The sequence below is a fragment of the Eleutherodactylus coqui genome, chromosome 5 (genome assembly GCF_035609145.1).
Source record: "Eleutherodactylus coqui strain aEleCoq1 chromosome 5, aEleCoq1.hap1, whole genome shotgun sequence".
NCBI classification, from domain to species: domain Eukaryota; kingdom Metazoa; phylum Chordata; class Amphibia; order Anura; family Eleutherodactylidae; genus Eleutherodactylus; species Eleutherodactylus coqui.
Genome location: NC_089841.1, coordinates 140,920,326 through 141,041,382, shown reverse-complemented (window position 1 = coordinate 141,041,382; position 121,057 = coordinate 140,920,326). Strand labels below are relative to the sequence as shown.

General features: G+C 44.8%; 3 protein-coding genes across 3 annotated transcripts; 1 reads left to right on the top strand and 2 right to left on the bottom strand.

Moving 5' to 3' along the window:
* Positions 1 to 33,390: 33,390 nt before the first annotated feature.
* ANAPC7 (anaphase promoting complex subunit 7) lies at positions 33,391 to 87,103 on the bottom strand. The gene is made up of 11 exons (XM_066603263.1): positions 86,920 to 87,103; positions 83,629 to 83,815; positions 80,787 to 80,906; positions 77,146 to 77,257; positions 72,725 to 72,878; positions 69,165 to 69,307; positions 65,362 to 65,479; positions 62,080 to 62,276; positions 49,862 to 50,086; positions 40,948 to 41,098; positions 33,391 to 34,368 (listed from the first exon to the last, which is right to left on the bottom strand). Exons 1-11 carry the CDS (start codon positions 87,018 to 87,020, stop codon positions 34,179 to 34,181), a joined length of 1,698 nt encoding a protein of 565 aa, XP_066459360.1. The 5' UTR covers positions 87,021 to 87,103; the 3' UTR covers positions 33,391 to 34,178.
* A 285-nt stretch (positions 87,104 to 87,388) lies between these two features.
* On the top strand, positions 87,389 to 96,320 carry LOC136627839 (ubiquitin-conjugating enzyme E2 G1-like). The gene is made up of 6 exons (XM_066603262.1): positions 87,389 to 87,523; positions 89,167 to 89,269; positions 90,216 to 90,313; positions 92,003 to 92,181; positions 94,216 to 94,306; positions 95,623 to 96,320. Exons 1-5 carry the CDS (start codon positions 87,481 to 87,483, stop codon positions 94,300 to 94,302), a joined length of 510 nt encoding a protein of 169 aa, XP_066459359.1. The 5' UTR covers positions 87,389 to 87,480; the 3' UTR covers positions 94,303 to 94,306; positions 95,623 to 96,320.
* An 11,458-nt stretch (positions 96,321 to 107,778) lies between these two features.
* On the bottom strand, positions 107,779 to 117,823 carry ARPC3 (actin related protein 2/3 complex subunit 3). Its single transcript, XM_066603261.1, has 7 exons — positions 117,671 to 117,823; positions 111,342 to 111,441; positions 110,645 to 110,721; positions 110,474 to 110,542; positions 109,649 to 109,775; positions 108,695 to 108,789; positions 107,779 to 108,018 (listed from the first exon to the last, which is right to left on the bottom strand). The coding sequence occupies exons 1-7, from the start codon at positions 117,674 to 117,676 to the stop codon at positions 107,956 to 107,958; spliced, it is 537 nt and encodes a 178-aa protein (XP_066459358.1). The 5' UTR covers positions 117,677 to 117,823; the 3' UTR covers positions 107,779 to 107,955.
* Between the last annotated feature and the right edge of the window lie 3,234 nt (positions 117,824 to 121,057).

The following is a 121,057-nucleotide window of genomic DNA, read 5'->3' as shown; positions in this document are numbered from 1 at the left end:
CAACAATTACAACTGCTGAATTAAATTAAGCCACAGCAGAATACCAAAATGCAGCGTTTTCAAGGATTTCTATAAAAAAGGTAGTGTGTCACAAGAAAACTGAGCCCAATAGGCAAAAACTGATTTCATGTTTGAATTCAGCACTCATGAATTAGCGAAGGACATCATTCACATTCTTTATAAGTCATGAGTGCTGAATTCGAAATTAAATCAGTTTTTTGCCTATCAGGCTCAGTTTTCTTGTGACACGCTACCCTTTTTTATAGGAAACCTTGAAAACGCAAAATTTTGGTTATTTTGCTGTGGCTTAGCATTTTTGTTACAAAGACTGTGAATGGTGTTCTTAGCTAACAAAAATGCTATGCCACAGCAAAATAACCAAAATTTAGCGGTTTCAAGGATTTCCATAAAAAGGGTAGCGTGTCACAAGAAAACTGAGCCTGACAGACAAAAACTGATTTCATTTTTGAATTCAGCACCCATGACGTAGCTAAGAATACCATTCACATGCTTTGTCACAAAAATGCCATTTCCTAGTGTTATCTATGCCTGGTGCTTTATTTTTGGCCAGGTGTTTCATTGCCATAATGACTCCAGATAGTTCCTCTGTGTATCACCTCCACCTAGCCTTGATACTCTGTTGTTCATTCAGTTCCTTTTCTTATTTGCCCTTTGATTGTTCCATTGCGTGCTATGAAAGGTTTTCAGGCCCTCTTGACCTGTGCGAATACGCCTCGAATATGGCGTTTTGTGGTTTCAGCAAAGAAAAACAAGGAGATGGACTGGAATGAGCATTGCTAACAACTGGAAGCAACTCAATGAAAATCGGCATTTAGTGCTCGAACTTCGTCTTTGTTGCCGGACGCCTTTGCTGCTCTTTTATTGGCTATTCTGAGGGTTTCCTCGGACAACCAATAGTGTCGTTTATCCTGCTTCTTATAGGTGAGATGCTTGCTGGCTGTTTCATTAACCGTGGACTATTTTATGCCATAGTTCCTTTTTTTTCATGTGTCAAGTAGAGATGAGCGAGCGTACTCTGATAAGCACTACTCGCTCGAGTAATTGGCTTTATCCGAGTATCGCTGTGCTCGGGTCTAAAGATTCGGGTGCCGGCACGGAGCGGGGAGCTGCAGGGGAGAGCGGGGAGGAACGGAGGGGAGATCTTTCTCTCCTTCTCTCCCGCCCGCTCTCCCCTGCTCCCCGCTGCGACTCACCTGTCAGCCGCAGCGGCACCCGAATCTTTAGACCCGAGCACAGCGATACTCGGATAAAGCAAATTACTCGAGCGAGTAGTGCTTATCCGAGTACGCTCGCTCATCTCTAGTGTCAAGTAGTTTGAATTTGTTTGCTACCTCAATGTATGATTGGGGGATTTTAGAGGTGTCGAATTTTCCCAATGGAGCTTTTGTTAATGCCACAGAATTTAATCTTGATCTTAGCTGCAAGGAACTTAACTTCGCCAATGATGATTACATGGGATGTAAGCAATCTGATTTTGATGGAGACCATTTGGGAGATGTCCATGTATACAGTCAGTATTTGGGTTGCATAAACGATGCGTTTGTTATCCTGAGCCGATTTTTCTTTGCAGAACTGTACCAGGCAATCACTGTGATTTTTTTTTTTTTTTTTTTCCCACCAAGCCTGAATCTTCCTGGGATGGTCGCTTCTGGTAGGCTGCCCGCTTTAGGATTTGAATTGCCCATAATGTAAATTGTATCCTTCTTTGAAACTTCATTAAGGCCTCATGTCCACGGGGAAAATCGGGCCCGCTACGGATTCTACATGTAGAATCTGCAGCGGGTCCCTCCTGCCCCGCGGACGTGAGCGCTGAAAATACAAATAAAAAGGAATTTACCTATCCGTAGCGGGCGGCGAAGCTCTGCTCTTCCTCACGGCCGGATCTTCTTTTTCGGCCGGCGGATGAATTCCTTACGCCGGCGGCACGTCGACGTGCCGCGCGCATGCGCCGGGCACATCCGCCGAGCCGAAGCAAGGGAGATGCGGCCGTGAGGAAGAGAAGAGCTTCGCGGCCCGCTGCGGGTGAGTAAATCCTTGAAATTCCTATTTTAGGTCTCCCGCGGATCCGGACGGCTTCCATAGGCTTCAATAGAAGCCCGCGGGAGCCGACCCCGCGGGAGACCCGCACGAAAATGGAGCATGGTCCAGATTTTTTCATGCTCCATTTTTTTTTAAATCCCTTTTATTGACGATCCGCGGGTATTTATCTACCCGCGGGTGCTCAATGCATCCCTATGGGGTGCGGATCCGCGCGCGGGAGATCCGCTGCGGATTTTAAATCTCATTTTGCCCGTGGACATGAGCCCTAAGAGTTTTCTGGACTTCAGCATGAAAACCTTCATTTGTTTCTTCATCGGCATCCGTCAGGCAATGGACCTGGATAATTTAGATGTGCCTAAGACTGCAAGCTTTGTGTAACATGTGTAAGATCATAGCGCTCTAAAAAGACATCTAGTCCCCTTTTAAACTCCTCTATTGATTTTGCCATCACCATGTCCTCAGGCAGAGAGTTCCACAGTCCCACTGCTCTTACAATAAAGAACCCCCTTCTGTGTTGGTGATGAAACCTTCGTTCCTCTAGCCGTAGAGGATGCCCTCTTGTTACCATCAGTTTTGGGTATAAAAAGATCAGGGGAGAGATCCCATTCCACAGCTAGTCATAAACCAAATAACCACTGCTCCCTAGCAAGGGGTTAAAAACTATTCAAAAATAGTAACTCCAGACTAAATTTCAAGGCGGTGTTTACATCTCCAGGAGGTGTGCGCTGATCTGTGTCCCCTACAGCTATTAAATCATTCAGTCACAGATTTCTTGCCAAGGTCTTCTTGCTGGTTAACACCACTCTGGCATAACAGTCATTCACAGAAAACAATAAGGCCGGGCTCATATGAGCATATTTGAATTGCGTATTATGCGTCTGGCAATTTAAATGCATTGCTTTTTCACTGTTCCTTTTACACCTGCGTATATTTATTGCGTATAATGCGCATGTAAAAAAACGCAGCATGTTCTATTTTACCGCATATTAGGTGTGCTGCTACAACCCTATTCTCTAAGGGTGCATAGGCAATCTGAGTGTGTAGGTACAGCGGTTTCATATGTGTGGGGTTTATATGCAACATTACTAAAAGACAATAGCAGGAAAGTAAAAAAAAGTTATATAAGAAACCAGTGCATAAAATACACTGTCATGCACAGGCAAAAAAAACCAACAATGCATGACGATATGCCGTTCCACGCCCTGTAAAATGCTGCATTTTAAGACTGGGTTCACAGGAGGCGGATTTGCCACGGAATTTCTTTGTCAATCTCATCCACATGGGGCGGACAATCCCAATAAAACCCCAATGAAGTAAAGCCAATCTTCCCCATTTTAAGGGAAAAATTCCTTCCTGACTCCAATCTGGCAATCAAAATAATCCCTGAATCACCGACTCTGCTGAAGTTATTAATGATTCTAACATAATATTGCATGGCTCAAGCAGGCGGCCAGGCCCCTCATGAACTCTTATCGAATTTCTCACCACCACGTTCTCAGTGAGTGTAATACCTTTCCATTCATTTCAGTTAATATTTCCTAGTGCAAATCCCTCTGATTATAAATAATAGTAATGTTTGAAGGGAACCTGTCGGCTTGAACACTCAGTCCAAACTGCAGGCAGCATGTTCTAGAACAGAATGTTCAGAGAAGATGGATATGTAGTTGTGTGGGAAAATAATCAGTATAACTTGTTTTTTTCAAGTCAGTTAGGGTTAGTCCCACTAGAGAACAGGACTAAATAGCGCTGCAAACCAATGCCAGACTGGTTACCAAAAATCGGATGGACCCCCATCATAGTCAAACTGGTGGCCATTCAGCCGAGGGGTGCCATTTACCTGCTTCCTGAATGGAGCAGAAAAACGGAAACTTATTGCTGATGTGAAGCCCTTAGGTGTTTGCTCAATCTGGGCTAGAGGTCCAGTAGGTGGCTCTATCCATTGTGTTTTTGAGGAGTTTTTGTATACAGTTGAAAGTTTTTAAACTTGGCAAAAAACCGAGTTTCCCATGGGGCTTGATTCATTTTGGTTTTAACTCTATGACTGTTGATTGAAAAAATTTTTAAAAAAGGAAAAAAATTATTACATTTCAAATGTGGGCTAAAAATGAAACTTTGGCTATGTCCGCTAGATGTTAAGCCACTCCTAGTTTTGGCTTCAAAAACCATATCAGAACTGCACGTGTGAAAGCACCCTGAGACTGGGAACAAACGTTGCTGCTGCTCTGTGCTTTTTGCCATATTATATGAAACTGCAGTAAAACCAGTGTGTTGGCTGCGATACTTCAGAACCACATCAAAAACTGCACTGCAGCTGCAATGTGTCAATCCAGCCTGATTGCTAAAACTTTACCTGTGACCAGGTAAGCTCTATCACATTAATCGCCAGTTGCAACCAGGATCTCAAGGCCTCCCGATATGTTTTTGGGTTTCATTCGAAAAACAGCAGCACAAACACGCTTTCCACAACTGTTATCAGAAGACGTGGGGCATAAATGCAGTCTAAAAGGTACCTTCACAAGGGAACACTATCATCCAAATAATCACTCAATAGTCCATGTAAATGATAGTCTTTCTGTGTAAACATGGCCACCAACAAGGAGATGAGCTATAATTCACTCACTAGTAACTAAATAGCTTGGTTTCATTTCAGTTCACCTAAAAATAGTTGCTGATTAATCAAAAGTCATCTGGCATAAAGTCTTAGTTGTTCGTAGTTGAATGATTCTCAAATTATTTGCATGGAGCTCCTCCCCCCATGAACAAGTAATGAACTATAAGCGCTCTGTCTAAACACAACTGAACAACTGCTGTTCATACGCTTCAGTGACTTTTTTAAGTGACTGTCTGAACAATTGCTCTCTGTGAAAGTACCCTAAGGCTGGATTCACACGAACGTATATCGGCTCGGTTTTCACGCCGAGCCGATATACGTCGGCTCTCTCTGCGGGGGGGCTGGAAGAGCCAGGAGCAGGAATTCACATGACACGGACTTGAATTTCTTCACGGCTAGGTAATCCCAGGATTAGGAGCCGTGGGTGGAATTGCCGCACGTAAATTTCGTCGCAATTCCGTCCTGTGTGAACCCACACTAAGGGCTCATTTGCGCATGCCTCAGGTCAACATATTTGCAGAACAAACAATGCCTTTTTGCATATGTATCAACATAATTACCAGCACTTTCTGCTCGCAGGGCATGTTAATTAGTGTGTTGCAAACAAAGATGCTAATTCGTCAAATGCATTCCAGATGTTTTTTTTCCAGCCGAATTATGCATGTCCTTGCGTATTGTGCACACATTTGCGCACTCCGCATTGACTTCTATGGGGATCTTTGGTGCAAAAATGAGCAGAAAAGTAAAGCATTCTGCCCCGGGGGTTGGGGGGGGGGGGGGGGTGCGCAAAATACAGAAATGTGAACAACTGCATTGAAGTCAATGCTTCCTATTCTCCGCATAGTGCGCGCACAAATATACCCGTGTGAAGGAGCCCTAAGAAAATGAGAAATATATGGCCAACAGAAAAAGCAGCTGCTGTTATCAGTAGCCTCCAGGTTGACAGTAAATAGCTTTATCAGAAGGTATGTGTCCTAAACAAACCATGGATACAAAGGGTTGAACGATATAGTAATATGAACAAAACAGTAATGAATACTGCAACAGATAGCTCTTTTTTCTAATCTGTTTTTATTTCGGACTGACCTTTTTAAAATCCTTTATTTCATGATTTTTAGGCAGCCCTATGCTGTAGCTGCTGCATAGTATGCATTACAGCAGGTCGGCTGGACCCTAGCTATACTTTTGGTGTATGTACCAGAAGCCTTCACCGTGCATGCAGTGAATGTATATAGAAAACACCGCTTTAAAAGCCTAACTTACCCATTACCTGAGCGACTCCATTGTTAATTTCTCATTTGAAAATAACTGCACACATTAGAAAATTGTCTTATTTTTACATGCTAATCATCTTCATTTAAGGAAGGGAACTAAGAAACTCTGGTCTAGACAGTGTAACCTAATTTCCTAACCACACTCTCATATATGTATGCATGATAGAATAGGAGGAGGAATATCTTCTACGGTATTATTCTAAGTACAGCCGGCCTGGTGGGATGATTTAACGTGTATATTAATTCCATCCTTTAATGGAATCTACTAGATCATGTATCTGAAAGGATTGCTCTTATGAACCCCTTAGCAGTAAATTAATTAGTGCAGAATTTGGAGACAAGAATTAAGACTGTAATGTTACAAGCCATAAACACAGCAGACTCCAGCACTTCTGAATAAAATCCTTAATTTATGGACATCACATTAAAATATATTGCAGTGGAGTCAACAAATAAACTTGCATCAACATGCTTACAATGTTATTATATATAGTATATAACAGTTATGTTCCATTAAAACAATCGTGCTTCAACCTGAATAGTCAGATTTTGTTTGCAGTACACCTTCACATTCTCTAACAATAAATACATTGTCCACACCCAAATTCCTATGCCGCATTCAGGTTAGATCCTGTATGACACATAGTAGACTAGCCAACAGAGTCACCCTAGTCCAAACAAGCACATAAAAATCATCGAGATCCCCCAGTATGAAATCCTTCTTCTCCGACCTCTTCTGGCGGATTCACTTGACTCTGCAAATATTTAGTTTCTAACACGTTAACATCTCTGAAAGGCAGCGGCAGTTAGAAACCTAAGCAAATCTTCCTTATTTGGTGCTCTATAGCTTTATAGCTGTCCATTCAGGCATGCTTCAGGGAATCGCACTGACTAGAAGGGCATATAAATGGCCAACAATTCCTATGCGTTATGTGCAGCCGAGTTCATCCTACAGCCGATTCTTAGCTTTCTGATTGGGATATATAGTAGTAATGGGACATGAAGAGGGTAATGCTGAACACAGTGACACATCATTAATTAGAAATAACTGGGCTATGGGATTTTCATATCAGTTTTCATACTTGAATTTGTTCCCTTATCGTTCAATTTTCAGTTTATGCAAGCATCAAACCCAAACCATGTTTGGCCCGTGTGAACAGGCAGTCGTCCATCTATCACTAACTGCCTGTTTACTGTGAATGGAGGCAGGCAGCTGGAAAAGATCTGTTAGCACAGGAGCAATAATTGTTGGGACCACTGCCTGTTGCATCCGACAATGGAAAAGGCTCCTAAAATATTTTTATTGCTGATGGTCTCCCAAGGACACATTTGTCAACAGCACGTGCACATGGGTGGAGAATTTGGCTCACACTGTATCAGTGTTAATAAATCTCACTGATTGTGCTTCTTCATTTTTTATCAAGTTGTCCTACAAAAATATTGTCCTTGTGCCTTAACCAAACAATCGAGGCTCTGATATCCTTTTTGATGCTTTGGAAAAAAGTAAGCTACACCGTGGTGGTTCTGGGCAAAAAGGCCAGTTCTGATGATTATGGGCCATTGCTTTCAGGGTTGGAAAGGCCCACCAGATGTTCCACTAAACAGTCCTGATTTGGACATTATAATAATGTGCTTCTGATGTAACAGGACTTCATAATAAGACATATAATACAAAAATGTAGCTGAATGTTTTTGAGTCCTGATTAGAGATGAGCGAACCTACTCGGCCACGCCCCTTTTTCACCCGAGCGCCGCGATTTTCGAGTACTTCCGTACTCGGACGAAAAGATTCGGGTTGCAGCGGGGAGTGAAGGGGAGAGAGAGGGGGCTCCCCCCTGTTCCCCGCTGCTACCCCCTGCTCTGCCACGCCTCCCCCCGGCGCCCTCCGAATCTTTTCACCCGAGTACGGAAGTACTCGAAAATCGCGGTGCTCGATCGAGTAATTACTCGAAACGAGTATATTCGCTCATCTCTAGTCCTGATGCAAAATCTGTACCCGAACTAACCACAAAAGGTGAACACTCAGCATTCTACTCAGTTCCTAAACGCTATAGACATGAAGTGTTCATTTCCGGTATAACAATCCTATTACATCTCTGTGAAAATGGAATCAATGTAGTTTTGCCTCCACACCATCCACACATTTAAGGTATGTTAGGACTGTCAGAATTAGGAATCTGGTTGCCATTGCTATCGCTATCTCTGCACCATCTACAGCTGCACCAATCCTGTTAGGCTGCAGTATGAGAAAAGCAAAAAAGTGCATGCTAAATGATGTAACAATTGTACACTTTTGCAAGTTTCTGATATAGTTTTAATTCCTAATGGTTTTCAAGATCTTTACTTTGTCATTGAACTGAAGCAATCGTGTTTACAGAAGCTGCACTGATTGTGTCCAAATTCCATAGCTACAGGGCTTATTACAAGGCAGATCTCTCATACACAATGATCTGTGACTCATGCAGTGAGTAGAACATGATCAGGAAAGGGCACTGATTGTAAGGGTGACTTTACACAGGACTACTATTGGCTGAAAAATTGCTAACATTTCCAGTAAGAGTTGTCCCATGTAAACACAAGACCCAACGGTACTGAGTGAAAAATCCATCAATAGTCTCTATTCACTTCATTTTAGCTCACTGAAACAAAGCGAATAGGGAGCAAGTTCTCGATCAGTGTAAACTGACAGTCCTTTTATTTTTGAGCGACTGTCAGATTATAGTGAATGGAGGTGGGCGGCATGAAGAGATCTCTGGTGTCCTCTTACTCCATTCATTGAACAACTATAGTCCATTTACATGCAACGATTATCACTCAAAATTCGTGCAAACAATGGATTGAGTGATAACTTGTGTGTAAATGCTTCCATATTGCATTTTTTTCTGAACGATGATTTTTAGGTAAGCATAAAATCCATTATTCGACTTGAGAGAGATAGCAGAGACTGCACGCTGTATTCTCCACAGGAGCAGCTGATTATATTGTATTCAGCTGACAGCCCGTGCAAAGACAATGCAGCTGAGTGCAACACATGGTGGGATTTGCAAACAGCTCCTGGAGGCTCATTTACATGCAGGGGCATAGCTGAAGGCTAATAGGCCCGGGTACAAAAGTTTTTATCTTGGGGGCCCTAATGCAGAAACATAACTTGAAGCTCCTGGGCCCCAATGCAAAACCTGTAACAGGGCCCTCAACTAGAATGCTTTATTCATAGTACTGGGCTCCCTATATGGGGAAGAAAGGCCTTATGGGCCCCCTAAGGCTCCTGGGCCCAGGGGCAATTGCATCCCCTATAGTTATGCCAGTGTTTACATGCAAATGAAGCTGATAAAGTGTTAATGGACATCTGTCTTTCTTTCGAAAGATTGTCTTTGCATGTAAATGAGCCTTATCGCTCCTATGTAAAAATGCAGTAAATCAGTGTAAAGGCACCGTAAACAAGAATTTCCATTTACTGCTATCAAGCAAAGATAAAAAAAAACCTGCTACACAGACCTCCCTGTGTACATACAGAATAATCAATTTTGGTTAAATTCCAGTTTTATTGTGCACCTGAAGTGGTTACAAAGGGAAAGTACCTTGCCTATTGTATATTCAAACACGTTATAGTTGTACGAGTTGAAATGAAAATAAAGAATTTATATAAAAAAAAATAATTGATACACTAAATTTTCATTACAAAAGAAAGAAAACTCATCTAACCATTAGAAGGCATGGAGCGCCTAAATTTATGTATGAAATAATTCAAATTAGTACTTTCGAATCTCTTTTTAGAATCTGGCCGCATGTAGCATTTAAATTGGTATCTGAGGACGTGTATACACTTTGTAAAATATATGCTGTAGCGATTTGGTCCTGAAAATAGTATATGAACATCCAATGTGCCTATTTGCCCAAAGCAGCAGAAAAATCCCTATTTGTTCTGAAACATGGTTAAACTTTTATGTGGATGACTCACGGACACAAAGGAATTGTATCATTTCACTATCCTGAAAGCTAAAGGGGATATTAGGCCTAATTATTTTTTCTAGATTATAATTAGAAACCCTTTTGGGACAGAGTGAATTAAAACTATTAATATCATTTCAAGGTTACCTACTTTTTGTATTACGTGTCATGATTTACAGATATAACACTCAATAAGGTCTTCACAGTAACATAGCATATGAAATAATATATGGTTGCAGGAATACGTACATCATAACGATATGTCTAATTAATGGTTACAAGGGATTTTGTCACCAGGTTCAAGCTGCATGAACGACTGGCAGTATGAACCTAGGACAGGGAAGCCTGTTGCCCCTGCTCCAAGTCACAGAGGTGGGCCGTGCCAGCCTCTCCCCACCCGCGTCATGTAGACGAGCAGCTCTCCTTTTTTGTTTAGTTTTGTGAATGCAGCATATTTGCCTAATCTTGAGCAGTGAATCAAGGAGATTCCAAGAAGTAGCAGGACAAACCTCATACTTTATAAAACAAAAACATTTTAAAGTACGCTCTGCCCATTTATATAGAATGGCCAGAAACTGACATTTTAAATCACCAGTAGTGCATGTGACCCCTGAACACCCAAAAACCAAATTAAACAACATAATGAATACAGACCCCAAAATAAATATAGACCTCAGTGTTTTCAGACTGGATGATGAAGTTTACATACCTCCCCTCTCTTCTCTTCCACAGTGTACAGTCCCTCCTCATGGAATGTCCTTAAAGGGGTTTTGTAATAGAAAAAAAAAATTCTATACTTAACTATTCCTCCCCTCAGTCTCCTTACCCCATCTTCTCCTCACTGAGCTTCTGCAGCGCCCCTGGGTCACCTCACTGCATGCTGGCCAGCTTATTATGAAGGTGGCATTCCTCATATTCTTCTTCCAGACCGCTCAGTGAAGGCCATGTTGTTCACTGGCTAGGAAGGATTGCTAATCCATTTCAGAGACCGCTCACATGAGTAGTCTCTGAAGTAGATCGGCACTCTCACTGCTGGCCTGTGAACTGTGACATAATGTACATTGGCTGGCAGGTAATCTGCATAAGCAGGAAGCAGAAGCATTGGGCAGCTGGAGGTACCCCCCCCCCCCCTCCCCCTGCAGTTTTCTGGCTCAAATTGCACCAGAAAACTTTCTGCAAACACAAGGACTGATCACTCGTCATGGATTTGCTACACATTTTGTCATAGAAATTTGTGAAGAATCGGCAGCAGATTTCACCCCTTCAAATTTCATTTAGACACTTTCTGACACTTCTTTTCACTGTGTCGGACAAAGGAGTGTTCAGTTTGTGGAAAAGGGGTGTGGCCTAAAAGCAACATTGTGTGCCAAAAATTAGACCGAAAATACTGAAATTTTTGACATAAACTAAGCCAAATAATAGCTGGTATAAAGTTTGACTAGGCAGTCTAAAGAGTCAACAGATTTATTATTCAGAGGAGTAACTGTGATAAATCTGGCACATTCTAATGTCCCTTTTACATGCGCCGAGCGAATGAAGCGCTTCCTTGCTCGGGCAACCTGTTTTGGCTCAACAAGAATCATGGAGTTTTCATGCACTAAAGAAGAATATAATGTGGTCTGCAGAAACTGTAGGGCAAGTGTTAGAAAAGCTAAAGCCACTAATGAATTGAGGCTTGCAACAGAGGCAAAGATCAATAAAAAAAGATTTTGGGGATATGTCAAAAGCAAAAGAAAAGTCAAAGATGCTATTGGATGCTTACAAGATGAAAATGGTGAATTGGTTAAGAATAATGTTGAGAAGACCGCACTTTTAAATTCCTATTTTATATCCGTTTTCTCTCAGAAGGTAGATGTAACATTAACTGGTCTTCCCTGTGCTATTGGGGGAATGAAAAAATGCAGGCTATCTATAAGCAGAGAGATGGTGAGGAAGCACATAGCTAACTTAAATGAATTCAAGTCTAAAGGTCCAGATGAATTACACCCTAGGATACGTAAGGAAGCAGCAGGGGAAATTGCTGAACCACTCCCATAATCTTTGAAAATTCATGGAGAAGTCCCAGAAGATTGGAAAAGGCCAATGGTGTCCTTTATCTTCAAAAAAAAAAAAAAAAAAAGGGAAGTAGGTAGAGCCGGGAAACTACAGGCCTGTGAGCCTGACTTCTATCCTGGAAAAGATCTTTGAACAAATTATTAAACAGCATGTATGCAAATACTTGGATAAAAATGGAGCAATTAACCAGAGCCAGCATGGGTTTGTAACAAACAAGTCATGCCAGACGAATCTAATTTCCTTCCATGGCAGAATCACCACCTGGGTTGCTCAGGTAAATACAGTTGATATAGCATATCTTGACTTTAGTAAAGCATTTGACACAGTATCTCATACCATACTCATTAAAAAAAAGACCAAATATGGGATTGGCAAGGCAACTGTTAGGTGGATTCACAACTGGCTGAGTGATCGTACTCAAGTTGTGGTCATAAATGGCTGCACCTCCAAGTGGAAGAATGTATCAAGTGGGGTACCACAAGGCACTGTGTTGGGCCCAGTGTTGTTTAACATCTTTATGAATGATCTGGAAGAGGGAATTGATGGAAACTGATCAAATTTGCAGACAACACAAAACTAGGAGGGATAGCTAACACTAGGGAAGAGAGAGTGTATTCAGAAAGTTCTAGAAAAGCTTGAACAGTGGGCAGTGACCAATACAGTGGTATTTAACAGTGAGAAATGCAAAGTCCTACATATGGGCAAGAAAAATTTAAAAAAGAAAAGCACATACAGAATAGGAGGAATTGGGCTAAGCAGCACATGTGCAAAAGACTTGGGTATACTAATAGACCATAGACTGAACATGAGTCAACAATGTGATGCCGCAGACAAAAAGGCAAACACAATTCTGGGATTTATTAAGAGAAGCATAGAGTCTAGATCATGATTGGCCGGGTGTTTTTACGTCTCGCAAATACGCCCTTGTGATCTGATGCATTGGAATCTAATGCATCAGATCACAGCGCATATCAGCCGTCCGTGAAATAGCCGGCTGATATGTGCTCATGTGAAAGAAGCCTTAGTCAGACCTCATCTGGAATACTGTGTCCAGTTCTGGGCACCCCACTTTAAAAAAAAAAGACAGAGACAAACTGGAGCAAGTTAAGAGAAGAGTGCCAAGATGGTGAACGGTCTGCAAATCACATCCTATGAGGAATGGTTAAAGTATCTGGGAATGTTTAGCTTGCAAAAAAGAAGGCTGAGAGGAGACTTGATGGCTGTCTACAAATATCTGAATGGCTGTCACAGACTAGGAGCAATACTATACAGAAAAAAACTTTTCTTACAGCTGCGCTACACCATCAACCATTTAGCCTAACATGGGAATAAGCTTCTAGAAACCGCAGTTAATAGCAAGCTGAAATTTTATTCCCCAGGAAAAACATACATGAATATTAAAAGCAACGCGTTTCTGCGTCAACTGACGCCTTTATCAAGCTTACAATATAACTGTTGAATCATGCATATAAATATAAATACTACATACCTTAATCACAGAACCCAATGGAATACATCTGCTTTCTTTCCCTACACCATGCTGAACGCCGGTCTGGCGCGTGTATACAGGAGGCGGAGTTACCCGACACCCTGCCTACGACATCTGACAGATGCTACGAAGTACGTGCGTTCCACCCATGGTATCGTGCTGTGTGCCCCGTCATCACTGACGCGTAAGGGGCGTGATTTGCGAGAGCTCGTCACGCCTCTGCTCCACGTCTCCTCCGTTGTACGGAGTACTCATACTGCCAGGGCAAATTACCGTACGTGAAGCTGCAATCCCCATTAGTGGATCGCAGTACAGGAATCAACCTTACATAGTTCAATACTTGCTTATATCAACACACTCAAACGAAGGACATATAAATTACCTATAACCCACCTCAGGCTTATACATAAAAACAGATAGATATATATATCTATATAGGAATTTGTTCTAATGACCCTATATATAAAAATATAAATTCATATAAATACAATTAGTTAATACAATTATTAAATACATTATTAAAAATATAATAGCTATTTCTATAATTACATTTTATAATCGCTATCAAAGAGAAAACCCCTCAATGAAAAATACATAATCTTAAACAACATGTAACGGATCCATCAATAACAAGAAAATTTTAAAATCTGATGTCAATAATGATAATAGGTGATTTTTTTCTAAAGTTTCATTCAAACCGTTGGGAAATAGAGAATTCATCCGAAATATCCAAAACATTTCATGCTGACGTAATTGACATTTCTGCAGTGGAATACAGGCGGTAAAGCCGCTTCAAACCCGTGAGTTTTGAAGCAGCCTTTTTTTCTGTGGAAATCTCGCAGCATTTCCGTGCGGTCCCGCTGTGGACATTCCGTGAGATTTCCGTCCTGTGGGAACCCAGCCTAAGTCTGCCCCGTCTAACTAGACAGCATTAGTAAATCCGCCCCATTGTGTTTGACATTGCCTGTGAGTGAAGAAGCCTGAACGCTGTTAGGGGCAAGGCCAGGTAAATAAACTTCAGGGTCAGGACGCATCACCTGGGAGATTTACCTGCCCTTCCTGTAGGTCTTCCATTTTTTCTTCTGTAGACAAGTACATGAAATACACAAGTAAAACCAGTGTATAGATCCGCCTAGGAAACTACAACAGATTTGTCTTGAGATGTACAAGTCACCATTCCATTTCTTTTACTCTTGTAACCAGTTTTAGTTGATCTGCTCTATTAAAGGGTTAAGCTGTCAAATCTCAACTCTCACAATCAATAGAATATTCCCTTCATACTCTGTGCCTTTTATTTCTAGGAAAATAGATAGCATGCCCAACTGCACACCCTATCGGGAGCTTCCAATGCTCCTTTTCACTGAGCTGTCTGGCAAGATTTACCAAACAAGAAATGTGATGTGACAACATGCCCAAAAACAGTTTGTTATCTTAATGATGTTGTTCTGCAGAAGCACAATGTAATTCTTATGGGTATTTTAGCTTCATTTATGAAGGTCACGATGTCTGCACTAAACTAATATCTCCCTCCCCCGTTGTACAGTGTGATAAGAGGAAGGAGGACTTTTCTATGGACTCACATAATAAACTAAAATTCATTAGATAATATCTGCTCACAGTCATTGGGGAAGATTTACTACTGTGATTGCGCCTAAACCTGGTCATAAAATGCACCAAGAGCTTTTGCATTTCTGGCGCATAAAGTCAAGTTTAAAACATGTTTAGGCTGGATTCACACGAACATATATCGGCTCGGTTTTCACGCCGAGCCAATATACATCGTCCTCATTTGCAGGGGGGGGGGGGGGGGGATGGAAGAGCCAGGAGCAGGAACTGAGCTCCCGCCCCCTCTCTGCCTCCTCTCCGCCCCTCTGCACTATTTGCAATGAAAGGAGATGGGGCGGGGCTAAGTTCTGAGAATTAGCCCCACCTCTCCCCATTGCAAATAATGCAGAGGGGTGAAGCGGAGGCAGAGAGCAGGCGGGAGCTCAGTTCCTGCTCCTGGCTCTTCCAACCTCCCCCCCCCCTGCAGATGAGGACGACGTATATCGGCTCAGCGTGAAAAGCGAGCCGATATTCGTTCGTTTGAATGCACCCTTTGGAAGGAAATGGACCAAAAAGAATAATACCCTGTGCCTCACCTGACAGGGGTGTGATTTTGCAGAAAATGGGAGTGACTTAAAGTAGCATGGCTTAAATATAAAAGCAAGCATCCAAATTGTAACAAAATTTGGGTGGAAACTAACCCAATGAATTACTGGTATAAAGTCGAACAAAAAGACACAACAAATTTATCAACCAGCTGTCACAAGTGACTTGGGTGTAACCGCCAGGGGTTGATCTATCTCAGACACTCAATCTTGCACACTCTTTCCAGTCAAGCTGTTCAAGTGAGCATAGATCACACCCAAGATAGCTGCCCAGTCCATGCACCCCAAACTGTTGCTGTGACCACCCCTCGAGAAGGCCAAGGGACCTGTGTACACACACCCAGACTGCTCTCTAGTCATCAAAGGCTTAATACCTCTGAAGGCTTGGGGTCAGAGCCACAAGGACCGCACTTATCCAAGTTTTTAGACTTTATACAAAAAAAGGAAGTGCTTACAAAAAGAATAAAAAGTAAAAAAACAAACAAACATACAATAAATGTGTTACAGAAGGGGAAATATGAAAACAAACAATCACAGAAAATGGCCATATACTTACTGACTTCAGGAGGGCAGATAGCTGCATTCCCCCAGCATGCAGGTGGCAAACTGCCATATGAGGGAGCTAATTACATCTGTGAGGGACACCTGATGAGACAGCCACTCACACAGCCTCTTAATACAGGAGGGGGGTAGCTGCTTGGTGTATACGCCCTTACAGAGTAGATACAGAGTCCCAGACCTTCTGATACATGTAGTCTACCATTAAGACCAGCAACTTATTAATGACGCCATAATAGTTCGGCGAGTTGCCCTGCACCTCAATAAGTGAACCACGTTGGTACTGCTACCGTGGGCTCCCCCCGGCGTTTTAAAGCCGCACTGCATGTGAATAATACGTAATAAATGCGAGGTATTAGTTGGATTTTGGCCAAAATACATCAGCTCACTAACCGCGTCAAGAATCTTTACTTGTAGTGAGTCCTTACACCAATATAAATACGTCACAGAAGGTGAAATATAAAAACAATCACACAAAATGGCCATATACTTACTGACTTCAGGAGAGCAGATAGCTGCATTCCCCCAGCATGCAGGTAGCAAACTGCCATACATACAATAAATTCAACACAGTTAGGGCGCATTCAGACGACCGTCTCTCTCTGCAGGGGGAGGAGGCTGGAAGAGCTGGAAGAGGCGGGAGCAGTGCTCTGAGCTCCCGCCTCCTCTCCACCCCCCTGCACTATTTTCAACGAGGACAGGGGCAGAGCTAATTCATAGAACTTAGCCCCGCCCCCACCTCCTCTCATTGCAAATAGTGCAGAGGGGTGGAGAGGAAGAGAGAGGGGGCGGGTGCTCAGAGCACTGCTCCTGGCTCTTCCAGCCTCTTCCCTCTGCAGAGAGAGACGCCGTATATCAGCCGGCATCAATACCTGACCAATATACGGTCGTCTGAATGCGCTCTAATGAAAAGAAAAGGGAGAAAATGCAGAAACCTAACTTACAGCCAAGTTTTTAATCTTTTTGTTCCTAAGGGTAGAAAAAAACGGTACACACTCCAGCGATTGAGCTGCCTTCATCAAATGTGACACGATCCCATCGTTCAGCATAATGTTATATATATATATATATATATTATTTTTTTTTTTCCTGCTATGAATCTTATTTATATACTTGCCTCTTAGTTCATTAAGCAAATTTGCAGCCTGAGAATGGTAGCCAGGTAGCAAGGGGCAAACCCAATGAAATTTTTTTTTTTTTTTTTTTTTTTAACAGTCCACCTCCTTGTACTTCCTTGCCCCCATCAGCTGGTGGTAGGAGATGCTGGATTTGGACTAGCAAATGTCCATCTGCTTTTCCCTTTGAAACTTGTCCAATTTGCATCTGGCATACCCTGAAACCAGTTTGACCAGCTTTAGATTTCTTGCCCAGTTCAATGGGTTTACTAGATCAGACTTACGGCCCATTCACATGCAAAGATAATCATTCAAGAGTTTTTTTTTGCGAGGTTTTGAGCGATTGTTTTACATAAATTCCTAATGGACATAAATATCCACCTTCATTTGCATGTAAATGAGCCTCCAGGACCTGTAAGGAGAGAACAGCAGGTGGTCTGTTCTCTGCATTCAGCTGCTTTGTTCTGCCACGGGGTTGCAGGCTGTATACAATGTAATCAGTGCTCCCATAGAGAATACAGCACCATGGACAGCAAACAGCATGTAGCCTGTTTTATCTTCTCTCTCTGGCTGAACGATGGATTTTATGCTCACCTAAAAATAATCGTTCAGCCGAAAAGTGAAAGATGGAAGCATTTACACACGATTATCGATCAAACGATGACTTTTGAGCAATAATTGTTGTGTGTAAATGGGCCTTAAGAGTAAACTTGTGGGTATTAAATAAACCATACAGTCATACATTTCATCACACCAGCAGTACACACTTGAGATAAATTTGTTGCATTATTGCCGGTCTTAAATTTACACTGTCTGGTACACAGGATTAGTAACACCTATGTTTTTGTTGTTTGTGGATCCATCCAAGATTTCGGGGCTTCTAAGTTAGAAAGTCCCAAACACCTTTCTATCACAAGAATTCTTTTGATCAAGCAGCGACTAATCTTTAGGTGAGCTGACTTGAAACTAGCGACTAGTGAGCAAATTACCGCTCATCAACCTGTCACTGTGTTTACACGGAATAACTATCATTTGCTCTTTTGACCAATTATTCTGACAATGTAAAGCCTACCCACAAATGGGAATGAAACCATTGAGAATCATTGGTTTCGTAATTATGCGTTTTCACTCACTCTTGTATCACACGATTTTATCGCCAGTGTGAAGGCAACCCTTAGGTTTTTCTGCAGTGAAAGTTGTTAGTTTATAGGGGTATTCCCATCTCAGCTGGAAATATAATCATTGTAGTGTCATGGCCACCCAAGGACAGAATTGCAGAAACCGCCGAACTGGCCATTTCTGTAACTCCTATAGAAGAGAATGGGTCTGAGCTACAGTACCAAATACAACCTGTGCACATGTGTGGCACTTTTTGAAAGAAAGCAGCTATGTACTTCTTTCTTAAGATCTGAAATAAGTTGAGCAGGATTTCTGTCAGATGCTTTCCCGTACATCCTGAATCCAAATATTAGCTCTATATCAGCAATTTTTTTTAATGTTATCTGGTTTTAGTAATTTGAGTTTAAAAAGAGATTTGTATGTCAAAAGCCCATATGGAAGGCCAACAACTGTGAACTAAGAATATTACCTTTTAAAACTATCAATTCACAAAATTATAACGTTTTAGCAAATGGTAAAATGTGGACTTGTTTATAGGTGGAGGAAATGTTCTTCTGACAATTTCTAAATTTGCATGCAAGAAAGCAGGCTCAAGATTGTTGTTTGCTCAACAGTTATGATGGCAGTTTTCTTTATTCAGACAAGTACATGTCTACAAGATGCATTCAAATAGTATTAGACTCATCATCAACAGCAGCCATGGAGAATGTAGGGTCCGATTATACCTAAACCGTTACGACATTTCAGTTTTGTAAGCATTTCTCTGAAATTAATAATAAGAAATTGGTTTTACAGAAAAGAATATAAAGTAGTCATCTCTGATTCTTGCAATGTTGTAAAGAATTGCTGTGTTACATTTTCCTGCTGGCATCTTTGAATTTCATTTTTCTTAGATTATTATAAAAAAATCTAGTATCAAACAGATCTAAGAAAAAGATCTATGAAAATTTGACATAATATATATAATATGCATGCACGTGCATGCAGTGGATATAAAAAGATCTACACACCTCTGTTAAAATGCCATGTTTTTGTCATGCTAAGAAATCTGACAAGGCTGAATCATTTCAGATTTATTTCCGCCTTCCCTGTGCCCCGTTATCTGTATAATTCCATTGGAAAATTAACTGAAGTCTTCAAGGGTGGAAAAATAAAAACAAAACTAATATAATATGGCTGCATAAGAGTGAACGCCCTCCTATATTTAGGGATGTGGGTGTGTTTAGAAGTAGCCAATCATATTTAAACTCATGGTAAATAGTAGTAAGTATACGCCTGCCATTATTTACAGGGATTCTGATTGACCCCATATACAGTTCAGCTGTTCTAGTAGGACTTTCCTGACATTTTCTTAGTTGCATTTTTCAGTAAAAGTTGTACAGCACAATCAAAGGGATCTGATTGGTAGAAAGTATCAGTCAGTAAAAAGGTACAAAAAAAAATAAATTCCAAGACATTACATATGCCGCGGAACACATGGAAGACGGTCATCTGGAAGTGGATTAAATTTGCACAACAGTGACATTACCAAGAAATGGATGTCCGTCAAAAATGACCAGAAAAAGAAAAGACCAGAAGAATATTGGTCCGGGAGGCTGCCAAGAGGCCTACAGCAACATTAAAGGAGCTTCAGGAATTTCTGGTAAGTACTGGTCGTGTAGTGCATGTGACAACCATCTCCCGTATTCTTCATATGTCTGGGCTGGGGGGTAGCAAGACGGGAGCCTTTTCTGACTAAGAAAAACATTCAAGCCCGGCTATCTTTTGCCAAAACCTACATAAAGTCTGCCAAAAGTATGTGGGAGAACATGTTATGGTCTGATGAGATCAAGACTGAACTTTTTGGCCATAATTCCAAAAGGAACGCTATCTTTTCTCCTTAGGGAGAGCACATGGAAGGTGAGTAAGTGAGGAGACTTATAAAGACCATTCATGCTCTTCTGGGTAATATGCAAATAAGGGAGATGGAACAATACCTCTGCAGCACCACCTATGGGAAGGCAGCATTCCTTCAAGTCAATGTTAGACTCTTTATACAAGCCTTGTAACAATGACTGGGAATTAAATACTGTGCATCACCTAAAGAACACCATGCCTACAGTGAAGCATGCTGAAGGCAGCATTAGACTTTGGGGAGAATTTTCTGCTGCTGGAACTGTGGGGGCTTTAGACAAGGTGCAAGTAATTATAAACAGTTCCAAATATCAAGCCATTTTGGCACAAAACCTCAGGCCTCTGGTAAAAAGATAAAGAGGAATTTTACCTTTCAACACAACAACGATCCAAAGCACATCTACAAAATCAACAAAAGAGTGGCTTTGCCAGAAGAAAATCAAAGTTTTGGAATGACCCAGCCAGAGCTCAGGCCTGAATCTCATTAATGTCTGAGCCATTCCAGATGCCCTTGCACTCTGATAGATTTGGAGTGCTTTTTCAAGGAAGAGTGGGCAAAGATTGCCAAGTCAAGATGTGCCATGCTGATAGACACCTACCCAAAGAGACTGAATGCTGTAGCAGCACACAAATGGGTTAATACTTCTGGGTATAAATCAAAAGAGCTGGGTTAACTAGCAATGAATGAATGAATAAATGAGACACCTGAGCACTGCCTTCAAACTGATAGCATGAAGCTGCCACACTTGTATTTTTTCCTTACTCTCCAGAGGACGCTGAAAGTCCTTAAAGGGGTTGTCCCGCGAAAGCAAGTGGGGTTATACACTTCTGTATGGCCATATTAATGCACTTTGTAATGTACATTGTGCATTAATTATGAGCCATACAGAAGTTATTCACTTACCTGTTCCGTTGCTAGCGTCCTCGTCTCCATGGTGCCGTCTAATTTTCAGCGTCTAATCGCCGGATTAGACGCGCTTGCGCAGTCCTGTCTTCTTCTTTTCTGAATGGGGCCGCTCGTGCCAGAGAGCGGCTCCTTGTAGCTCCGCCCCGTCACGTGCCGATTCCAGCCAATCAGGAGGCTGGAATCGGCAATGGACCGCACAGAAGACCTGCGGTCCACCGAGGGAGAAGATCCCGGCGGCCATCTTCACCAGGTAAGTAAGAAGTCACCGGAGCGCGGGGATTCAGGTAAGCACTAGAGATGACCGAACGTACTCGTCCGAGCTTGATGCTTGGGCGAATATTAGCGTGTTCGGTATGCTCGTTACTCTTAACGAGCACCACGCGATGTTCGGGTTACTTTCACTTTCATCTCTGAGACGTTAGCGCGCTTTTCTGGCCAATTGAAAGACAGGGAAGGCATTACAACTTCCTCCTGTGTTGTTCCAGCCCTATACCACCCCCCTGCTGTGAGTGGCTGGGGAGATCAGATGTCACCCGAGTATAAAAATCGGCCCCTCCCGCGGCTCGCCACAGATGCCTTGTGAGTTAGCTGAGGGAAAGTGCAGTTGTGTTGGAGTTGCTGTAGGGAGAGTGTTTGTAGTGAGTGTAGGCTTCAAGAACCCCAACGGTCCTTCTTAGGGCCACATCTATCCGTGTGGAGGCTGCTGTTAGCAGTGTATTTTTTTTTTTTTTTTTTTTCAAAATCGGCTGTGCAGAGCATTGCACCCTGCATTAGGGACAGAAGTGGTGGTTAGGCAGGGAGAGTGTTAGGAGTGAGTGTAGGCTTCAAGAACCCCAACAGTCCTTTCTAGGGCCACATTTAACCGTGTGCAGTACTGTGCAGGCTGCTGTTCGCAGTGTTGCATTTTTTTTTTCTTCTCAAAACCGGCTGTGCAGACCATTGCACCCTGCATTAATACCACAGGGACAGAATTGTGTAGGCAGGGCCACAACACAGTTATTATTCATTGAATAGACGCAGTGGGCCTTTCCTTTTAAAAAAAGGGAAAAAATTATATTTGGCCTGCCTCTGACAGTCCTCAGGGCTCTGGGTACGTGTGTGCTGCATGGAGAACGTAAAAAAAATCAGACGCAGCCAGCTACGTTTTACTGCAGGCTTGCGCCAATTTATTTCCTGCCTGGGAAATCCCTGCTCTGCTGTAGTTAATAACTCTGCAACACTGCAGTTCTGTGACACATTTGCAGGGCCACAACACAGTTATTATTCATTGAATAGACGCAGTGGGCCTTTCCTTTTAAAAAAAAGGGAAAAAATTATATTTGGCCTGCAGGCTTGCGCCAATTTATTTCCTGCCTGGGAAATCAAATCACTGGTAATACAGCATACTGAGGGGTAGGGGTAGGCCTAGAGGACGTGGACGCGGCCGAGGACGCAGAGGGCCAAGTGAGGGTGTGGGCACAGGCCGAACTCCTGATCCAGGTGTATCGCAGCCGACTGCTGCGCGATTAGGAGAGAGGCACGTTTCTGGCGTCCCGACATTCATCGCACAATTCATGGGTCCACGCGGGAGACCTTTATTAGAAAATGAGCAGTGTGAGCAGGTCCTGTCGTGGATGGCAGAAAGTGCTTCGAGCAACCTATCGTCCACCCACAGTTCTGCGCCGTCCACTGCTGCAAATCCGAATCCTCTGTCTGCTGCTCCTCCTTCCTCCCAGCCTCCTCACTCCACTACAATGACACATGCTCAGGAGCGGGAAGACTCCCAGGAACTGTTCTCGGGCCCCTGCTCAGATTGGGCAGCAGTGGTTCCTCTCCCACCAGAGGAGTTTATCGTCACTGATGCCCAACCATTGCAAAGTTCCCGGGGTCTGGGGGATGAGGCTGGGGACTTCCGCCAACTGTCTCAAGAACTTTCTGTGGGTGAGGAGGACGATGACGATGAGACACAGTTGTCTTGCAGTCAGGTAGTAGTGAGGGCAGTAAGTCCGAGGGAGGAGCGCACAGAGGATTCTGAGGAAGAGCAGCAGGACGATGAGGTGACTGACCCCACCTGGTGTGCAACGCCTACTCAGGACAGGTCTTCAGAGGGGGAGGCAAGGGCAGCAGCAGGGCAGGTTGCAAGAGGCAGTGCGGTTGCCAGGGGTAGAGGCAGGGCCAGACCGAATAATCCACCAACTGTTTCCCAAAGCGCACCCTTGCGCCATGCCACCCTGCAGAGGCCGAGGTGCTCTAAGGTCTGGCAGTTTTTCACAGAGACGCCTGATGACCGACGAACAGTGGTGTGCAACCTTTGTCGCACCAAGATCAGCCAGGGAGCCACCACTAACAGCCTCACCACCACCAGCATGCGCAGACATATGATGGCCAAGCACCCCACAAGGTGGGACGAAGGCCATTCACCGCCTCCGGTTTGCACCGCTGCCTCTCCCCCTGTGCCCCAACCTGCCACTGAGATCCAACCCCCCTCTCAGGACACAGGCACTACCGTCTCCTGGCCTACACCCACACCCTCACCTCCGCTGTCGTCGGCCCCATCCACCAATGTCTGTCAGCGCACCGTCCAGCCGTCGCTAGCGCAACTGTTGGAGCGCAAGCGCAAGTACGCCGCCACGCACCCGCACGCTCAAGCGTTAACCGTCCACATAGCCAAATTTATCAGCCTTGAGATGCTGCCGTATAGGGTTGTGGAAACGGAGTCCTTCAAAAGTATGATGGCGGCGGCGGCCCCGCGCTACTCAGTTCCCAGTCGCCACTACTTTTCCCGATGTGCCGTCCCAGCCCTGCACGACCACGTCTCCCGCAACATTGTACGCGCCCTCACCAACGCGGTTACTGCCAAGGTCCACTTAACAACGGACACGTGGACAAGCACAGGCGGGCAGGGCCACTACATCTCCCTGACGGCACATTGGGTGAATTTAGTGGAGGCTGGGACAGAGTCAGAGCCTGGGACCGCTCACGTCCTACCCACCCCCAGAATTGCGGGCCCCAGCTCGGTGGTGGTATCTGCGGCGGTGTATGCTTCCTCCACTAAACCACCCTCCTCCTCCTCCTCCTCCTCCGCAACCTCTGTCTCGCAATCAATATGTGTCAGCAGCAGCACGTCGCCAGCAGTCGGTGTCGCGCGGCGTGGCAGCACAGCGGTGGGCAAGCGGCAGCAGGCCGTGCTGAAACTACTCAGCTTAGGAGATAAGAGGCACACGGCCCACGAACTGCTGCAGGGTCTGACAGAGCAGACCGACTGCTGGCTTGCGCCGCTGAGCCTCCAACCGGGCATGGTCGTGTGTGACAACGGACGTAACCTGGTGGCGGCTCTGCAGCTCGGCAGCCTCACGCATGTGCTATGCCTGGCCCACGTCTTTAATTTGGTGGTTCAGCACTTTCTGAAAAGCTACCCACGCTTGTCAGACCTGCTCGTAAAGGTGCGCCGGCTCTGCGCACATTTCCGCAAGTCCCACACGGACGCTGCCACCCTGCGCACCCTGCAACATCGCTTTAATCTGCCAGTGCACCGACTGCTGTGCGACGTGCCCACACAGTGGAACTCTACGCTCCACATGTTGGCCAGGCTCTATGAGCAGCGTAGAGCTATAGTGGAATACCAACTTCAACATGGGCGGCGCAGTGGGAGTCAGCCTCCTCAATTATTTTCAGAAGAGTGGGCCTGGTTGGCAGACATCTGCCAGGTCCTTGGAAACTTTGAGCAGTCTACCCAGGTGGTGAGCGGCGATGCTGCAATCATTAGCATCACCATTCCTCTGCTATGCATCTTGAGAAGTTCCCTGCAAAGCATAAAGGCAGATGCTTTGCGCTCGGAAACGGAGCGGGGGAAGACAGTATGTCGCTGGATAGTCAGAGCACCCTCCTGTCTATATCTCAGCGCGTTCAGGAGGAGGAGGAGGAGCATGAGGAGGATGAGGAGGAGGGGGAAGAGACAGCTTGGCCCACTGCTGACGGTACCTATGCTGCTTGCCTGTCATCCTTTCAGCATGTATGGCCTGAGGAGGAGGAGGTGGAGGATCCTAAAAGTGATCTTCCTAGTGAAGACAGCCATGTGTTGCGTACAGGTACCCTGGCACACATGGCTGATTTCATGTTAGGATGCCTTTCTCGTGACCCTCGCGTTACACGCATTCTGTCCACTACGGATTACTGGGTGTACACACTGCTCGACCCACGGTATAAGGAGAACCTTTCCACTCTCATTCCCGAAGAGGAAAGGGGTTCGAGAGTGTTGCTATACCACAGGACCCTGGCGGACAAGCTGATGGTAAAATTCCCATCCGACAGCGCTAGTGGCAGAAGGCGCAGTTCCGAGGGCCAGGTAGCAGGGGAGGTGCGGAGATCGAGCAGCATGTACAGCACAGGCAGTGCAACAGTCTTTAAGGGCCTGGACAGCTTTATGGCTCCCCAGCAAGACTGTGTCACCGCTCCCCAGTCAATGCTGAGTCGGCGGGAGCACTGTAAAAGGATGGTGAGGGAGTACGTAGCCGATCGCATGACCGTCCTCCGTGACGCCTCTGCCACCTACAACTACTGGGTGTCGAAGCTGGACACATGGCCTGAACTAGCGCTGTATGCCCTGGAGGTGCTTGCTTGTCCTGCGGCTAGCGTCTTGTCGGAGAGGGTGTTTAGTGCGGCTGGGGGAATCATCACAGATAAGCGTACCCGCCTGTCAACCGACAGTGCCGACAGGCTTACACTCATCAAGATGAACAAAGCCTGGATTTCCCCAGACTTCTCTTCTCCACCAGCGGACAGCAGCGATACCTAAGCAATACGTAGGCTGCACCCGCGGATGGAAGCATCGTTCTCTCTCACCATCCAAAACGGGGACATGTCTGCTTCATCAATCTGTGTATAATATTCCTCCTCCTCCTCCTGCTCCTCCTCCTGAAACCTCACGTAATCACGCAGAACGGGCAATTTTTCTTAGGGCCACAAGGCTCACTCATATAATTATATAATTTTTCTAAAAATTTTTTATACGTTTCAATGCTCTTAAAAGCGATGAAACTTTAACTTGAACCAATTTTTCGTTAAACTGGGCTGCCTCCAGGCCTAGTTACCACTTAAGCCACATTAACCAAAGCGATTAATGGGTTTCACCTGCCATCTTGGTTGGGCATGGCCAATTTTTACTGAGGTACATTACTACTGTTGGTACACCAATTTTTTTGGGCCCTCACCTACAGTGTAATCATAGCAATTTCTATGTTCTTCGCCTGCACTCATGGTACAGAAAGGTGTGTGGGGTTGGCCTACACTTTAGCTACATAAATGTAACTTGGGCCTTGTCTATACTGCAGCTACTGAAATGGAACGAAGACTGCGCTCCCACTATACTGCTGCTTCGGAATCGTTACTGGGGCCTGTCTTGAGTGCTACTATTACTGAAATGGAACGAAGACTGCGCTCCCACTATACTGCTGCTTCGGAATTGTTACTGGGGCCTGTGTAGGCTGCTACTATTACTGAAATGGAACTAACACTGCGCTCCCACTATACTGCTGCTTCAGAATTGTTACTGGGGCCTGTGTAGGCTGCTACTATTACTGAAATCGAACTAAGACTGCGCTCCCACTATACTGCTGCTTCGGAATTGTTCCTGGGGCCTGTCTAGGCTGCTACTATTACTGAAATGGAACTAAGACTGTGCTCCCCCTATAATGCTGCTAGTGATATGTTAGTGGGGCCTGTCGCTAATGCTACGGCTGAAATGTTACTAATTATGGGCTCTGCCTATACCGCTGCTAATGGTATGTCTCTGGGGTGTGGAAACAGAGGCTTCCCAAAGACATGATGGCGGCGAGGCCATTTCCCACCAACGCTGTTACTGTTAAGGTGCATATAACCACGGACACGTGGAGAGGACACGTAGTGCCTCAAAAACATCCTCCGCCACGGCCCACTTAATCCTGGCCACATTCCGAAAACCAACAAAATAAAACCGCGCTACTAGGTCCGCAGTCACCACCACATTACCACCAACGCGGTTACTGTTAAGGTACATATTAGCAGTCTGACTGGGGCATGCAGTGTGGGCCGAAGCCCACCTGCATTTAGCACGACATTACTACCTCAGCTGTGTTGGGCAATGCAATGGGATATTTTTGTGTACCGCCGGTGGGTTCCAGGGAGCCACCCATGCTGTAGGTGCACACGGAGTTTAACCTACATGTGTCCACTTGTAAAGAACCCCAGTCTGACTGGGGCATGCAGTGTGGGCCGAAGCCCACCTGCATTTAGCACGACATTACTACCTCAGCTGTGTTGGGCAATGCAATGGGATATTTTTGTGTACCGCCGGTGGCTTCCTGGCACCCACCCATGCTGTGGGTCCACAGGGAATTATAAATGCATCTGTTTCCACTTCTAAAGAACCCCAGTCAGACTGGGGCATGCAGTGTGGGCCGAAGCCCACCTGCATTTAGCACGACATTACTACCTCAGCTGTGTTGGGCAATGCAATGGGATATATTAATGTACCGCCGGTGGCTTCCTGGCACCCACCCATGCTGTGGGTCCACAGGGAATTATAAATGCATCTGTTTCCACTTCTAAAGAACCCCAGTCAGACTGGGGCATGCAGTGTGGGCCGAAGCCCACCTGCATTAAACATGACATTACTACCTCAGCTGGCAGCATTCAGCAATGTAGAAAAATACAAGATTTATTTCCCCATTACAAAAATTACGGCAACGTTTCGGTCGTAATAGACCTTCCTCAAGCCTGGCTTGAGGAAGGTCTATTACGACCGAAACGTTGCCGTAATTTTTGTAATGGGGAAATAAATCTTGTATTTTTCTACATTGCTGAATGCTGCCAGTCACTATTTCCTCATTCCTGACTGCACCCTTGGAGCCTCTCTGGTTTAGGCTTCCTGACTGGCTTTTGCACACTGTTTTGCCTGGCTCTATGTGAGGATATATGTTGTGCTGCTGGGAACCTCTCTTTTTTCTACTCATTACTACCTCAGCTGTGATGGGCACTGTAATGGGATATTTTTATGTACCGCCGGTGGGTTCCAGGGAGCCACCCATGCTGTCGGTCCACAGGGACTTCACAATAGGGAGTTGTACCTGCCTGTGTCTATGAATTAAAAACCGCGGTCTGACTGGGGCATGCAGACACCTTGACAGAATGAATAGTGTGTGGCACATAGGTTCCCCATTGCTATGCCCACGTGTGCAGCTCCTGATGGCGGTGGCACAGGATTCTATTTCTCATTGCTTCTGTACAGCATTGTGGGCTATCGCCCCGCCCCTTTTAAAGAGGGTTGCTGCCTAGCCGTGCCAACCCTCTGCAGTGTGTGCCTGCGGTTCCTCCTCATGGCAGACGCACTTATAAATAGACATGAGGGTGGTGTGGCATGAGGGCAGCTGAAGGCTGCGCAGGGACACTTTGGTGTGCGCTGTGGGGGGGGGGGGGGGGGGGGTTGGGCAGCATGTAACCCAGGAGAAGTGGCAGCGGAGTGTCATGCAGGCAGTGATTGTGCTTTGTTGGAGGTAGTGTGGTGCTTAGCAAAGGTATGCATTGCTAATGGGGGCTTTTCAGAAGTAAAAGTTGTTGGGAGGGGGGGGGGGGCCACTCTTGCCGGTATTGTGGCTTAATAGTGGGACCTGTGAACTTGAGATGCAGCCCAACATGTAGCCCCTCGCCTGCCCTATCCGTTGCTGTGTCGTTCCCAGCACTTTCTTGAATTGCCCAGATTTTCACACATGGAAACCTTAGCGAGCATCGGCGAAATACAAAAATGCTCGGGTCGCCCATTGACTTCAATGGGGTTCGTTATTCGAAACGAACCCTCGAGCATCGCGAAAATTTCGTCCCGAGTAACGAGCACCCGAGCATTTTGGTGCTCGCTCATCTCTAGTAAGCACCATCCCGTTTTCTTTTTTAACCCCTGCATCGGGTTTGTCTCGCGCCGAACGGGGGGGGCTATTGAAAAAAAAAAAAACGTTTCGGCGCGGGACAACCCCTTTAACCCTGAAGGGCAAAGCATGCAGCCACCATGAGAGCAGTTTTTTTTTAACTAGTGCTGTGTTTCGTCGCTCCGTAGCTGGCAGCCCTTTACTGTCAAGACAGCACGGTTTTCCTACCACTGTTACTGGCATTCTACTCAAATCATGGAGTCATCAAGCTACAGTGCATACTCACAGAATCACACAAGTGTCGCAAGGATAGCCATGGCACAAATCTGTAATGAGTTTTGTTTACAGAGTGCTCAAAAGCTCTGGGGCAGGAGGCAGTTTGTCCCAAAGGATTAAACTAGAATCTATGCCACCGCTTTGAACCTATTGTAGATATCACGGTATTGACATGCCTCGGCTTCACTTTGGGCAGCTGATTATGTATTGAACTTGTGGAAACACATAGTGGTATCCTTTATGGTCTTTGGCTATGACTGCAGCATGTGTTTTATTACCTATAACTCTGCTTTGCTATACGAATTATGCTTCTACATACTTATTGTAAGTCATACAGTAGTGTTTAAGTAAATGTAACCATGATGGGTTCCCTGAAGGATTTTTTCTGCTCTCTGCAGATATCAGCCTCCAGCACACACCAGTGAAAGAGGAAGAGAAAAAGTCAACACAGAATGTGCAAAAATGCAGATGTCTCATCGATGGAGCACTGCAATGACTATATACCTCGGACAGAAACACCAGAATCCACATTAGTTTCTGGCTTGGTTTAATGAAGTCATTACTGAATATAAAAAGGTCCAAAAAGCAAAAGTCATTTGTCGTACCACATGGACACTAGAGTTCATCCTCTTCCCCTGAGATATTATCTATGTCAGAGGGAAAGGGAATTGCAGAGGATTCTGGTATTTATTTTTTTCTTTTTAAATATAAAAGTACTTCATCTGATTTCATTGTGTCTGACTGCTTGCACCAGATGAAGATATACCGGATATCCCCCCAAAACATACTTTTATTTTCCAAACTTCAAAAATGAAGGTCTTCCTGGATATTCTCTCCTGTCAGAATGGCTCCACCAAGATTGGGACAAACCAGCAAGAGTTTTGATCTATCTGCAAGTTTTAACCTCTACATGGTGTTGATTCATTCTATACTTCAGAGTGGGATTCTGTCCTGAAAGTGGATCTGTCTTTTGCAAAACTCAAAAAAAAAACAAAAACACGAACCCCCCCCAAAACAGTGTTTCTCACAGAGGAATCATCGCTGTTACAAGATCCCAAGGAGACAAAGGCAGAGAATAACCTAAAGAAAGCTTATGCCACCTCAGCTGCAGCTTGTCAAGTTGCTCTAGCCTCAGTGCCACTAGCGAAACGTTTAGGTCTCTGGCTCAGTCAACTTACGCAGAATATTTAAAAGAGCTTACCAAGAGAAAAAAAAAAAATGACCATTAAAAATGCAGAAAAATTTCTCTGTGATGCTCCACTAGGTGTGATATAGAAAAAAAAAAATTCCTTCCAGATCTGCTTGGTGCCCCCCGGTCCATCAGCTGATCGTCCGGCCCGCAGCAGCGGGCCAACATAGTCATTATCAGATAGGGAAGGAAGTGCAGTGCCGGCTTTACTTCCATTGAAATCAATGGGAGAGCCACGCTGATGCTGCATTTACTGCACAGGACAAGATGTCCCATAACAGGAGCAGGAAGTGCAGCAACAGTTCAGCTCTCCCATAGATTTTAATGGTAGTGAAGCTAGTGCTTGCACTTTCGTCCATGTCTGCTGATGACAGTGGGCTGGACAATCAGTTGATGGACAGGGGTCCCGAGCGGCGAACCCCTATATGCATAAACTACTGATGACCTATGCAGGGGATAGGTCATCAGTGAAAAAAGGGGCAGACAACCCCTTTAAGCCCAGGATGTAGGAGTAGTAGGGTACTCCTAACTAATAAGCCATTTGGTTTGAAGAGAAAGGCTATTACAAAAATGTCAGCTAAATCAGGGGTCCCCAACTCCAGTCCTCAGGGACCACCAACAGCTCATGTTTTCAGGACACCTGTGGCAATGTCTGAGGCACTGACAATAATTACATCACCTATGCAATACTGAGGAGATCCTGAAAAACATGACCTGTTGGCGGTCCCTGAGGATTGGAGTTGGGGAACACTGAGCTAAATAATAGTTCTACATATGTTATTGGCTTTTGTGCCATACTACTCTGGCTAGAAAAGGGATGCACGACCTTTTCTGGTCTAAGGGCCACAGTTCGAGACTAAACCATCCCAAGGACTGCAATAATACTGGAAGGGGTATTTCCATCGGAGACACTTGCGGCATATTGGAATGTCTAATAGGTGCTGGTTTCCAATTCCAGGACTTCCACCTATGGGATGAATGAGGAGCTCCCCTCTTCGCACTTCATAAAGGAAAAGACCATGCATGTGGCTCTTTGCATTGTAGCTCCCATGCGAGTGGCTGAAACAACCAGGTGCTTACTACTACCATAAACTACAGTGAAGATAGACCTACACATGGATGACCACCTCATCCACACTTTTCTGGAGTGCCACAATAAGGATCAGGAGATTCTCACATGCCCAACACACCCAAGTCCATGTCAATCGATCCTAAAAATGGGTTTTGCCTATACAAGCTGGGATGTACCTAGACTTTATCCAGTATGTATGATCATAAGGTTATTTTGTCTCCATTTTGTATTTCACATAAAACTCCCTCACCGCTCTACAATGGAGTCAGATCAAGTTACACCCTCTCACCCAAACATTATCACTCCCAAAATGCTAGCTGAAACAAGGGATTAATTTCTTGGTTTTCTGCCATATTACTACATCAAAACAAACAAAAAAACATGCCTGTGATAGGATGACTGCTAAAAAGTGCACTCTGCAGAACAGGAAGTGTTGCATAAGCTTGGCATCCAAGAGTTGGCGCAGAGCATGTATGAATTCAACTCCTATCTATTGTGTGAATGGTCCTTGAGTTCTGCTCAACTTCTAAATGCTGTTAACTGCATCTCAGGTAAGATGGCTGCCCCAATATACAGAATAAAAAAAAATCTACAAAAATCAGAAAATAAAATCAAAGTAGATTAGAGAAAGGGAAAATGTTTCACTAGCCAGTTTGCCCGTGCAATACATAGAGAAAAAAAAACAAAACACATCGACGTCAAGGAGTTTGTTCTCATTTCCGTATTTAGGGCATGTGGAAATAAAATAGGACCTGCTCTATTTTCCTGCACATACGCGCATCAAGGGGCCCATAGAGGTCTATGGGAGATGTGCAAATTTGCACTCAATATGCGCGCAAAAGTGCAATAAGGTGAATTAAAAAATATATATATCTGGACCTTGCTGTGTGCGGCCGAGCAGGATAATGCTCGCCGCACAGAGCAAGGGTGTCACAGGAAGCCTCCACAATATTGTCACACTTCCATGGCTGCCCGGTTGGCAGAATTATTGCCTATAGAACATGTATGGGACCATAAAGGACACCAACTACGACAGCCTACGTGTTTGCACAATCTAGAGGCTCAGCTACAGCAAATGTGTACAGTTATGTTGTAGGGTACCCTACAGAACCTCTATGTCTCCATGCCCGCATCATATCTTGCATCCAAGCTAGAGGCGGCCCAACAGGGTACTAGAGCCTCCATGCCCACCCATGGCACATTTTGCATCCAATCTAGAGGCGGCCCAACAGGGTACTAGAGCAGCCAGTGTTCAGTCTTTCACAAAAAATGATCCTTTTTCTCTGATATTGTAACCACTTACTTATCAGGCCTTGTGTTGTGCAGAGTGTTAAGGCAGCAGAATGCAGTCCTAAGCGCTCGATCACGACCTGAAGGTTGCGAGTTCAATCCCCACATGGCTCAGGTAGCTGGCTCAAGGTTGACTCAGTCTTCCATCCTTCTGAGGTCGGTAAAATTAGTACCCAGCTTGGTAGAGGGTAAATACATACAAAATTACCTGAAAGCACTGCGGAATACGTTGGCGCTATATAAATAGCAAGTCCCTTTTCCCCCCCCATATCAATATTACAATTCACACATCAACTCCTCCAAGGTGCTTGATTTTTCTTGACTATCAGTGTATTAGATTATATAATATTGTGACATCAAAGATTAAAAAGAAATCACCCCAAAATTTTTTTTAAAAAGGTTCAACTTAAAAACTTGACTTCTAAAACAGGTAATTTTCTGATAAATTCCATTTAAGGACACAGTTATTCACACAATCATAATTTCCATGTCAATAAAGATTCCTCATATAAAAAGGTTGTCTTTTATTTAATAGAAAAGCAACTTTCTGTTGTACAATAAATCTAGTATACATTGTATACAACTGCACAATCCTTGTTCCTTTCAACTATGTTTGAGCCCGATAATACATATGAACACACATTTCATATCAAAATATTAGTTCTGACAAGCAAACAAAAATGTTCATTTGCTATGTATATACACAAAGAACTTTTAAAAAGGACTTAAAATGCAAAAAAGAAAATAGGCACACAACACAAAATACTTATCCCATCCCACCAATCCCATGTACTTGGGTACATGCATTGTAAAGAGGAGACGTCAATATGTAAAAGCAACAATACACCCAGTCTGTTAATTATAGATCAGACAATCGTCTACCTCATCATTATGTGGACATGTCAAAATGTGAGGAGAGGCCCACAAATCTTATCACCAAGCGCAGGTAATGTCAAAATATATATGCAGTTTTTTCTCAAGCCAATTTTTGCTATAATGTGTAGGAGAAGGGGGGTCAAGGGTTTTGCATTCAGAATCACCACCCCACCTCAAAAATACGAAAAAAATAAACTAAATCAAAAGAAGAAATACAGACTGTCTGCACAGTATAATACTACCACACAGAAAACAAAACATTCATGCAGAATTTAGAGAAGTGCTTAGGAATTCTACATTACAAGTGTTATAAAGATGATCAGTCTTGATTCCATATGGCTGCTGCAATATATCATATGGGCGTGGATTATAGGCCTTATATATATTAAGATCCCCTGTATATGTACAGCTATATACCGACTCATTGCATCCCAAACCACTGCTCCTGATCAGCCCACTGAGCCGCTTCACTGTCACTTCCTTCCAAGTCTCCTTCTTCCCCACTACCCTCCATGTCGTCCACATCTTCTTCCTGAGTAGCATCTGTTGGGCTCTCTTCCTTCTCCATTTTCTGCATTCCCTCGAGTGACTTCTGATCATTAGGATCCAGGCTAAGAAAAGATATATAAATCATTATTCCCGTGCTATGTAAAGTGAAATCCAAAAGCAAAAAACTCGAAGAAGAGGGCCAGGAAGTTCCTGACATATTTATCATTATAAATGACCGGAAATAGCACAGATCGTAGCGGCAATCTATGCCTACGCATAGAAAGTGAAATCTACATCCGCTATCTTCAGAACATTCCAAGACATGCCAAACTTATGAAAGCTACACTGTGATTAGTAACTATGGGTAATATTTACAGACCTGTTAAAGAAATGGAAGTTGAGTGATGCCCGGTTGCTATATGCTCTAAGGCCAGTTTTACTGTTACGTCACTTTAAGGCCCAAATGGTTTAAAAACAGTCTGTACTCCGTTACAACACTCAATGGTAAGAAGCTGTCTCGAGAGTTTTCATAAGAAAAGTTGCCACAAGCCTGAAATTAGCACACAGAACGCCATGCTTCACCATGGGTCATTGACCTCTTATGAAGTCAACATTCATTCTCGGTAGTAATAAAGGAACCTGGATATGATGCATGGTAAGAAAACACTTCCTTGCCAAATGCCAACGTGAAGTCTGAGCTGGGTTCTTTATTGCCAGTGAAATTACATTTTTCAAGAAATTGTGTGGTTGGGAGAAAGTGTGGAAGAACTTTGAACTGCAAAAAGTTCTTTCTGTAGCAATAAAAGCTATGATCGCCCCAATTATGACTATATCGGCCTTAGGTCCCTGGCACACTTGTGTATTTGGGGCCATGTGCCGTCCATGTCAAACCACAGACAGCCCACAGCCCCATTATAGCCCATAAGGCTACACAGGTGGATTTTTTGTCCTCTGCAAGGACCAATGGTCTGCATGAAAAAAGCTCATGGAATGTCCTATTCCTGTCAGTTTCACAAATGAGAACTAGGACAGGCCAATGTGCTGGGTCGGCATATATAGGGCAGAATACAGACAGGAGTCTATGCAGTCTGATACAAGTTGCACTTGAGTCTCTCAGGCACAAACTGACATTACAGTTAAGATATAGACGATAGGTTCTTTTTTAGGCTAGGTGCACATTTTTTTTTATTACTAAAACAAAAAGACTTCATGAAATAAAAATGTTTGAGGATCTTTTTTTAGAAATCTGCACTGTGCCTCTTATTTTTCCAGGAAGTGTATCAATACATTGACAACTGGGTGTTACTAGCTGGGTGTGTGCCATTATATTAATTGACACTATGCAATCAGTGGCAGACTGTTCGGGGGGCACACTCCTTTGTCAAGTGTAATAGTAATGGCCAGTTGTCAATTTCATCATAAATATTCAGGAAGAATAACCGAGGAGTGGCACAACAGCGTTATGAAAAAAAGATGCTCGAATTGTTGTTTTAGGGGGAATACAAGTATTTATTAAAACACACATGTGTCAGGAGTGGCGGCAGTTCCTATTTAAATACAAGAGGGACTTGATAAACTTCATATACCTTCTCTGGTCCTGCCAGAATGGGACAAGCTGTCCACTATAAATACAATGTTCCAAGTATGAACACAGTCATGCTCAGATGTAAACATTGAAAACGATGCAGTTCTGACTAGAGTGACATGGCCCCTTCAAACAGCTGATAGGCAGGATCAGATATTGAGGTCACCCATTCCACTTATTACTTTAATTGCCCACCTTTGTACCCACTCAAGCTCTGATATGTCCTTCTTGAGCACTGATGCCCAAAACTGTACACAATATTCCATATGTGGTTTGACCAGTGATTTGTAAATAAGAACCACAATGTTCTTGTCATGTACCCCAATACTTCTTTTCATGCACCCCATGATCCTATTTGCCTTGTCAGCAGCTGCCTGACACTGGTTGCTCCAGTTAAATTTATAGTTAACTAAAATCTCCAAGTCCTTTTCAATGTTAGTGTTTCCCGGTGGTTTCCCATTTAGTGTGTAATGGTGACATGAGTTTCCTCTGCCCATGTGCAGAAAATTACATTTTATAAGTGTTAGACTTCATTTGCCACTTTTCTGCCCAAGCCCCCAACTTATACAGATATACTTGCAACTGCATTCGGTCTTCTTTTGTGTTAATTACTTTGCATTATTTTGCATCATCTGCAAATATTGATATATTTTACAATGCAATCCTTCTAATAAAAGGTCCTTGGCCACAGGCAGGGTCTGCTCCCGCTGCGCGCTCCCACGGGCGGAATCCGACCTGCCACTCACATAAGGCCTATATTCTGTAATGGCATTCCCCCTCATCTGCCAACTTTGGAAACTTGTTGGGGTGTGCAATTCAGGACCAGCCTCCCTGGATCTCTTCATTCTACCTCTTCTTCTAAAGGTCTCCCAACTAGTTGCCTGCTCTCCCAAACTACCATCCACTCCCATATCTACCCCAGCAAGTGCCCGCTCACTGAGCAGCAAACTCCTTTCCATGATGTGAATGGATTCAGCGTTGAAAGCGGAACATTTAGATTCTCGATCTGCGCTTCCAAATGTGCAAAACGCTCACATTTTGTACAGCAATTTGCACCCTTGAACGGCTGTTCAAGGACTGCATACAAGGAACAAGATGTACACTGGACGGCATTGTCAGTCATGCAGCACACTCTAAATGGGGATCGTACAGATAGATTTAATAAAATATATATAAAAATTAAAATTGATAAGCAGTAAATAAATACAACTGACTCTTCCAAAGTCCCAGAATCTAAAGTCACTAATCCAACTCACACACTAAAACAGCACTCACACTCGCACATTGTAAGGATAAGCCATCAATTTTTAAAGGCCGGATAATTCTTTTAATGTTAAAAAATGGAAGGCTTTTAATTACTGGGCTTCGTGGGATAGACTAGTGTGGTCTACTATGCTATTCCATATTTTAAATTTTTTACGTTGTATACATATACCATATGACAAGGGGGCAAATGAGCACTCTTTTAGGCTCCATCTGACGAATGGAACCCTACGGATACAATTAGCATGTATGTCAGGAGCATACCCAATACACACAATATAAACCAAAAACGTGATGTGAAGTTGTCCTTAAGAAGGTAATGGAGTACTATTTAATTATCAGTTTGAACGAGGGATACTAGTAAAGCTGCATGTGGCTTTTGGAGTGAGGGAACAAGCGCCAGAACATATTGTAAATGCTAAGAAATAAGCAATATCAAGTTCTGTAGTGCTGCATCCCACCTAGAGACAGGGACCCTGATAACTAACTACCTGGCTGATGAGCTATGCTAAAGAGAAGAAAAATAATCAAGTCAAACTAAAACAAAAGAAATGTGTGTGCATCTATACTTTGCATGCTAACCAATTTCAAGGGTCAACCCTTTGAATAAGACAAAATGACAAGCAGATGTCTACTAGAAGTGTTAACTGTTCTGCTGCAGATGCAATGCATATGCTCCACACTTACTGCAGGATGGTGCAGTACAGCAACACATTAAATGTCAGTTTTATATAGTCCAGTTCTCAGATATGCAGAGAATGGTCTTCCCTAAATCACCTCTACTGTTTCTGGGCATTGTCTTAATTTCCTTAATAGCGTCTCATCAAATTGACACATAAATCAATATAACAATAGATCTTTTAAAATTTCTGAACTAAAATGAAAAAAAAAAGGTAAAAAAGGGGATTACAAGCTTGTTTACAACAGTTCAAGTGCCTTTGGCTATAAAGCTATTCTGTTCGTGCAGGAGAGAAGAGAAATGCCATTTACTTGTATAACCGCTGATTATTGGAAGTGGTTTATTCTCTTATAATAGACATAGTATACTATATAGCCTAAGGAAGAGCTAATTAATGGAATTTCTCATAGACTACTCATTTAAATAAATGGCACTGTCAATGGGAAAAGTTTCCTCTGCTTAAGGCTGCCTGTCCACGGGCAAATTTTGCTATGGAAAGCGCAGCCCCCCTGCCCACGAGCAGAGAATCATAGCAATTCTCCGCTCGTGGCGCAGCGATTTGCCGCGATTCTCCACAGTGAGTCAATCTGTCAGATAGGCTCAGTGCGGAGAACAGTCAGCTCTCCCCTGCTCCTGGATATCGCTACGCCCATGGACAGGCAGCCTTACTGTAAAAGCATCAGGGCAGAATAACCCCATAAAATTTTTAGTATGACGAGATCTTTAAAAAGTTATTTTTATTCGGATCGGTAAACAACCGTCACATTTGTATAAAAATGCTTCTGAAGGTACAAGATCTAGGAATATGTAAGATAAGCTAGCGATCATAGGAACAGACACTAAAGAACTCTATGAACAGCTTTAGGCTAATTTCACAAGGGCGAGTGCGATATCAGGCTGTGAATCAACATGTGATTTCCCCATGGATGCAAGAAAGTAGCTGTCAGCCGCGGCGGAGGATCGCGGTGTTTCTCCCTTCATTTTCAATGGGGAAACCTCGCATCGCACAAATCTCAAGCAATTCTCTCGGTCGTGTAAAGCCGGCCTTATGCTGCACAGCAGAATGATATTAGGCTGTGTCCATTTGTGAACTATGACAGATGTTTCCTTGGGACCCACTTTCGCTTCTGCTGTATAGAATGGCATAAAGAAGATTATTGAGAAGATTTCACAATGTACAATAATCTTTATTTATATAGTGCCAATGTATTCCGCAGCACTTTACTCTTGTACCCTCTGAATTGTAAAGTCAAACAGAATAACAAACAAATCAAACAATAGGAGTCAGAAACACTCCCAAGAACTTACAATCTATGAGGAAATAGGGGTGATGTGAGGTAAAAGTGTTTGTCCCGTGCTGTCATCCAGCCATCTTTTACAAAAGGTAAAAGGCACCTTTACACAAGCAGATTATCTCCTGAATCATTGCTGAAAACCGAGCGAGAGGACACTGAGCAAGAAATTCTGCATGTCTTCTGCATCCAGCTGTACTCTGCTTGGAGCGCCCGGCTGTTATACAGCTGAGCATTCCGAGTGGGGGATGCAGAAGGCAAGCGGGGCCGCTTGTCTCCTGCATCCAGCTGTTCTCGGCTCAGAGAGCCTGGCTGTTTTACAGCCAAGCGCTCCAAGCAGGCTATGCAGAACACAGCTGGACCGCTGTGTTCTTCATACTCCGCCTGTGTTCAGGGAGCGGGATACAGCTGAAACAATAGTATCGACTGTATCCTGCTGTGAATTCCTGATAAGGCTGATCGTTCTCTTTCAGCATGCTGAAAGATCAGCGACGGCTTAACGAAACTGCACGATGTCAGTGCAGTTACAGACAACGATTATCGCTCAAAAGACGGCTTTTCAACTAATTTTGAGCGATAATCGTTGTGTCTAAATGGGCCTTAAGCGTCCCATGTACTTGCCTGTCAGAGAAAGAGCAGTAAGGAGTTAATTTTGAGATAGTAACCCATAATGTGAATTAGAATTTCGTACGGCAGGTATTGGCACAGTGAACCTCCCTAGTATTTTTTTATATAGCTCGCATTCACTTCTATAGGAGTTAGAGACAGCGTAGCACAGCAAGCTTGGCTGTTCCTAGAATCCTGGCCACCTCTCCAGTCAGCTAGTAGCCTGGATGCAGTGGCTTGCAGCAAGAACGGGTGGAAGAGCCTGAGGGTGTGGACCTCAAAAGGAGGGGAATGTGAGGGAGGGTACTGGGGGAATGGCCTGGAAAGTGTATTGTTTGGAAAAAATACCTACTGCTCTCTGCCTGTTCTCAGTTCTGGGGTATGAGGAGAAAAAAAAGTAGACCATCATGAGTTTGAACAGCAGGGAAGACAGCATCAGACTGCTGAAGCCATGTTTCTGGGAGAGCTAGCAAGTTGTACTGTAGTTTGAAAGGAATTAAGTCATGAATAAAAGGGAGTTTGTTGTGCGCTGACCGAGAGTTCCTGAGCGCGCAGTTAACGGAGACAGGAGAAGACACAACACCAATGTTAATTAGATGTTCAGGGTTTCTTTGTGTGGCAGTTAAGAAGTTCAAAGTTACAAGTAAAAGAAGATGGATCAGGCTTAAAGATGTCAGACACAGCTAATAGCTGGAGAGTAAAGAAAGACAGCAGATGGTTCGGTGGTTTAGGAGTCCAACTCTCATGTTCCACAGTGGAATCAGATTTTAGGCAATTAAAGGTGGTGAATAGTACATCAGAGTTATACATGGGCGAGGGAAGGAAAGAAGGACTTAGGTGAAAGAATCCACTATAGGGCGATAAGTTTGAAAGAAAACAGTTAAAATAAAATGACAAAAGCAGTGAATGGTGAAGATCCTTGGATGAAGGAAACCGAAGCAATAAAAACCGCAGTAAAGAAGCAAAACAAAAACAGGGGAAAAAAAAAAACAAACAAAAAAAACTGTAAATGTTTTTTTTTTTTAACAAAAAAAAACAAACCAAAAACACAAAACCAAAAAAAAACTACAACATTGGCTTTTTGGCTATACTCCCTTTTGAATTTACTATTATACAGATGATGGAAAGGTTATGGAAAGAAGCTGTCCAAAGAGGATGACCCCTTTAGCAGAATAAATAATGCACCTATGGGTATTAAGAAAATGTAAAAAAATAAAAAAAGAAGAGGCCAATCTAGAAAGAAAACAGAGGCATAGATGGCACATAATACCAGTACCTGAGAGCAATGCTGTACTGGTCCATAGCTTCCTGAAATTCATTCACAGCAACAAGGAAATCACCCAGCATACGATGCAGGACGCAGTCGCTTTGATTTGCAAGAGTACTTCGAAGCAATGCTATGCCTTCATCATACTTCTGTTCTCGGCCTACAAGTAGAAAACGTATTTTATTTAAAAGAGCTGCTCCAGCTAAGACATTTTTTCCGTCACTGCACCCCCCTCACTTGATTGCCTGGACATCACCTACGTAAACTGCCCTCCTTTCCACGCCATCCTCATAGCGCACGTTTTGGAGTCACCCAAGCTAGATTGACCCTGCCTGTTGTCTCTGAGACAGACATGTTGGACCAGATATACAGGGACCTTGTGAGTAATGTGGATGTTGGGAAGAGTATCAAGAAGACTAATGCAACCTATAATGAAGGAAACCGGCCCCGTTGTTAAACGTTTGGGGAATATATAAATAACGCTTTAACAACCACATAACAAATGAATGCTTCTTACGTGGCAGGTGCTAGCTGTGTTAAACAGCTAATATAAAAGTATTGCAGTATATTGTAGAAACAATTGCAGGATCAAAAGTTCCATAGCGGGACTTTATAAAACAAATACCAGAACTGAGGCTATTTTGTTAGGCCATCTTCAAAAAAATGTAATAAAAAGGTGAAAAAAAAAAAAAAAAAAAAAAAAAGAGTCTTGAGTACTCCAAAATGGTACCAATAAAAACTACAGCTTGCCCTGCACAAAATAGGCAATCATCAGCCCATTGGCAAAGAGAGTTACGGGTCTTGAAATGTGGCGACAGCAAACAACCAAAAATTCCATGCAGGAAAAAGTGTAATCCACGCTTGCTTACAGAGAGTTTACAGCGATCGTGGTCGTTTATCCTATAAATGCCACGATCAGTGTTCCGGGGTCCTGAATGGCCCCTTCACTATCAGGAAAAAAAAGATTTTTTTTGTATTTATGATAAAAACAATCACAATGGTAAAGCTACGTCTGTAAAAGTCTATCAAAGTAACACATTATTTCTCCTGCACAGTGAACATTGTCAGGAAAAAAAAAAATGGAACTCCTGAATTACGCTTTTGTGGTCCAGAAAAAAATAAAAATAAATAAATAAATACATAAATAAATAAATAAATAAATAAATAAATAAATAAAGTGACAAAAAAAGTTGCATGCACTCTATACTGGTGCCAATAGAAACTACAGAACATCCCGCAAAAAACAAGCTCTCCCACAGATATCAACAGGAAAATAAGTTATGGCTGTCAGAATATGGACACAAGTGTTTTTCCCACAGATTTTATTTGTTTATTTATTTTTAAGTATTATAGCAAAGAAAAAAACCCTACATAAATTTGGTATAGTGATCATACTGGCTCACAAAATAAAGTTTTGACATTTTAGTTGCAGTGTCTAGGTCATAAAAACAAGAATCTTCAAAGATGTTGGAATTGAGTTTTTTTCAATTTCAGTGCACTTTTTTTTTTTTTTAAAGTTTTTTTAGTACATCATATGGCGCATAGCACATTATAAAGTGCATTAAATGGTACCATTAAAAAAAATAACCCAGCCTCTGTGAGCAATATTGATGATAAAACAGGAGTTAAGTTTTATTTTTTTTTAAAAGTGGAGAGGAAAATACAAAAATGGGGACGGGGTGAGAGAAAGGGCTGCATGACAAAGGGCTTAAGGAGTCTTCTGGGATCTTACATTGATGGCTTGCCTATGCTTGATATAGTAATAGCCTTTTCTTAGTATTAAAGGGGTTGTCCAGCCAGAAACATTACATCTCATTACTTCTGTTTGCCCATTTCCATGCACTTTGTAATAGACATTGTGCATGGAAAATGATGCAAACAGAAGTTATTGACTTACCTTTAGTGGCACCCCCCCCTGTGTTGCTCCTCCGTCGTCCATGGTTACGACCAGTCTTCTGTTCTTCTTGTCGGGCCGGCTCCAGGTCTTGACGGGACGTCGGGACGCGCTTCTTGCTTCCTGCTTGTTCTCTCTACTGCACATGTGCAGTAGAGCTTCAGCGGCTGGGAAGCTCTGGTCTGCCTGCAGGGGACGCGCTGCTGCTGAATCTTCTTGGAAAGGTAAGAACCTGAAGGGGGGCGGGGGGGGGCTAGTAGTGCCGGTGCACTGTGTGTGTGCACTTTGGGGGTGCATTGTATGTCGGCACTGTGAAGGGGGGGCACTGGAGGGGGGACAGTGTGGAGGGGACACTGTGAGGGGGGGCATGTGTGTAGGGCATGCTTGGTGCTACTTTCACTTTCAATAGCAGACCATCGTCTGCTATTGAAAGTGCTGCTAAAGATCACGGTCTGCTCCTACTGCTGTGACAGCTGTAGGAGCAGATCGCACTGCTCTCCCTGCTCTCTCATTACCTTGAATGTGGCCGGCTGCCGGCTTCATTCAAAGCAGTGAAGCGTGCGTCTCCATGACGCCGGTCCTCCAGTCATGTTGTGAGGGTATATATATATATATATATATATTGCCATATGTGTTTTTTATGCTTTTATACCTATATGCAAGTTTTATTCAATTCCAAATGAGAAAAAACTTAAATGTCGCCTTAAATCAGATATGCCAAGGTTTTGCAAGAAGATGTTCTAGAAGTTCAGAGAAGATACCGAACCAGACGCAAGGACGCATGTACTTGGCCGATTTCCCAGAAGCGCTGGAACAAGATATCAAGATGTTCAAATGTACATGACTGTTATATGATTTTCACTGTCTCAGTCCGCAAATCCGGACTGCCCATATATGGTTATGAGCCCATCACCCCCTAGTGGTGAGAGGGCAGAGGGTATAAGATCTCATGTAATCTGTAATAAAGTGCGCAGTTTTTTCTCCCGTGTGAGGAGCTAGACCAGACTCCTGTGTGTGGTGTCTCTTCTTACGGCCGGCAACGGGGCAAGTGGGGTGGGCCGGATTGGTGTTGCACTTAGAATTTTAACCCTCATAAATGGCGCCCAACCGGGGCGGTAAAATCGGAGCTTACAGCGCAATTCACCCGGATCCACGCTACTGAGAAACCGTCCTACTGCAAACCGAGCCTGATCAACTCACTTAGAACTCCAGGTAAGACAAACATATATTTATGTTGTGTTTTACGCTGAGAGTCTTGCAGCAGGACTGACTATCTGTGGTTTGTGACCGGACGGGTTGGGTTAAGAGTTCTACACGGTAACTCGTGTGGGCTCCGGGTTTGCCGTCATGGACCACTGACCGTGATATGCGCACCAATGGCTCACCCAGAAACTAGTCTGTAGTTTATTTGTACTTTGAAGTCCGTAGCGTTTTAGCGATAGTGGAGATTGTTTGTTGTATCTGCAGAATTTTTTTTTCTCTTACTTTTCATTTGATCTCACAAGAGAAGGGACCCTCAGGTTAGTTTAGTTAGTTGTTAATGGTTTAGCAGAGAGGGATGCATTTTGTGAGATGTCTCATAGAAAGAAGGGACTCTCGGTCGGTTTGCCTTATATATGGGGCTAGCGATTTGATTTCAGAGAGATGCATTTTTATGGGACTGGTTCCATAAGGAGAAGGGACCCTCGGTTGTCTGCCGGTATATAAGGGGCTGACAATTTGAAAATTAAGAGGGATGCATTCTATGGAGCGTGTTATTTTTTGTTGTTTTTGTTGTAATATGCGTAAGACCTTATTAAAGAAGATAGAGCCCCTCAAGGGCTGCCGCCGTGTGGATGAATCTGTAAAATGTAAGAAAACTCTAATGAAAATGTGTGACACCGACCCGCATGGCAAATTACAAAATGGTGTCTGGGAGGAGGTCTTTAGGACCGAGAGGTGCCTTGGAAGACCAAGGTTTGCTAGGAGTAGAGAGAGAGACAGTCAGAGAAAGTTACGTATGTACACATTATTTGTTTAAGAAAGTATCCGTAAGTGAAATGTTGAAAAGTACAGTAAGTGATCAAGAGGGCGTCAGGAGAGTGTCTATTGAAGGTTATATTGGCAGTTAGGTAGGGGAGAGAAGTACAATGCACGTGATTTGTTGGCAAAGAAAGAAAAAAAGTGTATAATACAAGATAGATAATAGATAATATGTATAATCCATACTAGGTGGGTATATGTGTGTGTATATATATATACTGTATGTGCAAATAGTTAACAGCTTGCTCTTAGGGGAGAAGAGGCTGTTGACATATAGCTGCGACTCTGTGTAGCCTTCCAAGGTCAGGAAGATAACAGCGAGAGAGAAAATGTAATAACATCCTTGGTTAATATCTTGGCTTGCTTGCAATGAATTGAAATGAATTTAATTAGTTATACTGTCTTAGTAGGCAGGGAAATATAGTAATTTCTAATATATATTCTTACTTATACAGGGGTTGAAAATGAATGTTGCAAGGTCCCAGGATATGTGTTAATTATGATTTCAAAATGTTTTTTCAATAGTTTAAGCTAAAACTTATTTCAGTATGTGTTTCATAGTCGCGGAGAGATAAGAGATTTATTTTAAAAAAGTGGGGGCTTTCAGATTCACTCCAAATTCAGGCTCACAGAAACTAAATACTTCAGCGTTTAATACAGCATATAATAGCTTCAGTAGATAAGAAATATAGAATGTATCAGCAAACTTTTTCACATAATTTGTCAAAAATAGCGTTCATTCACAATCTCATCTCAATAGAATTATGTACTTTATAAAAATAATAGCACTCACCTCAATGTTTTTCAGCTGATGATGTATGTTTGTCAAACTTTTTTTGTCCGTGCATCTGTATGGACTGGTACACCTTTAAAGGGGGGTGACGGAGCAGACTTGAGCGCATGGATGGATGAGAGTTAGTGACCCGTGTTCGAGCTGTGGTGGAATGTGTGATGTGGAAATTGACTGGGGGTAAAAGTCCTACCCCATGCATGGGACTTTGCTTGGTTGAGATGTGGACGTGTGGACGGTTAAGCTGAAATTAAGTTGAGAAGACGGACGCAATGTGCCAATATCGAAGGGGTGGAGCTAGATGATGTAATAGTACGTAATAATGTTTCATCCCTCCTCTTGCACGAGGGAGGGGGTGAGGATTTTGAGCAGCTAGTTTTTTTTTTCCTGTCTGAAATTTTGATAAGACTGCAGGCAGGATCAGACTAATAATGAATTCACTTAAAGGGATATCACATTTCAAATATTAGTAGAGGTTTTGTAGGTTATTCTTCCCCGATGTAACTCATGTTTCTGCTATTGGTGTTAACATTTTACAGGCCTTATCTGCTTCCATCAAATCTTTTTACAATGTTGTAATAACTTAAACCCGGCTACTATTGTTCCAATTGCGTACCCTGGTTTAAAGGGGGGGAGGAGAAGGCATAGGTGATCTAGGTATTGCAAGTCAGCCATTTTAGGTATTGCAAATCAGCCATTTTTAAATTTTTTTGCAAGTCATTTTTAAATTTTTTAAATTTTTTTTTGCAACAAGGTTCTAATCTTTTTGAAATAGAATACCAGCCTGATTGTCTAGCAGTGATGCAACAAGAAAATTTAAGTTTTAAAAAGTTACTGAAAGCCCTTGTTAATAATGCATATTTTGAGTTGTTTTTTATAGATGGTACCAGGGTGATTGACGACTCCACACTGGATATACGGTGGTTACACAACAAGATGTCCTAAAAAGCAGAATGTCTCCGCATGTCACAGTACAAGAAGCGGAATTAAAAGCACTCACGGAGGCGTGTGGAGTGGCCACAGGTAAGACGGCAAACATTTACACTGACTCCCGGTATGCATTTGGCATAGCTCATGATTACGGCCCAACATGGAAGGCCAGACAGTTTTTTACCTCAGCAGGACAGCCAATTAAAAATGATGCAATGGTGCAGAGTCTCATGGAGGCCCTACTTCTACCTGACAAAGTGGAAAGCTCACACCAATTCCTACACCGGAGAAGCAAGAGGCAACGCCATCACAGGCCACACAGCAAAAGCAGCGGCCCTCAAGCCGTGGAAGAAAGAAGAAAAGAAGAATTTGATAAAAATCTTGGACTTTGAGAATAATTTTGGACTTTGATTTGAACTTGGACTTTGATAAAAACATTGGACTTTGATATGCTAAAGAATTTACAGTTAAGAAAAAGACAAATGGACTAAAAAGGGACGGCGTATGGTGAACAGTCAACAGCACTTGCCCACCATAGTCCCTGTGCCCCATGATGGCCCAGCTGACGCACGGAAAGACACACCTCTCGAAGCAGTAATGATGTCGACGCTTGAACAAGGACGGGTGGCTCCTTGGTTTTCTGTAGCTGCTGCATCATTTGTCCAATTTTGCATGATCTTTGCCGTAAGCAACAGGGCAGAAGTAAAATTTGCCACATCACACTTGCCTAGACCACTCTACCCATTTCAGGGATTGCAAATTGGCTACACTCAGCTCCTACTTGTTGGGAAGCATGAATATGTGCTTGTTGATGTTGATGTTTTTCAGGTTGGAGACCTACTCTGTTACCAAAGTAAATAAGCAGGTAACCGCACAGAAGCTCATGAATGAGGTAATCCGCAGATATGGGGCACCGGAAGTGATTGAGTCAAACAAAGGTACACACTTCACAGGTGAAATAATGCAACACATCATGTCTGTTTTGGGTATATTCCAGGCTTTTCACACACCCTACCATCCACGGAGTAGTGGGAAAGTAGATACAAAAGGCAATGAAGGAAATGGGTAAAATTTTGAATTGAGTGTCTTCTATTAGTTTTTCTTTTTTCCAGGAGGATACATGCCACAGTAGCAGAGTTTGGGGAATGATTTTCTTGTTAATTTTGTCATAGGCCTCTCCAAGGAATTGTCAATAATGTATTCTGTAGTCTCTGCTTTTCTCCCAGGTCCTACAGATGAGTGTCACAATCTGAAACCAGGTGACAGGGTCTATGTGAAAAAGTTTGAGCGAGAAACCCGGTTTGAATGTCCTTACCAGATGTTGCTCACCACGCCAACTGCAGTAAAGCTTGAAGGAAAGCCCACTTGGATCCACACTTCGCACTGCAAAGAACTCATGATCCTGCATATCCTTTACATGCTATAATGTGGTACAATTCCTCTAACACACACCTTTGACTACTGTACACTAGCCCCCTGTTTCAGAACAAATTAATACAATCAAATGTGCAATATGAAGCCTACACTGAGGATGAGAATCCAACACCGCATCGTGCTAAGAGAGACATTGACACTCAAGGTGGTAACTTTGATCCACATGTACACATAGATACAATAGGAGTGCCAAGGGGGGTGCCAGATGAATTTAATTCTAGAGATCAGGTTAAAGCAGGTTTTGAGTCCTTATTTGCTTTTGTCACTGTTAATAATAATGTAGATTAGATGAATTATATCTATTACAATCAGCAGAGGTTTGTAAACTACACTAGAGATGCTTTTGCAAGGGTTAGCTGACCAGTTAGGGCCCACTGCATCCATGGCGTTCCAAAATAGAGTAGCCCTGGATATGATTTTAACAGAAAGAGGTGGGGTATGTAATTTTCTGTATGTGTATTATCCCTTTGATCAAAGAGTATGAGTAATGTGACACCAAAATTTCCCTTGTTTGAAAAAAATGAAGAGCCAGTTCCGATAATGCCAACCAGGTACGTTACCAGAAGAATGGAGAGATGGACTAGTACTGTGTCTGCCTCAGTCTCATAAGATGGACTGTCAGTGGACTTCCCATTTGCCTAGGGAAAGTGCAGAAGACCTTAGGTTCCGGCGAGGGCACACCCTGTGGGGTGTTAACTTGTACAGATAGAGGGTATGGATGCCCAGAAATAAGCCCAGGGAATCCATGGCCTCCTTCTGAGGTGAGGTAGGGATCCCTCCCTTTTAGGAGTAGGGACTTACGGGCAGTGGAGAAACCCTGACGCAAGGGAGAGACGACCGAGGAAGAGTGCAAGGTCTGATGCTTGATCTCCATATTAAGTTTTTTAGGGGGGTTTGTGAGGGTATATATATATATTGCCATATGTGTTTTTTATGCTTTTATACCTATATGCAAGTTTTATTCAATTCCAAATGAGAAAAAACTTAAATGTCGCCTTAAATCAGATATGCCAAGGTTTTGCAAGAAGATGTTCTAGAAGTTCAGAGAAGATACCGAACCAGACGCAAGGACGCATGTACTTGGCCGATTTCCCAGAAGCGCTGGAACAAGATATCAAGATGTTCAAATGTACATGACTGTTATATGATTTTCACTGTCTCAGTCCGCAAATCCGGACTGCCCATATATGGTTATGAGCCCATCACCCCCTAGTGGTGAGAGGGCAGAGGGTATAAGATCTCATGTAATCTGTAATAAAGTGCGCAGTTTTTTCTCCCGTGTGAGGAGCTAGACCAGACTCCTGTGTGTGGTGTCTCTTCTTACGGCCGGCAACGGGGCAAGTGGGGTGGGCCGGATTGGTGTTGCACTTAGAATTTTAACCCTCATAATGTGACCGGTGTCATCGGGAGCGCGCACTGAGGAGAGAGAGGCAGCAGTGCATCATGCGAACTACCCAGCGGCGCCATCTTTGAAAAATCCTTCAGGCAAACTTTACAAGGGGAAGAAAAGGAATAAAAAGGTGAGGAAAATATCGTTTTTTATGGGTAAAGCTGTAGTGTGTGATGCTTCTCCTCCACAGAGCATTCATGGGGAAAAAAAAAATAATAAAGTTTCGGCGGCGGACAACCCCTTTAACTCAGGCCTCCCCTTTCTTATCAGTGGAAAGGAGTGTCAATAGCACTGGTGAGGCTAGGATAGGGTAAATCCTGGTTTCTACATTGTGGTAGCTGGAAGAGGAGGACTCAACAACAGATTTTCTCCCAGAGAATGTTAGTAAACACTATATAGACTTCTTTACAATACTACATGATCAAGTATTCCACATGATGAGTGTTCTGACCTAATTACTTACTGAGTAGTTCAGCTTTCTTTACGACAGCCTTTATGTAATCTGGCCTTTGGAAAAGTGCTTTGTCTAGAAGTGTTTTTGCCTTTTCCTGAGTTACTGGATCTTCCAAACACACCGTTGCTAGCAGAGTTAGTGTCTGCGCATTTGCTCCGAGAGTTTTGTAAACATTATTGGCCATGACCATAGCTTCCCGGACACTATTAGATGCCAGATAGCATTCAATGAGCCCTGGTAAAAGAAGAACAAAGGGTCTCTGTCAGATGGGAATTTACTTGGTAGCAACTGTATTTAAGAAATAGTTAAGGCTGCAGTGCCAGGTCTCCAAGTTACAAGCCAAGCTTAAATGAAAGCAAAAAATTATACAGTACAGAGTAGCAGTGCAGAACAATGCCTCCGCTCCATCAGTCAGTAATCACTGGATACGTTTTCCTGCATACAGAACAGTCTACCAACTGAAATGAATTGCATTCTCAATAACAGGACATGAAAACAATTACTGAAGCAGATCAGCAAGTTAAAAAGTTGTAAATATGCAGAATTTGTGCATGCAAATACATTATTTACAAGTTTCTCCCTTAGTGAATAATAGGATGGTGCAATTCTTTTTCTACATCAGTGTTTGTCTATTGCTTACAGAAAACAGGATTTTGTTACTTACCGTAAAATCCATTTCTTGTCTTGTTCATTGGGGAGGACAGCAAAACATTGGCTATAGCTACTGCCACTAGGAGGCAGGCACCAAGCAAAAAAAGTTAGCTCCTCCTATCAGCTACACCTATCCTGCAGGCACTGAGCTAAATCAGTTTGGAAAAGAGCAGTAGGAGAAAAGACAAATTAGTACATGCCCATAAAAAAAGAAAATTGAATCCTTTGGAGAAGACAACTGGAATCCTTTCAGAATTATTGGGTGGATGTTGTGTCCTGCAATGAACGAGATGAGAAATGGATTTTATAGTAAGTAACAAAACCAGTTTTTCTCATTTATATCATTGGTGGACACAGCAAGACCTTAGAAAATTCTAAAGCAGGGGAGAGTAAAAGAAAGGAGAGTTGCGGTCAGCATGCTGCCAACCCATGTAAACGAGATCCACCAGTGGATGCGAAGTAACGTATTCTATAGAACTCAGAAAAAATGTGAAGCTTATTACTGGCATGGCCAAAGACCTTGCTAAAATGTCAAAGAGCAGTTCCGCTCTAGTGGGATTGCATCTACAGGGAAAAGTAATGCACTTGACGTTCAAGAGATATGCCCCACTGAACCAAGGATGTGGAAGAAAGTCAGTGTACCAGGAAATAGAGGAAGAGGAGGCCGCTCAGGGATGTAGGGCGGATTATGTTGTACTAGCAGATTCTTGAAAAAGTTTGCTACCCTGATCCATGCCCCAAGAAAAAAGGTAGGCTAGAATGTACACACAATATGAACCCACCATTGCTCCCTTTTCAGCCTCTTCTTCAGCCTTCTTGAAGGTGGAATTCTGTCCTTTCTGATTTCTGTCAGATATCTTCTTCAAAATACAGGATTGTTCCTCCTCTACTAATAGGCCAGGTGAACTAGGCTAGAGTTGAATTGAAGTTGAAAATGGCCTACTTAGATCTTCTTCTAGGTTTGGGAGGGAGGGAGGGATTGCATTCTGAGCGGAATGGTTGTTGGTCATCCAGTTAGCCACTTCTCGAATGTACCCGGTCAAGAGAGTTGGAACACAAGAAAAATCCTCTGCAGAATGTAAAGCATCTCTAACATGACCATTTCGCTGTGGGGCTCCCTTGATTGCCTAGGTAACCCATTACTGCTGCAATTTCAAATGACTCAAAGAGTGGAATGGACAGCAAATATCCACTGCTTTGCCAGAAGGGTTGCATTCCTGTATTGTGTGGCACACTTATCTATTGCTGGCATCTTTGTATCAGTTCATATGTGCGGACTAGGTTTTTCTGCAGTTACCCCTTCCCCAATCTTGGGTTAAGTTGAGTGGCTGCATATTACTCTGCACTGAACACATAGCTCCTTCATATTGCAATCTGTCTTTCCAAATGCTACTAGGGGATATGGTGATTGGGCCTGTCCAGCAGCATCAGGTGATGTATATTTGCCTTCTTTTTCTGCAAGTTATGTCTTGGTACATTTTTATTCTGTAACCACTGGGATTTTATTTAGCTACGGTATTAGTGAGATAGCGTAGGTTCTGACGTACGCATGATGGCCTTGCCACGGCCTGTCAACTTTAGTGTTTTGGCCACTTTGATGAGCCAAAGGTCCAAGACGATGATCGTGAGGGAAGATTCCTAAGAGATCTGAACTAAGGTGTTGGAAAAAATGGACCAGAAATCCCATGGGGGGGGGGGGGGGGGGTAATTTGGGGTGGATTAGGCTCACTGAAGAGCAATCAGTACAGAATTAAGAACCATCAAGGATAAATATTGCCAGGAACCAGGTTAGCTGGACTTGAAGTTAAGTTGTCTTGTCATCCTGTGCCATTACTGTCATCGAGCTACAGAGATTTTACAGGATATGAAAGATTATATGCAGTCCATAGATGGAATAAAAGTTTTTTGATCCCTACTACCACCGAATGCTACAACATCCGATACACCTTGTGAATGGAAGGGCAATCTGCAAATCACAAAACTGTTCCACTGTTGGGGGAAGTGACAATACAGACACTCAAAGAAGCTGCGGAGTTACATAGGGTACAGGGATTAACCATAAAGTAATTACTCCCCCATGGAGGAGGTCAATGAGGCAGTATGATGGCTGCTACAATGGAACAATCACAGCAGCGTGAACTAGCGATACAACATAATATCTGTTCTGTGGAAGGAGGGAACGGGATGTCCAATGTTGCCAAACCATCACATGTTTATGAAGATACTGGAGGAGAGGGTGCACTCGGAGTGTTGGGAGGTGACAAAACCGTGGAGGTGAGGGGCGATGGCGCCATACTTAATTCATCCTATTTACTCCCTTTCGTCTTCATCCTCTTCGGCTGACCCGGGGCAAAAGCAGGGTCACTTCCCTAGTGACTGTCACTTAGTGGTGAGAGATCACTAGAATTGTGGGGGAAAGCAGACCAGAATTGTAGGTGACCGCATGACTGGCAGGATACAGAGCAGTTAGTGCTAGTCTGTTGTGCTTTGTCTTCTTGGAGGAGAGAGTAACAGTGTGTCTGATACAGCACCGTTCTCCCTCTGCACTTGGGGACAATTATGGACGTTAAGCTCTACCCCAGGAAGAAAGGAAAAATAGAAGTAAAATAATAAAGAACAGAAGAGCAGGAAGCTCTGCCTCCTACAGACACTATGCTAAAACTGATTTAGTTCAGTGCCTCCAGGAGGGGTATAGCTGGTAGGAGGAGCGAACTCTTTTTTTTTTTTTTTCTTCTTTTTTCTTAGTGTCCGCCTTACTTAGCCTCTGCTTCCTAGTGGCAGGAGCCAAATCCAAGGTTTTGCTGTGTCCCCCAATGCAGCAGATGAGAAAAGTAGGTTGTCATAGTAGAGGTCATCAGCGTGAAGTGTTGGGCGCAGATTTCTCACACATGGCCTGGGAATGTGTGCACAGACATACTCTGGTGTGAGGTAGTGCAGATACTGAATGCCATAGTAGGAAGCACTAGACATTCATTTCCTGAGGTGTCTGCTGGGCTTACGGGATGAATCCTTGTGGCCCCACCACACAAGCATTCTACTTAGAGAAGCCAATCTGCAGTCTAAAATGTTCAGTAATATGTGCCACATAGCATACTATTTTCTGTACAGAACAAAGCTCTATGGAAACACAGTAGTATGCATGGTCAATAGGAATGCATACTTCTTTGAAACCATATTTGGGGTGAGCATCATACAGGTTGTAAATACAGTTGTGTGAATGCTCTACAGCATGTGATGCGCCATGCAGAGTGGGCGAGAGCCTTGACTAGTGATGTAGCAGCCTGAAGGGATGTATGCACTAAGAAATCAATAAGCAACTTATTGTCGCACAACTGCAGTAATGTAACTAATCTTTATAAAAAGAGAAAACAAACAAGTAGTTTAACTTTAGTATTTATAGTCAGTTGTGATCAATCACGGTTAACATGGGAATTAGAAATAGAGGCAATTCTAATAGGAATATTATAGATCTATATTTTTTATATAAAATGCAATATCTGTTTGTTTGTGTCGTATACAAATCCACAGTTCTGGTCAGATTTGACTGAAATTTTGCATGAGCGTTCTTCAGTACCAGGCGACGAATACTGGCGTAATAAAAAAAAAAATTGAAAAACACACCAACTTCCCCTATAATTTTTGTTACCAGTAGCAACCAATCACAGCTCAGCTCAGCTGGTACATAATGCATACATATGAGGGTGGAGATATTTGATAACAAACCATACCTTGCTAAGATATACATAGATATATTAGATCATGTCTCATTACACGCTATGCCTCACATTCACTCAGCATCACCATAGCATCTACAGTGTGGCCCACAGAAAAGTAGCCGGCAACACACTTCTGAAAGCTTTATTTTACCTCAGCAGCAGAATACAAGAAAGCTGTGCCGCGATTGGTTGCTATGGGCAACAAAGATTTTCTTTTAAATTGTTTTCATAAGCGTATACTTATATCCTACAGCCCACCCTATACAACACTTAATGCCTGACGTCATCTGCATCTACACAAGCGGAGGAAAGCTATATATAGGGGACATTTACTGCTGGGGCCACTATAGGGGGTCACTATTAGGGCTTGTAAACATGGGGGTAAGCACATTTCGGTCAGGCAAACATGCTGCGTATTTACGCAACCAAAAAGTGTTTAAGTCTGCGTTTTCCGGACACTTTAGCATGTTTTTTTACGTGCACCAAAAGGAACACAGATGGGCCCATTTAAATAGTGCACATATATGCATATTTCCACTGCATAATTGCGCCAGCCCATTCACTTCAATGGCCTATTGCAGTGCGTAATAACAACCAAAATAGATCATGCAGGGTATTTTTTCATACAATCGCAGACCGCGTGAAAATATACTCTCACGTAAATGAGCTCATTGAAATCAATGGATTAAATTCACTGACCATTATGTGAGCAGAAATTGCGCGAGTAATACACTGTGCAAATACGCTCATGTGAACAAGCTCGTCTTATACAGTCTTACAAATGCAATCGTCCCTTAGGCTGGGTTCACACAGGGCGGATTCCCATCGGAAATCTCGCGGTTTGGCCGCAGCAAAAACCGCCGCGGCTTTGAAGCGGCTCGGCCGCATGCTTTTCCGTTGCGACCGGCGCTCCCATAGAGGATTGCAGCGGTTGCAGCCGGATTTACCGAGGCAGATTAGCCGTCCCGTGTGTACGAGGTTTCTGAGAAATCTCGTCCACATGGCTGGCTAATCCCGAGATTAGTGGCCGCAGGCAGATCTGCCGTGGCAAAACCGCCCTGTGTGAACACAGCCTTAGAAGGCAACCATAAGGCTGATCGGTGAAAAAGAGTTTGACACCCCTGCTATAAAATATAGGTTGGTGGTACCCATTAATGAACTCAACTCGCCTATTTAGCAGAGTCTCTTAAACACTACAGTTATAACATCAAAATAAGTAGAAAGTTTATTCCAGGATGGCGACTGCTGTAATACAGATCATTGATCAGTACCAATGACATACAGCTTATAGGTACATTTAGAAAAAAAAGCAAACAAAACACACAACACATCAATACTGCCCTCTAGCGGTACACAGGCTCATGTGCACATTCCCTTTTCTTCATTCATTTCAAGTGAGTGAATTGTCAGAGATCTCTCTGGTCCTCCCCCCTCCCGCATGGTGCTCGGTCGAGTAATCAGGTACTCGACAAAACCGATACTCGATCGAGCATTAGCCTTAAATGAGCGTGCTCGCTCAGCTCTACTCCCCATCAATCAGAAAGCATATTTGCTCTCAGAAGATTGTCACTAGAGATGAGCGAACGTACTTCGCTTCGAGTAATTACTTGATCGAGTACCGCTATTTTCGAGTACTTCAGTACTCAGGTGAAAAGATTCGGGGGGTGCCGGGGGGGGGGAGGCGTGGTGGCGCGGAGGGTAGCAGCGGGGAACAGGGGGGAGCCCTCTCTCTCCCTCTCCCCCCCCCCCACTGCAACCCCCCACTCACCCACGGCGCCCCCCGAATCTTTTCGCCCGAGTACGGAAGTACTCGAAAATCGCGGTACTCGGGCGAAAAAGGGGCGTGGCCGAGTACGCTTGCTCATCTCTAATTCTCACATATGGGGTTTTTCCTAGAAAAGGAGTGAAATGATGAGGAAATTGCTCATCTAAATCACTGCTCTACATCGTTTAGCTCTGCAAATGCTGCAGTCACTGTTGACTGTGGAATCTAAAAACATTTTTACAGGAAGAAAAAAAAAAACAGAAAAAAACCAAAAAACAAACAAACAAAAAAAAAAAATAAAAAAAACACAACTTTTTTCTTCTTAGAGCTCTTTTACATGGGTGGAATATTTCCACCAGGACGCAGCAGAATGTGATGTTGTGGAATTCTGTATCAAAATCCACATGGTTAACTACGATTTTGATGCAATATTGCTGGCTGATTTAAGCCACTCTCATTCTGCATCAAAATCCACATGGAGCAGTGCGGATTTTGGTGCAGAATTTACCACAACTTGCAGCGTGGAATGTGGAAAATTTGACCTGTGTGAAAGGCCTCTTACACAAAGCTTTAAATATTGAAAAAATGATAAGAATACAAAAAAGCCACATCTATAACAACCCATACTTTAAAATATAACATTTATCAAGCACAGGAAATTCCAACAAACAAAAAAGTGGATTATACCCACCTGATAATCAGGTTTCCAGTAGTCTCCACGACAGCACCAATGAGATTGCCTCCTCCTGGTAGGACAGGAACATACTGAGAGGTTAAAAGCTCCCCCCCTTCCCTACTTTCCTCAGTGGATTCTAACGAATTGCCGGGGCAGGAGCTAAACTTAAATTTCTTCCCCTAACCGGGGTTTTTTTATTTTTGAATTTATTATATTACTTTTATAGGGGGGGGAAGGTACGGGTGCTGTCGTGGAGACTACTGGAAACCTGATTATCAGGTGGGTATAATCCACTTTTTCCCCCAGTCGTCTCCACGACAGCACCAATGAGACGTACCAACTAAAGTTTATTAGGGTGGGATTGCTGCCGAGAGGACTTTGCGGCCGAAGGCCATGTCCTCGTCCTGCTGCACTTTTACCCTATAGTGTTTAGTGAACGTGTGGGGTTTTTTCCAGACTGCGGCCTTGCAAATTTGCTCGACTGTGTTCGGCCCGTGAGGACGCTACTGCCCTTGTAGAATGGGCTTTAGGAGCTAACGGGATCTCCTTCCCGAGGGCCTTATAGGATTCTATGATGGCCAGGCGGATCCACCTGGCTATGGACCTTTTTGCTGCTTTGTTACCCTTATTTGGGCCACTGAACTGGACGAACAAGTTGTCGTCCCGCCTCCAGTGGCTTGTTGTATCTATGTAGGTTAGGACTGCTCTCCTAATGTCCAGACAGCTTAGGGTTCTTTCCGTCTCGTTTTTTGGGTTACTGAAAAATGAGGGGATTATTATATCCTGGGACCTATGAAAATCTGACACTACTTTTGGCATAAAGGCCGGGTCTGTTTTAAATATTAGTTTGGTGTCTGCGATTTTCATGAACGGGTGGCGGATGGACAAGGCCTGTAGTTTGCTAACCCGTCTTGCGGAGGTGATGGCTACTAGGAAGATGGTCTTGATTGTAAGCATTCTTATAGGTAGCGCCTCGATCGGTTCGAATGGTACCGCTGTCATGGCCCTTAGAACCCAATTAAGGTTCCAGTCTGGAAACAGGTTTATGGGCCTAGGGCGTAGTCTAGCTGCCGCTGTTAGGAACCTGTGGACCCATCTGTCGTCTGCGAATTTTGTGTCGCAAATGGCGCTAAGGGCTGAAACTTGGACTTTTAGGGTGCTCGGGGAGAGGCCCATCTCTAAGCCCTCCTGCAGGAATTCTAAGATTAGCGGAGTGTCGGGGATAGAATCCCCGCGATCCCTTCCCTGTCTCCATGAGGAAAACCTTCTCCAGACCTTCTGGTAGATCAGGTGGGTCGTCTTTTTCCTACTGGACATTAGGGTTTCTACTACTTTCTCTGAGAATCCTTTCTTTCTTAGCGAGGATTCCTCAAGAGCCATGCCGTTAAATGGAGTTTGTCTAGGCCGGGGTGGTTCAGTGGCCCCTGCAATAGAAGATCTGTCCAGGTAGGGAAGGTGACTGGGTCCTGGACGCTCAGTGTTGTCAGAAGACCGAACCAGCTTCTTTTCGGCCAGAAGGGGGTCACCAGGATTAGCGTGCATCCCTGGGTTCTGAAGTGCTGTAAGACCCTGGGGATTAGTGGTATGGGAGGAAAGGCGTAAGCCAACCCTTGTCCCCAGTCCTGGCCTAGGGCGTCTACCGCTATCGGACGATCTCCTGGCCGGAGGGAGAAAAAGTTGCCTACTTTTGTGTTCTCCCTGGTTGCGAAGAGGTCCAACTGTGGGGTCCCCCACCGGTTGGTTAGGATTCTGAATGCCTCTGGGGAGAGGGACCACTCTCCTGGGTCTATTTGCTTCCTGCTGAGGAAGTCTGCTTTTCCGTTTAGTGTCCCTTTCAAGTGGGTTGCCGTGATCGAGAGGATGCGGCCCTCCGTCCAGTGAAAGATTTTCTGTGTGATGCTTTGCAGTGGGGGAGATCTTGTGCCCCCTTGGTGTCGTATATGAGCGACCGCGGTGACATTGTCTGACAGTATCTTTATGTGTTGGTTCTGTAGCAAGTTGCCCAACTGCTGTAGAACCTGCCAAACTGCCTGTAGTTCTCTGAAATTTGAGGACTGTTCTTTTATCCTCTGAGGCCAGGGACCCTGAAAGAATTGGTTCCCCACATGCGCTCCCCATCCACAGGCGCTTGCGTCTGTTGTGATGTGGATGGCTGGGTTTTGTAGCCAGTGAACCCCTCTCCGCAGGTTCTCTGGGGATGTCCACCAACGCAGGGATGTTTTCGCCCTGTTTGGGATGTACATCCTTGCCCCTAACGAGGACTGCCTTTTGTCCCACGAGGATAGGACTACGGCCTGCAGGGCTCTGGTGTGGGCCTGGGCCCATGCTACTCCTGGAATGCATGATGTCAAGCTCCCCAGGAGAGACATTGCCTCCCGAATTGTGCAGAATCGTCTTCGTAGGAACGTTTTGACTATTCTGCGGATTTTTTGTATTCTCTCCTCGGGTAGGTAGGAGCATTGCGATTCTGAGTCGAGAGTTATTCCCAGAAACGTCTTCTGCTTGTCGGGATCTAGGCTGGATTTTTCCCAGTTTATGATCCATCCCAACGATTGGAGAAGTTCCAGCACTGTCTCCAGGTGTTTTGTTAGGAGTTTTTTGGACTCTGCTATTAATAGAACATCGTCCAGGTAGGGTACTACTAGGATCGATTTTTCTCTCAAGTGGGCGACTACCTCCGCCATAATCTTGGTAAAGATTCTGGGGGCTGAGGATATCCCGAAGGGCAGGCATCTGAATTGGTGCTGCTCTATTCTTCTGCCCATGTCCACTGCGAACCGCAGGTATTTCTGAGACTCTTTGTGGATCGGAATGTGAAAATAAGCGTCCTTTAGGTCGATGGACGCCATGTAGGCTCCTCTGGGGATCAACTTTATTGTCGAGGAGATGGTTTCCATTTTGAATCTCCTGTATCGGACGCAGGTGTTCAGGTCTTTCAGATTTATTATCATCCGGTGTTTCCCGACGGGTTTTTTTTTTACTAGAAAGAGCCTGGAATAATAGCCCTGGGTTTCCTCGTTTCGCGGTACGGGAGATATTGCGTTTAACAGTTGCAAGTCGCGCACGCTTTGCCTTAGTAAATGTAGCTGTTTTTTTGAGGCTTCCGTGGTAATAAATTTCCTTCTGGGGACGGACACTAGCTCTATCTGGTATCCGTACTGTAGGATCTTTGGGATCCATGGGCCTCCGCAGATTGCGGCCCATGGATCCACAAAGCTCCCCAGCCTTGCCCCTACGGGGATGGCGTCAGGGTCTCTGCTTCGGCTCCCCCTGGTGGGGGTTGAAGAGGATATTCCTTCCTCTGCCCCCCTTGGGGTAACTCCAGCGGCCTGTCTTGCCCTTGCCTCGGTAGGCCTCGGGCTGCTGCATTGGAGCCCGGGAAAAGGTCTTCCCTCTCTGTGGTTTTTCCTCAGGGAACCCTTTTTTCCTGTCGGCTGCCTTTTCTAGAATTTTGTCTAGGTCCGGTCCGAATAGAAATTGGCCGTAGAATGGGAGGGCACACAATTTATTTTTTGAGGCCAGGTCGCCTGACCATGATCTCAGCCATAACACCCTTCTGGCTGAGTTAGAGCGGGCTGTGGCCTTTGCTGAGAGTTTGATGGTCTCGGCCGCGGCGTCCGCTAGGAAGTTAGTTGCCATGCGCAAGATGGGAAGGGAGTTAAGGATCTGATCCCTCGGTGTTTTGTTGGTCAGGTGTAGTTCCAGCTGCTCTAACCATACCCCCAGGGTTTGCGCCACGCAAGTGGCTGCGATCCCTGGCCTAAGGATGTTTGCCGCTGCCTCCCATGATTTCTTTAGGAGTCCTTCTGCCTTGCGATCCATGGGGTCTTTTAGCTGTGCGGCGTCCTCAAAGGGAAGAGTCGTCCTCTTGGCTACCTTGGCCACCGGGACGTCTACTTTAGGTATTTCATCCCAGCTTGCGCAAACTTCCTCTTCCAAGGGGTATCTCCTTTTTACGCCTCGAGCGGAGAAGGAACCTGCGTCTGGTTTACTCCACTCTCTCTGAATTATTTTAGTGATGTTTTTGTGGACCGGGAAGGTATGTTTACGCCTCTCCCCAAGTCCACCGAATATTTCATCCTGTAGAGTCCGCGGCTCTTTGGGCTGTTCCATTTTTAATGTAGCCCTGACTGATTTAATTAATTCCGTCAAATCGTCTTGATGGAATAAATATTTCCTGTAGTCCTCCTCCTCTGAGGACTCCTCGGCCGCCTGTTCCTCTTGCTCTGATCCGATGGAATTCTCGGAATCAGAAGGCTCCTCGGGAACATACGCCTTTTTCTGGCGTTTTGCTGGCGGTGCCGGCAGTGACGTTAGAGCTGATCGAACCTCCTCCTTCACCAGCTTCCTAACGTCATCCAGGAATCCCCCCGATTCCTCTCTGACTAGCCTAGCCACGCATGCCTTGCATAGAGGCCTCTGGTACGTGGCTGGCAGTCTCGTCCCGCATTCCACGCATTTTCGCAGTTTTGTTCTGGGGGGGGGGGATGTCTTTTTTATCCCCCTGACAAACAAAGCATTTTTGCGGGTAAACATGCAATTTCTCCATCTACAACATACTGGATATTTGCATTGTATTTTTGCCGCACTGGCTACTTACGGCCGCTGAGGCTGAAGTTTCAGCTGTCTCTGGGGCTGGAGCACTCATTTCTATACCAGTGCTGCAGACACCCTGCGACCTGTAGTGTTGGTGTTCTGGCTTCTCTCAGGTTCCTATTTGAATTTTCGCGCTCCTGCGCTAAGCCCCACCCCCTCCGCTCCTGCTGCAGACGCGATGACGTCATCGCGCTGGACGCGTGACGCGGCGCCCCGCCCCCTGCCGTCAAAGGGCTTCCTGGAGCGCCGCGCTGTAATTTCTGCCGGAGGACGAGGGGGACTGAGGCTCCCGCTTTGAACCCCCCATGGGCCGCCGCGGGAGGAACCTGGCCCGGGGGTTACCACCCCATGTGGCGTCCCGGGAGTCGTCTGGCTGCGAAGGGATGACAGGGTGAGCCACTGCCTTCCGATCCGCCTGTATGTATACTTTCGCTGGCTTCTCCACCAGCTCCTCTCAGCGATCCTGCCTCCTGGCAGGACAGGAAGACACTGAGGAAAGTGGGGAAGGGGGGGAGCTTTTAACCTCTCAGTATGTTCCTGTCCTACCAGGAGGAGGCAATCTCATTGGTGCTGTCGTGGAGACGACTGGGGGAAAAAAGAAATAGCAGTTTTCTGATTACCTCGCTTCCCCTAAACAGAAATAAAAAAATAATTTAAAAAAACTATATATACACCTCAAAAAGGCACCAATAAGAACTACATGTTGTACCACCCAAAAAAAAAAAAAAAAAAGGCCCGATACAGCTCGGTCAACTGAAAGATAAAAATGCTCTAGTCCTGGAAACCAAGTGTTTGAGTCTGAATATATATTACCATCACGTACCTTCACAGCAGTCCAATCGACAGGGAGCTAGACGAATGGCTTCTCGGAAGTGAATGATTGCCTCTTGCACTCTACCCATGTTTCTCAAAGCTGCCCCCTTTAGTAACAAAGCCTGTACACTATTGCTGTTGAGTTGGATGGCTTTGGCTCCCAAATACAGAGCTCTAGAATGTCTCTTTGTGTAGAAGCTGTGACACCTGGAACAAAGGAAACACGTCAAATTGAAGGAAAAAAACAAAAAACACGGGAAAAAAAGTTTACTAAATATATGTCCAAATCTACAAGTTGCTTCAGGAACAGCTGCAACTTTGAGAGAAGTGACAGTAACATTTTATTTAAATAGACACAGTAGATACACAAAAAATTTCCAACAGTTCCTCCCTCTTAGGTCCCCCTCACACAGGCGTTTTTGTACAGCGTTTAGCACTGCTTTTTCAGCCCAGCGCTAAACGCTGTATAACGATCCCATTCATTTCAATGGGGCTGCTCACACAAGGCTGAAAACGCAGAGTCTTCAACGCTGCACCTTGACAGCGTTGCATGTTTTATATTTGGCCGTTTTCAGCCCTGCGTTGCCCATTGAAATTAATGGGCAGCAATTTCAGCGCTGCCGAAAACGCGGCACAACTTGGTACCGCGCTTTTGGCAGTGCTTTAGCCCTAGCTACACTGCCTGAGTCGAAAAAAAATAAATCAATACTTACCTAACAGGTGATGTCAATGTCCCCGGCGGCGCTCTCGGGACTTGTAAGCCAGCAGGGGAACGTTTTCTCTGGTGACAGAGATTCGAAATCCCCACCTACAATGAGAGATTGCTCTGATTGGCTGAGCGCCGCTGAGTGACAGCCCACTCAGCCAGTCACAGCCAGCACTGGATGCGTCCAATCACAGCCATTCATTCATTGAATAGCTGTGATTGGCTCACCTGGCTGTCACTCAGCGGTGCTTAGCCAATTAGAGCAATCGGCTGGCTTCACAATGTCCCGACAGCGGCGCCAGGGACAACGACTTTACCAGCTAGGTGAGTATTTATTTTTTCTTTTATCAGCAGTCTTGGCTGTACTTTCAACTGTGCTGAAAATGCAGCCAAAACGCTGGCATAACACATGCCAGCGCTGCTAAAACCGGGCGGAATAGGTTTTTAAAAATTTAGGTTTAGGCCTCATGTCCATGGGGAAAATCAGGCCCGACGCGGATTCTTCATGTTGAATCCGGAGCGGGTCCCTCCTGCCACACAGACATGAGGCCTAAAAAGAAGAATAAATTCACCTGCTCCGGACGATGCGGTTTTTCCCTTCTTCGCGGCCGGATCTTCTTTCTTCGGCCCGGTGGATGTGCTCGGCACGCCTGCAGCGTGCCGCACGCATGCGCCGGGCCGAAGAAAAAAAGATCTGGCCGCGCAGAAGGGAAGAACTGCATCGTCCAGAGCAGGTGAGTTTTAATTCTGGTACGGGTCTCCCGCGGATCCGGACGGCTTCCATAGGCTTCAATAGAAGCCTGCGGGGGGCGTTCCCGCGGGAGACCCGCACTAAAATGGAGCATGTCCGGATTTTTTCCTGCATGCGGATCCACGCCTGACGGGAATAATGGCATCCGCAGGTATTTAACTACCTGCGGGTGTCCAATGCATCCCTATGGGCGCGCGGATCTGCGTGTGGGAGAAACGCTGCGGATTTTAACCCCGTGGACATGAGGCCTTAGGCAATTTTAAGAAAATAAAAGCAAATTTACTAATAAAAATGTATTATGAGAATAATAATTACAGAAGTGACCTGAATCTAGAAAACAAAATCTGCACTACATGAGGATTTATAAAGTACGCGATTCGAGACCGCAGTCACATTCTGCAGATGGCAATAAGAGTCTATTGACAGATTTCTCCAGAAAACAGAGGAGAATTTTACCAGGCAGCTCTGCAGTACATTTAGATGATTGGAAATGACCTTCTATACTTCCATCAGTAAGGCCTGCGTCACACAGACGTATTTGTGTGCATTTGCGCATAAAAATTTTGTGCGCCTAATATGTAGAAAATGCTACCCATTGATTTTAATGGGTTAAATTACTTGTGTGTATTTTGTGGGTTGCTTTTCGATTTTTTTTTTAAACACAAAAACAAAAAACAACTGCATTTGCACAGATAAAGAACACATCTTGAACCCATTAAATTGGCCATTTCAACAGCTGAGAGTATCTGTGCGTGCAATTTCGCAAGAGCTGCGCATGCAAATAGTAAAGTAAAAATAGTTGTTGCACACGCAAGCACACAACGCCCCGATGTGCAAAAATGCGTCGCAAATGCGCATACAAATATACATACACTTGTGTGACACAGGGTTAAGTCATAGATTTTAAAATACTGGTAAATTAATGTTATAGAATCTAGGTTAGACTCCTCCCTGCCACAAGATATATAATATGTCTCTATCTAAGTCTTGGGTGGGAAGGGGTTTCCACAAAATGAAATATTTTTACGTTATATGGATGACATGCTCAGGAATTGAGTTTACGCTATTTGCAGAGCGAGTCAGCTGTGAGAACAGCTATCCTTGCCGTTTACCCCTTACAGGTCACAGATAAAAGTGAAGTCATCGTCCTTCTGCTAAGAAATCAGAGAGGACCAATGGATTGCCATTGCAATCGAACACCAGTCAATGGCGTCTGACTCTGCCATGGCTTGTTATAGCAGATACCGTGATAATACACTGCAGTATTTCTGTACTGCTATGTATTATTTGAGCAATCTTGAGTTAAAATATTTAAGTCCCCTACAAAGACATAAAAAAAAAAAAAAAAAAAAAAAAAATATATATATATATTTGCGTCCGCAAATGAAATAAAGCCTGTTGATTTTATTTGCGGACCTTTTGGTCCGGACAAAAAATAAATAAATAAAATTGCAGCATCCTCCATTTCAGTGCAGATCCTGCACGGACGGATTCAATTTAAGTCAGTGGAAGCCATCCAATCTGACAGGCCGCTATAGTTTGTTGTGCAAAAAGCAAGTTTTCACAGAAAAAAAGAAAAAAAAGATTTTTAGCGCGCAAAACTGGCTGGAAACATTTTAAAACACAATTTTGGTATTGTTGTAATTGCACCGACGAGGAGACAAAAAAAAGTTGTGTCATTTATACTGCATGATAAACAAGCCCTCACAGGGCCATGCCAATGAAAAAAATAAAAAAATTGTTACGTCTTTAAGGAGTTAAAAGATGTTAGTATAATCAGTAAATGTGCTATGCAAGTGTGATTATCTTGAAAACCTTGTACACATCATTCTTACCCCGACACGACCCAAGGTTCAGCGTGTTGGTCAGATATGTTGAATAACCTACAGCCAAGATTTTCCACATCCTCCAGTCGTCCTTCTCGAGCTAGCAAATATCCATATATATCCATTCCTAAAGTGATAGGACAACTTTGAAAACTTGGAATGGGGTAACTTATCATAAAAGTATTATCAGATACAATTTCAAAATCAGACATTTTATTTGACTCAAGTTCCCAAATCACTCTGTTTAGCAATATAAAATCAAACATAGTTTACAATGGCCCCCGCAGTATAACAGAATATTGGAAATTACAGAGAATACAAGCCTCTGAGATTGTGGGGGTTAAATACTAGATTGTAATATTCCGGTAGTCCAGCAGTTCTTAACCTTAGGCCATAGATTATAAAGAGAGATCAGCCTTCTAGCTTACCCTGATGGTATATGTAGGGGGAGATACGAACCTAAGTTGTTGGATTTCAACTGTCCGATTCTATTGTTCTCTGGAGATAAGCTGCAGCCAAGGGTCTCATTACACACACAAGACACACACTTGGGAGCAAGAGAGAATCGGTTTGTGGCCTTTTTATATTGAGATACACACAGGTAAACTATATAACGGACTTGTGGGTCTACATTACCACTATTCCGTGATGCGGGTGGAACACACCTTGACTCATACACTCGGCAATCATGCATAAAAAAACACTTGCTTATAGAGCAAGTGCAATGAGTAACGAACTGTCTGCCCTAACTATTATAGCCCCTATACGCAGCATCTTTAAAAGAGAGACATAAGGAATCGCAGCATAGTCCTCTATGTGCCACACATAACTATCCCTGTACCCCTAGTAAATCATCTAATGTAAGTTGCACAAAAACAGAGATCTCCTTTTCTAAGGGAAAAGTTTCGACACTCTTATTTTAAAGAGGTCTTACTTCAAAAAATAAAATACAAATTGTTAACTCTTCATAAAGCAACACTCAGACATAAAATTTGTCCAGAAGGGGATGTGGGTAGTGGGGGGAGAGTTCTATTTCTCTCGGTTTGGCTGGAGGTATGCTTCTTGCTAGGGCCCAATTTCGTTCTTCTAATGTGGCCATGGTGTACCTGTCCTTACTCGATGCACACTGATTGGTAGTCAGACATTGCATGCTGCTTTCTGATTGGCCAGTGCTGCTCATGTGAAGGAGGGTGAAAGTATAACTCCACCCCTTGGACAGATTTAATCGAGTTTTTTTCCCCCCTTACTGTTTAAAGACTAGGGCGTCATTCACACGACTGTATGCGTACCGGTCTGATGCCGGCTTTACCGTGTATGGCAGTGAATGTGCTGCGCATGACCACATATTTCCCGCACATGGTCATGCGCACTGACTTTTTTCTTAAATTCTCCACTCTGTTTCATTTCAGGGTTGCGTATGAATTGCCGCCCATATGTAAAGAATAGGGCTCACGCTGCATGGTACGCAGATAAATACAGCATGCTGCGATCTATTTCTTGTGCCTTTCTACACGCTCATGTGAAGAGATCAATGAAAGTCCATTTACTTTCATTGACTCCATTCCCCACACGTCACATCGCCGTACATCACGTCTATAATATGCAATGAAAATATGGTCGTATGATTGAGCCCCAGCCATTGCTAAAAGGGAATCTGCAACACATTTCAGGCCCCTCGAACAATGGCTTCCCCGTGCCCAGCTCAGCGAGATTGGATAGCCTGTTCCAATACACAAATAAGGACCTGTCATTAAAAATCAAGCTAAAGAGGCCAATGCGGAGTCAGTCTGAGATCACGTCTAACCATTCTCCTTTTTAAATTAGGTTTCCATTACAAACATGCCTTAGCTACAGATACCTGACTGACTGACGCAATATGACATTGGCACCTCCATTAAATTGTTAAATACAACAATAATTCTTATTTAAGGACACTGGAAAAATAACTTGAGAATATCTAACTTATTGCTTAGCATATCCAAGTCTGGGTCACAAAATCCTAGAAAGCAAAATAACACCCACAAATAAAATAAAAAAAACTAAGGTGTTGCCTACAGCAACCAAAATTCAGTGTTCATTTTTCTAGAGCATCTGTAAAAAGAAAAGTTACCTGATCTAGTTGCCGTGTGCAACAATAAATATTGGTGTTTCTTCTTTGGGCATCAAGGATCAGTGCTCTGATTCAGGGTAGCTGACGGGCTTCTATTCTGCTTTATGCTGACATGCTTATTTTTATATATTTCCTGTACACCCCCTATAAATGTCTCCAAAGATCATATAGGGACAGGTTACTATTTTTGTTTATGATGTTATTTTACTTTTACACCTTTTCCTATACATCACTTATGACTATATCCATAGTTGATATAGTGATTCTATTAACTACATACTGTTAGGAGTTCTGCACACTGTCGAGAGAGATATCAGGATGTGATTGACACCCCGATATCACTCTTGCAATCTCTCAGAAAAGCCCTGGATGCGAGGGGTTTTCGCAGGAAACCAGCCTCCCACCCCAGCATGGCTGAAAGAAATCTCCTGCTGTGGATGTCACAGCCATAAATAAATACTACATCACCGTCGAGTCTTCTAGCAGGTCCCTGGCAATGAATGGCTGAGTGCTGCCCCCGATTGGTCAGCCAATCAGAGGCAGTGCTTTCAAGAGGTGGGGATTTTTCAATCCCCAGCCAGAAAAGTGTCGGGGACCTGCTAGAAGCCATGCCAGATATGACAGTGCTTCTAAGGTGATGTATTATTTTTTTCTTTTCTACAGTTAGGGATTATTTTTGGGGTAGGGCTTATATTTTAACTCCACCCCCCCCCCCCAACCCCCACAAAAAAAAATAATAAATCCTCGCTGCGGGGAGTCGCAATCATCTCACATCGATTTCAATGAGGCCATTGGGGTTGAAAACAATGGGCGAGATCGCAAAAAGAATGGACATACTGCGATTTCATTTTAATGAAAACATCGCACATGTGAATGGAGCCTTTCGTTTCATAATTTTGCGATTTCCCGCAGCCTCGGGAAATTGTGTGATTTGACCGCCACTGTGAAGGCGCCCTAAGTGGTAAATATATAGTTTCTATCATGCTTTGTGATTATTCTGATTGATCCATTCAACAGTATTTAGTGCTAGGTTATATCATTGATATACACTTTATGCACTTTTGTAGTTTAGGACTTTTGTTCCTGCACAGGTTCTCATTGCAGTTTGAATTCTGTAATATATTGGATTATTCTATAAAGTAATTTTGTGTGGTTATTTAATTGGAATAGCCATGTTTTCCTTCTATATTGGTATAAACACCAAGTATTTGTCAGCACTAGTGTTCATTATTTAAGGCTTTATCTCGTGTCTAACTATGTTATGGCAATCAAGCAGTACAGTACAGCTGGCCAGACACTGGAGACGTCAGTCAGCCAGAAAGACTGGTTTTAGATCATTTTCTGTCAACCGTCAGTGACTCTGACACAAAAGTGTGCGACAGATGACGAACAAAAGGAAGACAATCTGCTGTGTTGAATTTGTTTTGTTTGTACCAATTGTGCAACCGCTCAAAAGACGCCCTTGCCAAGGTCACGCATCAAGCTACAGACCAATCTGCCAATCATAAGCATTTCATTGTTTTAATGTATGGCATAGAAATGCAGAATGACAATCTTTACAGACCAAGCATGAACAAGTGATTCTGAAATTAGCCAACTCGCATTCCTAGTGCATGACCAGCTTAAAAGGCAGCACAAAAGATACAGAACACACAAAATACAGAAAAGACGGAACAAATGCACAGAAGTACCAGATAAATACCTTTAATCAAATAAGGGTCCAACATCTGTGCCTGCTCAAACTTCAGAATGGCATTTTTATTATCGCCTACTCGAAAATATAGGTCAGCCAAACTCCCCAGCAGGTCGACATTGTCTCTTAACAAAGATTTCTTTTCTAAAGAACTGTGGGAAAGAAAATTGTAAAGAACGAAGAATAGAAAAATTGGAATAACAGAAACAAAACGTTTTCATTTACTTTAGTAAAAAAAAGTGCTGTAAAGACTATTTACAATGTAACATCATGTTACAGCTAAATAATAGGAATCTACATTAAAATTTATTATGGTAATGGTACTCCGTTACAGCCTGTATTATAATCCATACCTGCATTCACAATTCTATGGTCTACTATGCTACAATCTCCCAGAATTCCTTGTTGTCTCAGTGACGGCCCAGAGATGATTGTTGTCATGTGCAATCTGGGAAGTGTAATTTAATTTAGAAAAGAAACTGTCCAATTGTGTTATAGGAGTCCATCTAAAAAGGTACCGTTACATGGGATAACTGTTGGGTGTATAAGTGATCAACTATCACTCCTGTGCTATACACAGGCGGATAGTCATTCTGTGAATGGAGGCAGAGCAGGCCTGCCTCCATTGACAGTGAATAGGCAGTCTTTTATAGTTGAGCAACTGCCTGTTTACACAGCCTGACAGTCACTTGATTTTTATTTCTGCTAAAAACCAAGCTACTCCGACAAGTGTGCGATTTCTCGTGCTGTGTGGGCGACTGCATTTGCATGGGATGTTTATTGCCCCAATTCACTGTTTTGACAGATAATCGACCTGTGTAAAAGGTACCTCAAAGGGGTTGTCCAAATTATAGAATTTCTGTACAAGCAGGAACCCATGCTCTAAAGAAAAAAAACAAACAAACAAAAAAACCCTAAAACATAGGACGCCTGCAGACGGGCGGAAATTCCGCGGCAGGATTTCCGCCGCTGGAAGCCTGCATAGGATTGCGTCAACAAACGCAATCCTATGTAGATGGCCGCGTGAAATCTCGCGCGGGAAACAAACCGCGGCATGCTCTATTTCTGTGCGGGGCTCGCAGAGAAATTTCACTCACCTGCTGCCGGCTCCGGTCTGCGCATGCGCCGGCTGCCCTGCAGCTGGCACATGAAAGAGCCGGGGCCGCGGGGCATGGGCGATTACGCGCTGCTCTCTGCAGGTGCTCGGGTCAGGTCCCGCAGCAAGAATTCTCGCTGCCGGATCCGACCCGGCCGTCTGGAGGCGGCCTTATACTTGTCTCGCCCTGATCCTGTTGTGTCCCGCGTAGGGTTGGGACATTGAAAACCGATATCAAAATATCGATATATCGCTAATGCTTTGGCGATACTTTTCATCGATATTGTTATGTCCGATATATGGGTAACCGATAGTTTAGGGCGATATATCATCGGTTTTTGTAAAGAAGAAATGTGTCTTGTGGTCTAATGACCATGTTTTCTTTCTTTACATTCTGCCCTTCCCTTTATGTTGTACAGGATGTAGTTTTGCTCGAGGCACTAATGAACTTATAAACAAGTTCTAGAAACTTTTGGAAAGTGTGAGGTGAGTCTTTGTCACCAGTAAGGTTTGCTCCAGGCAGAGCCGACTCTCAGAAAAACTGGGGTCTTTGGCCCCTTTTCTACATGCGTTTGTTCATCGCGTTAGACCCAGGCCCTGAACGCTTGCGTCTAACGCGATGGCTGTGGGCAATGCTTTCTAAATGAAAGCATTTCCACATGCAGATGGAGATCTGCAGAAAAGGAGACACGACATGTCGTGCGTTCAGCATCTAACGCGAACGCAGTGCCCATAGAAAAGATAGGAGACCCATCTAACGCAATTATAATTGCGTTCGGGGCACTGCGTTGGCATTACCAGGCCCTGCATTGTTTACAAGTTGCCATGGAGACCACTGGTCCCTCAGCGGCAACTTGAAAACAATGCAGGCACGCAGCCCCACAAACACACAGAGATCATGCTCACATCCCGTCAGGTCCAGCGTCCATCTTCTGGCTTCCTTGTTGCTGGCAGGACCTTGTTTCAGTTTGTTTGTTGGCTCATTAGATAACGATTATTGGGTCAATGATAAAATACTTCTTTTCATATACCTAATTTAATTATGGTTCATCTGTAATTTTTTATTTTCATTTGTACCTTTAATATATTTTCATGGTTATTAATAGTTAGAAGTTAATAATAAATTCAACAGTTTAAATTTAAAAGAAAACTAATTTTTTTTGTTGATTGTGTTACTTTATTAACCCTAGACCTGTTTTATTTTTATATAGCATTTAAAATAGTCGTTATATAGAAATATCGATAATTTACCACCGATATTTTACAATAATCGATTGTTTGCTCAGCGATAGTCGATGATATTGATATTTTTATGTCGATGTCCCAACCTTAGTCCCACGGCACTGCTTCAGGTCTTCCCTCTAACGTCACGTTAGCAGGCTTACCCAGCAGGTTTGCCGGACGTCACAGGCTGAGCTCAGCTATTGGCTGGAGTGACTGACTCCTCGTAAACCGGGTGGGACTGCATGCACGCACACACACACACGTGCGGAGAACCAACCACCAAGGCAGGAACGAAGAGAGGCGAGTATATTTGTTATGTTAGAGCATGAGGAGCAGGTTGTACAGACACTAACTCGGACAACCCCTTTAACCTGATGTAGTTACTGACCATTTGTAGTAATAGCACCAAACAGAAAAACTGTAAATGCAGTTCTGCCATTTAAATGGAGTGTTCTAATCTGAGCACCTAACACCGACCCGCTGGCAGCTGCACTCAGGCTAACGAGAGATATGCAGGCCTTATAGAAATAGCCATGCATCCTATGCAATTTAGTTTAGTAAGCTGCCGGAACAGCATAGATCACTGACCCACGCGGTTTACATAAGGCGCATTCATTTCAAGGGGAGTTACAGAATCAGTATTGCACTAGTGCTCTCCTTTTCTGTAACAGTTGGCCACCACTCTAAGTTTCCAGGTGTTAGCCAGCAGGCCAAGATGAGGAGGACTGGGCTCATGACTATGCATTCTAGATATGGGTCTAAGAGTCGAGACCTGCAATTGTCAGACATTTAGGACATATACTGTGAATAGGCTATAAATGTCTCAGATGGGAGAATCCTAACTACCAACATGGAATTTGGATGGTTAAACTGTCAAAAAGTTTGAAAAGATCACCAAACTGGATTAACTGTTTGAGAAAGTGAACTTTTCACAGCACTATACTGTACAGAAATGCTAGGAGTCTCGGTGTAGTTGTTGCAGTCCATCATTGCCACACGTGTGGGTTTTTTTTTTTTTTTTTTTCTAAATATAAACTTATTATAAAATATACAAATAAAAATCCCCACCCAAAAACTGCCACAATTGAAAGTCTACCTGCTGTCTCTACAGCCCTTTCCAGAGGCTAGACAGATCTTTGGAAATGGTGAGGATCTTATGATGTGTCCTCAAAATATGTGACTATTTAAAAACACGTTTAGTGACTTCGAACCACTCAATAATGCAGACAGATTACCACTGGTGGCTTACCAGATTGTATTAATTGCTCTGGTGTTGTCCCCTGTATGTACAAACGCATATGCTTTGATCCAGGCAGAGAGCCAGTCCAGATTGGGAATGCTCTGAATAACATTTAGTGTCATGGATGCTACTTCGGCGCCTTTAACAGAGAGGGACAGCAAACCTGCAAACAGAAAACAGACACCATACAATACACAGCTTGCTCCATGACACACTATGCACAGGGTGATAATAAGAGCACTCATCTGTATGCAGCACTAAGGCTGGGCGATTAATTGAATTAATTTGATCAATTTGCCCTTTTGATGAGGCACAGATTATGAGTGTCGTCAGAGGGAAAGAGGACAGTATATGCAAGCGGTGACGGGCATGCAATTCCTTTATGTAAAAAATTGCATCCCAGTATTTTTTGCTTTTTTAGAATAAATAAATAAATTTGAGAAAGGGGGAGGGGATTTTAACCCTTTCCAATCCAATTTGTGTCCTGGTTTTCCTAGGGGGGATTTACTCTTATTCTGCTGTTATACAATGCCGCTATATGCTGGCTAAAGCCAGTACTGCATGAAGTGACATGTTGGATAGGCTCCAACAGCAGAGAGGCTGGCAGTATACAATAAGAGAACCCCGACAGACCTCTTCCAACATCGGAGCTGTACAGCCCTAAATCATAATGTCTTTAGACGTCAGACAGTGGATTGGACAGGGTTAATTTTAGCCCAAACCATCTAGCCCTATATAGTGCCAACAGCACAGGAGGGTGTAATCCTTGCTATACTTGCTGCATCGTATAGAAGCAGGATGGCCTCTTTGAACATACAATGTACCATTCCTCCTCAAAAACCGTCCCAGCGCATAGATGTATAATACAGTCCTCACACCACTGTAGTTGCTGGAATAGAATACTTTTAACTATTAGTTGTGCAATTAATGTATCTATATAGAATAGCACGCTAGGTTATTAACTTGTTCATATATTTTCACATGTTGCAACACGTCAGGTTGTGAAACTACTAGGAAAAAAATGTATTCAATCGTCTGCACGTTCAAAACGGCTGTAGAAGTGAAGATTACTTCCCATAAACGGAGTTATTTTTCAGCTTTTACTTCTGCCTCCTTGCTGCGGTCTTTGCCATTATATCCAGAATGCATATGGGTGACTCATTTCCGCCAATGTCGGGCAACGCTTTCTAAAATTACATCTCACTGTATTGCCCACAAATCAATCAATACACAACAGGGAATCCTTGTGCCAAACCACACTTGGCATCAGGCTTTTCACATCCTTCAATAAAGCACAGCTTCCCTCCAACTTTAATTACACAGCCGAATTAAAACATTTTTTCTCTCCATGTTGACAAAAATGTCCACGTGAAGAAGAGCTCAATAGTTCCCACTTACAGCTTTTGTTCAATTTGAGCTGCAATTCATGACTTGCCGAGAGGGAAGTATTAAGGTGGTGCGGCCATTGTAAGATTTCGAAAACAAAAGCATAACATTTATTTTTAAAGGTTTATTGTCATCTTTTTTTTATCCCAATAAATAAATTTTATTGATTTAGAAAAATTATTGAATTTTTTTTTTCTAAAAACCTAACATACCGTATTTTCCAGCATATAAGACAACCCCTGACTTTTCGTCTTATATGCCAGGAATACAGTGTGAAAAACAAAACAAAACAAAAAAAATCAATACTCACCTCCGGCGGCGCTGCTGCAGGCTGTTGCTCCCCCGTACACGCTGGCAGAGCATTGCTTTCTGCAAACGGGCTTGGATGCCCCGCCTCCAGAAAGCTAAGGCTCTGATTGGCTAATGCCAGAATACGTTAGCCAATCACAGCCATTCGATGACGTCATGAATGGCTGCGACTGGCTAACGCCAGACTAAGTTAGCCAATTAGAGCATTAGCTTTCTGGAGGCTGGGCATTCAAGCCCCGCTTTCAGAAAGCAATGCTCTGCCAGTGTGCACGGGGGAGTGACAGCCTGCAGCAGTGCACAAAACCCCAAGTCTCTCTCAAACATCTTTACCAAGTTTCTTGTATGCCGACAGATATCAGTGTCATAAACGTCTTTGAAAAAGTCACATCATTTTGTAATACCTAACTGAATAAAACATTACAAGGATTTATTATGAATGGCATTTGTGATTATTTCGGCCATACTGCTTGTAGACAAGAGCCATTAGCTGGTACATGACATCAGCTTCCATCTTATATCATCTGGGCCATATCCATCATCCGTTTGACATATTACGGTAGTTACATAGCATTAGGTGCCGAATCTGATAACCAAGAGTAAACTATTGTACTTTAATCGGATCTCTCCTGCCATATGTGATCTGATAGTAAATCCCTCTAGTAACTGGATATACATTTTACATCTTCATGAAATATTGACAGCCTTTCCAACAATTATAGGAGGTGTGCAGAGATCAGAGCGACAGGCAGACAGTTCAGAATTCATTGTATTAAACCATTCGCATGTTATAGTTATATTCCGCGTTGCGTTTACGGTATATTGCCCTTTCCCATGGCAGAAGTCTATATACTTAACTTTGAAAAAAAAAAATTGACCGCACAAGATTGGCTGGATAAGTTGCCTCCCACAATGAGCAAATTTAAATGTATAATAATTTTGCAACAGCTAATCGCTCCGACTTCAGCATGGGCAGGTCATCCACATATCCCAGTATACACACTAACGGAGAGAAGTCCAACTCCACATTGGAACAAGATAGTTACACTAGTTATACAATCTATTTAATTTAAGGCAGTTCCACAACATCTGTTTGAGTCATAGGGATGCATTAGCATCCGTAGGGCAGCTAAAAGTATGCGGATGGGATTTCTTCCCAGCGGAAGAAGAAATCGCAGCATGCTCCATTTTCCGTCGGGTCTCCCGTACAGACAGCTCCCGCGGCTTCCATTGAAGCCGCCCGTATCTGTGGCACAGCCGCAGCTGTTCTTGTACTATGCTGTGGATACGCGGGAGCGGAGATTTAAAAAAAAAAAAAAGGTGTGCCGAGCACATCCTCTGGCCAGAAGAAAGAAGATCCGGCCTGCACAGAGGAGAGCCCCACAGCGTCCGGAGTGGTAAGAAAAATGTATTTTCCCTCTCCATAGCCGTGGGCACGCACGGATTCAACTGCGGGATTCAGCAGTGGAATCCGTGCGTGCAAGTGGACATGAGGCCTAAGTGATAGTTTGGGGGGGGGGGGGGGGGGTCATTTGCAAAATTTCCTTCCAATGCATATCTTCTATTGGGCCAATATCGGCCTCCCATTTATGTTTAGCTGTAACTGGGCTTTGTAGATTTATATGTCCTTGTAAATGGGTATATACCTGTGAGATTTTCCCAGATGTAGCATTGGACACTCCCACAACATCAGCCACCACAGAAGTTGACATTTTTGTTTTCATGTGTAGCATCTCCACCTAGTAGGCACGTCTTAATGGCGAATACTTATAAAATTGTGAATGCGGCGAACCCTACTCAGTTCTTATTTGGTCAAACGTCTTTATACCCTCCTCTGTTGTATTTGTAATAGCCGTCTAATACCCTTACTTTTCCAAATATTTATTCCCATCTATCGGACATTTATGATTAAGGGCAACATGCTTGCCTGAAACATGTAAGATGGCACATGCTTCTTTTTCTGCAATGCCTGTCTGGAGTTTTCAATAAAGAGAAAGTTTTCATCCTACGCTGGACCTACTCCCTTTTCCTGTCTAAAGTAATCAGGTAGCTACAAGCGATTGATGGTCTATCCTCAGGACAAGTCATTAATGGCAGATCAGCAGGAAACAGACAATCCGCTTTCACGGATCCAATGCACTCCAGCAAAGAGACAATTTCTAGAAGCTGGATGTGAACAACTCCGTTTTCTCTGCAGAGGCCCAGCTTGGCATTCCAAGACAAGTTTTCATTGAAATGAATGGGAACTTAAGACTGCAATGCCAAGCTGGACCACTGCAGTGGAAACGGAGCTGTCTGCTACCAGCAGAAATAAGCTCAATGCCCAAGTAGAGTGGCCTGGCAAACAGCTGAACAGCAGGAGCCCCAAGCGGTGAACCCCCGTCAATCTGCTATCGATGCTCTAATTAGAGGATAAGGCTTCAATAGTTCAGAACTGCACAACCTCTTTAAATAAACACAAATAGTTAAAAAAGTACATCCTGTACATTTCTGCTTCTACCATAACTAATGCAGTTCAAAACTAACATTTTCTTGTCTTTAGATTGCACTTGACTTGGACAACGTTTAGACCACAGCTGTGGTTTCATAAAATATGAACAACCACAGGGAGCATTTTCCTAAATTAGTGTTCCCAAATTGACTAATTTAAAAATGCATGCATTTTATTAGTGGTCATGTAATGGGAATGAAAGAGGGAGGGGGGGAATTAATAAAAAAAAAAAAAATTTGAGATATACCTAAAATGGCATCCAGCGCTAAAGGACATTGTCTCAACACCTCCTTGTAACTTGTCACCGCAGATCGTTCCTGCCCAGCCTTCTTGTATAGATTGGCTAGCATCATATTGATCTATAAAACAAAATGTTATAGTTAACCCCTTCAGCGCCAGAGAGTTTGATTTTTCTTGTCCCTGCCTTTCAAGAGCCATAATGCTTTTAGTTTTCCATTGGCATTGCCATATCAGAGCTTGATATTTGTGGAACGTGGTGTATTTATTAATGGTATCACTTAATGTACCATATAACGTGCAAAAAAAAAAAAAGGTCACTTTACAAATTTTAAGTGGGGAGAAATTAAAAATAAACATGCTATTGTGCCTTTTCAGGGGGTGGGGGAGAAGAGTGTTCTATGGCATGGTATGACTATGGTAATACCAAAAATACATAGTATTTTTTCTTCAATTTTTAAAAAGCAAATTAAATTTTACCTTTCCGTTACCATATTCCAAGACATGTAACTTTATTTTTAATTCGACTGGGCCTTGTGAGGGCCCTTCTTTGTGTGGAGAGCTCTAGTTTTTATTATCACTATTTTGGGAGGCATATCTTTATAATCACTTTTTATTAAATATTTCTTTTGTACCCAGGACACAAGCCCTCCCTTCCTGTAATTCTGGAAATCCATTTTCTTTTTTTGAGTCCTTCACCACGTGGGATAAATATTGTGATTGTTCGGACCTTTATGTACACAGTGCTACAAAATACGTGGGGGTTAACAGTTTAGATTTTTACTGCAAAAAATGGGAAGAGGGGACTTGTTTTTAATATTTCTTCATTTTCTTTTACTGTAATTTATTTTTTACACTTTTATTTGATCACTTGTACCTGCTACTGTAATACCCAAGTATTGCAGCATATACAGTAGTGATTTTTAGTGTTGCCTTAAGGAATCCATGCATGGCAGCCCTGAGAGCCTTCAGGAGGTTCCCAGGGCTGCTATGTAGACTTATCGACACCGCCTTATTGTGTTGTGGGAAGTTGAATGGCCGCTGGAAGGGGGTCCCCCCTCCCCTCCCGCTGACTGTTTAAAACGCATGGTCAGCTTTCACCACGACATATAAACAGTTAATTGCCAGGATCACAGCCAATTCTGATTGCGGCACTTGCTGCTGGTTATCATTCATCAGAAACAGGTGAAAGCCACCAGATATCCGGCGGACTCTGCACCCAAACCCCCTCTGTACAGCCTTCATGATCGCATGATGTAAATTTACATTAGCCAGTCATGAAGCGGTTACAGGACAAAAAAAATGTAATTAATTAAAGTGAAAAATAAAAAAGACAAGACCTTTGGCTGTAATTCTAAAGTCGCACATTTTGTTGTAAACAGCTTTCTCGATTTTTCCCAGTTTATCTTAAAAAACTGCACAGTAATAAAAGATGTTGCTTTAACCCCTTAAGGAGCAGGGTGTTTTGGTTCAAAAGAATCAGAAAAAAAGATTTTTCTAATTTATAGTTGTTTATCTTTTTAAATTTGCATATTTATTCTAAAAAAAAAAAAAAAAAAAAAAAAAAAAGGACAGGAACGGGTCCCTCATTTGTTTTGAAGGTTCGGATTTATAATTTGTAACGTCTTGGATAACAGGGCGTATATGGCGACAGATTGGTTTCATATAGATTATAATCTATATACACACACAATTTTTTTTTTACCCTTATTTTTGTACTTTTATTTATTTTTTTATTTATTTCTTAACATCACGCCCCCAATGTCATCATATAAGACTTCTGGGGTCAGTTCCATTGTTTGTTTTTTTTATTTCACTCTTTTCCACTGTAACTGGAGCTTCCATAGAAGCCCCAGTTACAGGAAAAATACTCCGGGTCCTAACAGCCAAAGACCTGACCTGCTGCTGCTACATTGCTATCCCTTGCCATATTTCTACCATCAGCTGGGATAAAAACCCAGGACCAAGTGTCGTAAATTTACGGTGCTTGGTCCTTAAGGGGTTAAAAGTGGTTCAATATAGTATGTATGGGAATTTACAGTATTCCAAAAATTCAGTCTCCAAACATGTGTGGAGGTTATTAAACTAGTTGTCCAAAAAGATAAATACTTACACAGACCCACGGTATCGGAACCTCGACTTTTAGCCTGGTTCTGACACCATTTCATGTTGTGTGGCCCCTCTCTTCATTAAAAGCGCTGGCAGTTTATCAATACAAGTTGGACAAAGTCAGTTCCCTTCTCTGCATAGGCCATAACAGATAAGGAGGTGGGTGGGGTGTAGTTATTAAGATGAGCCGAACAGCCAGACCCCCTCCCCTTCCCTGATGTGATGGGCACAGAGAGATGGACCATACCACGTGACCCTGTGTTGGAACTGGTCCAAGAGTGGTGGATTCAACACCATGAGTCCGTGTAAGTTTTTATCCTCTCTGGAAAAACCCTTTAAAGCATGCCTGGCTGTTCAGAATAAGATGCCATATGTGTATAGGAGGAATATAACTATTTCTGGCCATTATAGGAGCTGTATCCTGCACTTTTCACTAGTTTTCCCCTCTTCAGACTTCTTGTCTATTTTGCAGTCATTTCTAAGTTGGTTGGTGGAGACTAGCTGCTATGATGACTCCAGACACTGTGCACAGAAAAGAGCAGACTATTTTCTTCTCCATCTCTGTATTATATATCCTCATAAAAAAACATCACAGAGGACATTATATAGCACTACTGAACACACAGATGTGATATGAGTAGCTGTCAGAGATGGCAAACATTTACTAGTTAGCTGCTGCAGTGTCTGTGTGAGTCACTTTCTCTCTCCTATTCCCACCTCATCTCTCCATAAACTTCTAAGGGGCAGATTGAGAAAAAAACTTCACCCTCCTTCACATCTTGGTTTAGTGTCAGTGGCCCTGTTACTAGAAACGGGCATTACTTGATAATAGCCCTAGTGGTCACTAATTTCTAAGGATTTGTCAACACAATCGCAAAAGCACATGTTGTTTGAAAAGTCAGGGATCATTTAAAGCAACACTCTGGTCATGGTTAAATAAAGATGGCCGAACCGCTTCTTTTACTACCTATGTACACTGCGCATTAGTATACATTGGTAGTCTAAGACACTACATGCTGCTCTGACCGGCCAGCACTGCTTATGTGGACAGCACTGGTTAATCAAAGCAGGTGTAGCATGTTAGACTCATAACGTATACTAATACAAGTCTACATAGGTAGGGGGGATTCACGCCCAGCCGATATACGGTGTCCTTGTCTGCGGGGGGGGGGGGGGGGGGAGGAAGAGCCAGGAGCAGGAACTGAGCTCCCGCCCCCTGCCACCATTTGCAATAGGAGGGGGCGAGACAGGGGAGGAGCTAAGTCCCACCACTTAGCTCCGCCCTGCCCGCCCCTCCCATTGCAAATAGTGGCGGGGAAGGGGATGGAGCTCAGTTGCTGCTCCTGGCTCTTCCATCCTCCCCCCCCCTCCTGCAGACAAGGACACTGTATATCGGCTCGGCGTGAAAACTGAGCCGATATACGGTCATCTAAATCCACCCGTAGTCAGAGAAGCAGTTTGGCCATCTTTGTTTGTCCAGTAATGAAGGATCACTTTAAGAAAGTTGGAAAATATGAAAAGCACTTTAGAACATCAATTCACCTTTGGAGTCCTTTGTCGGGAGGGGATTCCATCTAGTATGGCAACAGCATCTTTATCTTGTTTAAGCATGGTGTAACATTCTGCCATTTTATACTTTACTTCAATCTCTGATGGGAGACTCTAGTGACAAGAAGATACGATAAAAGTAATATGAAAGATTCACAAACGCTGTGAGCAGTACGGTACAACATAATTGTTGGGAAGGTGAATGTGTGAGATGCTGGTTCAAACTAAATTCACCTATGCTAAATACACAACATAGTTACAGCCCCTAGCTAGAGATTTCCGTTCTTCTGTCCCATTTATGGAGCAGAGAAACGAAAACGGCAGTCAGCTGCACTATTTGTTCCATTTGAAAAATGGAAATAAAATGGTAAGGAATTAAAGGAACTATTTCTGTTAAAAAAAAGAAAAAAAGAAATCAAGGCGTAACAAAACACAAATATTTAATTCCATTTCTCTGCTCCAAAAATGGAACAGAGGAACAATCATCTGTAAGTGGTGTTCCAGCTTGTGTAGTCTTTAAAACAGGCATTGAACATAAAATATAAGGCCTGCCATGTACAGTACATAAAGGAAGTGTGAATTCCAGATTCCTCCATTACCATGCACATCTTCCAAAGCCTTAAGGCAGGTGGGTAGGCACTCCTGCCACCTTTCTAAGGTACAGTATTCTACTCAAGAAGCAAATGGGCTCATTCACATGGGCATATTTGTTCTGCGTAATCCGCCCATGTGTTTTACTTTGGGCCTCATGAAATGCAGTATGTCGTATTTTGGTTCATGGTATACATTAAAAAGCCCACTGAAATCAATGGGACTGTGCAAATATGCAATAAATATGCATGATACATGCGTATTCATTGCGTATTAAGTTAATGAGTCCTGCTTGCGCTTTTCTGCACGTTTAAATATGCAGTGATCACTGGCAGTCAAAACATACAAAGATATTTTTCCTGACAAGCAACGCTTCTCTGTAGAATTCCAATCGTGTTCTCTAAAAATAAGACAGGGTCTTATATTAAAGAGGCACTAGGTCTTATTTTTCAGGGAATGCCTTATTTTACCTACCCAACAGGCTCGGGCCAGGTCCTCCCCGTTACTTTCCAGAGCCCGGCACGACTGTGATTGGTTCTTTGAACGCAGCACTGATTGGCTGAGCCGCGGTGCTTCAATCTTGCAGCTTTTGTGTCGTGGTAGCAGGATTTATGAATTGGCTCAATAAAGTAGGGGAAGCCTGGCATGTCCATTTTTGTGATGTCGCCTATTGCTTTCAATAGGGCCGGCAGCAGCAGCGCCAGCCCCATTGAAAACAATGGGAAAACATCGCAATCCCCTGTCCTGGCTGTGATGCGAGGCGGTTTCCATGTGAAAACACCTCGCATCCAAGGGTTTCCACATAAATTGCGAGGGCGATTTCAGGACATGATTCACAGCCCGATATCGCCCTCACCAGTGTGAAGGAGCCCTGACTCTCCCCAGTGGCGCTGCTGGCTGAAGCACAACAGCGCTGCTAGACTTAACATAGGAACTTTGACCTGGCCTGACAGATCACTCAATGTATCAAACTCAAATTTTAGGACATTGCGGTAGTGCGGATGTCACAAATCTAATGACACCAAAATCATCCACCAAAAGTCACACAAAAGGGTCAAAGTGTGGTGTAAGAAAGCCTGCAGGCTTTACCTGTTAGATATGTTTTGATACCATATAACCATGTATAAGAAAAAAAATTCATACTCCTATATTAATATACATAAGATACATTTCTCTTATCTCCATATACTAATAGATGTAGATCGATTTCACCATCAATGCGTTTACCTAAGCTGTGTACCAAGCCTTACAAGGTTCATCAGGAAGTCACCATCATACTCATGGGGAGAAAGAAAATCATACAATTCTGGGATGAAGTATGTGGAGAAACCCCAAATGTACGGGAGGTATAGTTACGTGTGCCGAGTCATTTAGGTGCGTTCCACATTCAGATATAATATCCAGTCCTGATAGCAAGAATGTTCAGCCGTGCATAAAGAACAGACAACACAAATTCATTTTCATTTTCCACATAGAGGGGGACCTGAGTGTTTGGGACTGGCAGGATGCAGGTTACCCTGTCGGAGTGTCTTTAACCCTTAATGACATGACCCCCCTCCCCCATTTTTGTTTTTTTCTTCCCCCTTTTAAAAAATATGGCAGGAAGGGGTTTAGGGTACATCCAAATGGGGAGTGAACACTGCATATTGTAAGAAATTGAATTTTGTGCAGAAAATCTGTAAAAATTACAGTAGGTTGTACAGTGGATGAGATTTTACTAAATCATCTACACGCAATGAAAAAAAATCTATAGTATGTCAATTTATACTGTGGATTTTCGCTATGGATTTCACTTCTTGCAATGCACAATGTAAGGCCTCCTGTCCATGGGCGATATACCATTGCATTATCCGCAGCGATAATCCGCACACGGGAAACGCAATAAACGCTTTCCATAGGATAACTATGGAAAGCGCAGCTTGATGTACACCAGCAGAAAGTCACCGCGATTTTCCACTGTTATATAAAAATCACAGCATGCCACGATGAACCTATCATTAATGATAGGTTCATCACCGAAAGTCGTGGTGACTTTAGCACTCTCCCGCAGCAAAGATCCGCTGTGGAAAAACGCTACGTCTGTGGACAGGCAACCTAAATCTGCAGCAAAATCCACATCAAATATACATGTAACACAGCGGCAGACTTGTTGCAGATTCTGCCACAGAGTCATGTCAAATTTCACAGTGGATTTTCCATTCCCTATGGATCTGCCCTTAAGATTAGAACTACTATTGTATCAGACCTGATTCTGTGGCATGGTGGCAGCATTCCCAGTTGACGGTCTGACTTTAGATGTCTTGGTCAATGCCTTCTTCTGCTGAAGGGCCATGGTATACTTGCTGACGGCATTTCTGTACTCTTTGTCGTGAAACAGCGAGTCTGCGTGGTACACTAAAAGCTGGTACTTTTGGGATGGTGAAAACATTTCCCTTAAGTTAAAAAAAAAGAAGATTTATTACAAATGACATTACAGAAATCTTCTGATTTTATTCCACAATCTAAATGATAATTCTCATGTACGCATCATGGCATTATACCTCATGGTAAATCTTCCACAATATAGAGACAAATATAAAACATTTTTCTACATATTTTTATTAAAAATTTTAAACCATTTTCTTGCTGGGCTTAAAGTATCTTCCAACTCATTGCAAACTGGGGGACAAAGATTCTTCTAAAATCCATTAGTCAGGCAGTTCTTCAGCACTGCATGTGATGACAGGAAGGGGTGCTGGAGGCGATGTGAAACCAGCAGCTTACTGCTGGGGAAGGAGGAGAGGATAACAGTTCCTGTTACAGTCAGGTGAAGAAATTAATGATTAGTTTACTGACAGAGAAGTTTAACCTGCAAGCATCACACTGTCAGCTGTCTGTAGCTGGGAGGGAATACTGGCAGTGTGAGGTCTTGATGCTACAGTATGCAGAGCAGATTCATGGTGTGGCGAGCTCCCCTCTCCATCTGCTATGTATGATCAAGATATTGCACCTGGGCAGGAAGACTAACCATGCAGACAGTTCTAGGTTTGCAGGCTGAACAACTTCTCCCCGGGCAATAAATTATTTATCTGGTCCTTCATCCGTCCAGAACATAAACTGCTGTCTTCTCCTCCTTCCTCCAGCAATAAACTGCTAGTTTCACATCTCTTCTAGTCCCCCTCCTGTCCATTCAGTGTTGAACAGACAGTCTGCCTGATTAATATATTTTAGAAGAATCTTGGTCCTCCAGCTTAGGCCCAATGTTCATGGGCGGATTTGATTTGCGGAATACACACGGCTCACCCGCACGGAAGAACCGCAATTCAAAGTACCCATAGGGAAGTATTGACATCCGCAAATGAATTTAAGCGTGCAGATTTAGCTTGCAGACCGTTTGATGCGGGAAAACAAATCGCAGCATGCTCTATTTCAGTATGGATTCTGTGCGGACAGGTTCAATAGAAGTCAATGGGTGCGGACGATCAGCAGTGCATCTGCAAAATATGATTGCGGATGCACTGTGGATTTGAAGGATAAAATTATTTAGAGAGGAGGGGAAAAGGCTGGGAGCTAGGATTGTTGATGATCCGCAGTGCATCCGCATACATCCGCACAGAAAAACAATTTAATCTGCAATCTCCTGCTAATAGTTTCCGCAGGTCTCCCGCTGCAGAAATCTGCATGCGGAATCCGATCCACCCGTGGACATGAGGCCTTACAGTAGGCTAGACGATACTATAGGCACAGCAACAAAATGTTTGAAAATATCTTTTGATCGCTGAGCTCTGTTCTTGGCCACAGCCCCATCATGTCCTGTAAACTGGGTGGGACTGCAGGTATAACAGACTTAGCGGAAGACCGAGCACCGGCGCAAGACACAACAGGAGCGGAGAGAGGTGAGTATATTGTTATTTGTTATTTTACTGCATGGGGAAGGGATGAAAATGAAAGTCAATTAGAGAAATGTCTCATATACAACAATACATCAATTTATAAAAAAAAACAACTAAAAAGTTCCAAACAAAATTGACCATTTAGTTTTAGGTTGCCTGTCCACGCGCGATAGTCATAGCGTGATCCATGGCAATAAATCATGCTATGGAAAGCGCAGCCAGACAGCCATGAGCGGAGAATCATAGGTATTTTCTGCTCGCGGGATTAAAATTGTGGCATGCTGCGATTTGCCGTGCGGAGCCTATCTATTAGATAGGCTAAGCACGGAGACCTGCCAGTGCTCCCCCCTCCTCCCCTGCAGCAGAATATCACTAGCAATATTCCGTCACAGCCGTGGACAGGCAGCCTTAGTCCTTAAGCACCTGACAGTAGTCCCAATAATCATCACTCCAGTACTTTCACACAGAAGCAATGACGATTCAATGAAAGGAGGCAGAGCAGCTGAAAATCACTTCTGGCCATCCATGCGGCTTCCATCCATGTGTCAGTCTTTTTCGCTGTGTGCTGTGCATATTTCACGTCCGCGAAACAGAAGAAAAAAAAAAAAAAACTGAAACAAGCCAAATTCTACTTTTTCTGAATCTTTAAAGAAAAAACAACAAAATAGACATCACATGGACTGCGCACAGACGGGATCCACGTGCTGTCCGCTTTTCTTCTTCCCACTGACTTGAATGAGCTAGTCTCCATAAGATCAGAATAATGCATGCAGTATATATCTGCATGAAACAAACCTGGATAGTGTGTGTGGCACCACAGAATAATAAGGGACCCACATACTGCCGTGTATGGCAGTGATTTTTGCTGTGCCTGACAGAGTATCTTATGCACGCTGCCATATGGGCGCAGTCTTCATTTCATTTAAAAAAAAAAAGGGGGGGGGGGTAGTACCTGCACTTTCAGAAAACGTCTGACTTGTCAAAATTACTAATTAGCGAAGCTCCTGCTGCTGAGAACCCTGCCGATCACTAGAATGAGGGGGCTGTAGCACTCACCTGAGCCCTGTGCCCCCGCGGCTATGTTCGTTGGCAGCTGGTAGATGGCCTGGTAGAGGAAGCTTGTATGACAGGTCAAAAGTCTTCTGAAAGTGCAGGTACTCTTTAACATACTACATACAGGGGGAAATACTAGTGTGCCCGAGGCCTAAAACATCATAGGCTAAACAGCTGCTAGCTGCTACTCTCAGGTGCAGCTGGGTCACAAACCAGGAGGATGGCCTATCAGAACAGGTGCAGGGCGCTACTGATCATATGGGAATCCCTCTGGGGACACCACTGATCATATTGGAATCCCTCTGGGGACACCACTGATCATATGGGATGCCTCCAGTGACGCCACTTAAAGTTACTTTACACTTTTTTTTTTTTTTTAAAGCAACTGTGAAAAAGTTAAGCAGCCCTTTAAAAGTACAGGATAGAGTCCTGAAGACGATGGTTTATCAGGTCTGCCACATCATGCTAATGTGGCACTGCAGCTCCGGGCCATTGCTGACTGTTTCCTGCGGAAGACGGCGCACCTGCGTACTGTCAGAAGACATGTCATCCAATAACTATACACCGCTGATTATACGGCATGTGCCGGTGCACCGGCCAGGATGACTCACGGGTTGTTGTTGCTCATGGTCAGCAGCAGGCTGCTCAGCAGTCGCACGTTAGAGTGCAGTCCGGCCGCCGCCATGTCCCGTACATGATCTATCACACTCATCTCTGCTGAAGCCCCTCTCACAACACACAGCAGACCGCACAGCTCCGTCCGCAGCGCAACTCGCGTTAAATGATGGCGCTAGTGACGACCTAACCTGAAAAATAAAATAGGTGTCTGCGCAGCGCCTGCTCATTAGCGGTAACCATGGCTACACCGCTCACCCTCACACATCCACCCCATAATAGTTTTAACTCTGAGTTATCTATTATTAAATTTTAATCCACATGATGACAATGTGCGAGCTTTGGCTTTTCTATGTATTAAGCATAATCAGAACAGGCGGCATAGGGCAGCCCAACGCTCTCGGAAATGGCGGCTTTGGCTTTACGCCGTGCGTTTCAGGGCAGGGGCGGGGCTTCTGCGTTCCGGGAAAGGGGACTGAGGTGTATAAGGGCGGAAGTGGAGCGGGGCGAGGGGTGAGAAGGGAGCGCGGTGCTGACGGGAGAGCGGGGGTGACAACATGTCAGAACAGTCGGTCCTTCTGCTCAGGAAGCAGCTCGCAGGTGACGTCCTCAGGGGGGCGCTCTCTCCTGTACTGACTTGTCTTTGTCTCTCTCTTTCACTATTGTGTGGAAAGTCTTGTGGGGGAACTTCGGAGGTCTCTAGTTCCTGTTCACAACTCGGCGGTCCTGCTGTAGTTCAGGAGACTGTTCTGTCTGTAGGACTACAAAGCACAGGCGGCCTCCGTAGCGCCGCTCAGGGGAGCCGGCTGCCCCGTGTACTGTGAGAGGGCGCTATTGTATGGGGTGTGCGGTGTATATAGGCCTCGGGGAGCAGCATATATGTCGTGCAGCTGCGCTTATAGCGCGTCACGTGACCCGGCGCTACAGGCTGTGAGGATAAGCTGCGCCGGGTTGTGTCTGCCGCTGATTATCCTCATGCTGCAGTCCGTCAGTAGGGGGCGCTGGGGGAGCAGGCAGCTCTCCATAGACACAAGGGGATTGGTGGTGACTTGTACACTCTAGTGATGGTGGCTGCAGGGTCCCTGGGCGTGTCTGACAGCTCACCGTCCGCAGTACAGATGAGACAGGTATGTGGGGTCACCGGCCGGGCACAGGACTGGATTCCACTGTGGGATCTGGAGTCTGACCCGGTCGTGTGCAGCCAGCCTAATGCAGGTGTGACAGCAGTCTGAGGGATGGTTACCTTAATTAAAAAATGCTACCACAAACTTGTTTAATAGCAGGTGTGCGCCCACCTGCCCGGGCATCACTAGAGTTTGGGGAAAATTGTCTCAGGATACGTTCTCACAGCAAAATATCGGCACCGAAACCTGCAGTATTTCCATGTCAGAAACCGCACTGCTGGTGTACTTCAGGGGGCGCGATAGCTGGTTACACCCATTCAATACGAGTGGCCGTCTGCTGCAGATCCGCACCGTTACCTGTATGTGTGACCGTACCCTGAGGAGGAGCCGCCATGTAAGCTGCTTAGCTCTGCTGACTCTGCCGCTCTCCTCAGTTTGTTCGGACTGACTCTCCTTAGATCCGGCTCAGTGCTGTGACTATCAAGTGGTGTTCCCCATTCTCACGGCCATTGGGTGACGTCAGTATGTTAATGACATCATCACCTATTAATGAGTGCTGGAGCCGCCCACTTGACAAGTTCACAGCGCCAAGAGCAGGATCTAGGAACAAACAAGTGGTGATGGTCAGCAGAAATACGCAGCCAGCCCCTCTGACTCTACACCCTGACGGGTTCCTCTGGAAGCGCCCCTCCAGTTATAGAACAAGCTTGTGTCCCAGGACCAGAGGGGAGAACATAACCTGCAGTTCTCTGCCGTCCCTCCATCTACCAGGTCCTGGTTCTGGCTGTCCAAGATGGTCTGAAGATTGTCAGTTAACTAATCCCCCATGGTGCACTGCTGGTATTATACTACTAATGCTCTATACCTGCTCTTATTTGGCTAAGTTGCTCATGTGACCAGCACTGGCCAATCGAAACAGGGTACAGTGTGCATTAGGTAGTTAGGAAGTTGTGGATGGGAGGGGTGACTGAGAACAAGTCTGGTAATAGAGCTCCTGCCCTTCCTGTTCTGGGACAGAATTTAGTCCACAAATTAGAGGCTTGCTTTAACTCTGCAATGGGCAATAAAAGCTAAAATCCTTTAAAATGCTAACAACTATTTTATGAATTACTTTTTCAGAACTGAACAAGAACCCCGTTGAAGGTTTCTCTGCTGGGCTGATAGATGACAATGATATTTACAAATGGGAGGTGCTGCTTATTGGGCCACAGGACACTTTGTTGTAAGTGCTTGACATCCATATATACATAAGTGTTACAGAGAAAAAGTAACATATTAGGGGCAGTCTTAGTAATTGTCTTGGACTGCATGGCCGTACTCTTAAGACGCTGAGTCTTTAAATGGGTATTCCCATCCTGTGGATATGCAGTCTGGGATGGGAATAACGTTTTAATTTTAGAGTTGAAGTAGTTGGTATCTTGATGTGCGTTATATATATATATACATATATACATATATACATATATACTGCACATAAGGGTTTCTTATGAAGATAACCCCTGTCCATAGGTCCTACTGGGGTTTTTAGAAGTCATGGATGGGGAGATTACCAGCTGGGACCACCCCTTAGAGGGCATCTGTCATCCCCTTTGAGCCTCATAAACTATGTTATGGGGCTTACAGTTGAGGGAACGGGATGTCTGGGGAGTTGTGTTTGATACCCATTAGGTGTCCCTGTGACATTTGTGCACACAGTGACTCTTCAGACGGCTCGGTGTGCGCTCTTCATAGAAATAAACTGGAGAGTGTGCACCGAGCTCGCTGACGGGTCGCTGTCCATGTGCCAACTTTGTGGGGACACAGCGCTGGAACAGGGCACCTGATCAGTATCAGTCTCCTGGACCCTCTGTGCCCTCATCTTTAAACCCCATAAAGGAGTCTATCAGGCTCAAGGAGGATAACTGGTTCCCTTTAAGCCATTGCAGAGAGCTGCTAACAAACCTTTCATCTCACTGCAGTTTCCTACCAAAACCTCAACTATCTGGGGTGTCGGGAGCAGATTGCCACAGCAGCTTACGCATTGCGGGGGTTCCCTGTGGTGAAACACATCTAAATTAGAAGTGTTGCTATTTTTTCACATGAGATATAAAATTTTGTATTTTCTATGATTTTTTTTTTTTTTTTTTTATAACTTGCCTTTTTTTTTTTTTTTTCTCCTCTCCTTTAAGTGAGGGTGGATTCTTTAAAGTCCACCTTACGTTCCCAGTTGACTATCCTCTGAGACCTCCAAAAATGAAGTTTATAACAGAGATCTGGCATCCTAATGGTAAGTGGTGTCTGTTTAAATACTGCTAAATGCAGTTCGGTTCCTGTTATCAGTCATTTGTTGAAGTTTACAAGCTGTAAACTCTTAAGTTTTGAGATCTTGAAATGTACCTGTTGGTTCAGGTGGCTCTTCAAAACCTGTTGTGTACATGGGAATAAACTGTTAAGGCCCATTTTAGACACAATGATTATCGCTCAAAAGCCATCTTTTGAGCGATAATCGCTGTCTAAACGCGCGTCCATCGTGCACTAGTCGTTTATTGCTGACTTCAAGCCAGCAATAAATCATCATTCGGTCTAATAAGACCACATGCTGAGCTGTCCGTGGATAGCGCTGATGGTATTCTTTTTAGCTGCTATCCCGCTCAAGAACAATGGAGCTGAATGCAGATAACAGACCTCCAGCTGTTATGTGCATTCAGTGAAAGGCTGCATTTGCACGCGAATAAGCTACTAAGTGGCTGTATTAGTAGTTTATGCAAAATGATAACTTCAACAGCAGTTTTGAGCAATCTTTTGAACAAATTTTGAGCGATCATCTTTCCGTGTAAATTGGCCTTAAGCTTGTTTCTAGCAGAGTGCTGCCCGACCTGTCTGTATACAGATGGAGATGTGTATTTAATTCATGTTGCGTGTTTTTTTTTTTTTTTTTTTCCTTTTCTACTGTATATACCCACGTATAAGCAGAGTCCATAAATGTTACCACAAATTGGTGAAACTTATTGACTCGAGTATAAGCATAGCTATACTCAAGTGTATATACTAGGTAAAGAAAAAATGCAATACCTCCCAGCCGGCATCTGTGTCCTCGGCGCAATGCTGTCCCCAGCGGTGCGGCCAGCTGTTGCAGTCATCTCTCCGTTGTCTTCTCCCTGGCTTTCTTTTAAAAACCCCGCCGTCAGCGTTGTGATTGGATCGAGCGACGACCAATTACAGCCAGTGCTCGATGGATCAATCACAGCCATTTAGTGATGTCCTTCTGAATGGCTGTGATTGGCCGTCCTCGATCCAATCACAGTGCTGACTTCGGGGATTTCAAAAGTAAGCTGGAGAGAAGACTGCAGCAGCTGGCTGCACCACCGGGGACAGCATTGCGCCTGGGACACAGACGCCGGGTGGGAGGTGAGTATTGAGGTGTGGTGTGTGTGCTTTTTTTTTTTTTTTTCTTTTTTCCCTCAAGTAGAGGCTGGGGGGCGGGGGGGGGGGGGCTTTTTCAGCACTTTTTTTTGTGCTGAAAAACTCTGCTTATACTCGAGTATAATACAGTAATTTAAAAAAAAATTCAGTGCATCTTATGTGATTGTTTAACTGATGTCTGTCTCAAAGGGCCGCTGCTTTATGGATCTATTGAATAAGACTCCAGCATTAGTAGGCTAAACAAACTTGTATGCATCTTAACCCTTTCAAATCCACTGTCTGACGTCTTAAGACATTATGATTTTTAAGGCTGTTCAGCTCCGCTGTTGGAAGACTCCCATCGGGGTTCTCTTGCTGTATATTGCCAGCCTCTCTGCTGTCGGAGCCTATCCAGCGTGTCACATCATACAGTACTGGCTTTAGCCAGCATATAGTGCCATTGTATAACAGCAGAAAGAGTAAGCCACCTAGGAAAGCCAGGATACAAATTGGATTGGAAAGTGTTAAAGCCACTGTCTGCTTTTCAGAGCCTCATCTATCCTTTCATCAACAGTTGCAAAGAATGGTGATGTTTGTATATCTATTCTCCATGAGCCCGGGGAAGATAAATTTGGCTATGAAAAGCCCGAGGAACGCTGGTTACCCATTCACACTGTAGAGACCATAATGATCAGTGTTATTTCTATGCTTGCTGACCCAAACAGCGATTCTCCAGCCAATGTAGATGCTGCAGTGAGTACATCTCTTATCCCTTGTATGTGCAAGTCTGCTCAAATAAGTCTTCATTGTGCCAGCTTCTGCTATCTTAGATTATATCTTCTCCAGTTATTCAGGGGTATTAAAACGTCAATGCAATGGCTTTATTTGGTGATCTCTCCCACATGATCCAGCAGCTTGGAAGTATGCTGTACAGAAAAAATGTTGTTAAAGATCTGGTGATGAGATGAAAATGCAGAGCATATGGTCATTTCACATGGGCCAACCTCTCAGCTCTGTGATGGGTGCTGATGCATGTTGATTTGGTGCTCTTCAACTTTTCTTTTCTCTGTGTGCTCTATTACTTGGGCAGTGAACTTGCACTAATGTGATTGTCCCCATAAGGTAACTGTACCATTCTTTTTTTTCATCCATGGAGATGCACCAGTTATCAGTGAGCACTTATGTTAGCATAAATGAGCTGATAAGCTAACATAAGTGTCTGCTCATTCATCTGACACTTGGTCCCTTTACACGGCCCAATCGTTGGATGAACAAGTATTTGGAGGAACACTCCAGTCCCATAATTGGCCTGTGTAAGACCCCATTTACAATGAAAGGTGGTCGCTCAAATGACAGTTTGAGTGACAGTTTTGCACGATCATCTTTGCATAGTCTATAGTAGCTAACTGGCTAGTAAAGAGCTATGCAGGCGGAGTGGGACACCGCCGCTATCGCTTGGTGAACAATACAGCTGTTTTGTATAAGCAAACAGCTGTATTGTTCTCCACACTTATAGCTCGCATCCCACTGAACTTCCAGTGGGACACAAGCTGAAAGAATCTTAGTAGCGCTGCCGACTGACAGCCTGCAGTGCAGATAAGAGTTCATCACTTAATTCTAGAAAACTATAATTGAGCAAGGAACGAATCTTGCATGAAAACTGCATGATGTCCATGGATTTGACTGTTAACGCTCAAAACACAGCTATGAGCGAATTTTGAGTGAGAATCACTGTCTAAATGGGCCTTAAGGAGAGCATTAGTCAGATGGCAAATGCTGATTATAGAAGTAGTCTTCTGAACTTCTGGGGAAGATGGTGGGATATACAGCACATAGTACTAAACAGTTTGTGTTGTGGATCATGCTTTAGTACTTTGGCTTCTAACGCAAAAGGATCTTAAAGATTCCTTGATGCTGTTTTTAATCTGGCAATAAACATAACAATTGGCTTGGGGGGGGGGAGACTCAGTCACATGCTGTAGAGTCTCCATCCTCTGATGACATTGCAGTGGGGTGACAGACCTGGCTCACTTCAATATTTAAGCCTGTCCCCCTTCTGTCTCTTGCTCTTTGGTAGCTGTAGACATCCCAACCTGTTTTAAGATTAAAAAAAGTCACCTGACCAAACGTGCTGCCAAGACAGGCCATACAGATTAAAATCTATATTCTCATATCACAGGTCCCATAGGTGAGGACATTATGTTCTGTGCATGTATCAAGGGATTTTCCTGGCATCTGTAACAACCCTAAGGCTGGGTTCACACAGGGCATAATTGCCGCAGACCACCTGCATGGAAATTCCACCTGCAATCTTAAGCCTGAGACTAAGTAGCAAAGTGGACGAGATTTGTGAAAAAACCTAGTCCACACGCTGCGGACAGTCCGTTGCCGCCAAGCAGCGCTGAAACTAACATGCTATGCAGAATTCAAAGCCGCGGCATGTCAATTGTATCTTCATTTCCACTGTGGGCTTTCTACAGGGAGAGATGGCCGCAGCGGAATAAGCCGCTTTCAAAACCCACTTGACTTTAGCTGCAGAAGCCTCATGGAATTTCTGTGTTCGTGCTGCAGACATTCCAGGAGATTTTCGCCCCATGTGAACCCAGACTAAGGAGAGAGAATTGGAACTGTAATTGACTGTTTACATTTCATTGATTCTTGGTCATATATTTTGGGTAGTTCTGGGGCTCAACACTTAATCTGTTGGAGAATATGGAGTGTAAGATTTTCTTTTCTTGTAATGTTACCCAAAACTAAGATGGCTCTTTATATTTGTCCTTTTAACAGAAAGAATGGAGGGAAGATCCAAATGGAGAATTCAAAAGGAAAGTTGCTCGCTGTGTTAGGAAAAGTCAAGAAATGGCTTTTGAATGAACCAGTAAGTGCTTTCACTTTGATAACTAGAGTTGGCATGCCCATCTTAAAGGGGTTGTACCAGCTGATTGTGCTACGGCCAGCTGCAGGGGAAATGTAGTATTACAAGGTGACCAAGTCTGCCAGGACGGGAGCCACTCTTGGGGACCTTTCACACATGCACCTAAGACTCACACATGTGAAGTTTCTTACTGTTCTAGGTCATAGAAGGGGAGAGGGGGGGGGGCTCTATTCTAGGATCATATGCCCTAATAACAGATATAAATAGGGGTTGTGCACTTGGCGCAACTCAAGTGTTGTACCACATTCTATGATTGTATAATAACTACGGTAGGACAAAATATAAAATTTGCCAACTGCATTTATTTTGCAAAAATGAATCTCAAACGTTGTGTGTCGCTGGAATGCCCCACGCCCACCACCAGGATATTGGCTCAATATTGCCCATGGACATGTCCTGCTGTAGTTTCATGGGCAATGGTCATGTATGTGCAGCTGTTATGTTCCTGTGACCACTGGGATCCCCGCTGGTTTCTTTGCAGTGAGCAGCGCATGCATGATGTGGAATGATCTCTCTGCAGGGGTTACAAGCTTACAGCCCCGTCTGGCCTGTCACTGCTTTGTCTGACAGCAGGAGACTGAACCATGTGTTCATGCAACCTGTCTGACAGCTGAGCCTACTGCACATCAGCTCGACTGTCAAATGAAAAGCCTGTTTTACTGAACGACAATTAAACAAATCTATTTATTTTTCTTTGCAAAACTGCGTATGACAAATGTGTGCATATCAATGAACCCCCTTGAAATCACTGAATGGAGACAGGGCGCTTTGGAGATCTCTTCCTGCCGGCTGCCTGCCTCCATTCACAGAAAACAGGCAGCTGTTGACAGATGAACGGCTGCCTGTTTATATGGGATGTTAAGGCGTTTGTTTTAGCTCACTGATATGAAGCAACTAAAAGTGACTAATGAGCGCAAATGCACACGCAAGGAGATGTGTGAAACTGCTTAAGAAAAAGCCATCGAACTGATTTCATTAGCAATTTAATTTAGTGTTGTACCTGTGCAAAAAACATGCCATGCAGGCAGATGGTACAGTAAAATACAGACACGCATGCAAAATCTCAAGATGGAGCGGGACCAGGCAAAGAAGGATAGTGAATGCACAATAGTAGAATTCCAACAACCTCACAGCCAAATGAAGACTTGGCACAAGCCCTTTAAAGCTACTCCCTTACAGTTTATTCCTCCAGAATGGTACCTGATCTTGCTCTTCTGTGTTTGACATGCCTATTCAGACTTCTTTTCTTTGAATTGCAGTGGCTGAAAGAAGCAGCGAGCCATCTGAAGAGCAATAGCCTTCACGGGCAGAAGCAGAACTCGGTTCACAGTGGCGTTTCACTGACCTCCGTTCTCTCCTCAGTGGGCAGTTTACTTGCTGGTTTATTTTATAAGTTATATATGATGGACTTCACATTTTAACTGCAAAACCTGCAGATTGGTTTTCAATCCCACCAGGAGTTCCTTATTTATTCAAATATATATTTTTGCATATGTCTTTATCGTTTTCTTTAATAAAGCTGAAGTGGCTTCCTTTTACAGCACTAGTCTTTGCGATGTGAAGCGGTCTTGGAGTGACACTGTTACAATGGTTCACATCTAGTTACAAGAAACTTTGCCAAAACAATTGGCTTTAAATGCCTCTTGCCCATAAGTCTTGTAGCCATAGCAAATAGCCTCACAATCTGCTGCTTGGCGACTAACATCACCTGAAAGTTCAGCCTTGTTCATACACATTGGCTTCTGCTACTGTTTATGGATTTTTGGATGTCACAACCTTTAAATGGAACTGGGAAGATTCATGGACCGTTTTTGGACCTCTTGATAGACTAGACACTTTAAATCCTTTTATATTAACCTTATGCTGTATAATGTCCCTTTTTGTGTAATTGTTTTTCTTGTTTTGTGAAACAACAATTTGGTTACAGAATTAAACTATTTTTGAGATGTTTTGATAACTTTTCTTACAGCTTGGTTCTTCTAGTAAACTGGTGTGAAACAGTATACTACATAAGAAGTGAATGTATGTGTCCTTGGTTTCCTGACTACTTTTATTTGTATGCAAAATAGAATACATGTAATGGGCATCATGATATTTCTGTGGTGTCAAGTGACTAACTCCCTTAGGACTTCCATACAGGATTTGTGTTTTTGGGGGGTGGGGTGGGTTGTCTTTTTTTTTTTTTTCTCTGCAGCAAAAAAATCCATGATGGGTCTGTAGGTGTGACATTTGCCACAATTTGCCTAGATATTGAGTAAATTGACAACACTCAGATCTATAATCCACACCACCGGTCAATTTATGTTATCAATTGAATTATTTTTATTTTTTTAATGGGATGTGAGGAAACTGGTTAAGGTGTCTCTCATACACCTTTTTAGTGACATCAGAACCATATTTGCACATGCAATATTTGCATGTGTGAAATGGAACCCATTGATTTCAGGGAGTTCATTCTCACGAGCAGGTTTTGCATGCCTAGAGGGGGGGAAAAAAATGCAGTATATTTTTTTTGGACGCACTTTGAGCACCAAAGACCCCATAGATGTCTATAGGAGGTGTGCAAGTAGATGCGTGAAACACTGCCCAAAACTGCAGGCAAAACACAACCCTACAGGCTAATGGGGCCAGTTTTCACACACCACACCCCTTCTGTAGATTAAAAGACAATGTGCAAAAAGTACAGTACTATGCAGTGATTTACACGCACCTCGTCCAACCGTTCACAGGGCAAATATGTTGTGCAAATTAGCAGTGCCTAATGGGGAGTTCACTCCTTGGGATGGTTCTGGATGCCTTTCCCACATCACCACCCTACACATTACAAATTGATTGTTTCTGGCTCCATTCAGCTAGACATGCTATGTATTCCATAGAGTATATTGTACTTTTGAGAGTAGGGCCAGGCTCTACGTACGCACCTATCCCTGGATGTCTGCATCGCTGCGAATGTGTATCCCAGGAGTGTGGTGCATATACTGTATTTTTCGCCTTATAAGACGCACTGGTCTAGAAGACGCACCCCCTGTTTTAGAGTAGGAAAATAGGGGGAAAAATCAGTACTCGCCTCCCCCAGCGTTCTGCGGCGCTGCTGCAGGCTGTCGCTCCCTCCTGGTCCCTGGCAGAGCATTGCTTTCTGGATGCAGGGCTTGAAATCCCCGCCTCCAGAAAGCTAATACTGTGATTGGCTGAAGGCGCACATGTGTTAGCCAATCACAGCCATTCAATGATGTCATTGAATGGCTGTGATTGGCTGACGGCATGTGTTAGTCAATCACAGTATTAGCTTTCTGGAGGAGGGGATTTCAAGCCCTGCGTCCAGAAAGCAATGCTCTGCCAGGGACCAGGAGGAAGCGACAGCCTGCAGCAGCGCCGCAGAACGCTGGGGAAGGCGAGTACTGTTTTTTTTTTATTTATTTTTTGACAGGAGGAGAGAAATCTTCTAACTGATCGCACATTTGTTCACGTGATCGTGAATTTAACGCGCAATCGCGCTAAATAAATCACGTCCGCGCGTTAAATTCACGATCGCCCCTTTGGAGGTGGAAAAAGTGCGTCTTATAAAGCAAAAAATACGGTAGTTTCTCCATTTACCCTGGAGCGCAATGTCTCCAGGACTAGAGCTGAAGCCTTGAATCAATTGGTGGGGAGGGAGAGGGCCCACACCATTGAACAGTATGCTTTCAATTTGAATGTGTGGAGCTTAATGGTAATTTTGGATCAGATATCTCAGACACTCTGCCAGGCACATTCGTCCTTAAGGACATCTACTGATGCACTGCTTCAGAACACCATTGCAACAGTACTGGGTAGTGATCCAAGACCGATAAAGTTGGTCTTGGGTCATTTTATAACCTTTAGATTACCAACTAGGGTGCTGTGGCACTCGCATCCAGTAGTGATAACTAGCTACTGCCCATTAGTACTACAGGAAGCAGCAGAAGAGTGCAGCAGCTAAGACCCACCCATGACTTAGTCATGCTGCTATGCATGCTGTCATACCAGAGGCGAAAACTCCTACTCAAGAACTGCATGCTGGAAATTCACAAACTTACAAGCATGCAAGCTCAAACCTCTCTGAGGAGAAAGATTTGAGCAAACATGTATGTGATGCCTCTTCCTCAGCCCTACCACAATGCACATGTTTGTTCCTGTGGGTTAGGAAGGAGAAAGGTTTGAGGGTTGTTGCTATATGTAACTATACTGTGATGGGAAAGGGTTTTTGTTTGTCTCTTCTCTCCTCATGTAGGGGTAAGGGGATAGCAGTAAATTCTCTCCCCACCCTCCCTTTTACTGGAGCAAATAGTCTGTCCCTTCCTTCTGCTCTGGTAGACTTCAATGGCCAGGATCTCTTTTACCGCTCTTCCACTTTGTCCTGACAGTAGCATTGGAGGAAAGGAGACTTCATTGAGCATACACAGTCATTTTTGAGTAAATAAACCTTCATTTATTACACAGGCTACTATATAAGCACATGTTTGGAAAGTTCATGACCATTTACCCTGGAGTGCAATACCAAATTTATGAGATGCATACTGTTTACTAAATTTGACACATCTTTTGCTGTCCATGTGCCATAAGTTGAAATTTAGTAATGTAGGTTTGTAGTATTAACTATAATGCCTGCTTTGCCCTTCCACTAAGGCCAGGCTCACACAAATGAATTTCACAGCAGGCAGGCAATCACTGTACAATGACATACTGGATTTGCCATGTATGCTTGCATAATACGTGTCAAGATGGGACATAGTGATTTTTTTTTTTTGTTTCATGCAAGTCGTTTGAGCACCACCATGGCCAACTATAGCAGATTAGTACAGCATAATGTAAGCAATATCTGCATGTAGAATATACTGTACCGACATGCTCACATGAGCCAGGCCTAAGTCTCACCCATTTTGGAGGTGAAAAGTGGTAGAAAATAATTTGCACATATGGCTTGTGAAAGTTGTCAAATGTACAGTGTATAATTATTATAGAAACTGCAGACTTCTTTCATTGTATTAATCCCCCCCAAAGCCAGTTTTGATCTATGTGAACAAGCCCAATTTATCAAACCTGACGGTTTACTTTATATGGTAATAACTTTGGAATGCTGTTACCTATTTTACATCCACTGTAAATTTTGGTTGGTATGTTTTACATTAAGTAAAAGAAAAGACTTGGTATGGTATACAATTAATACAGTATAAAGCAGGCTTTATAAATTGGTATATGGAAACAGCTGTGCCTGCACTTGAAAGAACAGTGCAGGCACAGCTGGAGCTCCCTCTTCAGATGGAACAAGTTGTTCAAACGATATTCAGTTTAAAGGTGGGCAAACAACTGAACGATGGGCAAGAATCAAGAGACGCTCACTCGTCATTCAGCTTTAGCCAGGGTTTGTCCCCCTGCCAAGCTCTATTTAATCTTGAAAAACTTTATTTTAATAGTCCATTACTCTATAAATAAGGTCATAGTTAAGATCATGCCCAGGGCTGTGACAGACTCCGCCAGCAGAATATCGCAGCGGTGTCTGTCACAGCGCCCCATCCTCCCCCCCCCCCCCCCCCCCGAAGATCTCATCATACTCACCTCTCCGGATCCGCTGTGCGCGTTCCGCCTGGCAAGCCGGCAGGGAACACGTAATCACGCGATACTTCTGCTGTGCTACAGTGGAAGTGTAGTGTGATGGCCGGCTTCCATTGACTACAATGGAAGCCAGCCGGGCATATTCTCATAGCAATTAGAACATGCCGCCTTTTCTTTCACAATGCGTAATTCCATGGTAGAACTCCATAGCGTGAGCATTGAGCTATTAGGTTCAGTAGAACCTAATAGCACAAAAGTGTGTGGCTTTTTCCACACTGCTGCCTTGCATCTCTGCTCTACGGATGCCGAGCTATGCTCGGCCCATGAAGTCGCTATTGCCCTCGTGGAATGGACTTTAAGAGCCGAGGGGGCCTCATTCCCCAATGTCTTATATGATTCGCTAATGGCCAGGCGGATCCACCTGGCTATAGAGCTTTTAGCCGCTTTTTACCCTTGTTAGGGCCTGAGAACTGGACAAACAGGTTGTCGTCCTGCCTCCACGGGCTTGTGGCATTGATGTACCTCAGGACCGCTCTCCTGCCATCTAAGCAATTCAGTGCTCACTCTTTCTCGTCTTTTGGGTGATTATAGAACGAGGGGATTACTATGTTCTGGGCCCTATGGAATGGGGACACTACTTTAGGCAGGAAGGTCGGGTCTGTTTTGAAGACTAATTTAGTGTCCGTTATCTTAAAGGGGTTGTCCCGCGGCAGCAAGTGGGTCTATACACTTCTGTATGGCCATAATAATGCACTTTGTAATGTACATTGTGCATTAATTATGAGCCATACAGAAGTTATAAAAAGTTTTTCACTTACCTGCTCCGTTGCTGGCGTCCTCGTCTCCATGGCTGCCGTCTAATTTTCGCCGTGTAATGGCCAAATTAGACGCGCTTGCGCAGTCCGGGTCTTCTGCTCTTCTCAATGGGGCTCCGTGTAGCTCCGCCCCATCACGTGCCGATTCCAGCCAATCAGGAGGCTGGAATCAGCAATGGACCGCACAGAAGAGCTGCGGTCCACGGAGGAAGAAGATCCCGGCGGCCATCTTCACCGGTAAGTATAGAAGTCACCGAAGCGCGGGGATTCAGGCAAGCGATGTGCTGGTTTTTTTTTAAGTCCCTGCATCGGGGTTGTCTCGCGCCGACCGGGGGGGGTTAAAAAAAAAAAAAAAACCGTTTCGGCGCGGGACAACCCCTTTAAGGAGCGGGTGGCAGATGGATAGGGCTTGTAGCTCGCTGACCCCTCTGGCTGAGGAAATGGCCACTAGGAAGATTGTTTTAATTGTGAGCATCTTCATTGAGAGCCCCTCAATTGGTTCGAAAGGTTCCCCTGACATGGCCCCCAAGACCAAATTCAGATTCCAGTCTGGGCATATGTTGGTAGATCTAGGTCGCAACCTATCTGCCGCTGTCAGGAATCTACTGATCCACCTGTCCCCTGCTAGCTTAGTGTCTAATAGGGCGCTAAGGGCTGCCGTCTGGACCCTTAGGGTGCTCGGGGAGAGGCCCATATCCAGGCCCTCCTGCAGGAAGTCCAGGATCAATGGGATGTCAGCGCCGCTGCTCGAGTCCTCCCCCTGTCTCCAAGAGATAAACCTCTTCCACATTTTTTGGTAGAGGCGGTTGGTTGTCTCTTTTCTACTTGACATTAGCGTCCTGACTACTTTGTCCGAGAACCCCCTGCCCCTCAGTATGGGTTCTTCAGTAAATGGAGTCTGCTTATAACGGGGTAGTTCAAGGGCCCCCGTGTTAGTAGATTCGCTTGAGCCGGAAGGGTAACTGGCTCCTGGATGCTCAGGTTTCTTAGCAGGCTGAACCAGCTCCTCCTTGGCCAAAAGGGAGCCACCAGGATCAGGATGCATGCCTGTGACCTGAAGTGCTGCAACATCCTTGGGATTAATGGAATTGGGGAAAAGGCGTACGCCAGTGCTCCTCCCCAATCCTGGCTCAGGGCGTCCACTGCTGTTGGCCGGTCTTCCCGTCTGAGGGAGAAGAAGTTCTCTGCCTTGGCGTTTTGTCTGGATGCGAACAGGTCCAGTTGTGGGGGAACCCCTTTGTCTGTCACAATCCGGAATGCCTCCTGGGATAGAGACCATTCCCCAGGGTCTATATGCCTTCGGCTGAGGAAGTCTGCCCTCTGATTCAGGGATCCCTTCAAGTGTACCACTGATAATGAGAGGATGTGGCCCTCCGCCCAGCAAAAGATTCTTCGCGTAATGCTCTGTAGAGCTGGCGATCTCGTGCCCCCCTGGTACCGAATATGGGCTACTGCCGTGGTATTGTCCGATAGCACTCTTATGTGTGGTTTTTTTACGGTGTCCCTCAGGTGCTGTAGGGCCTTCCAGATCGCCTGTAGTTCTCTGTAGTTTGAGGACTGGTGTTTTGTCCCCAGCGGCCATGGGCCCTGTAGGAGCTTGTCTCCGACGTGCGCCCCCCACCCCCAGGAGCTTGCGTCTGTCGTGACCTGCACAGCCGGATTCAGTGTCCAGTGGACCCCCCTCCTTAGAGATATTTTTTACTGAGTTCCTTATCTGCATTCTCCTTTCTAGTGAGGATTGCTTGTCGTCCCATGCTGAGAGAACTGCTGCTTGCAGAGGTCTGGTATGCGCCTGAGCCCATGCTACTCCCAGGATGCATGATGTTAGGCTTCCCAGGAGGGACATAGCCTCCTGGATTGAGCATGCCCATCTCCGAAGGAAGGATTCTACTATCTGTCTGATCTTCTGCGCTTTTGACTCGGGGAGGAAGGAGCACTGAGCTTCTGAATCGAGTGTTATGCCTAAAAACACCTTCTCCCTGCTGGGGTCTAGGCTGGACTTCTCCCAATTTATTATCCATCCTAAAAACTGTAGTAGGTTGAGCACCGTTGCCAGGTTTTCTGCTAGGAGTTCTCTGGACTCTGCTATAATTAAGATGTCGTCCAGATAGGGGACTATCAGAATCGATCTCTGCCTCAGATAGGCTGCGACCTCCGCCATGATTTTCGTGAAGATGCGGGGTGCTGAGGAGATTCCAAAGGGCAGGCATCTGAATTGGAGATGTCTTGTCCTCTTGCCCATCTCTAGCACGAACCTTAGGTACTTTCGTGAGTCCTTGTGCTCGGCCCATGAAGTCGCTATTTCCCTCCTCGATTCGGTATCCCTGCTGCAAGATCTCTGGGATCCACGGGCTTCTGCAAATTGAGGCCCATCGATCCGCGAAGCTCTGCAGCCTACTGGGATGGCGTCAGGGCTTCTGCTTGGCTGGATCGCCCTGGTGAGAGTTGAAGAGGAAGTTCCTCCCTCTGCCCCCCTTGGGGTAACTCCAGCGGCCAGTCTTGCCCTTGCCCCTATACGGTTCCGGCTGTTGTGTTGGGGCCCGGAAGAAGGTCTTCCCTTTACGCTGTTTCTCTTCCGGGAATCCTTTCTCTTTATCTGATGCTGTCTCTAGGATCTTGTCCAGACCCGGACCAAAGAGGAACTGGCCGTGTAAGGGGAGCGAGCATAATTTATTTTTTGATGTTAGGTCACCTGACCATGACTTTAGCCACAGGACTCTTCTGGCAGAGTTGGTTAAAAAAAAAACCCGTTTCGGCGCGGGACAACCCCTTTAAGGAGCGGGTGGCAGATGGATAGGGCTTGTAGCTCGCTGACCCCTCTGGCTGAGGAAATGGCCACTAGGAAGATTGTTTTAATTGTGAGCATCTTCATTGAGAGCCCCTCAATTGGTTCGAAAGGTTCCCCTGACATGGCCCCCAAGACCAAATTCAGATTCCAGTCTGGGCATATGTTGGTAGATCTAGGTCGCAACCTATCTGCCGCTGTCAGGAATCTACTGATCCACCTGTCCCCTGCTAGCTTAGTGTCTAATAGGGCGCTAAGGGCTGCCGTCTGGACCCTTAGGGTGCTCGGGGAGAGGCCCATATCCAGGCCCTCCTGCAGGAAGTCCAGGATCAATGGGATGTCAGCGCCGCTGCTCGAGTCCTCCCCCTGTCTCCAAGAGATAAACCTCTTCCACATTTTTTGGTAGAGGCGGTTGGTTGTCTCTTTTCTACTTGACATTAGCGTCCTGACTACTTTGTCCGAGAACCCCCTGCCCCTCAGTATGGGTTCTTCAGTAAATGGAGTCTGCTTATAACGGGGTAGTTCAAGGGCCCCCGTGTTAGTAGATTCGCTTGAGCCGGAAGGGTAACTGGCTCCTGGATGCTCAGGTTTCTTAGCAGGCTGAACCAGCTCCTCCTTGGCCAAAAGGGAGCCACCAGGATCAGGATGCATGCCTGTGACCTGAAGTGCTGCAATATCCTTGGGATTAATGGAATTGGGGAAAAGGCGTACGCCAGTGCTCCTCCCCAATCCTGGGTCAGGGCGTCCACTGCTGTTGGCCGGTCTTCCCGTCTGAGGGAGAAGAAGTTCTCTGCCTTGGCGTTTTGTCTGGATGCGAACAGGTCCAGTTGTGGGGGAACCCCTTTGTCTGTCACAATCCGGAATGCCTCCTGGGATAGAGACCATTGCCCGGGGTCTATATGCCTTCGGCTGAGGAAGTCTGCCCTCTGATTCAGGGATCCCTTCAAGTGTACCACTGATAATGAGAGGATGTGGCCCTCCGCCCAGCAAAAGATTCTTCGCGTAATGCTCTGTAGAGCTGGCGACCTCGTGCCCCCCTGGTACCGAATATGGGCTACTGCCGTGGTATTGTCCGATAGCACTCTTATGTGTGGGTTTTTTACGGTGTCCCTCAGGTGCTGTAGGGCCTTCCAGATCGCCTGTAGTTTGAGGACTGGTGTTTTGTCCCCAGCGGCCATGGGCCCTGTAGGAGCTTGTCTCCGACGTGCGCCCCCCACCCCCAGGAGCTTGCGTCTGTCGTGACCTGCACAGCCGGATTCAGTGTCCAGTGGACCCCCCTTCTTAGAGATATTTTTTACTGAGTTCCTTATCTGCATTCTCCTTTCTAGTGAGGATTGCTTGTCGTCCCATGCTGAGAGAACTGCTGCTTGCAGAGGTCTGGTATGCGCCTGAGCCCATGCTACTCCCAGGATGCATGAGGTTAGGCTTCCCAGGAGGGACATAGCCTCCTGGATTGAGCATGACCATCTCCGAAGGAAGGATTCTACTATCTGTCTGATCTTCTGCGCTTTTGACTCGGGGAGGAAGGAGCACTGAGCTTCTGAATCGAGTGTTATGCCTAAAAACACCTTCTCCCTGCTGGGGTCTAGGCTGGACTTCTCCCAATTTATTATCCATCCTAAAAACTGTAGTAGGTTGAGCACCGTTGCCAGGTTTTCTGCTAGGAGTTCTCTGGACTCTGCTATAATTAAGATGTCGTCCAGATAGGGGACTATCAGAATCGATCTCTGCCTCAGATAGGCTGCGACCTCCGCCATGATTTTCGTGAAGATGCGGGGTGCTGAGGAGATTCCAAAGGGCAGGCATCTGAATTGGAGATGTCTTGTCCTCTTGCCCATCTCTAGCACGAACCTTAGGTACTTTCGTGAGTCCTTGTGCTCGGCCCATGAAGTCGCTATTTCCCTCCTCGATTCGGTATCCCTGCTGCAAGATCTCTGGGATCCACGGGCTTCTGCAAATTGAGGCCCATCGATCCGCGAAGCTCTGCAGCCTACTGGGATGGCGTCAGGGCTTCTGCTTGGCTGGATCGCCCTGGTGAGAGTTGAAGAGGAAGTTCCTCCCTCTGCCCCCCTTGGGGTAACTCCAGCGGCCAGTCTTGCCCTTGCCCCTATACGGTTCCGGCTGTTGTGTTGGGGCCCGGAAGAAGGTCTTCCCTTTACGCTGTTTCTCTTCCGGGAATCCTTTCTCTTTATCTGATGCTGTCTCTAGGATCTTGTCCAGACCCGGACCAAAGAGGAACTGGCCGTGTAAGGGGAGCGAGCATAATTTATTTTTTGATGTTAGGTCACCTGACCATGACTTTAGCCACAGGACTCTTCTGGCAGAGTTGGTTAAGGCCGTTGTTTTCGCTGATAGTTTCACAGACTCCGCGGCTGCGTCCGCCAAAAAATTGGTGGCCATTTTTAGTATAGGGAGGGAATCTATAATTTGTTCCCTCGGTGTTTTGTTTGAGATATGCAGCTCCAGCTGCTCTAGCCATACCCCCAGGGTTCTAGTGACACACGTGGCTGCGACCCCTGGTCTGAGCGTACTGGTGGCTGCCTCCCAGGATCTTCTTAATAGGCCCTCCGATCCATTGGATCTCTCAGTTGTGTGGCATCTTCAAAGGGCAAGGTTGTCCTCTTAGCCACCTTAGCCACTGGGACGTCCACTCTGGGTATTTCTTCCCAATCCGAGCATACCTCCTCCTCAAACGGATAGAGTCTCTTAACCCCCTAGAGGAGAAGGATCCCGTGTCGGGTTTTTTCCACTCTTTGTGTATAATCTTGGATATATTGTTGTGGACCGGGAAGGTATGCTTCTGCCTCTCCCCTAATCCCCCAAAGACCTCGTCTTGTATGGTGCGGGGTTCTTTGGGTTCTTCCATCTTTAGCGTGGCTCTAACGGATTTGATAAGTTCCGTTAGGTCTTCTCTGTGGAAGAGGTACTTTTTGTAGTCCTCTTCTTCTGAGGACTCCTCGAGCACCAGCTCTTCTGGTTCCGATCCCGAACTCTCTTCAGAGTCCGAGTGCTCCTCTGGGCTATACGCCTTTCTCCGGCGTTTCGCCCGATGCCCCCGTTGGTGGCGTTTTTGGAGTAGTCAGGGCTGACCTACCTCCTCTCGGACTAGCTTCCTGACGTCCTCGAGGAATCCCCCCAATTCCTCCTTGACTAGCTGGGCTATGCATGTTTTGCATAATGACCTCACATGCGAAGCCGGCAGTCTTGCGCCGCATTCTGCGCATTTTTTTCACTTGGTTTCCGGGAGGGGCATCCCTTTTATCCCCTGGCAGATAAACAAAATTTTTGCGTGTAAGGATGCAACATTCACAAATAACGTACACGAATATGCATGCCTTGTTTTGCCCCACTGGCTACTTATGGTTCCCGCTGCGGCTGAACATTCTGCAACCTCTGGTGCTGGAGCACTCATATCTTGTTACTGGTGCTGCAGACACTCTTGGGGCAGTAGCCAAATACTCACTGAATGGCCCTTACTTGCTCAGCGCCATCTTCTCTCAGGCTCCTTTTTTAATTTTTTGAATTTAGCGCCTTTAATTTTAAGCCCCGCCCCCTCCGAACGCCAGCCGAGCCTGCCGCGATGATGTCATCGCGCTAGTCACGTGGCGCAGCGCCCCCTCTCCACAACACTCATTAAGGAGAAGCAGGAAGCGCCGCGCTCGGTCCTAAGCCGGCGTCTGAGGAGAGCTGGAGCCCCGCTTTGAACCCCCCATGGGCCGCCGCAGGAGGAACCTGGCCCTCCCCATGTGGCGTCCCGGGAGTCGGTCTTGCAGGAAGAGAGGACAGGCTGGACCACTGCCCTCCGATCCGCTGGTAAGATCTTCGGGCTGTTGTCTCCACCAGCCCCTCTCGGTGATCCTGCCTCCTGGAAAACACTGAGGAGGGGAAGACGGGGGGGGGGGGGAATTTTAACCTCTCAGTGTGTTCCTGTCTTATCAGGAGGCGGCGATCCCAGGTGGTGCTGTCCTGGAGACGTCCTGGGAAAGGGTTATTCCATGTATTGTATTTATTTCCTATAGGAGCCTGTGCTTTTTCTTAAATTGAATTTCCACTGCACTCACCTTTAGACGAGATCTTCCTAAGGCTTTTTCTAACACTGTATTTCCACTTGTTAAAACTAGAAAAAGCCATTGTTGGGGTAAATATAGACTATTTATTGGTATACAGGAGAGGATGTGCATGGTAACAAGTCACTGTTCCAACCAGTGGAGATACAGCAAAAGCACAAAGCCACCAAACATTAATCAAGAAAGGATTTCTCACTTTTATTAAGCACCAGCTTAACACTGAATATTCTCCCAAGTGCCGGAGTTTACTTGCTTTGTTTAGCCGAGACGTTCATATTGCAACACACTATAAAACTTTAGCTCAATATCGAAACAAAATAATTCAGTAATTTCAATGTTCTTCAGCTTCTCTCCTTATTGTCCAGGACCAGACAGAGATTTGTTCATGAACTGTTTCTTGGCAAAGCACATCCACCACTGGAGAGAGAAAATAATAAGATAAGTCTGTGTTCACCCCGTGTCCACAGTGTATGTCAGGTGTGACACTGGGAAATCTCAAAATATGGACAGAACATATGGCGCAGATGTATGCCACGCAGCTACAACAGTCCAGCATGGACTCCCATTGTAAAAAAAATGTATACCATGCAATACCTGTTCATTTATGGGGGGTGCCTTTATATTGAAAGGCAAATTCAACTCTACTTTTAAAAAGTATACCAACGCATGTACCAAATACATCCCAAAGGACACTTGGACCACTGGTCTATTGATTATTTTTGGCATGTGCTTGTGTACATGGAATGCAGTATGAATCAGCTCCTCATTCACCAACAGACGGCTCGCTGCAAAACTTGCTCTAACAAAATGGCAAAATATCAGCAACTAAAAAATCCAAGTCTTACAGAATAAGAAAAAAAAAAAGTCATTTATACACTCAGCCGCCCACAGCGTTTCTCGGTAAAAATCCGCGGTTTGACAAGAACGAGAGCTGGGGCAAGAGGTGGATTCTGAAAGTAGCTGTCTCTAATGCTGCATGTCAATGTTGTTTTGTGGTTCATGTCACAGATAAAATGTGTGCACCAAGATTCACATTAAATAGTCGTTTTTGGCACTTTTATACTCAATCGTTGGCTGTAAACTGTGTTTTTACCTTGCTGGGCTTGTCTGTCTGAGGGTCAAACACCTTTTCACACAGCCTCAGGCCGGTCTCCTGCCTCAGTTGCTGCAAGTAGGCCCTCATCACCTCTGAAAAGCAGATGAAGAATAAAACATTGTGAAGAAATAGTATACGCGTGTACATACAGCTGCAGGGCCACAGAAATACATAGATTTTATTAGTATTTATACTGCTCAGTAGGAGGGAATGACATGCATTTTATTAATTAATTGCAACTATGCAGAAAATAATGTGTTATATTTAATATCTTAGCTATTTTCAGTGTCGCCTGTATAGGACAGCGCAGCACGGTGTGCGCTTTATAGCAGATGAAATGAATGAAAGTTAATTGACAGAAATGTCACAGTATGACAGTCTGCAAGAACCACGGAGAGTGACGGGAGAGAAGCACAGTGTGTCTTATCTGTGTATGATGTTACGGGCCCTTTACATGGGACTAATATCGGCTGCATAGAGCCCAACAGCTGTCCCATCGACTAGGGCTCCAGTGCGTTTACACAGGAGACATAGTCGTTCTCTGAATGGAGGTGGGGATCGTACGGGCCACCCACCTCCATTCACAGCCAAAAGGCAGTCGCTGAAAGATTGAGCGACTCCTGTTTACACAGCCCGACTGTCACTCAGTTCTTAGGCAAGCTAAAAATGAAGGAACTCTGACAAATGAGCAATTTGTCGCCCAGTACCGTGTTGATGGTCGCTTGCACATGGTACAACCATCGCCCGAATATGCTGTTTCCAGCGATAATCACCCCGTGCAAAGGTAACTTTACTGCTCTGACTCATTTGTGCCCTGAATAGCACAATAAAGTTGCCATGAAATGCTCAGCCCCCTGCTGGCCACTTCCCAGAGAAGTGGACTGCAAACATGAAATGCCTGTATTTAGAATATCTGTCCCACCTTCATAGCAAACAAAAGCAGAATCTTACCGTCCTCCTGCTTGTTGGAAGGTTTCACATACATGGCATTGAGAGGGAACCCTGGTTCTCCTGGGATGGGAAAGCTTGTGATTCCTAGTGTGTACATTTCCTTTTCTCCTTGTCCTTTAGAATTACACTGGCACAGAGAGAATAAACACATTTTTTTTTACCCCAATAATAGAATCTATTGCCAAAGTTTATGTCCGGCTTAAGAACAGATCTCAATATGGAATGCTGCAATCTATGTCTCGGACGTACTTACACGCAGTGTTTACACGTTAATGTAAATGGATCAATGAAAATCCATTTACGTTCGCTGACTCTGTTCACCACATATCACGTGGCCGTGCATCGCGTGTGTAATACAGAATACAAATACGGTCGTGTGAATGAACCCTTCAAGATTTTTTTTCCCCAGAGGCAAGATGCTGCGACAGGGACGGTCACAAGTGGCAACCAGACTGAAAAATTTGGTCACAATTTGCAACGTTTTTGGTGCATCGGCAAGCATTTTGGTCACCATTTGGAGCAAGCGCTAGTCGTTTCATTTCAGCTTACCAAAAAAAAAAAAAAGTCACTGATTGATCAAAGGTCGCCTAGTGTGAAGTCACAATAATTTGTATTTGAACGACCTGCAAACAAATTTGTATGGAGCTCCCGGCACGAACGAAATCTCAGCAAATAACAAAATTATCAATCATCGCTCTATGTAAAAGCAAACTAATGACTGTCAATGGTATGCTTCAGCGACTTATGAGCAACTGTCTGAACGACAGTCGCTCCGTGTAAAGGTACCTTAACCTGTATTAGTCTACACAGATCACTAGTTCTTACCTTCTGCAACTTTTTCAAGCACTCAGAAATATAAAGGGTGATATAAATCAAGGTCCGGTCAGCTTCATTCTACAAAAGGATAACAGGAAAAATACATGAGGGGCACCTGAGTAAGTTGTGCAAATATAGTACAAAAACTATAACTTAATTAGTGCATCTTAAATCACTTGCCTTGATTTCATAATTTTTGAAGAACACATTGGCCTTGAAATAATAAATAGCTTCTTCAACAATATCCGTGTCTTTTGCTTAAAAAAAGAAAAAAAGAGAAGATATTATTTGTTATGGACGCAGTTTTTAAAGTGCAAACGGAATACTATTGCCTGACAACAATGGTGCCACCTATTGAATAAATGGGCACACTTTAATTTACATTATGCAAATCATTCCAGTCATAGCAAGAATATTGGAAGCACTTGGTTGCTTGTTGCTACGTGAGGACCCCACAAGATAATGAGGACCCTTGTCGTGGGTTGCGAGTTTATGTATTTTGGCCAACATATTAACCACTACCTTATATTTACTGTTGTTTTTTTGCAGTAAGCAGCCGGGGTGTCATTAGTAGGTTGTAAACCTGCATGGTGCCCTACACGTATCAGTGGAACTTGGCACCCTTTGTATGCCTTATAGTGCAAGTATTATACTAATTTTCATTGAAATCCTCCAACGTGGTTTCGCCCTTGTGAACATAGTCTATCATATGTTAGCCACTAAATGTAAACTGTGTATTATAAAATGATCAATTCCTTACATGTCTAATGTGGCACAGATCGCCGGGACGTAGAGTGACTAGGTAAGTTATGTTACTATACAGACAACACGCTGAGACTTGCATCACCCAGCAGCAGGAATGTGAGATATAACTTACTTTCTCTGGGGGCAGGTCCCTTGAACTGGCTTCTGATTGGCAGTAATGCCATATTTCCAATCAGTTTGGTGTCGGATTCCATTAACATGGAGTGATAGGCCTGCAACAAATACAAACTTACACAGTGCTGAACCACACAATACTGTATATATCAAACAAGACTCTGGAAATGCATTTGTAGTGACCATGTGACTGGTTGGAAAAAATAAAATAAAGTCACAATTTTGGTAGTAAAAAGCAAGTGTACATCGCTCCTTTACAAGCAGAATCTCAGTGGTGCGCACCCACACAAATATGGGGTTCATAACTTTACCTGGTCTGAGGGCCATATTGCCATACTAAACCACTTCCAGGGGCGGCGTGGGTATTTCTATCTGAGACATTTGTGGTATATCCAAAATACATGCTATAATAAATCACATTTCTACTTCCTGGACCTATTGAGAGAATAAGGGCTACCCTCCCCCCAGACATGGCTACACAGAGCACCCTTAGTACTTGTCCTAATATACAGGGGACCCAGACATGGCTACACAGTGCACCCTTAGTACTTGTCCTAATATCTCAAACCTCCCCTTCATCTCCAAATTACTGGAACGCCTGGTCTACTCCCGACTTACTCGCTTTCTCTCTGACAACTCGCTCCTCGACCCCCTCCAGTCTGGTTTCCGTTCTCTACACTCGACCGAAACTGCCCTTACAAAAGTAACAAGTGACCTGATGACTGCAAAGTCGAGAGGTGATTACTCCCTACTAATCCTCCTTGACCTGTCTGCTGCATTTGACACTATTGACCATAACCTCCTTCTCAATATGCTCCACTCTATTGGTCTAAAGGACACCGCCCTCTCCTGGTTCTCTTCCTACCTCTCTGACCGCTCTTTCAGTGTTTCCTTTGCTGGTTCTATCTTTGCTCCACTTCCTCTCGCTGTTGGGGTACCCCAGGGCTCGGTCCTTGGTCCCCTTCTCTTCTCTTATCTATACTGCCCCAATTGGACAAACAATCCACAAATTTGGCCTCCAATACCATCTCTACGCTGATGACACCCAACTATACACCTCCTCTCATGAGATCTCTGGACCATTCCTCCAAAATATCACCGACTGTCTGCCCGCTGTCTCTAACACTATGTCCTCCCTTTTTCTCAAACTAAACCTCTCTAAAACTGACCTCCTTGTCTTTCCACCTTCTAACCGACCTCCCCTCAACATCTCCATTCCAGTGTCTGGCACCATCATAACCCCCAGAGGGCATGCCCGATGCCTTGGGGTCACACTGGACTCTGACCTCTCCTTTGCCCCCCATATCCAGTCTCTGGCCCAAACATGCCACATGCACCTCAGAAATATTGCTAAAATACGTCCGTTCCTAACCACGGACATGCTAAAGATGCTTGTGGTTGCCCTCATCCACTCCCGGCTTGACTACTGCAACTCGCTACTCATTGGCCTCCCCTGCACTTGACTCGCTCCACTCCAATCCATGCTAAATGCAGCAGCTAGGCTCATTTTTCTATCCAGTCGTTATTCAGACGCCTCTGCATTATGCCAATCGCTGCATTGGCTGCCCATCCACTGCAGAACTAAATTTAAACTCCTCTACCTCACTCACAAAAGCTCTGCATGGCGCTGCGCCACCATACATCGCCTCCCTACTGTCAGTACACCACCCAGCCTGCTCACTCCGATCGGATAACACCCTCAGACTAAACACCCCTGTAATACGAACCTATCATGCTCGCCTACAGGACTTCACCAGAGCAGCACCCATCCTCTGGAATGCTCTACCCCAAGGCATGCGGACAATTCCCGATGCACGAAATTTCAGACGTGCCTTAAAAACGCACCTCTTCAGGGAAGCATACCAAATCTCCTGACCTAGTCCCTCGCCCCTCCCTATGGTGCCCACCTGTTTGCCTTCTAATAAATGATCTGTACATAAAATTTCCTATTGCCTGTGTTCCCCAACCCCTGCATCTCCTGTACCACCCTCAACCCATTTGTGTCTAACCCAATGTACCTCAAATTGCAATTGTTATATTGTTTTGCATTTATCCATGCCTGAAAGCGTTGCGGAATAAGTTGGCACTATACAAATAAAGATTATTATTATTATATATAGGGGACCCAGACATGGTTACACAGCGCACCCTTAGTACTTGTCCTAATATATCGGGGACCCAGACATGACTACACAGTGCACCCTTAGTACTTGTCCTAATATACAGGGGACCCAGACATGACTACACAGCGCACCCTTAGTACTTGTCCTAATATACAGGGGACCCAGACATGACTACACAGTGCACCCTTAGTACTTGTCCTAATATACAGGGGACCCAGACATGACTACACAGTGCACCCTTAGTACTTGTCCTAATATATAGTGGACCCAGACATGACTACACAGTGCACCCTTAGTACTTGTCCTAATATATAGTGGACCCAGACATGGCTACACAGTGCACCCTTAGTACTTGTCCTAATATATAGTGGACCCAGACATGGCTACACAGTGCACCCTTAGTACTTGTCCTAATATATAGTGGACCCAGACATGGCTACACAATGTACCCTTAGTACTTGTCCTAATATACAGGGGACCCAGACATGACTACACAGTGCACCCTTAGTACTTGTCCTAATATACAGGGGACCCAGACATGACTACACAGTGCACCCTTAGTACTTGTCCTAATATACAGGGGACCCAGACATGACTACACAGTGCACCCTTAGTACTTGTCCTAATATACAGGGGACCCAGACATGACTACACAGTGCACCCTTAGTACTTGTCCTAATATATAGTGGACCCAGACATGACTACACAGTGCACCCTTAGTACTTGTCCTAATATATAGTGGACCCAGACATGGCTACACAGTGCACCCTTAGTACTTGTCCTAATATATAGTGGACCCAGACATGGCTACACAGTGCACCCTTAGTACTTGTCCTAATATATAGTGGACCCAGACATGGCTACACAGTGCACCCTTAGTACTTGTCCTAATATATAGTGGACCCAGACATGACTACACAGTGCACCCTTAGTACTTGTCCTAATATACAGGGGACCCAGACATGACTACACAGTGCACCCTTAGTACTTGTCTTAATATATAGGGGACCAAAACATGGCTCCACAGGGCACCCTTAGTAATTGTCCTAATATATAGTGGACCCAGACATGGCTACACAATGTACCCTAAGGGCTCATGTCCACGGGAAAAAGAAGAATTAAAATCCGCAGCGGATTTTAACTCTTCTCCCGCGCGCGGATCCGCACCCCATAGGGATGCATTGACCACCCGCGGGTAGATAAATACCCGCGGATCCTCAATAAAAGTGATTTAAAAAAAAATGGAGCATGAAAAAATCTGGACCATGCTCCATTTTCATGCGGGGCTCCCGCGGGCTTCTATTGAAGCCTATGGAAGCCGTCCGGATCCGCGGGACACAAAAATCATATTTTACTCACCCGCTCCGGTTCTTCTCTTCTCCGCGGCGCCATCTTCTCTCAGCCGCGGCCGGATCATTTTGCTTCGGCCCGGCGCATGCGCGGGGCACGTCACCGACGTCATCGTGCACATCCGCCGAGCCGAAGAATGAAGATCCGGCCGCGACGAGAGAAGATGATGCCGCCGCGAAGAGAAGAAACGGAGCGGATCGGAGGTAAGTTTATTCTCATTTATTTGCATTTTCAGCGCTCATGTCCGCGGGGCAGGAGGGACCCGCTGCAGATTCTACATGTAGAATCTGCAGCGGATCTGATTTTCCCCGTGGACATGAGGCCTTAGTACTTGTCCTAGGTATTAGTGTATCTTGACATCACCAGAAGCTAGGGGTATGACAGTGAGAACGCCCCTGTCACACCCCTAGCTCCCGATAGGGTCAAGACACGAAGGCCATAGCAGTACAGTGTGCACTGATGACTGGCTGGCCTGCTGCCTTGGGCTGACGCGGAGAAGTAACCGTCCGGCGAAGGCAGCAGGGCAGCCAGTGATCAATGCACACGCTGCAGCGATGACTTTGAACGCAGTGCCAGTCCCTGGATTACAGGCATCCGCCGCTTGACGGCTGAGTTGGGTAGCCAACGCAGGCCCTCTGCTCCGAAACGGACGCTGACCAGCTCACAGCTAAGTTACTGCTGGCCGCGCATCAGTTCCGCCGGTGGGACGCCCGGAGGCTGAGTGATGCGTGCCGGCAGCCGCCGCAGAGTGTGTGTCCTGACGGCCGATATACTCCCACACATGGCTGACAATCTTTCCGCTGCCTACACATCTGCTCCGCTGGCCGAACAGCTGGGCGGCCGCCCCCTCACTGCAGCGTCCCGGCAGCCGCCGCATCATCTGCTTTCCCTCCCGGCTCCTCCCCTGCACATGTGCTGCGCCACCGACGGGACAAGCGTCCGGCAGTTCAACTCCTGTCTACTACGTCCCGGCTGTCATCCAGGCTACAGTGTTAGTGGCCTTCCAGAATCTACAGGCAAGCAATCAATGACTGACAGGGGATGTCATCGTCCCACTGTCAATCTTGACGCCACCAGGACTTCCTGGTGGCGTCAAGATACACTAATACCCTTGTCCTAATATATAGGGGACCCAGACATGGCTACATAGTGCACCCTTAGTACTTGTCTGTTCCTGTTGCCCTGCTATGTGCGCCTTCTCTTCACCCTGACATGGAAACTACATGTGAGCAGCCACACATAGGTATGTCTATGCCCAGATGAATGGGACCCCATGTTGTGCACCCCTGGTTTAGAAAAATAAAACAAAAGTGCGTCTCTGACCACAGGATTGTGTCTCATTAGCATTGTTGTCAGTTTAATCTTCCCATCTTGCAGCTTAAATAAGAAGCCGCCGCCTCTCCTAACATGTCTGTACTAAATGCTGGTCTTCATGAAATAACATCTCTGGAGCGCCTCTCCTTGGGACTTCACATGGTGCGGTTCCTCAGTTATTGATAGCGGGTTGTCAGAGTTGGGGGTTCCTTACAGTCGGCCATTGTCCTATGGGTGCTGACAGTACCAGACTGTAGGGGCGCCCGATGTCATAAAGGGATGGTAGCACCCAGTTAGCAGGAGGACCGGCACAATGTACAAGGCTGAGAACAGAGGCTCCTGAATTGTTACATCACCGGAGATACAGTCCCTAGGACAGCCATGTCAGGAGATCAGCGGCTTTACTTCATGGACCATTGTAAATGTAACACGGACTGACCACAAGAATGTGCGCACACAGAAAGCCACATCCGCTTCCCTTTTTAGTCACAGCGTCTCCTGTGTCTTCACCCATCACCCACAGAGTAGCAGCTATAGTGCGTGTGCCACGAAACAGTGCTGGACGGCACCACTCGGCTCTGACCGGTGGTCCGCACAGAACACCAGGGTGCCCCCCTTTACAACGGGCTGCCCAGGTGTGTGAGCATTTTTTCTTATGATTGGATCCAACCTGTTAGAACAGTAAGGCTGGGCTCACACGGGGCGGAAATCCTGCGGAATGTCCGCAGCGGGACTGCACAGAGATTCCGTAAGGTTTCCGCAGCTGAAGTCCCGAGACAATTGGCGCAGGTATTGAAAGCGGCTTATTCTGCTGCGGCTATCTCTCCCCATAGCGGAAACGGCGATTCAATTGACATGTCGCGGCTTTGAATTCTGCGCGGCGTGTCAGCTTCAGCGGGGCTTGGCCGCAGCGGACTGTCTGCAGCGTGTGGACAAGATCTTTGTAAATCTCGTCCACTTTGCTGCTTAGTCTCAGGCTTAAGATTGCAGGCGGAATTTTCACGTGGAAAGTCTTCGGCAATACCGCCCCGTGAGAAACGCGCCTAAAAGCCTTGGCTCTCCCAGCGCTGCAGCTCCGCGGGCTTCCTATAGGAACGACTACCGCCTGACCGCTGCAGTGGTCACTTGCAGTCACAGCCTCTGATTGGCTGCATCGGTCAGACGAGTGCCAATCCTAAAGCAAGGCCGAGAGGACCGCGGGCAGCAGCGCTAGGGCACGGGCAGGGAACCAGCGCCATTGTTGTTTAGGTTGGGATCCATTTTATTAAAAAATGATATCAGACTGGATAAAGGTAACCTAGACCCCCAGTTGTGGCCCTACAGGGCTATACTGACCGCCATAGTGGTTGTCACTCCAAGACTCTGCATGTAGAACAGCCTCAGCTCTGCTGCATCACGCCGTGGCCCCCGCTGCAGGTGATGCGCTCCTCCGGCCTCACCCACCACTCCCCGATGGCCATACATACTGCCCCCGCTTACCCGCCACTAATCAATCCTTCCGGCGGCGGCCCCATACTAATCGTAGCTCGCGTCCACTTACCGGCATGATTACGGTAACGAAGCAAAAGGCGATCACTACACACCGGCGATTCTGCTTTCACACTTCCGCTGTCCCACCCGAGGAGTCAGAAGCAGGAAGTGAAACGATGCAGATTCCGTCTGTCACCACTAGAGGAAGCAAAGCGGCTCATAATGTGACTGAGGGCAAGGAGCAACGCAGCCTGAGGCCGCTAGATGGAGAGGTTGAGCTAATCTCAGTGCGCGCAACGTAGCTCGGGGACAATATGTGAATGTTCATCCAGCGGTACAGGCAAGCTATGGATAGTCATTTGACAGCACAGGACCTATAGATGGTCATCCAGCAGCGCAGGACCTATACAGGGACTATAGTGAGTAATGCAGCGGTACAGGGTACCTATAGTAATCTGACAGCACAGGACTTATAGATAGTCATCCAGCAGCACAGGGAACCTATACAGGGACTGTCGTGAGTAACCCAGCAGGACAGGGTACCTATAGATAGTAATCTAACAGTGCAGGGACTATAGATGGTCATCCAACAGTAAAGGGAGTCTATAGATAGAAACAGCAGCACGGGCCTATAGATGGTCATCCAGCAGTACGGGAGACCTATAGATAGTCATCTAACAGCATTGCACCTATAGATGTTCATCCAGCAGCGCAGGGACTATAGGTAGTCATCTAACAGCGCAGGGACTGTAGATGGTCACCCAGCAGCACAAGGACTGCAGATGGTCATCTAACAGCGCAGGGACTATAGTCATTTAACAGCACAGGTACTATATAGATGGTCATCCAGGAGCACAGGGACTATAGATGGTTATCTAAAAGCATAGGGACTATAAATGGTCATCCAGAAGCACAGGAATTGCAGATGTCTACAATATGTAGACTAAGCCCCGTGTCACACGAGCGTATACAAATTTGCTTGGGCATTTGTGCATCGGGCGTTGCATATTTGCATGCGCAACAGCATTTTTTACTGTACTTTTTGCGCATGCAAAAAAACACGAACTAATGTTCTCAGCCATTGAAATAGCGAATTAGTTAAATGGGTTCAAGATGTGTTCTTTTCCTAGTCAAATGCACAGGAAAATGAAGAATACAGCGTTTTTTTGCGCAGTGCAGCTGTGCATGCAAAATACGCGCATGTGAACGAACCCATTAAAATAAATGGGATCTATTTTCAGCATATTGCACGCGCAAAAATTTCATGCGCAAATATGTCCGTGTGGCACGGATCTAATAATTACTTTTATTGTGAGATAGAGCTACTGCTGAATAAGGGCTCGTTCAGACGAGCGTGCTTTTAGCGCATTATAGGCGCGTAAAAAAATTGCGTTTAATAGCACCAATGGATTCCTATAAAACCATTCACATGAAGGAATCTAAAACACGCAAAAAGCTCGCACCTATCAAAGATAGAACATGTGACGGCACAGCTCACATCTGAGGTCCGTCCTGCGAGACAAAATAGGACCTGACCTATCTTTAATGTGTGATGCGTGGGAGTTTTCCTAGACTCCTATGGGAGCTGGATACCACGCAGCTCTGATCATGTGAACGGGCAATTTCACAGCTAATTAAGCTCAAGACTTATTAGCTGGAAATCACCCGTTCACAAGATTTTTGCATGAGCAAGATGCAATTTTTTTAGCGACGTTATTTGAGCAATAACAACCACGCTTGTGTGAACGAGGCGTAAGAATGAGCAGAAAGCAGCAGTCCTTACCCGAGCACCCTTCTGTTAAGGGTGAAGTCACACGAATGTATATCGGCTCAGTTTTCACGCCGAGCCGATATACGTTGTCCTCGTGTGCGGGGGGGGGGGGGGGATGGAAGAGCCAAGTGCAGGAACTGAGCTCCTGCCCCCCTCTCTGCCTCCTCTCCACTATTTGCAATGGGGAGAGGTGGGACGGGGGCAGGGCTAATTCTCGGAACTTAGCCCCGCCCCTTCCCATTGCAAATAGTGCAGAGGGGGCCGAGAGCTCAGTTCCTGCTCCTGGCTCTTCCATCCTCCCGCCCCCTGCACACGAGGACAACGTATATCGGCTCGGCGTAAAAACCGAGCCGATATACGTTCGTGTGACTTCACCCTAAAACAACCTTCTTGTCATGGACAACTGAAGATGGACGCACCCCTTCTCTAATTACCTGATAAACTAATCATGAATACTAATGCACAGTGTTGAAAGGCCCATTTAGACGGGACGAATGTCGGGCAAATGATGCCTGACACTCATCCCCGCACATACTCGCTCTCGTGATGCTGCTAGTATCGCAGTGGGGCGGGAAGGCTGCAGGAGATTTCTCTCCTCTCGCTCCCTTGGCCCTCTCCATTGACTTAACATAGCGGCCGTTCAATACTGAATGGCTGCTATTTACACTGAACAATCAGCTCATTGTCCGTCGTTTATGCATTAGCTGATCGCTGATCGTTCAGTGTAAATAGCGGTCGTTCAGTACAGCCGCTATGTTATGTCAATGGAGAGGGGCGGGGGAGCGTGAGGAGAGAAATCTTCTGCAGCCTCCCTGCCCCCCTGCTGGCTGCTCTATGAGTGAGCCAGCACTACTAGCTCCCGTGCAGGAGTACTGGAGCAAGGACACACAGGGCCGAGTGTTGGGCATTGTTTGCCCGACATTCATCCCGTCTAAATAGACCCCAACACACGATACACTGTATCCCACGATGTGCTCGGTCCCCCACAGCGGTCTGTTTACAGCTGAGCTCTATTATGGGCTGCAGCCCCTGTGTCATCCCATAAACTGCCGTGACTGCAGTTGCAAACAGAGACCGAAGTAGGGGTCCAAACGCCATTGTGGGACATAGCGGGAGCAGGGAGAGGTGAGTACCGTATTTTTTGCTCTATAAGACGCACCGTATTATAAGACACACTCCCTTTTTAGAGACGGAAAATAGGGGAAAAATATTTTGAACTCTCCTAGGGACAGCGCAGGGGATACACTCGTGTGGGGGGGGGGGAAGGGAAGAATTACTGGAGGCAGGGGAACAGCAGCAGTTCCTGCCGTCGCTCACCACCAATCAGCAGTACATAAGTGGTGGCAACGCCGAGGTGAGAGAGATAGTAAACGATTGCGCATTTGTTTGCGCGATCGTGATGGCAACCTTGACTTTTGTCACGTTCACTCTATAAGATGCACTGACCTTTTAACCCCCACTTTGGGGAGGAAGGGGGGGAGAGAAAAGTGTGTCTTATACGTTCATGTGAATCCAGCCTATCGGCTCGGTTTTCACGCCGAGCCGATATACGTCGTCCTCATCTGCAGGGGGGGAGGAGGATGGAAGAGCCAGGAGCAGGAACTGAGCTCCCGCCCCCTCTCTGCCTCCTCTCCACCCCTCTGCACTATTTGCAATGGGGAGAGGCGGGGCAGGGGCAGGGCTAAT

Coding starts and splice junctions, on each gene's coding strand:
- ANAPC7 (XM_066603263.1), bottom strand. CDS start 87,020: ATGAGTGTGATAGATCATGTACGGGACATGGCGGCGGCCGGACTGCAC. Junction 83,816..86,919: donor ACCATGAGCAACAACAACCC/GTGAGTCATCCT, acceptor TTTTAACTTAAG/GGAAATGTTTTCACCATCCC. Junction 77,258..80,786: donor CCCGACAAAGGACTCCAAAG/GTGAATTGATGT, acceptor TTTGTTTTATAG/ATCAATATGATGCTAGCCAA.
- ARPC3 (XM_066603261.1), bottom strand. Junction 108,790..109,648: donor TTCCAACAAGCAGGAGGACG/GTAAGATTCTGC, acceptor TCTGCTTTTCAG/AGGTGATGAGGGCCTACTTG. Junction 108,019..108,694: donor AGACAGACAAGCCCAGCAAG/GTAAAAACACAG, acceptor TTCTCTCTCCAG/TGGTGGATGTGCTTTGCCAA.
- LOC136627839 (XM_066603262.1), top strand. CDS start 87,481: ATGTCAGAACAGTCGGTCCTTCTGCTCAGGAAGCAGCTCGCAG. Junction 89,270..90,215: donor GGGCCACAGGACACTTTGTT/GTAAGTGCTTGA, acceptor CTCTCCTTTAAG/TGAGGGTGGATTCTTTAAAG. Junction 90,314..92,002: donor AGAGATCTGGCATCCTAATG/GTAAGTGGTGTC, acceptor TTTCATCAACAG/TTGCAAAGAATGGTGATGTT.